Below are 126977 nucleotides of genomic sequence, written 5' to 3'. Positions count from 1 at the left end.
ATAGACTGTAGGTCTATATGTATGTGAGGTAGACTCCCACAGATATGGTTAATTGATTTTTAACAGATTATAAAAGCAGTTCAAGGGAGAAAGAATAATCTTTTCAACAAATAATTCTGGAACAATTGGACAGTCATATGCAACCCCCCCAAACAAACAACCCCCCCCAAAGAACCCTTAACCCTTACCTCAGATTTTATGTAGAAATTGACTCAAAATACATCATAGACTTAAATGTAAAACCTAAAACTATAAAACTTCTCAAAGGAAACACAGGAGAAAATTTTTGTGACCTTGAGTTAGAGAAAATTTTTGGATATGGCACTAAAAGCATGATCCTTAAAAGAAAAAAGAAAACTTATAAATGGGTTTTCAATAAAATTAAAAACTATTGCTCTGTAAAAGACATTGTTAAGAGAATGAAAAGCCACAAACTGGGAGAAAATATCTGCAAATCACATTATATGGAAAAGGGCTTGTATTCAATACATAGAACTCTCAAAACCCAACAACAATAAAAATAACCACATTTTTAAAATGAGCAAAAGATTTGAACAGGTATTTTCAGCAAAGATATATGGATGCAAATAAGCACATGCAAAGTTTTTCAACATCATTGATCATTAGGGAAATGCAAGTTAAAAGTCCAATGAGATACTACTACATACCTAATAGAATGGCTGAAAGAAAACAAAACAGGAATTCCCTGGTGGTCCAGTGGTTAGGACTCCACGCTTCCACTGCTGGGGGCCTGGGTTCAATCCCTGGTCAGGGAACCAAGATCCCTCAAGCCTCGTGGTGAGGCCAAAAACAAACAAACAAACAGAAACCAAATGATACCAAGAGCTGGCAACAATCAACAATGCAGAGCAATGGGGACTCTCATCCACTGCTGGTGGGAGTACAAAATGGTCCAGCCACTTTGGAAAACAGTTTGACAGTTTCTTGTGAAGTTAAATGTACATTTATCACATTACCCAGTAACCCCACTCTCAAGGGAAATAAAATGTTCCCTGGAAAACCTGTGTGTAAATGTTTATAGCAGCTTTGTTCCTAACCACAGAAAAATTGGAGGGAACCCAAATGTTCTTCAACTGGTGAATGGATAAGCAAATTTTGCTACAATCAGACAGTGGACTACGCCTTAGCAACAAAAAGAACAAATTACTGATACATGCCACAACATAGATGATTCTTGAACTAGTGCTATGTGAAAGAAGCCAGACTCAAAAGACTGTATACTTAATGGTTCTATTTATATGATATTCTGGAGAAGAGAAAACTGTAGTGATAGAAAACAAATCAGTGATAGCCAGGGATCAGTGGTAGGGTATCTACAAAGGAGCAGAACAAAAGAATTTTGGGGGTGATGGAATTGTCCTGTATCTTGATTGTGGTGATGGTTACACAACTCCATGCATTTCTCAGTAACTTTTAGAATTGTACTAAAAAGAATAATTTCATTATTTGTAAAATAAAAACACCAAAGGACTTTAAGGCAAAAAGCAATACTAGACATAGAAAGAGTTACAACAAAATGATAAAAGATCAAGTCATCAGAAAGATTTTTTGATCTCTAAACTTGTATTTACCTAATAACCATTCACAGAATATAATTAAAGATAATTTGACAGAATCATAGGAGAAATAACCAATCCACAATTATCCCGGAAGATTAAAAAAAACTTAACTCTCAGTAATTGATAGAAGCAGCAGCAAGAGACACTGATCCCAATAACTTCAGAATAACATTCTTTTTTTCTTTTTTTCTTTAACATCTTTATTGGAGTATAATTGCTTTACAATGTTGTGTTAGTTTCTGCTGTAAAACAAAGTGAATCAGCTATATGTATACATATATCCCCATATCCCCTCCCTCTTCTGTCTCCCTCCCACCCTCCTTATCCCACCCCTCTAGGTGGTCGCAAAGCACCAAGCTGATCTCCCTGTGCTATGCAGCTGTTTCCCACTAGCTATCTATTTTACATTTGGTATTGTATATATGCCAATGTTACTCTCTCACTTCGTCCCAGTTTACCCATCCCCCTCAAGCCCATTCTCTACGTCTGTGTCTTTGTTCCTGTCCTGCCCCTAGCTTTTTTTTTTTTTAGATTCCATATATATGTGTTAGCATACTGTATTTGTTTTTCTCTTTCTGACCTACTTCACTCTGTATGACAGACTCCAGGTCCATCCACCTCACTAAAAATAACTTAATTCGTTTCTTTTTATGGCTGAGTAATATTCCATTGTATATATGTGCCACATCTTCTTTATCCATTCACCTGTCAATGGACACTTAGGTTGCTTCCATGTCCTGGCCATGGTAAATAGAGCTGCAGTGAACACTGTGGTACATGACTCTTTTTGAATTATGGTTTTCTCAGGGTATATGCCCAGTAGTGGGATTGCTGGGTCATATGGTAGTTCTATTTTCAGTTTTTTAAGGAACCTCCACACTGTTCTCCATAGTGGCTGTATCCATTTACATTCCCAACAACAGTGCAAGAGGGTTCCCTTTTCTCCACATCCTCTCCAGCATTTATTGTTTGTAGATGTTTTGATGATGGCCATTCTGACCTGTGTGAGTTGATACCTTATTGTAGTTTTGATTTGCATTTCTCTAATGATTAGTGATGTTGAGCATCTTTTCATGTGTTTGTTGGCAATTTGTATATCTTCTTTGGAGAAATGTCTGTTTAGGTCTTCTGCCCATTTTTGGATTGGGTTGTTTGTTTGTTTGATATTGAGCTGCATGAGCTGCTTGTAAATTTTGGAGACTAATCCTTTGTCAGTTGCTTTGTTTGCAAATATTTTCTCCCATTCTGGGGGTTGTTTTTTCGTCTTGTTTATGTTTTCCTTTGCTGTGCAGAGGCTTTAAAGTTTCATTAAGTCCCATTTGTTTATTTTTGTTTTTATTTCCATTTCTCTAGGAGGTGGGTCAAAAAGGATCTTGCTGTGATTTATGTCATAGAGTGTTCTGCCTATGTTTTTCCCTAAGAGTTTTATAGTGTCTGGCCTTACATTTAGGTCTTTAATCCATTTTTAGTTTATTTTTGTGTACGGTGTTAGCAAGTGTTCTAATTTCATTCTTTTAAATGTAGCTGTCCAGTTCTCCCAGCACCACTTATTGAAGAGGCTGTCTTTCCTCCATTGTATATTCTCGCCTCCTTTATCAAAGATAAGGTGACCATATGTCCGTGAGTTTATCTCTGGGCTTTCTATCCTCTTCCAATCATCTATATTTCTGTTTTTATGCCAGTACCATACAGTCTTTTTTTTTTTTTTTTTTTTTTTTATATTAGGAATGTAAGGGTGATTTAATAATTGAAAATAATATAATACAGTACATTAACAAATAAATGAAGGAAAAAATAATATGATTATATGAATAAATGCAAAAAAAATTGATTACTGTAGCTTTGTAGTATAGTCTGAAGTCCAGGAGCCTGATTCCTCCAGCTCTGTTTTTCTTTCTCAAGATGCTTTGGCTATTCGGGCTCTTTTGTGTTTCCATACAAATTGTGCAATTTTTTGTTCTAGTTCTGTGAAAAATGCCATTGGTAGTTTGATAGGGATTGCCCTGGATCTGTAGATTGCTTTGGGTAGTATAGTCATTTTCACAGTGTTGATTCTTCCAATCCAAGAACATGGTATATCTCTCCATCTGTTTGTATCATCTTTAATATCTTTCATCAGTGTCTTATAGTTTTCTGCATACAGGTCTTTTGTCTCCTTAGGTAGGTTTATTTCTAGGTACTTTATTCTTTTTGTTGCAATGGTAAATGGGAGTGTTTCCTTAATTTCTCTTTCAGATTTTTCATCATTAGTGTATAAGAATGCAGGAGATTTCTGTGCATTAATTTTGTACCCTGCTACTCTACCAAATTCATTGATTAGCTCTAGCAGTTTTCTGGTAGCTTCTTTAGGATTCTCTATGTATAGTATCATGTCATCTGCAAACAGTGACAGCTTTACTTCTTCTTTTCTCATTTGGATTCCTTTTATTTCTTTTTCTTCTCTGATTCCTGTGGCTAAAACTTCCAAAACTATGTTGAATAATAGTGGTGAGAGTGGGCAACCCTGCCTTGTCCCTGATCTTAGAGGAAATGGTTTCAGTTTTTCGCCATTGAGAATGATGTTGGCTGTGGGTTTGTCATATATGGCCTTTATTATGTTGAGGTAAGTTCCCTCTATGCCTACTTTCTGGAAGGTTTTTATCATAAACAGGTGTTGAATTTTGTCAAAAGCTTTTTCTGCATGTATTGAGATTATCATATGGTTTTTATCCTTCATTTTGTTAATATGGTTTATCACACTGATTGATTTGCATATACTGAAGAATCCTTGCATTCCTGGGATAAACCCCACTAGATCATGGTGTATGATCCTTTTAATGTGCTGTTGGATTCTGTTTGCTATTATTTTGTTGAGGATTTTTGCATCTATGTTCATCAGAGATATTGACCTGTAGTTTTCTTTTTTTGTGACATCTTTGTCTGGTTTTGGTATCAGGGTGATGGTGGCCTCATAGAATGAGTTTGGGAGAGTTCCTCCCTTTGCTATATTTTGGAAGAGTTTGAGAAGGATAGGTGTTACCTCTTCTCTAAATGTTTGATAGAATTCGCCCATGAAGCCATCTGGTCCTGGGCTTTTGTTTGCTGGAAGATTTTAAATCACAGTTTCAATTTCAGTGCTTGGGATTGGTCTGTTTATATTTTCTATTTCTTCCTGGTTCAATCTTGGAAGGTTGTGCTTTTCTAAGAATTTGTCCATTTCTTCCAGGTTGTCCATTTTATTGGCATATATTTGCTTTTAGTAATCTCTCATGATCCTTTGTATTTCTGCAGTGTCAGTTGTTACTTCTCCTTTTCATTTCTAATTCTGTTGATTTGAATCTTCCCCCTTTATTTCTTGATGAGTCTGGCTAATGGTTTATCAATTTTGTTTATCTTCTCAAAGAACCAGCTTTTAGTTTTAATGATCTTTGCTATTGTTTCCTTCATTTCTTTTTAATTTATTTCTGATCTGATCTTTATGATTTCTTTCCTTCTGCTAACTTTGGGTTGTTTTTGTTCTTCTTTCTCTAATTGCTTTAGGTGTAAGGTTATATTGTTTATTTGAGATTTGTCTTGTTTCTTGAGGTAGGATTGTATTGCTATAAACTTCCCTCTTAGAACTGCTTTTGCTGCATCCCATAGGTTTTGGGTTGTTGTGTTTCCATTGTCATTTTTTCTAGGTATTTTTTGATTTCCTCTTTGATTTCTTCAGTGATCTCTGGGTTATTTAGTAGTGTATTGTTTAGCCTCTATGTGTTTGTATTTTTTACAGATTTTTCCTGTAATTGATATCTAGTCTCATAGCATTGTGGTCAGAAAAGATACTTGATACGATTTCAATTTTCTTAAATTTACCAAGGTTTTATTTGTGACCCCAAATATGGTCTATCCTGGAGAATGTTCCATGAGCACTTGAAAAGAAAGTGTATTCTGTTGTTTTTGGATGGAATGTCCTATAAATATCAATTAAGTCCATCTTGTTTAATGTGTCATTTAAAGCTTGTGTTTCCTTATTTATTTTCATTTTGGATGATCTGTCCATTGGTGAAAGTGGGGCATCAAAGTCCCCTACTATTATTGTGTTACTGTTGATTTCCCCTTTTATGGCTGTTAGCATTTTCCTTATGTATTGAGGTGCTCCTATGTTGGGTACATAACTATTTACAACTGTTATACCTTCTTCTTGGATTGATCCCTTGATCATTATGTAGTGTCCTTCTTTGTCTCTTGTAATAATCTTTGTTTTAAAGTGTATTTTGTCTGATATGAGAATTGCTACTCCAGCTTTCTTTTGATTTCCATTTGCATGGAATATCTTTTTCCATCCCCTCACTTTCAGTCTGTATGTGTCCCTAGGTCTGAAGTGGGTCTCTTGTAGACAGCATATGTACAAGTCTTGTTTTTGTATCCATTCAGCCAGTCTATGTCTTTTGGTTGGAGCAGTTAATCCATTTACATTTAACGTAATTATTGATATGTATGTTCCCATTACAATTTTCTTAATTGTTTTGGGTTTGTTTTTTTTTTTCACGATTATTATATTTTATTTAAAGGTTTTAAAAGATAAGGGGCAGAGCTCACAAAAGTTACCTGAATCATTAAAAACCATAAAGTTGGAGAACTTTTTTTTAAAAGAGTGGATACCAAAATAGCTTTTAGGAAGAAGATAACTTATAAGTCTTTTAAATTGTTGAGGAAAGCAAAAGAAGGCTTAAGATATGAAAGATAAAAGTTATATTTATAAACATGCTAAAGAATACATTAAAAGAAACAAAAAAGAATGAGGAAGAATAAACTGTCTTAATCCTGTTATACATGAACATCGTTTCTATGGGACTCTACAGTCCACTTCAACAATATTCAAACAACAAAATCCCCATCACTGAAACAGCTTCAAAACTCCTTTGGAGTTGGCTATTACAGAATTTATCCTGCATATAGGGTATGCATGAAAAACATCCTGGAGACTCAGAATATCTGCAAACATGAAACTGTTTCTCTAAATTGCACTTATTGGTCTTGAATCCCACAAAGGGGGGTCAACTACAACTTGAAGCTTGTCATCTTGCGGTGGGAAAGCAATTTGAAGCCAAAGGGAACTTTGCTACAGTTCATTCATGTGGCTCTAAGTATATTCTATAAGCTTCTCCTCAATGCCAAATATCTACTGAGAATTGAAGAGGAGATGAAACTTTCTAAGCAATTCCAAGAATTCATGTAATAAAGGGTAATCATTACAGAGTTTATATATACTCAGTTTTCTTAAAGCCATAGATTTTATTATAGAGAGGAGAAAGAAAATGGCATTAATAGATCAAGCACCTGAATTGCAGAATACTGAATTCCTTTTCCTCTTGCTTAACAACAAATTACATCTATGGACTGAAAAATTACAGCCATTGCAAAATTTTTAGTGTTTTGCATCTTGTCAAAGAAAGACCAATATTTTTGCCTGAGTGTCCCCTTAACCTTATGAGCTATTATTTTTTAACTTTCTATAAAATTTCTTTTCATATAATTTATTAATTATAACAACTGGGAAGAGCAGTGTGAGGACCTGAATACTTCAGCCAACCAGTGAAGGCAACAAACTTCCTTAAACCTGCTCTCCTGCCTGGATTTTATGTACTAAAATAACATTTCTCCCTCACTTCTCCAGGGGTACCCAGAAGACAGTGGCATTTCTTGGCCATCACAAGTCTCAGGTAGAATCTTCTCTATTCTTCAGTGTTCTGACAAAAGCCTCTGGACCTGTAGCTCATGCCTCTGGTAATTCAGTCTTGTTCTCAATACGAGAGATCTCCAGCACAGGTAAAAGTAGCTGAAAGGCATCCTGAATGTAGGAAGCACTGTTTGATGCCTCTAGAAATACTGCAGTGATTAATGGATTAAGGACATCTGCCTTTTCCTTGACCCCAGCAGTTGTTAGGCAGGTGGTGAACTCTTTAGACAGAGAGGACAACTCTTTACACAACACAACTGTCATCTGGGAAAGGGCTCTGCTCCTTTCTATGGCTGTTACTTCCTGCTTCCTGCCATGCAGAACCAGAGCCGCTGTTTTGTGAAACAGTTCAATTAAGCAGGCAGTCAATTCTGCTAGGCTCCGGATTGCAAATGCATGGATATCCTCTATTGAATTGTTATTGAGTTGCTGAATTTTTTCTGCTTCCAACTGTTTTTTTCCTTCTTCCTTCTCTTCTAATGGTTTGGCCAGAGATGTCCTGATCCATTCACAGGCTGTATTTCTTGCCCTACTAAGTTTCTCCGGTTTGGAGGAGACATGCAGCTGGGAAAATAGCTCTGTTATCTCTTTGGTAAAGTCTTCATCCCCTTTCTTCTCTTCCTCCTCTTCCTCACAGAACTCTGCTAGGGAAAATGCTTCTTTGAGTTGCTCCAATTCAAATTTTAGAGTCTCTAATTCTTCTCCACTTAGAGAATTAAGAATAGATTTCACCTTTATTTCACTTTCTCGGGAGAGCATCTCCAGAGCTTCTAGATGTGAAAGGCCCTGAAATTCATCAAAGAGTAGCCCATAATGAGTTTTCTTGCCCATTTCCATGGTAACCTCATTGGCAGTCCATAGCTCTTCTTTCTCCTTTGCCTCTCGTAAAACCTGAGACAGTGTGGAAGTCCTGTTCATCAGACCCTTGGTTCTTTTAAATCCAGGATCCCCTTCTGCTATTACATCCATTGTCTTTTTCCCAATGAATTCTAAGGCATCCAAACCCCCAGTGATAACACTCTTTCCTGTGCTCTGAACAGCAGTAGAGATAGTTGAGAATACCCCAAATGGCCCACTCATTGGAGAGGAGTTTTCATTCTCTTTGGCATTTGTCTCTCCTGTTGCATACTGGACTTCAGATGAAATTTCACTGGGACTAGGGATTCCAAGGGAAGTCTCTGCCTTCTCAATGACATTTGAAATACCTTGTCCTACTGTGGCTACTGTAGCTGAGGCTGAGGAGAGCAAGGACTTGCCCCAACTGCCCCAATAGCCCCATCCGGTCTGGGGTACATCTTTGGAAACAGTCTCTTTGCCTGCAGCCTGTGATGTCTGAACAGGGAGAACGTCTGAAGTCTCAAGGTCACTGGAAGGTTTGGACTCTGGTCTTTTCCGAGTAGAAGCTACAGGTTCTGATTTACTCTCTGACTTGGCACTTTGGTCAACTGACTCAAAATTCTTGGTTGGCTCACAGTTCTCATCTTCAAGGATGGAGGTTGTTTCAGTTATCACTTCAGTCTCAATATCATCTTTATCCGACATGATTACATCATTGCCACCTCCACAGCCGCAGAGAAGCTGCTCCCTACTCTTGGGTTTGTTTTTGTAGGTCTTTTCCTTCTCTTGTGTTTCCTGCCTAGAGAAAGTCCTTTAGCCTTTGTTGTAAAGCTGGTTTGGTGGTGCTGAATTCTCTTAAATTTGCTTATCTGTAAAGGTTTTAATTTCTCCATCAAATCTGAATGAGATCCCTGCTGGGTAGAGTAATCTTGGTTGTAGGTTTTTCCCTTTCATCAGTTTAAATATGTCCTGCCACTGCCTTCTGGCTTGCAGAGTTTCTGCTGAAAGGTCAGCTGTTAACCTTATGGGGATTCCCTTGTATGTTATTTGTTGCTTTTCCCTTGCTACTTTTAATATTTTTTCTTTGTATTTAATTATTGATAGTTTCATTAATATGTGTCTCGGCGTGTTTCTCTTTGGGTTTATCCTGCATGGGACTCTCTGTGCTTCCTGGACTTGATTGACTATTTCCTTTCCCATGTTAGGGAAGTTTTTGACTATTATCTCTTCAAGTATTTTCTCAGCCCCTTTCTTCTTCTCTTCTTCTTCTGGGACCCCTATAATTCAAATGTTGGTGCATTTAATGTTGTTCCAGAGGTCTCTGAGACTGTCCTCAATTCTTCTCATTCTTTTTTCTTTATTCTGCTCTCTGGCAGTTATTTCCACCATTTTATCTTCCAGCTCACTTATCTGTTCTTCTGCCTCAGTTATTCTGCTATTGTTTCCTTCAAGAGTATTTTTAATCTTAGTAATTGTGTTGTTCATCACAGTTTGTTTGTTCTTTAGTTCTTCTAGATTCTTCTTAAATATTTCTTGTATTTTCTCCATTCTGTTTCTGAGATTTTGGATCATCTTTACTATCATTATTCTGAATTCTTTTTCAGGTAGGTTGCTTATTTCATCTTCATTTATTTGGTCTTGTAGGTTTTTACCTTGCTCCTTTGTCTGTAACAGATTTTTTATCGTTTCTTTTTTTTTTTTTTTTGATGTGTGGTGCTGTATTCCTGTCTTACTGGTTGTTTGGCCTGAGACGTCCAGCACTGGAGTTGGTGCTGAGATCCAGCCAGGTCTTGGTGCTGAGGTGAGGATCTCTGGGAAGCCTCACTCTGATTAATATTCCCTGGGGTTTAAGTTTCTCTGTTAGTCCAGCGGTTTGGACTCTGAGCTCCCACCACAGGAGCTCAGGTCTGACCTCTGGCCTGGGAACCAAGATCTCTCAAGCTTCGTGGTGTGGTAAACAAAAAAGAAAAAGGAAAAAAAAAAGAAAAAAGAAAGTATCTAATTTAAAGAAAAATTAATACCAATTTTTTACAAACTCTTCCCGCCACAAAAAAAAACCCAGAAAAGGAAGGAACACTTCATTTTATGAGGCTAGTATTATCCTGATAGCAAAAACAGACAAAGATATCAGAAGAAAAGAAAACTACAGACCAATAAATGTTATGAACATAGACATAAAAATCCTCAACAAAAGACTAGGAACTAGAATTCAATAATATGTGAAAAGATTATACACTGTGACCAAATGGAATTTTTCCCAGGAGTGCAAGTTTGGTTTAACATTCAAAAATCAATTAATGTAATACATTGCATCAATAGAATAAAGGACAATAATATGATCATCTGACTACATGCAGAAAAAACATTTCACGGGACTTCCCTGGTGATCCAATGGATAAAACTCTCTGCTTCCACTGCAGGGCACACGAGTTTGATCCCTGGTTGGGAAACTAAGATCCCACAAGCCACGCAGCACAGCCAAAAAACAAAAACAAAAACAAAACAAAAACATTTCACAAAACCCAGCACCTTATCATGATAAAGGCACTCAACAAACCAGGAATAGAAGGGAAATTCCTCAATCTGATAAAGAGTAACCATGAAAAACCTACAGCTAACATCATACTTAATGTGAAAGCTTTCCCCCTAAGATGAGGAACAAGACAAGGATGTCCACTTTCACTACTCTGTTCAACATTGTGCTGGGGTTTCTGGACATGGCAATAAGGCAAGAAAATGAAAAGAAGGCATACAGACTGGTAAAGAAGAGATGAAACTATTTGCAGATGATATGATCTTGTATATAGAAAATCCTAGGGAGTCCACTAAAAAATCTTTTAGAACTAATAAATGAGTTCTACAAGGTTGCAGGTTACAAGGTCAATATACAATGATCATTTGTACTTCTATACAGTAGCAATTAGCAAACCAAAATTGAAATTAAGAAAACAATTCCATTTGCAATAGCACCAAAAAGAATAGATATCTAAGAATAAATTAACAAAGGCAGTGCAAGATGTGTATAATGAAAATTACAAAACATTGTTGAAAGAAATTAAAGAAGGCCTAAATAAATGAAAAGATATTCTATGTTCATTATTGAAAAGACAATATTTTTAAGATGGCAATACTCCCCAAATTGATATACATATTCAACACAATCACTATCAAAATCCCAGTTGAGTTTGCAGAAATCAGCAAGCTGATCCTAAAATTCATATGGAAATGCAAGGACCCATAATAGCCAAAACGATCTTGAAAAAGAAGGACAAAGGTAGACTCACACTTCCTGATTCAAAACTCACAACAAAACAAAACAAGACTTACTACCAAGTTACAGTAATCAAGACAGTGTGATACTGGTATAAGGATAGAGATATAGATCAATGGAATAGAATTTAGAGTCCAGAAATAAGCCTTCACAATTACAGTTAATTGATTTTTGACAAGAGTGCCAAAGCAGTTCAATGGGGGAAAGAATTGTCGTTTCGACTAGTGGTATTAGGACAACTGGATATCTACATGTAAATAGATATGCACATGGAATGAAACTGGACTCACATCTCACACAATACACAAAAATTAACTCAAAATAGATAAAAACTTAAATGTAAGAGCTGAAACTATTAAACTCTTAGAAGAAAGCATAGATATAAATCTGCATGGCCTTGGATTAGGCAATGGTTTCTTAAATATCACACCAAAAACATAAGCAATAAAAGAAAATATAGGTAAACTGGACATCAACACTTTAAATTTTTGTGCTTCAAAAAAAGGATACCATCAAGAAAGTGAAAACTCTATATTTAAAATGGATAACCAACAAGGACTTACTGTAGAGCATAGGGAACTGTGCTCAATATTATGAAACAACCTAAATGGGAAAAGAATTTGAAAAAGAATAGATACATGTCTATGTTATAACTGAATCACATTGCTGTACACCAGAAAGTAACACAACATTGTTAATCAATTATACTCCAATATAAAATAAAAAGTTAAAAAAATTAAAAAAAAAGAAAGTGAAAACCCAGAGTACAGAAGAAAAGTTTTGCAAATCATATATCTGGTGAGGTAGATATTTATGTATATCTTGCAACTCAGCAATAAAAGGACAAATAGCCCAATTAAAAAATGGGCAATGGATCTGAATAGACATTTCTTCCAAGAAGATATACAAATGACCAATAAGCACAAGAAAAGATGTTCAGCATCATCAGCTATCAGGGAAATGCAAATCAAAACATAAGGCGACATCAAGTCACACCCAGTGGAATCGTTATTATGAGAAAGACAGTTAGTAAGCGTTGGCGAGGATGTGGAGAAATTAGAACCATCACACACTGCTGGTGGGAATGTAAGCTAGTGCAGCGGCTTTGGAAAACAGTTTGGCAGGTCCTTAAAAGGCTAATTAGCCGTAGAGTTACCATATGATCAGGACCTCTACTCCTGGGTATATACACAAGAGATTGAAACATGTCCACACAAAAACTTGTCCGTGAACGTTCGTAACAGCAGCATGTTCGTAATAGCCCAAAAGAGGAAGAACCCTAATGTCCATCAACTGATTAGTGGATAACTAATAACAGCCATAAATGGGATATTATTTGGAATAAAAATGAAATATTAATATATGCTACAACATGGGTGAAGCTTGAGCAATAATGCTAAGAGAAGGATGCCGGTCACAAAGGTCCACGTGCTGTATGATTCAACTTACGTGAAATGAAATGAACAGGCAAATCTATAGAGACAGAAAGTAGGCAACCATTGTTGCCTAGGGCTGGGGTTGGGGGGATGAGCAATGGTGTCTAACGGGTTTGGGTTTCTGTGGTAATTAAAATGTCCTAAAATTTTCAAAATATTAATTCTTCTTTTTTCAGCTTTATTGAGGTGTATCTGACAAATAAAATTGTAAGGTATTTAAAGTGTACATTGTGATGACTTGATATATGTATATAAAAATGTTCAAAAGTTGATTGTGACGATGGAAGCACAACTCTGTGAATATACTAACAACCATCAAATTGTACACTTTGAAAGGGTGAATTGTGTGGTATGTGAATCACACCTCGGTAAAGCTGTTAAAAAACAAAACAAAATTAAAAAAACCTCTGACAACACCAAGTGTTAAGGAGTCTATAGCGCAACGGGAACTCTCAGGTGCTATTACTGGGAGTTGCAAATTCATGTAACCAGTTTTTATTTTTATTATTTTTTTCTTTTTTGGCTCTGCGGCTTGTTCCCCGACCAGGGATTGGACCCATGCCCTTGACAGTGAAAGTGCGGAGTCTTAGCCACTGGACCACCAGGGAATTCCCAGTGTAACCACTTTGGAAAGATGTTTGGCAGTACTATCTTGTAGTTGAAGATATGCATCCCTGAGATTCAGTAATTTCACTCCTGTGTATACCCCTAGGGAAAACTGTATACACATGGCCCAGGATACATTTATAAGAATAACAGCATTACTTGTAATAACTCCAAACTGGAAACAACCCAAATGTCCATCAGTAGAATGTGTAATTTTACTGTGGTATAGTCATATAATAGAAACTTATCAAGAAAGAGAATGAATGACTTAGAACTATTCTCAGCAAACATGGGTGAATCCTAAAAACTTAATGTTGAGGGGAAGCAACAAGACACAAAAAATACAGACAGCCCATTTACAAAAAGCCTGTTCACATAAAGTTCAAAACCAGCTCAAACCAAAGTTTAGCACTTAGGGGTATATCCATGGGTGATAGAACATTTTAAAATGCAAGAAAATGATTATCTCAAAAGTCAGGATAGTGTTTACCTTCTCTTTGTGGGGAAGAGACACATAAGTGGTTTGGGGACCCCCTTCCTCCACATGGTGTGATTACATAGTTGTAGGGTTAACGTTATTCATTAAACTGTACATTTATATTTTTTGTCTTTTTCTGTATGTGATAATATACAGTAAAAAGGTCAAGGAAAAGTTTGAAGACAGTTTTGGAACTAATAAAGGGAACATTTTGTTAATATTTCAAACCTACTTTTTATTTATTATTTATAGGTATTTGGAGTGAAGTGGGGAGAATTATATGTGCTTCCGTAACTATAATGCTGCCCTCCTGACCCAGAAGTTGATATATTGCATTATAAACAAAAGAACTCATTACCTGTAGTGCCTGGAGTAGAACTGTATACTGAGGTTCAGGAGGGGTTTAGATGAATTGGTGGAAGAAAGATCTCAAAGGGTTTATACATAGTATAAATTCCTAACCTTTTGAAGCCAGTGTCAAAAAGGGTAATTGGATTCTCTTCAACATGCTTCTTGTTGCTGCTGTCACATAGAAAGATACACTACATAGATGGAGAGGCTGACCCTGGAAGTCGAATCTCATCTCCTTCCGTAGCAACAGAAGGCATGATTCTTCCCCAGAGGATCTCAGTTCATGCCCTGTGCCCAGAATGAAGGTTGCAGCTGATCAACCAGAGTTTGCCGTGCAACGCAGGACTAGAGTAGATTCTAGGTCCCAGTTTTTGCGTAATTTACAAGCTGACTGGGGAGACAAAAGTGACACCCCTGAATAGGAATTTTAAATTTTGAATTACGTGGTTTTAATTATAAGCGGATTAGGAGGGAAAATATTTGCAGATGCCATGCCAGAAAAATGTACAGATCAATAAGAGAAATGTAACAACCTAACAGAAAAACGGGCAAAGGACCTGAAGAGGCAGTTCCCAGAAAAAGAAATTCAAACAGCAATAAGCATATGAGAAGCTGCTCGCCTTCGCTCATAATTAAAGAACTGTAGATCAAAGTGACACGGTATTCCTTACCACCTATCAGATTGGCAAACATTTACAGGTTTGAAAATAGCCAGTGTTGGTGAAGATGTAGGGAAAGAAATGTTGTTTGTTACTGGTAGGAATGTAAATTAGTATTTACTACGTCCTAATTAGTATTACTAACCACCTAATTAATATTTACTAATTACATCAGTACAATCTTTTTGAAGCACAGTTGGCAGTATCAACTATTTAAAAACAAAACCACATACACTTTGACTCAGCAATTTGAGGACTTGGAATTTAGCTCTTGGATATTCTCTTAAAAATATGGCAATATAGACACAGGTACGAAAGTAGTGACATTAATTGTCTCCACGGGGGGGACCTGGGTGGCTGGGGACTCTTCAGGAAGGATGGAACGAGGATTATAGGAAAAAAGGGAGGCTTTTTACTTTATACCCTCTTGTACATTTGGATTTTGAATCATGTGGATGTGATACTCGTGTTTTAAAAATGACTTTAAAAAGGGCCTTCCATTTAAGTTCATTGGGACAGTATTATAGCAGAGAACTAAAAATTACCCAAAAGTCCACCAATAGGGGCCTGGTTAAGTAGATATACATATGGTGAAATATTATGCAGCTGTTTAAAGGAGAGAGGCAAATTCCATAGAGAATATCTCCCAGATGCACACAACGAAATCAAGCTACACATATGCATACAGGGTAATTCTATTTTGTAAGTGAAAAAGTCTATATACAGATAATCATTGGGGAGAACTAAATTGGGGAGGAAGATTTATCTTTGTTTTGCAATTTCTATATTCGAATATTTTGCATTTTGTACATATGATTTTTTTTTTATCTTGAAACATTTTAAGAAAGATCTTCAGGAGATCATTAATTCAGCAAACACTGACATTAACTGTGTTCCAGATTTGGTGCTAGGAAGAAAGGATGAAGATATGAAAAGACATAGCATCTTTCCTGGAAGAACTCATTCTGATTGGAGACTGCAAAAGAATTTATAGTAAATATAATAGAATGGGATAAGCCCTACTCAGAGAGAGTGACTCATGCTGTCTGGAGACTCTGTAAGGGTTTCCTAGGCAGAGAAGGGAATGTTGCCCTAAGCCAGGCAAGGGATGATGAGGATCCAGCCTGGGGCAGAGGCAGTGGGGATGGAGAAGAGCTGATGAACTGACCCAAGTTAGGTGATTCATGGAGATGTAAGTGGGTGGAGCTAGGGGGTGAGGGTCGTAAGTCGGTGGGGCTAGGGGGTGTCCCTCACCCATGTGATTGGGTTAGGGACATCAACTGAATTTGGTATTATTTTCAGAAGTAGCAGAAGCTGTTATGCATATGCTAAGCACTGGGATGCAAGAAATGTACAACAAGGTCCCTACCCCCAGAGTGGGTTAGAATCTCATTGATAAGAAAAATATTATTGGCTTCCACTGACCACTGGTCTAAGCTGACACTTCAATTCCTTTTACTGACAACCACTCAACCCCTCCCATGCAACATACGGTAAAGAACACCATCAGTGCCCTCATCATGCAGCACTGCTGCTCTGGAGTCACACTGTCAGACTTTGCCATTAGGCTGTACGATCTTGAGCAAGTGACCCAAATGCTCTATGCCTCACTTTCCTTATCTGTAGAATGGGCATGATAATAACACCTGTGTCATCAGGCTTTTATGACAAATGATAAAGGATGTCATGCTTAATAAATGTGATCTCTTATTGTTATTGTTTTATAAAAATTATGGGGGCAGGAATTCAGATCCTCCTCAGCAAAACTCCTAAGTATTTTAAGTTGTGAATAGGCAACGTTATTGGAACTATGAAGATTAAATATATACATGCAGGGTTTGGAAATAAAATCCACAACAAAAGTGTCCCGACCCTCTTAGAGTGTGTTTGTTATTGTTCTATATGGTAATTAAACATAAACAGCAAGCCATTCATGTAAATAAAAATAATGTTATTTTTACATAGCCTGGCTGAGCACTTCTGGGGTCAGCTACAGGAGGGAGGAGCTTAGACTGATGGAAGGAGAGAAAGAAGAAAAGTTTGTGGTGCCAGCATCCTCAAGTAATGGGAAGACACTGCTTATTTCTTTGCTTTTGCCTGTTCCAGGTCTTCAGTAACTTAAGGGCAGCCTTAAGCTGAATTATACAAGGGTGCTGTTCCATGAGATTGGGCAAGCTGCCAGTTGGGGTCTCATTGGGTACCTGAGTCCCAGACCCCATTTCCAGAGGCAACCCCCATGAGCAGTTTCCTGAGTAAGCCTTCCAGAAGTTGCCTATGCAGGTGCAATATGCATAGACACAGAGCCTGAAACATAAGGATAGTGTGCTTCTGTAATAGGGTTATCATGAGGCTTAAACTCAGTCTTGTAGCCAGAAAGCAAGGATGTGCTTGAAGACAAATGGAATAATGTCAAAAGCACAAAGGGACTGACTTGAAGGAGTACCCATTGGTCAAATTTGGAATAATTTAAGCATCAAAAACAATGACAATAATTGATCATAACACATTGGTTTTTAAATTGTAGTTAAAAATGTAACATAAAATTTACCATCTTAACCATTTTAATTATACAATGCAATAGTGTTAAGTATATTCACCTTGTTGTGAAACATCTCCAGAATTTTTTTCTTTTGATTCATAAAGCTCATTTAGTTTTTATTGGAGTATAGTTGCTTTACAATGTTGTGTTAATTTCTACTGTATAGCAAAGTGAATCAGGTATACATATATATATATATCCCCATACATATATCCCCTCTTTTTTGGATTTCCTTCCCATTTAGGTCACCACAGAGCACTGAGTTCCCTGTGCTATACAGTAGGTTCTCATTAGTTACCTATTTTATACATAGTATCAATAGTGTATATATGTCAGTCCCAATCTCCCACTTCATCCCACCTCTGCCCACCCCCCAGAATTTTTTCATCTTGCAAAACTGAAAATCTACACCCATTAAACCTCAATTTCTCTTTCCCCCCTCCCCTCAGGCCTTGGTAATCACCACTCTACTTTCTGTCTCTATGAATTTGACTATTTTAGATACCTGACTTAAGTGGAATCATATAGTATTTGTCCTTTGGTAACTGGCTTACTTCACTCAGCATAATGTCCTCAAGGTTTATCCATGTTGTACCATGTGACAGAATTGCCCTCCTTTTATAGACTAAGTAATATTCATGTATACCACATTTTGTTTACCCATTCATCTGTCATAGACATTTTTGTTGCTTCCACCTCTTGGCTATTGTGAATAGTGCTGCTATGAACATGGGTGTGAAAATACCTCTTTGAGACCCTGCTTTCCATTCTTTTAGATATACACCAGGAAGTGAAATTGCTGGATCATATGGTAATTCTAGTTTTAATTTTTTGAGTATTCACCATACTGTTTTCCATGGTATTTGCACTATTTTATAATCCCACCAATTTCTCTACTTCCTTGCCAACACTTACTATTTTTCATCGTAGTCGTCCCAATGGGCATTAAGTTGGTATCTCATTGTGGTTTTGGTTTACATTTATCTGATATTAGTGACTCTGAGCAGCTTTTCATGTGCCTGTTGGCTATTTGTATACTCATCTTTAGAGAAATGTCTATTCAAGTCTTTTGCCTTATTTATTATTTTTTTAAATTTATTTCATTTTTTGGGCTGTGTTGGGTCTTTGTTGCTGCGTGCGGGCTTTCTAGTTGCGGCCAGCAGGGGCTACTCTTCGTTGCGGTGTGCGTGCTTCTCCTTGCGGTGGCTTCTCTTGTTGCGCAGCACGGGCTCTTGGTGCGTGGGCTTCAACAGTTGTGGCACGCAGGCTCAGTAATTGTTTTTGCCTTATTTTTAATTGGGTTATTTGAACTTTTTGTTGTTGAGTTGTAGGAATTCTTTATATATGCTGGATATTGGTCTAGGTACTTTTGTCATAAGCGTCTTTGCTTTAGACATCTTTGCCACAAGCATTTTTGCTGCATAACTGATTGGCTGTAAAGCAATTTTGCCATAAAAGATAAAATAGTGAAAAATAAAAGAGAGACATTATAAAGGACATAATGAAACATGAGAAATGAATAACAAAATTAAAGACTTTACTGCAAAATACAAAATATTTGAATACATTGAAATGTGTGTAGATTCATGGCAATACCGCACAAATAACGGATTTTATTTTGTGGGCTGTATCTAAGCACTTGTCTTCCAAGTCTTGCATCCATTGGGTTTTATACTTTTTTTTTGCTTGTTGATTCATTTCCTTGTTCAGCATGGCACTTTTTTTTTTTTTTGCTCACATTTCTTCCTTCTTTAAGAGAGGTATCAGTTTCTAAACACTAGGATAAATATCTGTAACTGAACTTTCTACTGCCTTGTGAAAGCCTCTACACTGTTGTGTGTTCTTGGCATGCTGTCACATGTCCGCTAACAGACATTCCAAAGTTCTGCGGGAAATGTGGGTTCAACTCTGTGCCTTTGAAGCCCTCGGCCTCTTCCTCCTCCAATGCAGTATGTTTCAAACTAAGAAACCAATTCTTGGGGCAAATCATTGTCATCTGTCAGCTCGGTAAAGCCAGCGATAATGTTGCTAACTGCGAGAAATGCTAATGCATTTCAACTATTTGAAACCAAACTGTCAAACCCAAAATTGTCAACCAGTTATTTTGTCTTTCGCAGCAAAACTGCCTTACGGCCAATGACTTATGCAGCCAAAATGTCTGCAGCGAAAATGCTTGTGGCAAAGATGCTTATAGTGAAAATATTGAACAGCATGTCCAGTATTTTCAGATATATTATTTGCAAATATTTTCTCCCATTCCGTAGGTTGCCTTTTCACTCTGCTGATATCACCCTTTGATTCACAAGAGTTTTGAAGTTTGATACAATCTCATTTGTCTATTTTTGTTTTTGTTGCTTGTGCTTTTGATGTCATATCCAAGATGTCAGTGCCATATCCAATGTCATAAAGCTTTTCCCCTATGTTTCTTCTAGGAGTTTTATAGTTTTGGGTCTTATGTTTAGACAATACATTGATTTTTAAAATTTCCATGAGTCCCTGTGAATAAGTAGAATAAAGATTAAAAAAAATCAGGGTAGAAAGAAGGTTGGAAAGCCATCATTTCTAACCTCCAATGTAATAGTCAATTCAGGTAAGGATTGTTGATGGATAAATAAGTTTGTTGAGGGATAAGATAGTCTCATGGTCTCAAATTTTCACTTCTCAGAATCTTACCAATTACCAAGGGCAATTAATTAACGCTGTGTCTTTAGAGTGGAGAGAGCTGGGAGTCATCACCTGGACTCAGGGATTAAATTTAGCAACACTAATGATGGGACACCTTGACATTCTGTGCCCCCTAAAGGGACAAGAGGAATGCAATATCACCAAGGATGTGCTCTTGTCAAAAATGTTTAACCTGAAACTAAGCAGGAGGAAGCATTCAGACAAATCCAAAATATGAGCTTTTCTGGACAAAATATAAGACAACTGGACAAGTGGTCTGGTCTTGTCAAAAGATATCATAATATACTGTAATACTAATATATAATAATATAATTCTTATATTTAATATTTAATTAGTTAATAATTATATTAAAAGGGAAAGAGACTATTCTAACTTAAAAGAGAGCAGAAAGACATCATAATAAATGCAATGCATGATGTTTGATTGGATCTTGGATAAAAATCAAAACAACAGCAACTATACAAAATATTCTTGGACAACTGCAGTTCCTATAGTGGTTCCTAGTACATAGTGGGAATCTGGGAAATGTTTGTTGAGTGAATGATTGATGGTCGAAGTTAGTGGTGGTGGGTTGGGTGGATGGGGGATTTGGTCATAGCTAAATACCAAGAAATGTGGGTTCATGTCACTACTCTTATAATAAAAAATAAAATGCAATAAGAAGAAAATGCATTGCTAATAAACACGGAGAATAACAAGGGAAATTTTTGGTAGAGAAGACTTAGCTGGGGTGAGGACCTAAGGAAGAAGCCCAGAGGCTCCAGGCCAATGATAAGGGGCTAAAGCCAAAAGAACATTAAGTGTGCGATGAAAGGAGAGGGATTTCTGGAGAAGGAAGTACTGAAGCTAAAAAAAATCCAAAAGAAAGAAAATCCAAAAGAAGAAATGGAGGGCATTGAAAAAAATGAGTGAGGCTCTGGTGGGGGATGTTGATGGTGGGGAGGCTGTGTGCATGTGTGGGGGGCAGGGGGTACGTGGGAACTCCCTATACCTTCCACTCAATTTTGCAGTGAACCTAAAACTGCTCTAAAAAATAGTCTATCAAATAAAAAGTAAGGGAGAAGGGAAGGATAGGGGCAGGCAGTGACCTTCTCCTCCCCCTAAAATGTCTCTTCAAAGAGAAAAGCATCTATTGATGAGCTGTAACTCATTCCTCTACCTGACATTTGGAGATGGTCTGAGAAATCCTGCCACGAGGTATCTGGGGGCTGCACGCTAAAGCCTGCTTAACCCCAGAGGGCTGCAAGGGGTGGGTTTCTTTCCTCCTGACTTCTGTGCTGAAGATGCCTTTTAGAGGAAGATCCCTTGGCCTCATAAGAACACACGCTGAGGGCTTCCCTGGTGGCGCAGTGGTTGAGAATCCGCCTGCCAATGCAGGGGCCATGGGTTCGAGCCCTGGTCCGGGAAGATCCCACATGCCGCGGAGCAACTAAGCCCGTGTGCCACAACTACTGAGCCTGCGCTCTAGAGCCCGTGAGCCACAGCTACTGAGCCCTTGTGCCACAACTACTGAAGCCTGTGCACCACAACTACTGAAGCCCGCGTGCCTAGAGCCCATGCTCCGCAACAAGAGAAGCCACAACAATGAGAAGCCTGTGCACCACAACAAAAAGGAGCCCCCACTCACCACAACTGGAGAAAGCCCACGTGCAGCAACGAAGACCCAATGTGGTAAAATAATAATAATAATAATAAATAAATTTATAAAAAGACACATGCTAAAAAGTGAGCTTCCCCAGACGCACAAAAGCAATGCTGGGAGGAGTGGTGGGTGTGGGGTCCTGATGCAGGGTGACCTTTTGTGGTGACCTACGCCTCCATCGCTGTGAACATCTTCAGAGCCCTGTTGACACGTGTCCATACAAATACCTTTTCATCTCTGCAGATGTCCATTCGGCAAGAGCTAGTCCATGTGCCAATGTGTGTGCTGACCCACAAAAACTGTCCATCAAAAATAGCAAGCTGGCCATAAAAAGGAATGAAATTGTGCTATTTGCAGAGACAGGGATAGACCTAGAGACTGTCATACAGAGTGAAGTAAGTCAGAAAGAGAAAAACAAATATCGTATAATATCTCTTATATGTGGAATCTAGAAAAATGATACAGATGAACTTATTTGCAAAGTAGAGATAGAGACACAGAAGTAGAGAACAAACGTATGGATACCAAGCGGGGGAAGGGGGTGGTGGGATGAACTGGGAGATTGGGATTGACATATACACACTACTATGTATAAAATAGGTAACTAATGAGAACGTCCTGTATAGCACAGGGAACTCTACTCAGTGCTCTGTGGTGACCTACATGGGAAGGAAATCCAAAAAAGAGGGGATATATGTATACACATATCTGATTCACTCTGCTGTACAGCAGAAACTAACACAACATTGTAAAGCAACTATACTACAATAAGAATTAATTAAAAAAAAATAGCAAGCAGACCCTTGTGTGAAACCACCCTCTGAGAAGCAATATGCCTTTCTTTCTCTTGTTTCTCCTGGGGAAACCCACTGACCTACAGGTAGTCTGTGTTTCATGCAGAGGGGCTGCAGGAGGAGAAGGAGTTGGAGGGTTAGTTTAGAGTTTATCAAGAGTGAGAGTGATAATGCTTTGTTTGAAAATCTTTCTATATTATTGGCCCCTCTTAGCAATATTTGCAGTCCGTTCATCTATTAGGATTTATAGTCATACTGCCTGATGCCTGTGAGCTTTTATTTTATTTTTTAAAATTATTTATTTATTTATTTATGGCTGTGTTGGGTCTTCGTTGCTGTGCGCGGGCTCTCTTTAGTTGCAGTGAGCGGGGGCTGCATGGTGGTGCGTGGGTTTCTCTTTGCGGTGGCTTCTCTTGTTGCGGAGCATGGGCTCTAGGCACGCGGGCTTCAGTAGTTGTGGCACGCGGGCTCAGTAGTTGTGGCTCGCAGGCTCTAGAACACAGGCTCAGTAGTTGTTGCGCACGGGCTTAGTTGCTCCACGGCATGCGGGATCTTCCCTGACCAGGGCTCGAACCTGTGTGCCCAGCATTGGCAGATGGATTCTTAACCACTGAGCCACCAGGGAAGTACCGCCTATGAGCGTTTAAAGAGCCTAAAAAATGTTTGAGACCTTGAAAAAAAAGTCTATCTTCAAAATTAAGAAAAAAAGAAAAAGAAAAAATTAAATGAACAGATGTTGAAACTAAATATTCACAAAATGCAACTTTATATCAATTGAATGAATTATTAAATTTATTGTTCATAAAATTTCATTATATTAAAAAACTATCGCCAAGGGGGAGGGAGGGAAGAGGAGGGAAGTAATGGGAGTTTGGGATTAGCAGACGCAAACTATTATATATAGGATGGACAAACAACAAGGTCCTACTGTATAGCACAGGGAACTATATTCAATATCCTATAAAAAACCATAATGGAAAAGAATATGAAAAGTAATATATATATGTATAACTGAATCACTTTGCTGTACATAAGAAATTAACACAACATTGTAAATCAACTATAGTTCAATAAAAGTTTTAAAAATAAATAAATAAAAAAGAAAGAAACAAACAAAAACCCGTCTGTAGATTTGATTTTCTCACTTCACAAGAATTCTGGTATAAGCTGAATGATTGCTGAGAATTCATGGGTAAATTAAATGTGTTCCTTGGAGCTAAACAATTTCAAGAGCAACTTAGAAAAATCCTCTTAATTTTTTTATAGCAAAACCATATTAATGTGAGCTTGAGGTATATTTTATAATGTTTGATGGTGATGTGGGGTGAGGCTGTAAAGATGGATAGAGTCTATGAGATCTTAAAGCAGATCATCACAGTGTGATTTACCTACAAGGGTGTTCATCACAGTGTGCTTTATAATAGTAAATAACTCAAAACAACGTAAATTCTCCCCAAGTGCGGACTAGTTTAACAAATGATAGTACCACAAAATGGATACTAGATGATCACTGAAAATGAAGCTGTAGGAGAATCTTTAATGATCTAGAAAGATATTTATACTATATTAAAATATAATACAGTTTGTACAATATGGTTGTTCTTTTTTGTAATAGAAAAAAATATTCTTAGGAAAAAGACTGGCAGGAGACATTCCAACACGGTAATGATTAGTGGTTATCTCTGGATGATAGAATTACAAGTGAGTTAGGTTTTCTTTTTAAAAATTCTCAGACTTCCTTGGTGGCGCAGTGGTTAAGAATCCACCTGCCAATGCAGGGGACATGGGTTCGATCCCTGGTCTGTGAAGATCCCACATGCCGCAGAGCAACTAAGCCCATGTGCAGCAACTACAGAGCCTACGCTCTAGAGCCTGCGAGCCACAACTACTGAGCCTGTGCTCTAGAGCCTGTGAGCCACAACTACTGAGCCTGCATACCACAACTACTGAAGCCCACGCACCTAGAGCCTGTGCCCCGCGATGAGAGAAGCCACCGTAATGAGAAGCCCGCGCACCACAATGAAGAGTAGCCCCCGCTCGCCACAGCTAGAGAAAGCCCATGCGCAGCAACAAAGACCCAATGCAGCCAAAATAAATAAAAATAAATAAATTTAAAAAAAATTCTCTTTAGTTTCTACTATGAACATTTATTGGTTCTGGAAAGCAGACAGGTAAGATTTATAAAGATGGGAAAGCCTTTATAGATGACAGCTTTCTCTGGTAATTAGTAAATTCTAACCAAAGAAGCCTATGTATGGGCATGGATTGAGTGGAAATCGCTGACATTTCCCGCTCTTATATGTCTAAGGTTGAACACCACAGGAACATTACTTAGACATAGATTTTTGACTGAATCATGACAACAAACACTCATGTCACAACCAGTAGTCAGAATAAGCCATTTTAAAAATAAATTGAATTTTGCAGTACTTCAATATCTCCTCCTTATACTTAGGATAAGATCTTATTAAACCTTTATCCCAGCCGTCCCCATCTCCCCAACTCTGTCCACATCCCCAGGGTCATCTCTAGCTCCTCACAGGCTCCAGTGTGAAAATCTGTCATCATAGGAAGATGTCCCCTATCACACTGGTGAGGAAAAAGCAGATTAAGACGCATGCATGGCTTATCCCCATTTATGAAAAATGAACACATGTATTTTAGTCTATATATATATGCACGGCACTTTCTGAAAGGAGATACTCAAAATGTTAAGTGATTACCCCCAGGTGATGTCATTTTGAGTAATTTAAAAAAAATACATGGCTTGAAACTCTTACAGAGATAGTGCCATTTTTACGAAAAGGATCTGTGACTCTGAACATTGTCTCACTCACTCTTGTTTTACTTTAACAGCTGATAGGAAAGAACAAATTAAATAAGATCCCAAAGTTAATTTTTAAAGAAGGAAATGGACGGAAATAGTTCCAGGGTAGTAGGATGAAGTGGGACTGCTGAAATATCTGGTTTCATTCTGTGGGCATGTGTGTTTGGTCTTGAGGCTAAAGTGACCACTGAGCATGTTATGAGGGGGACAGAGGTATTTGTTGATTTTTTTTTCCCCCAGGCTAAGGGATCAGGACGTCAACACTGCTGAGGCCACTGGTCTTCCCTAGATGGGTACAGGGTCATCCTCCTTTAGGCAACAATCATAAATGTGCCCAAGGGGCCCCCCGGCTTGGGGAGGGTGCCAATTTGCAGGCAAAGCACATGAAAGAAGAAAACCACCTTCGAGAGCTGAGCATTCAATATCCGATTTAAAGGGTTGTGAGAGGCGCTGTAGAAAGATGGTTAACTGCAAGGATCTAGGGTCAGAGAGCCTCTGTCCCAAGCCTGCCCTACCACTCGTGACTTGTGGGACCTTCTCAACATTCCAGACATGGTGATGGGCAACTCAGTTCCTGTGTCAGTGAAGGGCTCGCTGGCCCAGCTTCTGGAAGTGTGATTAGCAGACTGTCTCCAGCCATCAGCCCCGTTGAGGTCTGCCTCAGCTGCAGAGCCATATCACCCAAAGTCCACCCTTCTGGGGGGTCCAATGTCCCATGACTGACTGAAAGGGAGTATAGAGACCTGGTCCTCCCACGTCAATCTGAGACAACTCTGAAAGGTCGGTCATTCTATCTCCAGAGCTTCTGATGGGTTGCCTGAGGCCAGCGATGGTTTGCATCAGAGCTCAACTTCTCCTTCTGTTCACTCCGGTCCCCATCCCCTCCTTCCATGGGTGTTGATCTAAAGGGCACTCTCTCTAAGCCATGCTAAACCACCCCTGCTCAAGGGCACTCCCTAACAAACATGCTGCCCAATAATCCAGTCTGCTTCCTGGGGAGCTCAACCTGGGCCATTTAAGTTATTGAATTACTCTGAGCCTCCATTTCTTCATCTATAAAAGTCAGGATGATAGTAATAATGCCCACTGCATAAGGTTGAGAATTACATGAGATCATGTACATAAAATGCCTGGCACATGGTAACTATTATGACTGTAATTAAAAAAGAAGTAGCCTATCCTTGACCACTCACCATCATCAAGTGTATCAGATAGTTTAGCCTCAAAGAGAAGTGTCTTGAAGACGTGGACATAGGGTAAATCTAAGTTGGTGGAATACAAGAAGGTTTGGAGCGAGAGATGTGACGAATGAGGGCAGCGTAAAGGGGGTGTCTCCTCCTAGTAAAAGAGTCAGCCAGTAGACATCTGGTTTACCAGCGAGTCTCTTACAAGTTTGCTCAGCACAGCCCCGTAGGGTCTGGTCACTTCTCAGCAAACGGACCAAATGGAGGTCCTGGCCAGTGATGCTGAGAGGAGGAGCTGCAGCGTCTTCTGCAAGATGGAAGTACTCTAGACAGTTTATCCCTTCTACATGTCATATCTGACACGGGGGGTGGCGGCCCACACTCCAGGGCTGTGCACACAGTAGGACCGTGGATATGTGTGAGGCCGGGTCCTCACACTCTAACAAGGAAGGGAGAGAAAGTGGACCGTGCTGCTTGAAGAGCATATGCCCTCCCTACTGTTGCCACTGTCTTCTGCTGACCTCCGCTCACCCCGCGCATTTCCTGGGCTTTGGCATCTGGCTCCTGGTCTTCCCCACCCCCATGCCTGCCGTCACACTGCGCATGTGCCGCTCAATGCTGAGCTGCAGAGCGATCGATGACATTAGAGTGACTGGGACTTTTTGTTCCCTGGGTTGTTTTTGTATTTGCCTTGGCTGCATTTTCCTCTAGAAATCTGTGTCCTGGGTATAGATTTGGCTTTGGGAGAGCTGCCCATCTGGATTTGATTGTAAAGTGCTGTCTTGTATTTAAAGCTATGGTTGTCCATGATGAAGCACAGACCCGTGGATGTGGTTTTCTGGTCCAGAGATGGCACAAAGCCTCTAGGGCTTAGACGAATACAGGAGGCGTGGGGTCTGTAAAGTCATCTGGTGTTCTGAGATACCTGATTTGTCCCCAGGCTCTGGCAAGGGAAGCTTGGAGCAGCCTTGGGCTGCCAATCTCTTTACACAGAGCCTATAAATTTTAGAAATCTTACTTTGAAGGTATCATTTAGCTAGCACATAATTTTTTTGATGGTTTATTGACACGCAAAAATAATGTTTGCAATACTCCAAGTTTGGACTAGTGTGTTGATGGTCTACCATCTGGCACTATTGGGAAATAAGGTAATTTTCTCTCTCTCTCTGAAAAAATAAAAATCCCATAAATAGAAAAATCACTTTCAAGGTAAATCTTTCTACTCTATAATACATATTACTCCACCTTTTTTCAAAAAAATTCCTCTCATTATTGAATACTAATTATCTACCAGCCCTTTACAAACATTATTGCATTCAGCCCTTAACAACCCTGCAAAGTAGATATTATTATCACCATTTAGCCAGTAAGAAAAACGGAAATTCAGAGAACTTATGTAACTTGGTTAAAATCACATGTTGGGTGAGTGCCAGAATGGAGATTTGAATCCAATTTTTTCCAACTCCAAAGCCTACATTTTTGCTATCACACTGTGATAACTCTCCTACTTTTTACAAATTAGAGATTATAAGCATCTTTTTCACCTTTACTTGATGTATTAGAGGCAAAATTATAAACACCAGTGATAGTACAGTGCTGAAATAGTGACTTAGGTGAGACGCCTGGTTGAGGTAACAGAAATCCAGTGGTGCTTGCTCAAGCAAAGAAAGAAAGATTTATTGGAAGACAGAGTGCATTGTAAGATGTGAGGGCAGTGTGCAATCAGGTCTCAAGAATGAGCTGGGACTTGAGACTCAAACTTATCAGACTTTCTCCATCCCTCATCTCTGCTCTACTCTGTGCCTCTGTTTCTGTCTTCTTTTTTCTCTTCCTACCAGTCTGAAGGTAGGCAGTCCAGGGTTGGTGCTGTGGTTCTTCAATATCATCAGAACCTAGCTACCTCATAGCTAGCTGCCTGCCCTGCCTTTCTTTTGCTCTTGTTCTCATTATCAGAAGGTGGTTGCCGTATCTGCAGACATCAGATTCTTATTCTAGGCTGGAATACAGGAAAGGTTAGGGGCAATAGGGAATTTTCCTTTTCATTCAGGGGATCCCCCAGTAAACAGTCATACATCTCTCCCTACCTTCAGAAAGCTTATAATCCCTCAGGGAAGATAAACAAAGAACAGTTAATCACATAATCGAAGACTTCTGTTAAGAAGATGCAAGAGTACCCAAGAGAAATGAGCGCCTGTGTCTGAAAGGCAGCTGTAAGAATATCCATATAGCTTTATAATAGCACCAAACTGCAAATAACCAAAACATCCATCAACCAAAGAATGGATAAGTAAATTGTGGTATATTCATAAATGGGAGATTACTTAGCAAAGTCCCCTCTGTACCCCTCTCCCCAATAAAAAGCCCCCAAACCACTGCCACATGCAACAACATGGATCAATCTCACAGGCGTAAGGTTGAATGAAAGAAGCCAGACACATTCCATTTAAATGAAGTTCAAGAAGAAACACTAGAAGTCAGAACAGTGGTTGCGTCTGGAGGGGGGTTATTGATTGAGGGGAGTCATGAAGAGCCTTCTTGAATGCTGGAAATGGTTTGCCTCTCACTCTGAATGCAGGTGTACAATATGTAAATTCATCGAGATGTACTCTTATTGTGCTCTCTTTTCTCTATTTATATTAGACCTCGATTTTTTAAAAAATTTATTTTATACTGGAGTATAGTTGATTCACAATGTTGTGTTAGTTTCAAGTGTACAGCAAAGTGATTCAGTTATACATATATCGGTTCTTTTTCAGATTCTTTTCCCACGTGGGTTATTACAGAGTATTGAGTAGAGTTCCCTCTACTATACAGTACAGTACTATATATAGTACAGTAAAAATGCTCACACTCAATTTTTTAACAGGTAGGTATGCATGGGACTTAAAAGGGAATTTTCAATCTTTCCCAAAACAAACAAACAAATAATAAATAGTCCAGGAAACTTGTAATTGGACTTGTAGTTTTCACTGTCAGCTCATGATCGTGTAGCACAGTGATTCTCAATCCTGGCTGTACATTAGCACCACCTTCCTTCTATTTTAATTTTGTTGATTTTAATTTGGTTTTTGACATAAGCAATCGATTTAGCTGGTTTAATATTCAACAGATTTTAAAAGGTACACAGTGAAAAGTTGCCCTCACCATAACCCACCAGCCACCCAGAGGCAACCACTGTCCCTAGAGTCTTATAAATGCTTCCAGAGATATTTTATGCCTAGATAAGCAAAGACATGTGTACCTTATCATCTCCTGCACAAATGGTAGCATACGGATTTATACCAACTTCATTCGTATAACACTCTGTCTTGGAGATTGTAGACAACTTCCTCAGTCTTTAAAAAAAATGCTTACATAGTATTCCAGTGTATGGGTGCACTATAACTTATTTGAGTCCTGAGGACTTCAAATAAATGCTCATGTTCTAGGTTTTCCCTGGATTTAATGCATTGGAGGTGACACCTGGGTATGATGTGCGGACAAAAGTGGGAACCGCTGGTGTAGCTTATGGGTCTCTTTCTTCTTCAACCTGAGACAGGAATGATGCTGGTTTCCTAGAGCTCAGAAAGCTGGTTCAGGGTTTTGGAAAGTCAGATAAATTCCTTCCTTCTGTTGAACAGAAAGCAATCATAGATAAGACTCTCATGAGCAAGAGACACAGTGACAGGAAACTGAGAAAAGCTGGCCGCAAGCCCTGGACCTGTACACAAGAGTAGGGAGGGGGATTGTGTGGAGTAGTCTCCAAGTTTGCAGACCTCATAGGACTTATCAGGCAGAGAGGACACAAACTGAGACTCATAAGATGGGGGAAGCTCTTTTCAGATTCTCTGGGCTGCAGAAAAGCAGCAGATTAGTTTCAGGATGGGTTAGTGAAAGATGGAATATTGAGAAAAATAATAATCCAAACTATACTTATAGTTCCTTGGGCTAAAATATGTCTACACACAGTACGAGACTGTTCTCTGAGCTTATTAGCTTCCAGTAGCCAAAGAAGTTGACCAGGGGTAGGGCCCAATCAGGAAAGGTATTATAAACTCAAGGGGAAGCATTGTCTTACTATCATAAAAAAGTATTGCGTTTTTCAGTCTGAATTCTATGTGGAATTTTGATCAACAAATCTCAGAAAAATATGCTAGGACTCGAGTAGGGCTTTAAAACCGTTAAAGGAATGGGAAAGGATGGGAATGAGAAAGGAAAGTATTTGGGCTTTTGAAGATGGTAAAACTGATGGCTGATACACTTATTTAAAAAAAATAAAATAAAATAACTTCTAAATTGGAAACAGCCCAAATGTCCTTCAGTGGGTGAATGGTTAAACTGTGTTACATCCATACTGTGAAATACTATTCAGCAATAAAAAGAAACAGACCATTGATATGTACAGCCACTTGGACGTATCTCAGATCTCTAAAGGTTACATACTGTATGGTTCCATTTATATAACATTCTATAAACAAAATTATAGAGATGGAGAACAGATTAGTGGTTGCCAGGAGTTACAGACGGGGAGGGAAGTCGCTGGACCTATAGAAGGGCAACATGAGGGATCTTTGTGGCAGTGAAACTGTTCTGAGGCTTGACTGTGGTAGTGAATATATGGATCTACACATGTGATAAAATTGCATAGAACTAAATGCACACATACACACACGAGTGATATTTCCTAGTTGTGATATTGTACTGTAGTTACACAAAATGATACCATTAGTAGGAGATTGGGTGAAGGGTACATGGAATCACTCTGTATTACTTTTCACCACTGCATGTGACTCTGCCATTATCTCAAAATCTAATTAAAAAAATTAAATAAGCCTAGAATGTTAGTGCTAGAGAAAAGTAGAAATGGACAAAGCTATATTGACACTGATTTTTATCCGGTTCAATAGGGGAAGCTCTTGACCTTTAATACAAGTAGATTTAAAATCAATAGAACTATGTACCTTTTCATACATTGAGTAATGAACTTATGAAATACGTTCACCTAAGAGATGTAAGAGGATAAAGATCTAAATATACTTTTAAAAAGCAAGAATGGGTCTCTAAGACACCTTAAGACATTTTGGAAACTCTCCTAACCTTGGAGCTTGACATCACAAAGAACCACGTACTTTCACAACAGGGTCACAGTGTGAGATGTAGGGATTTAAAAATTAATCCAACAAACATTTGCTGAGCTCTTCCTATGTGTCAGGCACTGTCCCAGGTGCTGTGTGTTAGAAAAGCAGAAGACACGGAACAGCCCTCTCCTCCAGAAGCTCATTACCCAGAGTTCTTCTGTAACTTTGTACATGTTCCACTGTTCAGGAATTCAATGCTGGTGACATTATTTATGGAACAGAAGTGAATGTCATCCTGACAGATATTATTTTTAATGATATCCTGATTAATAGTCACACTTGAGGCTATTTTAAAAATGGAAGCAGTCACCATGAAGTGTGATAGGAATTACCCCAAAATAGACCATTTTATCCTCTGTGAATAATTTAGACCCCGACACTCTGAATGCAGTGAAGAGCATGCGGATTGTGAAAAAGCTGATTGGGAGCTTTTAGAAAGTAGGGCCCGTATCTTATTGTCTCTGTATCCCAGGACTTAACAGTGTGTGCTTGGTATCCACCAGGAGCTCAATAAATGCTGAGTTGACAACCTAGAGGCTCTTTTTCTTGTTTTATATGAATTTAGGCCAGAAGGAGCTGATGGGGCTCTGCCATTCATGACTGGGAATCGATTTTGACTAGTGTCAGGAGGATCTGGGGTGGGATATAAAAGAAAAGAAAATTAAAAAACTGAATGGAGACGTAAAAGGCCATTGGCACAGGGGTGACTTGTAACTGTACCTGTGAAACGCCTTTGGCAATCAGAGCACTCAGGCCTGCAATAGCTCTGCTACCGTGGACTTGAGTTTTTACTTCTGGGTAAAGGAACAGAATCCTACCTGCTCACTCCTTTCCTTTCAAAAGTAGTGTGGAGGGACTTCCCTGGTGGTCCAGAGGTTAAGATGCCACGCCCCCAATGCAGGGGGCCTGGGTTCGATCCCTGGTCAGGGAACTAGATCCCGCATGCCGCAACTAAAAAGATCCCACATGCCACGATGAAGATCCCGCACGCTGCAACTAAGACCCAGCGCAGCCAAATAAATAAATATTTAAAAAAACAAAACAAAACAAAACTAGTGTGGGGATGCACCTTGATTGACCATTTAACTTTCACGTAGATATTAACCCAGCATCATGAACATTATAAAAACGATACCATGGCAATGGGAGGTCATTCTGAATACTTCTTGGTGGTGAGCTCCCCAGAAGACAATTATTGGAGAGATATGGGAGAAAATGAAGATGATCTTTAACATCCTTGGCCATCAGGGGCAGTGTTTACTTTGACTTGTAAAAAAAAAACTAACAAATACCTACCAGTATGGTGGAGACTATGTAACGATAAAGAAGTTTATCTCTGTGGTTTTTTGGCAGAAGTGGATACTTAGATCAGTACTCAAGGATTAAAAAACACCATGTGCTTATTCTTTTGTTGACTGTAACACTTTTTTTCTTTCTGCCCCACTGGAGTCAGAGAAGACCTGGAGCATTGTAGAGTGGTGATTGCACCTCACGGACCTCTAACTAGAGGGATCATAATTGACCAAGGACCCCCGGTACTTCGCTCTGGAATCCACTGCAGTATTTGTGCCGAGTCCATGCTTCCCACTGGGAGCCGCCAGCCAATGACTAAGTGTGCAAGGATACTAGGACTTCTCTGACAGTTGGCTTTGGCTCCAGCACTCCCTGATGACCTTGTAGAAACTTCCTTAGACTTCATGGCACTCTAGGATGCTTCTATTCAATTCCCTCCTTCCCTTCCTCTTTCACGTGGGGTCAGACTTGCTTCGAGGTCTGACATGGCTCTCCAGCCTTTTGGGCTCTCTCCCCATTTGCTTTCCCATAGGCATAAAATCTTTGCATGCTTAATCCCTCCTTGGTGTTTGCTTCTCAGAGGACCTGGACTAACACAAGTGGTACTGAGAGTAGTCTGAGAGAACACGGGACAAGTTGGGGATGTGGGCCTGGCTTACCCACCACCCAACACATGAAGAGGAAGGTTAGGAGGTGGAACATGGATAGTCTCTGGCACAGAGTGATGGCCCAATTGCTAAAAATTTAACTGGTGGTGACCTGGGAAATGTCATGGTGGAGGGGAATGCTGTGGCAGGTGTGGTGATGCAGGAATTTGAAAAATATGGGGAGAACAATGCCTACAAAGACAATGGAATTTACTGTTTACTGCAAAGTTGTGCTGATGCCCTGCAAAAGGATAATGAGAGACCGAAGGCTATTAACAAGCAGATAAAGGCTAAGTGCAAGAGCCAGAATGCCCTGGTGGTAGTTCACAAAGAGGCCTTGCTACCCAGAGTGGAAAGGCAGAGATACTTGAGCAGCAGGCTGAAGACCTCACTGTGAGTCACAGCTCCAGAGATGTTCGAATGCTCAGCTAAGGCAGGTCTGTTATGCAAAGGACAGGGCCATGGGAAAATCTGTGCTACGGACAGAGTGAACTGTGTTCCGCCCAAATTCATATGTTGAAGCATTAATCCCCAATGTGACTATATTTGGAGATAAGGCTTTTAGGAGGTAATTAAGGTTAAATGTGATTATAGGGGTGGGGCCCTAGTCTGATGGGAATGTGGCCTTAAAGAAGAGGAAGAGCTTTCTGTTTCTCTCTGCCATTCCCCTCCCCCATGCCATGAGGACACAGCAAAAAGGCAGCCATTTGCAAGCCAAGAAGAGAGCTTTCACCAGAAACCAAATTGCCTGGCACCTTGATCTTGGACTTTTGAGCCTCCAGAACTGTGAGAAAACAAATGTCTATTGTTTAAACCATGCAGTCTGTGGTATTTTCTTATGGCAGGCCTAGCAGACTAAGACAATCTGGGACCCTGAAACATGGGACACACCTTATAGCTAAGGAAGTTCAGAAGTGGGTAATTGTACCATATACCACACCACCTTGAGATAGTTGGCCTCATAGAATCCTGGAGTGTCCTTCTAAAGGAGCAACTGAAGTGCCAGCTTGCAGGGAATACCCTGAAAGGATGGGATACCATCTTTTAGTGCCCAAAGACCTATATATGGCCTTGTGTTCCTAAAAGGAAAAACACATAAGTCTGGAAACTGTGGAATTAAAGAAACTTCAGCTAAAATTGGAGTTGAGACAAGCTTGTAGGGGGAGACCTCATGCCCTGCCATGCATTGTTAATTATTCCAAACAGGAAGAGATGTAGACCTACATCTCTGACAAGAAGATGTTGCCTACTTTACTGTTCATCGGGAAGAAGAAAACTTTTCTCTACCCCAGGACAGCCCAGCCAATCAAAGACTGTAGCAGTACAACCAATGAAAAACCTCCATACTTTGGACTCCCAGATCCCTCCAATGGACTCTTTGGTTATTATAGTCCCTCCCAGCTCTTCCCTTTTCCCTTTAAAATCAAGTTCCCCTTCCTTGTTCTCTGGATTTGCCTATGATCCATCATAGTCACATATCCCAAATGACATTCCTTTGGCCATTCTCAAATAAACTTGCTTTTGCTGGTAAAATAACTGGCCATTATATTTTTAAAGTTGACATTTTTGGTGTCAGAAGTGGGATCCAAAGGAGGCAAACTCCAGAAATGATGGCCCCCTGGAATTGAGTGAGGTACTCACACCAATCTCCTGTGCTCATTGCTTCCATGAAGGCCTCTGCTTTCAGTTTGGTGAGTTTTCTCTGATTTCAAGCTTTGCTCTTTTTGCATTTTGAGCTCTCCAACTTTATTCTGGATCTGGAAAGGCTTTGTCCTGTCAGGGGAAAGATTTCATCCTTTCCAGTTTAAGGCTTTGTCCTTGCTGAGTAGTCAGTTGTTTTCTGAAATGCAAGGTAGTGAAGCTCTCTTTGGGAGATCAGACTAACTGGAATCCAAGTTGGTTTTTTTGTCTTTAGATTCCTTTTGGGATTTGGGCTAGGACTCTAGCAACTTTCTTGTGTTTTCAGAAGAGCTTAGGAAAATGGGATCCCAGCCATCTAAATGTTCTAAAGGCAGCCCTCCTTTGGAGACTCAGGCTCATTTTATGTTTAAAACTGTGACTTCACACGTGCTCATTTTTAAACTAAGTGGTCTGACCAAACTAAAAGTGATCTAGAATTACAATGGTCATTATGAAGAACTTTTGATTTCACCAAGTTCACTTTTTTTAAGATTAAATTGGAGTACTGCAGTTCTATATTTATGGTATATTTATTTTCATTGGTACCCAGAAGCTTCCAATTGTGCACAAAACTATAAAATTGCCTCTTTGCAAATGTCATTTCTACATTGGCTGAAAAAACTAAAAAACTAGAAAAGAATTAAATGACTTCTGGGGACTTCCCTGGTGGGCACAGTGGTAAGACTCCACGCTCCCAATGCAGGGGGCCCAGGTTCGATCCCTGGTTGGGGAACTAGATCCTGCATACATGCCACAACTAAGAAGCCTGCATGCCACAACTAAAGATCCCACATGCTGCAACGAAGATCCCGCATGCTGCAACTAAGACCCGGAGCAGCCAAAATAAATAAATATTTAAATAAATAAATACGTGGCTTCTGAAGCCTCATGTTTCTTGTGTTCCCCTCCCCTTTGTTGTCTCGGGTGCCATCTTGTGTGTCTTCCCTGGCAGCCATTTTGTGCTCAGACTCTGCCCCCTGTGCCATCTTCCTCTCTCCTCCTCTGTGAAAACCTGTCCCTTTACTTATTTTTTTTAAACTTAAATATATATGTATTTATTTATTTAATTTATTTTTTTGGCTGCGTTGGGTCTTAGTTGCAGCACTTGGGATCTTCGTTGAGGCATGCGGGATCTTTCATTGTAGCATGCGGGCTCTTCATTGTGGCACACGGGCTTCTCTCTAGTTGTGACGTGAGGGTTTTCTCTCTCTAGCTGTAGTGCGTGGGCTCCAGGGCACATGGGCTCTGTAGTTTGTGGCACATAGGTTCTCTCATTGAGGCGCGCAAGCTCAATAGTTGTGGCGCACAGGCTTAGTTGCCCCACGGAATGTGGGATCTTAGTTCCCCAACCAGGGATCGAACCTGTGTCCCCTGCATTGGAAGGCGGATTCTTTTCCACTGGACCACCAGGGAAGCCCCAAAACCTGCCCCTTTAAAATTGGACCCTCTGAGGATCCAAATGCTAACCCCTTAATTACTGTTTCTAATTTAAGTGGAACAAATAAACAACTAGTAAGAAAGATTAAAGTAGCAATCTCCCTAGACTTTTTTCTTTTGGCTGCATTGGGTCTTTGTTGCTGCATGAGGCCCTTCTCTAGTTGCAGCATGTGGGGGCTACTCTTCGTTGTGGTGCTCTGGCTTCTCATTGTGGTGGCTTCTCTTGTTGCAGAGCATGGGCTCTAGGTGCTCAGGCTTCAGTAGTTGTGGCTCTCGGGCTCTAGAGTGCAGGTTCAGTAGCTGTGGCGCACGGACTTAGTTGCTTCGTGGCATGTGGGATCTTCCCGGACCAGGGCTCAAACCTGTGTCCACATTGGCAAGCAGATCCTTAACCACTGCACCACAGGGTAAGTCCTAGACTTTTGACAATAGACAGATATACTCCAAAACTCCTAGGAGAAAACTTGCTTTCTGTTTCTGTCTGTTTGTTGAAGCCTTTTGGTAAGTCATCCATCTTGTTCAAAAGGGGGAAATTTTGTTTTAAATAAGTCCACCTAAGGTGCACCCTTAAAAGAGAGGATCCCAAACCTCTCGGGAGACAATGAAATGCATTCTTTGATTGGTATGCAGGAGTTTCTAAAAGACAAAGAGATGCCAAAAACAGCTCGAAAAGTATCCTTATAGCATGCAAAACAAAACAAGCAAAATCTTTGGCCATTTGAGCAAGTAACCTTAACTTAGTTCATCTTCCAGAAAAATAATTTAGATTCAACTATTCTTTTGAGTTTGTATATGAGATATGGCTAAAATCTAAAACAAAACTATAAGATCCCTGTTTGCATCTGTCTGTATGCTCTTCTGTATCTATATATGTGTGTTGTAGATGCACGGTATTCTTTACCTCTGGATGGTACTGCTAAGATTAATTGGTAAAGAGCTCTATTTAATTGGCTTAAAAACAAACACGTACTTATAAAAGTTAAAGAAATATGACAAAAACTGACCCCAAATGCCCTACGGGTTCACATTATCTATGATTAAATGTTAGTAAATGAAAGCTAGGCTAAGGTTGTTGTTTTCATTAAAACAAGCATGTCTTTGAATTTATCAATGCTGAAAGTAATACAGGCATATAATTTTCATTCTGTCTGTCTTTACTGGTCAGATAAGTTCATGTTATTTTTGTTACACAATTTGTCAGCAAGAAAAATAACTTAAGACGATGGTTAACTGTTTTACTATCACACAAAGCTTTGTGAGTAATCTCAACACAATAGTTGGGAACAAATGATTTAGATGGATGAAAACGGGATAAGAGTTTTTGGATGAAATAATTATGTTTTAAGGTATATGTGCTTGAAAAATAACTTCCTGAAACCTTTTGGTAACTTGAAACTTTAGAGGTTTGCTAAGTTATATTAAATGATGGGTGATCATTAAATAGCTAGCTCACTTCCAAATAAGATGAAATACTGAAACACTACAAATATTGGTTCATCCACTTTTGCTTTCCTTTACATAGGAACTGAAGATATTTGGGTCTCCTGGTAAACATGTTTTGTGCCATATTGGAAAATTACTATGAGGAAAATATACTTTTACTATTGGCCTGCTCTTGATGGGAGAAAGTTTTTGTTTCTGTTTTTTTTGGGGGTTTTTTGGTTTAACCTATTAAGTAAACTGCTTAGAACACAAAGATTTGTGTTTTATCAAAATAATTTCCTGTACTTCACGTGGTCTTAATCAGGTCTTTGATTACTAAAGAAGACTGAACCTTCTCAATATTGAAAGAGCTGAGTTTTACCTACAACTATGTAACCTTTTGGTATTTGCCGTTGGAATCTTTGTTACTTTGGTCAAATAGATAATTAAGTATAATTTCATAATGATTTGTGGTCTTGTTTGGTCAAATACCTAAAACATTTTCATATTTTTGACAAACTTACCCAAAAAATTGGGTTCTAACTGAAGTCTTCTTGACTTTGAACTAAATTTGAGTTCTTCCAGAGGGTTCCTGGAAAATTTCAAAGGATTTATCTCTCATTTGGTAAAATGTTAAACTAATCAGGTTTATTTGATATGCTAAATTAAATGAGAAGCCTGTCAGATAAGAAGGAAAACTAAACCTTTTTATTTGCATAGGGACATGTTAATATAAGTGTTCCAAATTGTGTGAAATTCCTGAAATTCTAAGATGTCCTGATATAACGTTTTCCATCATAATTTTAAAATGTATGTCACAGAAATAAGCAGATCCCCTTGTCAATCCAATTATAATGAACTCTCATTAAATCTTTAATAATGGGCATTTTCAAGTCTTTTTGTCATTTATAGACAGTTATTACTTTACTCAGATACTTTTGCAAATGTGCTTCATCTTCAGAGAAACTCATGGAAAGGACTCTGACAGGTACTCTGGAATACAGGTCTTTGATAACTTTAAGATCATAGCATTGAACTGGGTAAGAATTTATAAAACTCTAATGGAAAACCGAGTGCTTTGGGGTTTTGTTTTCCAGATGTAAATGGCCACCCTTTTTCTACGCTTCTTTAAGCTGTCTATAACTTAAAGCAATTTGCTGAAGTGTATATTTGCAACAAAGGTTGCAGCATTTATATTTTTCTCCCTACCTGATCCCTCAAGAGTTCTGGAACTCTTATTTAAAATTCTTATTTTTCATAAAAATGTATGTGTTTGCATAGGTTCAATAGGAGTCTGCTCTCCTTGTAACAGGACACTGAATGCACTTGCCTCCTGCTTTTTTTGCTCCACAGCTGATAAAGGGATACATACTTCTCTATTGTAAAGACCTAATTGTTTCTATTAAAAAATAACCATGTCCTGGTAGAGTGCTCTTTTTGCAACACACTCCTGTGGGACAAAGATCCCACACATTACACCATACAACCTGGAAATTTTGTGTACTGGAAAAGACCCCTTCTAAAGGACTCTCTCCAGCCTTGCTGGATGAGGCCCTATCAGGTACTGTTAACTAACCATTGTGCCACCAAACTCCGGGGAGTAGACCCCTGGATCCACATGTCACACCTAAAGAAGACACTAAACTCCAGATGAACCTGCTCACCGTCCAGCAACCTGAAGATATAACTCACTAGGATCTGAAGCAAATGATACCTGAGGCTGACAGCTTTTCCAAGATACCTGGACCAGGCCTGTATACCTTTTTTTCAATATTGTCTCTTACCTTGTTTTCCTCCTCCCTTCAATTGAAGAACAAAGCCCCCATCCATATTTCCCAATCCTTTGCAAAAGAGGGAAACCTCTCTGATTGCTGGATTTACCATCAGAAACCTCAGTCCGTCCAAGATAGGAATGGTCCTTAGGTTCACTCTATAAGTAATTTTACTAGGGTTCCAAATGCTGTTGTCTGTCCAAATTGTTCCATGGGCCCATTTTATAGAGTCAGAGGGCTAAGCTCACTTAAAATTATTTCTTGCTTCAATTTGACCCAATCTTGTTATGGGAAAATAAGATCTTTTAAATGTTTGTATGAAAGGTCCTGTGGAGTTGGCAATGCAAGTTGGATCATTTGTAAATTTGCTGACATATCTGTTTGTCTAGGTAACCTCTTGGTGTGTAACAACATAATGTCTGAGCCTTGGTTAAATAATGCTAACACCTTTATGGCAGTGAATTAATCCATAGATACTATGACTTACGTGGGGGCCTTATGTACACACCATGGTTACACCTTCACATGTGGAAGTTTTGGCAGTGGCCTTTATGCTTGAGCAACTCATCAGTTTGATACCTGGAGAATACAAGGACAGCATGCCCTTGCTGTATTCACTGTCCTGTTCTCCCTACGTAACCGAACAGAAGCCTTTCATTGGCTCATCCCATTAAGCCTCTATGGCTTCCGTAAGTGAGAACCTACAGGAAGTGTATGTGATTGTGGCTTTGCCTCTGTAGGCAGAGCTTTCTTTCCATGGATCAGAGTGAGCGCCAATGAACGTATGAACAGGAATCCCTCTCTGATATTAGGACAGTTAGCTGACTCTGTGGCTAACACATTTTCAGCTCAGCAATGGTCACTTAACTCATTGGCCACGGTGGTTTTGGATAACCACGTAGCCCATGATTACTTACTCACTGAGCAAGGAGGTGTCTGTACAATAGCAAACACCTCTTGTTGCAGGTGGATAAATGCCTCTGGGGAAGTAGAGATCCAATTATATAAAATTAAAGAGCAAGCACACTGGTTACAGCAAATTTCACTTGACAACCCACTATCTTTTGATTTATTCAGCTGGCTACCTTCAAGTATGGGGTCCTGGTTTAGAATCATCTTGCAAACTGAGTTTATTATGTTGTTTTAAGTTCTGCACTGTATACTGTGGTTAAGTTCTGTACCTATTGCTTGTCTTAACATTTATAAAAATGACATGCCTAATAAGATAATGCTAACTCAGTGCTTGGAGATAATTTCTAGCACTTAGTACACTGACTAAATACGGACTTTTAAAAGAAATGCCTGAGAGTTCTCCCTACTACCTTTCCTTGTTAATCAAATGCAGCCTAATGAGGTTTCTGATTTGTATACTTTCCCTCAAATGTGAGACATAACAAACAGGGAAGGGTCTTCCTGGCACTAAGGGACAAAACACTATATGCAGACATCCTGACTTTTGATCAGCAATGCTTTTGAGGAAAGATCTTGATCAAAAGGGGGAAATGTGGAATTAATTAAAGAAATATCAGCTAAAATTGCAGTCAGGATAGGCTTTTATGGGGAGCTCTCACACCTTGCCATGCATTATCAACTATCCAAACAGGATAGGTTTTGCCTACTTTACTATCCACCTGGAAGAAGAAGAAAAACTTATCTCCCTCTGATGACAGCCCAGCCAATCAGAGACTGTAGCAGCCCAATCAATGAGAAGCCTCCATATTGGATTTTCAGCTTCCTCCAATGGGCATTGGTTATTACAGCCCCTCCCAACTCTACCCTTCTCCCTTTAAAAGCAAGTCCCCCTTCCTTGTTCTCTGAATTTGCCTATGGTCTACCGCAGTTCACATACCATGAATTGTAATTCCTCTGGTTATTCCTGAATAAACTCACTTTTGCTGTTAAAATAACTGGCTGTTCTATTATTAAAGTTAACAAAACCCAAAGGTAGAATAAGTAGTGACCCCACTTACATCAATCTCAATGACCCACTGGGCAGATTTTATGTCTCATGTTCCTGCAACTCTGTGTTCTGCAGGGTTTGAAGTCCTGGTCCCAAAAGAGAATATACCTTTGCCAGGAGACACAGCAAGAGACCCATTGAACTACAAGTTAGGGCTGCCACCAGGACACTTTGGAGTCAGTGGGTGAAAAGGGGGGGTCATCATATTGAGAGGAGTCATTGACCTTCATCATCAGGAGGAGGTGGGAGTATGGAAACCAGGCAACCCACTGGGGTGCCTCCTGGCTCTTCCGTGTCTCACTGTAACTGTGACTAGACATGTGCAGCGACTCCAAACTGAGAAAGGTACAATGATCAAGAATTTAGACCCTTCAGGAATGAAGTTCAATACCATCAGGTATGACACTAACACCTGCCAAGTTGAGAACAAGGGTGAGGAGGGTCTAGAATGAAGAGTGGAGGAGGGATGAGGATGCTCAGTTGTAGCCCCAGGATCAACTGCAGTGGTGGAGGCTGTTGGCTTACCCTTCAGGGAAAAATGTCCAATGGAACCTTGAAGGAGCTGCTTCCTGCAACTTCCAGTACAGCCCAAGGGGTGGACTGTGGTGGTAATGAGAATGTGCCCCGTGGACAACCAACAACAAAGGCCTGATTAGCCAGGGCCCTGGCTGCGGGGCTCAGAAAATCATTGCCATATTTGCTCTGAGGCCACACTTCCCATGGGGTGCTCCTTATAAATGACGGAGTACTACAGGGATACTTAGTTTGGTTCCTGGGAGACCTCCAATGATGGCCGACTTTGGCTCGAGGACTCTCCAACAGCCTTGCAGAACTGTCCTTCGAATGCATATATAGTTTAGGGTGCTTCCACCAGCTATTCTTCCCTCCCTCCTCCCTCACTTGGGGTCAGATTTGTTTGCTGCGTGACTTGGCTTTCCCAGCCTTTCTTGTCTCCCTTCCCATTTTTTTTTTCTCATACAGATGCTTTCCCGAATAGAATCCTTACATGTTCAATCCCCTCTTGGCATCTGCTCAGTAGTGCACTGGTAAACCAATCTCCAAAAACAAAAGAACACATTTGTAGCACTGACTGACTTCCATGGTATAAATACTTCTGCCATGGTAGACTTCTACCAATGGTTCTTACAAAATTCCTAAATAGCTCTCATGAGCTGGTATGAGCCACTCCAATGTTTCACTTCATCTGACTCTGGGGACTGACGGGATCTGGACCAACACCCAAAGGATGGACCTAGAGGGGAAGATGTTGTGCTTCAAGGTAGGATGAGTCAAAATTTGGGGTGGGGGTATCTGCCGATTGCCAGCATCTGACTTCAGTAAGGTGGTATATTCTCCATGCTTGAAAAGTCTCTGGTGTTTCTGACACTTTTTCAAACTGGGATTATAGAAATCTGACATGTGCCCCATCCTTAATGACATATCATCCACAGTTCTAGTCATTTGTCCCAGCTCCCATTAATCCATTCATCCACCTGCTGTCTGATGAGCCTTCCTAAAGCAAAACTCTATGTCAATGCCTCTGCTCAAAAATCTCCAACAGCTCTCTTGTCCTAAAGAGGTGTTTCTCAATGTGTGGAACACCCTCTTGGAGGATGTTAATAGGTGTTGTGAGAATCCAAGGGTAGCATGATCAAATGAGTTTGGGCAACACTAAGTTAAACAAAATGAGTCAGGTTTCTTTACGTCAGGACTTATACGGCATTGTAAATTGCCTATAGGGCTATGCAACATCTCCCAGACTTATTCAACTATGGTTCCCTTCCCCTGCTTTTTTTCCCCACAGCATCTCAGGTAACTAGCCTTCTGTGGAACACACTATGGAAATGCTGGATATGCTGGCTTAGAGGACTGAAGCCTAATTCCTTGGTGTAGCCATTGAGGCTGTGTTGTCTTGGCTTCAACAGCTATTTAATCTTATTTTCCTTCCTGAACACTTTGTTCCAGGAAACTTAAACCTAACTCATTGTGCCTACCTATCAAAGCTTCACTGCCCTTGGACATTTCATGCTCTTCTTTCTGCCTCTAGTGTCCTTCTTCCTCTTCTTTACCTATTGAAATTCATCTGCCCTTTCAAGCCCAGGTCAGTGCCACCTTTTCTAGGAAGTCTCATCTGAAACAACATGATATTTTTAAAAATTGTGTGTGTGAGAGGGGCAAAACAGAGGTGGGGGAGTGGGAGGTAGAAACTATTGGGTGTAAGATAGGCTCAAGGATGTATTGTGCAACACGGGGAATAGAGCCAATATTTTTTAATAACTGTAAATGGAAAGTAAGCTTCAAAATTTGTATGAAATGTTTTAAAAATTTTTTTAAATTGTGGTAAAAAATATATAAAATTTACCATCATAGCCATTTTTAAGTGCACAGTTCAGTGATATTAAGTATTATACATACATATTATTGTGCAACCATCACCACCATCCATCCACAGAACTCTTCATCTTGCAAAACTGAAACTCTGTACCCATTAAACAATAACCCATATTAATCTCCCAACCCCCAGGCAACCACCATTCTACTTTCAGCCTCTATGAATTTGACTACTCTGGGGTCTCATATAAGTGGAGACATACAGTATTTGTCCTTCCGTGACTCTCCTATTTCACTTAGCATAATGTCTTCAAAGTTCATCCATGTTGTAGCATGTGTCAGAATTTTGTCCCTTTAAGGCTAAGTCGTATTCCATTGTAGGTATATACTGTGTTTTCTTTATCCATTCATTTGTTGATGGACTCCTGGGTTGCCTTCACCTTTTTTGGCTGTTGTGAATAATGTTGCTATGAACATGTGTGTACAAATATGTGTTTGAGTTCTTGCTTTCAATTCTTTTGGATTTATACCCAGCAGTGGGATTGCTGGATCTTATGGTAGTTCTACTTTTTAATTTTTTGGGGAACTGCCATACTGTGTTCCACAGTGGCTGTGCTATTTTACATCCTTGAAACTACATGACCTTTTTACAGCACTCTATGTGCTTTCCATTATGTTTTTAGCCACTTACACATAAGTCTTCTCTTTCCTGTATTATAAATTCCTAAAAGGTAAGATCCATGTCCCATTTTTCCATTTCCTCCCAGATGTCTACATTAGTGCCTTAATGTTGTGCCCACTGATGTTCTGCCCCTCAGCGCTGTGCCCCACTGGTTGTTGAAGGGCTGAATTTCTATCCACACTGACATCCTACTAACGATGCACAGGTAGTCACACAAACGGTCACATCATAATCTTTCTACTCTTCATCATGGTAAACGAAACCTCTATTAAAGCAGCGCTCCCCAACCTTTTTGGCACCAGGGACCAGTTTCGTGGAAGACAATTTTTCCACAGATGGGGAAGTGGGGGGATGGTTCAGGCGGTAATGCGAGCGATGGGGAGCCATGGGGAGCGGCAGATGAAGCTTCGCTTGCTAGCCTGCCGCTCACCTCCTGCTGTGCGGCCCGGTTCCTAACAGGCTGCAGAGCCGGTACCAGTCTGTGACCCAGGGGTTGGGGACCCCTATATTAAAGGATCTCAAGGGAAATCAAGATATTTATTTGCACCGAGAATATTGTCCTGATACACCCAAGTGCCTGGAAACACTGAGTGGAGATGGTGCTTTTCCACAGTGTCAGCTACTTATTGCATCAGAACAAATCCACCCCATGGACAGGTTCACAAAGATGTGCTATGAACTGGATGTGTGTAACCCTCCCCAAAATCCATATGTTGAAACCCTAACCTCCAATGTGTTGATATTTGGAGGCGGGCCCTTTAGGATGTAATTGGGTTTGGATGAAGTCCTTGGGGTGGGGCCCCCATGACGGGATTGGCACCCTTATAAGGGGATGAAGAGACCAGAGCTCTCTCTCTGCCACGTGAAGACACCTGGAGAAGGCAGCTGTCTATAAGCCAAGAAGAGGGACCTCACCAGGAACCGAATTGACTAGCACATTAATCTTAGACTTCAAGCCTCTAGAACTGTGAGAAATAAACATCTGTTGTTTAAGCCACCCAGTCTATGGTATTTGTTATAGCAACCCAAATTGACTAAGACAGGATACAAAACTGGAAGGCCTCCAGGTAGCTCCTGATCTAGCCCCTCCAAGGTCAGGTTTGGTAGATGCTTCCCTGTTTCCATTCCCTTCCTGGCATACAGCTTCTCTGAGAAATGAAGATGTTGAAAATCTCCATCTCTCCTACGTGGGAAGGAAACAAGATCAAATGGGAAATTTTTCCTCAGCATCCTAAATCCCAATATCCACCCAGGAGGCTCGTCTTTCTGTTTTCTTTGGGAAGAAAGACATCCACCCAGCAGGCTGGTCTTTCTGTTTCCTTCTTCATATTTCTCTCCCATGGCTACTGTCCCTCTATCCTCAGGTTAACATTTAACTTGGAAAAAAAAATCAGCTACTTAGAATTTTGAGCAAATGTTAATCACCACCAGCAGTTTTAGTAATCTGCTTTTACCATTTCTCCTGAGGTGGGCAGGCTAATTTAGCTTGTCAGTGGAGGCTCTGTCTGCTATTAACCTCTTCACCTCTTTGTCTTTCTCGAGTCTAGTTGCTTTTGCAGAGTTTAATTGGATTAGGGTTAGGGTCTCGGGGACTTTCAGATCTGGAACCTTTATTAGATGAGACAATGGAAAACAGGAGGTATGGCGGGGAGGGCAGTAATTCAATGCCTGGCTCATAGGAGAGAATTAAATCCAGAATTAGTAAGACTTGGGGGCAGGGCCTCTCCATAGGGATTTCCTTCAGGTCCCAAATTGCTCTACGTCAAGGAACCTCTGGGAGAGGTGAGCATGGGCATTTCTGGTGCTTTTCTCCCTTTTTTCTTTTTTAGGGAGGAGACAAGACATATTGGTGCCTTGCTAGGGAGAGAGCACAGTAAGACAGAAGCAGTGTGGTGTTGTGAAAAGCACCAAATGTTATACAGTTGGTAAAAAAAAAAAAAAAAAGGTAACAATTTATGGTCTCCATACCAGCTTCTGTCGTACACTAAACTTGGATGCTGAAGTGTGCTGGGTCCTTGTCTTGAGGGTTAAGAGAAATGGTCAGCATTTCAAACCATAGGACTCCAGAGAATGTGATGGACCCTGTGCTGAGGTTTTCTGAGGAGGGAGGATGTGGGAAGAAGATGCCAATCTGGTGGATTGGAGTCCAGAAATAAGATATTCTACCAGAACCTCCAGCACACGGGATATGCACTGCACAACTCCAGATGCACCATTCACAGGACACTGGCAGTAATACATGTGATATCACATGACCAGTACTTATTTCTAGGCAGCTGCCCCTCCCTCCCTTCCACGGTTACCATGGGAGCTCCATGCACACATCTAACTCCCATTTGACAAATCAGGGTTTTCCATCCCTTTGGTCAAGTTGATCGGTCCAGGTGTAGGCACTTGACTTAATCTGGGCTGTAAAATGTAAGGTCTGGGAAATCCCAGCGGACATGTTTCTTGCTGTGTGGGCCTGGGACGCAGAGGCCAGTTCAAAGAAACAGAGAAGAATTAAATATGTGCAGAGGGGAGCAGACGCTAGAGAAGTAGAGAAGGATCTTTGAGTCCACGTTTCCAGCTGTCCTTGAGTAACAACTGGATTCCATGAGATGATAAATTCCCCTTCATGTTTAAGCTGGTTCAAATTGGGCTTCTGTCACTTGAAATCATCAGAGTTCTGAATAACATGCTAGAGGTCAAGGTCAGGGATGTGAGAGTACTGCTGTTTTAAGTCCTTTATCAGGTTTGGAGTAGGAGCCCTCCAGAGAGCAAGCCTAGCTCTCAGGAATTAGAGGCAGGCAAGGTGTAGGAAGGGTTTCAGAGACTCAACCAAGGAGGATGGTTTGAGGATTGAAGCACAAACTGTCAGGAGACACATGATGATCAGCATGCATGCAGCTGACCAGGGCAACTACCTGATACTAGTCTTAGGACAGCAAGACCCTACTCAGGGGGTAAAGGATCGATACTTCCACTCCATCTGTCAGACCATCCTCGGATTTGCCAACATAATTGTCACAGTGACAGCAAAAAACAAATAACCTGATTTAAAAAATGAGCAAAGGACTTGAATAGACATTTTGCTAAAGAAGACATACAAATGGCCCATAAGCATTTGAAAAGATTCTCAACATCACTAAGCTTTAGGGAAACGCAAGTCAAAACCACAATGAGATATCACTTCACATCCGTCAGGATGGCTACTAAAAACAAAACACAAAACAACCTCCCCGCTCCGAAACCAGAAAATACAGTAAGTGCTGGCAAGGATGTAGAGAAATCAAAACTCTTGTGCGTTGTTGGTAGGAATGCAAAATGGTGCAGCCACTATGGAAAACAGTATGGCAGGTCCTCAAAAAATTAAAAATAGAACTCCTATGTGCTATGGACTGAATTGTGTCTCCCCCCAACCCCAGCTTTATACGTTGAAGCCCTAACTCCCAAAGTGATGGTATTTGAGATGGCAAATGGTACCTGGAAGCTGATTAGGCTTAGATGAGGGTGGGGTCATCATCTTGGCCCTTATAAGACCAGACTAGAGCCCCCTCTCTGTCTCCCTCTTTGCCATGTGAGGACACAGCAAGAAGGCAACCATCTGCAAGCCAGGAAGAGAGCTTTCACCAGAACTCGACCATGCTGGCACCCTGATCTTGGACTTCTGGCCTCCAGAACTGGGAGGAAATAAATTTCTGTTGTTTAAGCCAGCCAGTCTGTGGTATTTTGTTAGGGCAGCCTGGGCTGACTAAGACACTATATGATCCAGCAATCCCCTCATGCAATCTGGCCCCAACCTTTCTTTCTGCTATAGTGTCATTATACCTATGCTTTGTCCTGCAAACCCTCCTCATGTCAGGGATGGCGCTCTTGCTAATCCTACCATATAGGCTGCCCCCCCCACCCCCAAATTCCACCTGCCTCCTGAAGTTTCCCTAACCCTCTCACTGGAGAAGGCAGCTCTTTCATCTGAACTCTTCTAGCATTTTGACTGTTTCTCTTGTATGACATTGACCACATTTGGCTTTGTCATAAATGTGTATTTGTCTTATTTTTTTCTACTGGACTCTAAGGTTATTGAGGGCAGGGAGGGAGGGAGTCCTGTGTATCCACAAATTCCTCCTGGCCGACAGCAGTGTTTGACGAACAGCAAGATTTCAATAAAAGTTGCTTGCAAATGAATCTGGGGAAGCTGAGAATATTGTAATCAACAGCACAGGAATTAGCACAGGGATAAATTTAGGGTGTCCCACTCACATCTACCTTCTCCCATATCCAGTTTGATCTGTAAATAGGAACGAATGTCAGTCACAGGTGTGGCCACGTTAATTCTGCCTTTCCTGCTGTACAGATGTACCAAGTTCATGTTTCCAAGAATAAACCTCCACGAAAGTCTCACTATCCTTGCTCATTACACATATGCATGTAGCAAAATAATCCTGGAGATTCTGAAAGCCTTCCTAGAGTTACAGTGGGGAAAGTCAGGGAGATGTTTCTGGCAAATGGCCTCATCAGTGACTGTGAAATTGTACCTGAAGAGGCCCTGGAGCTGCTGGATGTGGGCTCATCTCACAGGCTGTGCATGGAGCAAACAATGGGCCTGGCCACCAATTTGGAGTCTGAGGGAAGAGAAGGAGCTGTTCCCTATTCCCATCTGGGGAGAGGTGGGGCCCTAAGTAAATGGCTAGTAAGTGTTTATTGAGCACTTACTATATGCCAGGCATTATGTTAAAACCTGCATTGCCTGATGGGGTAGCCACTAACCACATGTGGCTACTGAGCCTTTGAAATGTGGCTACTGCAATCGAAGAATGGGATCTTTGATTTAATTTAAGCTTTAAAACAAGTACTGTATTAGGTTATTAGAAAATATTTAAGAATGGTTGAAACTAACTTGGGTGTGTGAATTTCTTCAACTATAAATTTTATGAAATCTAATAGGAAGCAAGTCTTTCTGTTGAAAATTCAGTGTCTGAACTGGGTTGCATGGTAAGTGTAAGATTTTGAAGATTTAGTCTGAATAAAAGAATGTTAGACATCTCATTGATACTTTTTATGTTGATTAATGTTAAAATTATAATATTTGGGGTTATATATATTGGGTTAAATAAAACATGATTAAAATCAATGTTACATGTTTCTTTTCACTTTTTAAAATGTGGCTACTACAGAGTTTTAAATTTTGTACACGCTTGCTTTATATTTCTATTGAAGAGTGCTTTGCACGCTGCTAAACATTTTAACGTGCATTATTTAATTTAATCCACAAACAACTCTATGAAGCAGATAGCATTATTATTATTTATTTATTTATTTATTTTTAGATAGCATTATTATCATCACCTTTTTACAAAGGATGCTCAGAGAGATTTAGCAACTTACCCAAAGTCATACACACTGTGCTATGCTCTCTCCGGGGACTAGGGTCTAGGCCTGAGCATAGGAGGCTGTGTGTGATTCTGCCCTTCTGCCTGGGTGCCAGAATCACAAAGGGCCTCATATGCAGACTTTTTGGTAATATATTTGAAAGATGCTATACATACAGCATAGGTATAGTAACAGAAATGAAAGCAGATAGTAATCATTTAATTTCAAATTCTTAACTATAAGCATATAAAATACATCACCATTTTGGTAACCCTGCTTTGGCATTTCTTAATTTTGTAATATCCTGGAAGCCTCAAGAAATGGAAGAGACCAAATCCCTCCAGACTTCTGAAAGGCCCTGGTATCACACTAAATAATTTTCCTAGCCGCCCCAAATGCTGCCAAGGATAGTTTTTAGTCAGTAGTATGAGGAGGGATTCAGGAATTGGGTAAGACAGGTTTATCGAAACAGGGGTGGGTACGGGCTGGCGGCGAGATCACGCTCCTAACCTCTCAAGCTATGCTGTTGTTGTTGATTAATCACCCAGGCGAAGGCGGCAAGACGCTGAGGCGGAAGGGAAAGAGGGGAAACCAGGGAGAGACTTGCGACATTTTCCAAGACCAAGTTTTCTAAGAGGCTGGTGGGAACCCGGGAAGGCACCGTCATGACAGGAACGTGCTGGCCTCAAGCTCACTATATAAAGTCACAACCCACTCTGCTCCTCGCCCTGCGAGAACCTGCTCTGAGTCCTGGCTTTGTATCGTTTCCAGTGTAGATGCGCCATGGGAATGGATGCCGTCAGGGTGTCAAGGAGATGACGGAACTCCACGTAGGCAAGGGAACACTGACTAGGGTGAGGAGAGTAAACAAAACCAGCGCAGGGATGAACCAAAGTCAAATGCTTCACCCTGCAGGCCTACAAGGCCTGTACTTGCCCAGCTTCAAGACCGAAGAAAAAGCCCAGAGTCAGCGACAGAGAGATCAGTAGTTAATGGATGGGGAAACTTACATGTCTGAAGCAAGGTCCTGGAGCGACACCGCACCGTGTGGGGCAGGACATGGCGGCAGTCTTCCCTGGGGGTGGGGTAGGGAGGTTACCAGTTATAGCAGGAACTGATGTCAGGTCGGCTTATCCGTTACCAGGGAAACCAGCAGAGGCGCATGCCCCTCCTCTCCGTGAGCTATCAAGGTGGAGATGTTCTGATCTAAAGATTAGAACGATCACCACCTGGGGCCGAGGCAAACATGTAGGAAGGTCAGTCATGTGATCAGGGTGTAGGTTAAGCAGGTACTGGTTGAGCAGGGGAGATACAGAGAGCAAGAGAACAGCCATCTTGGGTGGCCTGACCATACACTATTCAATTCCTAGGTTCACAAGGCGTGCCTTTGAGTCTACTTTGAGTTACTGTAGTGAACTGGGCTCACTGGGTCACATCGTCCAGTATTTAATCAAATAATTAAGTGTGATTCTTCATGGAACAGTGAAATCAGAATTCACAATTATGCAAAGTGACATGAACGGTCTGGCTTTAAAGATGGTGGCTTTAACCTAGACTGAAAGCATTTAATATGCAAAAATCACAGGTGTCTCTGTTAAAGGCTCAGGGTGCTCCTACCAGCCTTCAATTGGGAGAGGAAACCAAAGAGGATTCACCTGAGCTTCTTGAAATGTGTTTTCTTATTAACTGGGTCATATTGGTATGTTCGGAGCATCAGTAAATCTGGAAGGAAGGGGTGAGGATGCTATCCTCACACAAAGAGCGGGGAAGTTGATGTTATTCGCTCCCCTTTTGGATGCTTTTACGAGAAACTCCAACCTTTAGATTCCACTTGTTATCGAAGTGCCTCTTCTAAGATGTAAATATCTCTGGGAAAGTTGAGACTAAGCAATTCACATGTTTATGTGAGCTGGTTTAACCTCACTGCTTTTCTCCTAACACCTCTTGACCATTGAGAATATAGACATTTTCAAGGGGCTGGGAGAGGATTGTAGAAGGAAAGAGAAATTGATATTTATTTATGGCATACCCCGGTTGGGAAGACCTTGGCTGTGATGTGAATTGGGGGTGGTGAAGGGAAAGATTTGAGTGTAGGGGTTACTAGAAAGGAAAACAAGTGCTCTACAAGGAAGATAGAAGGGCTCAAAGGAGAGTTTTTTACTCTTTGAATTTATGTCTGGGACTGGGCTTGTATGTCATCTCTCTACCATGCGTGAACTATTTGAAAATCAAAGTCCGCACATCTGGATGAGTTAAGCAAGGCTGGGGCTAAGGGATGAACCAGAAACATTTTTAAGCCCCTTCCTTGCCGATGAGCCACTCTATCTATTCTGTGTCCAAGAGGCCTTAATGCATAATTGTAGCTTTTTTTTTTTTTTTTTTTTTTTTTTGCAGCAAAAGGAGAAGGGCAGCTGCTGCTAATTTAATTACAGCCAATTTGGGTGCTATTTATTGAGCCTTATGTGTAAGGCACCTTCTTAACAATGTCCCAGCCTGACACAACACTCACCCCTACATCCCCCCTAAGAAAAACCTGACCATAGGATTCCCAGGCCAGAATGAAAGCCTCCGGCCTCCTCAGCAGAAGGGGCCGGGCCTCCGGGGGGCAATGGTATGCCTCAGCCAAAGCCAGCTGCTCTGACATTTTGTTTTCTCTCCATTCAGTTCTGATGCTGACACGATGCAGGTTTGCTATAGAACTCTTCAAGGTAGTAAGAGCACGTTAGAGCACTTAAAGCATTATTTCAAAATGGGGGAAGAAAGGAAAACAGACAAAGAAGGATGTCCCCGCTGTAGCTATGATTTTTACTTTTATTTTTCTGTTTCCAGAGCACCCGTAATGGGAAGTACTTGCTTCCATATATCAATGAACACACAAATAAAACGAGGCAAAAGAACACTTTTTCTTTCTTTCTTTCTTTTTTTTTTAAGGCTATTGCCCTCACTTGCGACAGCTCCACACGCTAAGGAAGTAAAGCGGGAGCCGCTTCCAGGGCACCCATGGGAGAAGAGACAAAAACTTCCCTCTTCATGTCCGAAAAGGGTGCCTTTCCCAAATCGCTTTTTCAAGTTTCCCTCCTCAAAATGTGAAATGACGTGGTCCGAGCACTCCGTGTGAATCGATGGTGTTATACATGTGTGCTAGCTCTCAGATCGGCCCTGGCTGGGCTTCTGGGGAGGGGGAGGGGGGAACTCAAGGCTGAGGCCCTGTGCTTTCTTCTGATTGAAAAGTGCCGCTCCAAAAATGGCTCCAGAGAAAGCAAGCCCAGAGGTGGTGAGGAGGGAGGAAAAAAATTCTCTTTTTTAAAAAGTGGGAATTATTTACTTCAACTGCAAAGGAAAAATCTCCCTCAAAAGGGGGGGAAAAAAAGCCTGAAAGTAACCACTCCACTCCCCCCGCCCCAACTGGGCTAAGTGCTGGGACAAACAAAATGACTGATGTGCCCAGTAAATCATCTTGGATGGGGGAAGGGTTTGAATAGAGGCAAGGAAAAAAAGCAGAAGCCAGGCCTAGTGTTTGCTGATTCCAGCAGAGACAGTAAGCAGCAAGGGGCCCGGGCTATGGGATACATAATTGGCTAACGAATAATAAAGCCAGAATTGGATATTAACAGCAATTAGTTTCTGTAGAGGCACTGGGGAAAAGAGCTGTAGAAAACCCCTTTGAGCCTTAAGCCGAAGCCATGTGAAATTAAACCAGTGTCTCAATTAAATGGGAATAAATATTGCCACATCAATCTGGGTATGTGTGAGGGGCTGCAGGAAAGCCCCCCTGTGACATCCCGGTGCACCTTCCTGCGTGTCACAAGCTTTCCGAGGCACGACCTTTGTCAGGCACCGTTCTGCTCCTGACCTGTGTGTGGCCTCTGGAGGCTAACCGGCCCCTTTCCTTGGGCACGTGACCTTGAGACCAGGGCTCTAAAGGTTATTTCAGGGCACTGGCCTGTTAATCCAGGGGAGGCTTGCATCAATAACACTGCACCCTGGTGGGCCCAGCAGCCGAGAGAAAGGAAGAGTTTAGTTCTTTTTAAAACAGAAACCAGGTCCAGTGGACGGAAGGGCCCTATCTCCTTCGGCCTGGGACGGGGGTCGGGGGGCGGGGCTGGGATTTGGAGGTTCACGGAGCCAGAAAGAGCAAGTCAGGCCGGCTTCTCAGCGGCTCGGTCCCCTCTGGCGTAGGATCTGGAACCAGCGCTAAGTCTGAAGGAGAAATGTGTCGTTCTCCTTCTGGGTTGAGGATTCCGCTGTTGTTTTGGCTTCTTTAGAGTGTGTGTGGGAGTGGGGAAGGAGGGCGTTTGGGGATGGGAAGGAAGGTATCTGGGGAGGGTGAGGACACGTCGCTGGGGGTGGTGAATCGCTGGGTCCTGGGGCGAGAAGCCCAGCGCCGTGGGTAGAGGATGGAGGAGGCTGGTAGGAGTAAAGGGGAGTCAGGGAGGATGCAGTGAGGTGGAAAATGCCCCCCCCTCCAAAAAAAAAATCTCTCGAGAAGGGCTTCCACCCTTGCGCTCTGCTGGTGGGAAGTAAAGGGGGTGCCTAAGAAGTGACTTTCCGGCCGGGTCCTCTCCCACCCTCCTCCCATGTACCCCCTTATGGGCCGCGCCCGTCCGCCCCTCTTTCCCGCTCAGCCCGAGCCTTTCCAGAGTGTCGGCTGAGGTCGTCGGGGCTGCAGGGCCGGGAGTGGACGGGAAGGAGGCCCGGATGGGGATGAGGGGAGAGGGACCGAGGCCGGGGCACCTGGCGGTCCCGGCGCAAAGGCCAGGCCGGGAAGCGCAAAGGCCAGGCCGGAAGCGCTGGGAGCTGGGAGGAGAGGATGCTTCACCTACCAAGGTCTTCGGTTTGCCACGTCCCATTCTTCGAAGCTGAATACGTACCCCCGCCCTGACCCGCGCCCCATTCCTACCCCGGACTCCGTATTCATCTCTGCTGACCGTCGTGTGCCCATCTGTGAAACTGGGGGAGCGGAGGTGCGCGGAAAAGGTAGCCTCTCTGGGGACTGTCCCTCCCGTTGGTGGCCCCGTGCCGAGGGTGCCCTGTCCTCTCCGCGTCTACCCGCACCTTGGCTCAGTCCGAAGCTTCGGGAAATGAGGGTTGACCTAGGTCTTTGAGGCCCCAAGTTTCTTGAGCAAGAAGAGAAAAAAAAAAAAAAAATCACAGCCGGGAAAACAGGAGCAAAAAAAGAAAAGCAAAAGGAAAGCAGCCCTGTTCATCTTCGCTTTGCTCGATTTAGGTGTCTTGGGGGCATGAGGAGAAAAAGAGAAAAAGAGCAAGCCTCGTGCACGTTGGAAAGCGGGTCACTGGGAGCCCCGGGGCGCGGGGCCGCGGGCCGGATGGGCGGCGAGGCCTAGCCCGGTGCCCCGGCAGCAGAGCCGGCCGCCTGGTAGCACCTGCTCGCCCGCCGCTCCCTGCGAAGAACCGCCTGAGAACGTTGCACCAAGCAGCAAATGGAACTTCCAGCGAAAATACCGCCTCCTAGGTCCTAGGTCTCTATATTTGTGTATGTTTAAGAAATAAATAGATTGGCTTTTAATTGAAAATAAACCTCCCTCCCCGCTTTAATTTGGAGAAAGTCCCCAGTGATCCTGGAGGTTTATTTGCGGGGTGTGTGTGTGTGTGTGTGTGTGTGTGTGTGTGTGTGTGTATGCAAACCATGACCCAGGTCCTCACTTCTTGGGTAACATTTCCATTTTAAGACAAAAGGAAGAAGGATTAGAAAATGAAAAGGTGACTCTGAGAGTTGCTGACACTTCATTTCTGACCTGGAACATTCCTTGCTCTCAATAATACCTGCTTTTTTTTTCGAGGCCATCTGAATTTGACGCAGCTCTCTCCAGGCCCCCAGGAGTCCCCATACGGTGGCCCAGAGCAAGCACACATGGACCGGAATGCATCCCATATGAAGTCTTTTTCTTGTCCTATGTCTACACTGGAGATGCAATTAAGTATTAAATGTTTTTTTTGCTGTTGTTGTTTTTTAAACTGAAGTCAAATTGAGTAAGACTTGGCAAAAACACCCAAATAAAAGAACTCTAGATGGGACTTGGAAGAAAAAACATCTTTATTAGGTATTATAATTCTCATAATTGTTATTGACAATAATCAGCCAGGCAAGCCTCAAACACAAACCATCAGCACACCTCTCAGCCTGTGTTGACTCACTAAACCCACCCACAGAGTAGATGAGGAAGGGTGGTTCCATCTGTCCTGGGGAGAATGCTTTGCAGCTGCCCCCAAAGGACTCCATTCTAAGATTGGAACAAGGGGTGGGGGAATTATGTAAGTTCAGTAGAGGGAAAGAGAAAATTATTTCCCTGCGGAGATAGTATAGGTGGATGGATGTTTTGTATGTGCGGTTAAATGCCTTCCTATAAATATTAGCAATGGATATGATTGTGCAAGAAAATCTATGTATATATGTGTATATGGGCATATGCTTGCTGAGAAATTACCCCTCCCCCCAAATCTTTATTTCTTGGGTTAAGGCTCCTCATGCGCCCACAAAAACTGTCCCCCCTCCCCACCCCGCTAGGGAAAGGAATGTAGAGGCCGTACAGGAATTTACCTTTGCCTTTGTTAAAGGATCAGTTTCTTTTCCGCTTAAACAGAGATCTGGGCCTGGGCCGTCTCTGGCAGGGGAAAGAAGAATATTACCAAGTTTTCCTTTGATACATTTCTAAATCCATCTTAAAGTAGCTGGTGCTGTCACCTTGAGAAACCTATGAGCTCCCATCACCATGAGGACCATAATGATGGTGGTGTGGTGTGAACTGACGGGGGTCTTCATAGCATATTCGGTCAGCATACTGCCCCCAAACATGTCCTACATTTAAAAATTCATATAGTTTTTCCTTCATTTAAGCCACAGCTTGTAATTAGAGGGGCTCAGAGAGGTAGGGGTGAAGATGACGTTGAGGGTTAAAGAAATGCCTTGAAAGAGCAGAAATCATCAGGTTTCTTACATAAATACCGCTGGGCAGAAATAGGCCCCTAATAGAGCAGAAGGTAAGAAGCTAGGACTGTTCTTCACCTTATACCTCTATTTGGTGAACACAAAAGGGGCCTTGAAATTACCCAGGGGGCAGAGTGGTGCATTCATCGGTGCCATTTTCGGCCATTAAAGCCCCCCCTAAAACCACATTTCATAATGAGACCTGGTGAACACTGGAAAAGCCCCGGCAAACCCAGAACACTCCCACACACATTAGAGCTTTCTGGAACAAGAGTTTATATAAGTAATAAAATAAGAAAATACGCCCCTCCCATCCTAATTATCGGCAGCAGGAACCTGGCAGGCCTCGTCCATGGTGCCTGCGGTTTAAACTCTCAGGGAGAAGCGTGTTAGGTTTCCACCTCAAAGGGGCGTTACTTGGGGAGGCATCTGGAGATTGTACTGGCGGCAGGCACATCAGCGAAGGGCACAGTCACGTCTGATGGAATTACGGGGAAGCAATTACGGAGATGAGGCTCATTAATGTGGACAACTGTGGGGTCGAGGGTTGGTCATCAGAGGCTTAAGTCAGGCCCCAAAGCACTGAAAGAGCAGCGCTCAGAGGAGGGGGGGGGAGGGCCAAGGAGGGACCATTTAGAGGGAGGACTGTTTTGAAGGCAGTGGCTGCTGGTCCCTCTTAGGACAACCCTGGCTAAGGCTCCGGGGTGAGAGAAACTGCTTTCTCTTCTGTCCTCCAGCCAGGCTTGCCTTCTGGGATGTGAAGAAGAGCCCTGCGCCTGCAGTTTGCACGACGTGAAGTGCAGCCTTCTCTCTGCAGGGGTGAGTAGGTTCTGGCACATTTCTGCCAGACTCAGAGAAGGTTCTGGGAGTGTCTGGAATGGGGCACAGCACACTTAACCTCACCTGACTCCAGACACTCCCTTAGGAAGGCAAAGGAAAAACCCAAGATATAATAATTACACAATGATCGGCACATAGTAGGTACTCAGTAAATACTTGGGAGGACATGAGGCTAGGGATCCATGAATACTAATTTATTTCGTGGGCTATACTGAGGCTTTGGAGAAGAAAGAGCTCCTCAGTAAGCTTCAGCTGAGACTCTTTTAGGCCTTGATTACTCTGTCAGGAATCAAACTAAAACTGTAAGCATCCCTTATGGCCTTGGTCTTGCAAAGACGGGCCTCTGCCAGGGGCGGGGAAAGGGAGGCAGCAGCCTTCCAGGGTGGGAAGATCCAGGTCTTGGCCTCCTTTCTCTGCAGGGACCTGCCCCTCCTCCATTTTCTCCACCTGGAAATTAATGAGTTTAGGTCTCTCCACTGCAGCTCAGGGTCGGGGGTGGGGCTGTGACTGTAGAGCGCAGGGGGATCTCTAGGACCAGCTGCTGCACTAGGTCTGCCGATGGGGAGGAAGGCTGATTTGGGTAGCAGGCTCTTCAGGATGAGGGAGGGTTAACCCTTACCATTCCCTGAATGGCCTCTTTCAAAAACAGTCTTTCCTCAGACCCCCACCTGTACACATTCTGTTTTTCCTTCTGTTCAGATTTTAAAAAGGAACGCACCGCCTCCACCCCCTTGGGTCCATGTAGGTTACTGCACCTCTCCCCTCCTCGGCATCTCCTGGATCTCTGCCTGAAACTGCAACTGCAGCCGCCAGGAGGAAGTGAGTTGCTGCTGAGAGCCCTGGCCATACTTTCAGCTCTGATGGAGCTTGTGGTGAACGGTCCAGGAGTTTGGTGCTTCTTCCCCCTGTATCTCAATGACTTCCTTTGGCTTGTCAGGTGCCCACAGCGCTACAGCAAAGAGGGACAAACACCTCCCTCCTCCCTTCCTACTGGCTGCCCTCCCCCCAACCCCCAACCGCCAGCAGAACCCAATATATCTGCAGTCCCAGCCCTGACACAGTCTGCCGGTCTTCTGGATGCCAGCTTATTTGTTTAAAGGGTAAACCAAAAGCTAAGACCAGAGCAAAAACACAGCCACGAAGAAAGGTGTCGCCCCGCATACAATGCACCCCGAGCCCAGAGAAAAATCTGCACACGGAAGCACTCCGCAATGCGCTCACAGCCACTGCCTCCCCGCCCCCCGCCCCCCCCCCAAATCTGGGCTTGCACAGATCTGTGTTTCTGTTACAGAACCAGCTTCTGTTTCTCTCTGAGTCTGTTTGCATCTCTAAGCCCCTGTCTGTCACAAGCCACACACCTCCCCAGCCCAAAGGCTCCGGTTGGGGCAGCCCAGCCGGCGAGAGCCCGCGACCCCTCCCGCCTGAAGCCGCAGCGCTGAGCTCTGCGGAGGGCGCCTCGGCTCTGTGGCTCCTTCCTCGGAGGGCCCTCGCGGACCGACGGTGCACAGCCAGCCCCATTCTTGGCATTCACCGCGTGCCTTAATTGTATGGACATTTAAATCAAGGTCCGCTGTGAACACGGAGAGAGAGGCCTTTCTCCTGAGGAAGGAAAGGAGGAAGGAAGGAAAGGTGGAAGAAAGGAAGGGGGATGGGGAGAAGATGGAATGAGAAAACAAGGAAAAACAAGGAAAAAGCGGCGCGTGTGCGTGCGCACTGACAGCAGGGACAGGCTCGGGGTGGGGGAGCGCAGGGAGAAAGGGACCACAGCATCCTCCCTACCGCAGCTCCCCCGATCACACAGACAATGAGATAACAGCGACGTCTTCCAAAGGCTCTTTGTTCTCCCCCATCCTTTCGGATCCAGGCTTTTTCCTGCAAAGCGGAGGGGGTGGTGGGTTGCGGGATGTGGGTGGAAGTGGGAAACGGAGGGGTGCCTCCCCCGTGTTAATTACCCCGACTCCCCCGGCCCCTTCCGCCAGCCTTGCCACCCCTGCAACCCCAGACAATGAAAAAAACAAAACAAAACAAAACAAAAAACACCACCAACCCCACCTCGCCCCAGCGCAGCAGACCCTACCCACCCACCTCGCCCTCAGCTTTGCCCAGGAAACTGAGGGGGGCCAGGAGGGGGAAGACGAGGGCAAGGAACGAGCAGGGCAGCAGGAGCTCTGCAGCGGCTGCCAGGGCAGGGCAGGGCGCGCGGCCGCAGCCTTTACCTCGCTCGCCGAGTCCAGGCGCAGCCGGGCCGGGCGTGCCGCAGGGGCTGGCTGCCGGGGTCCGGGGCCAGGATCTGGGGAATCAGCCTTCCGGAACTCGGCTGCTGCAGTCCTCTCGCTCAGGTCCCAAGTGGTGGAGGGGAAAAAGAAAAAGGGGGGGGGGAAGGAAAAAAACACCCATAAGACCGAGGCCCATCTGGCCCCTCATCAGCTTTGTCAAGTCTTGCATACGCTAAAATGCTAATGACCTAGATAGCTCATGCAAAATGCAGCAGGGAGGGAGGGAGCGAGGGAGGTAGGAGGGAGGAAGAGAGTGAAGGGGGGGCATAGAGAGGGAGGAGGAGACGGAGGGGAGGGGAGGGGGAGAGAGAGAGGGAGGGAGGGGGAGAGAGAGAGGGAGGGAGGGGGAGAGAGAGAGAGAAGGGGGGAGAGAGAGAGAGAGAGAATATCTGTGTCTTCGAAACACCCCTACCACTCTCCCCACCCCACCCCAAACTGTCAACGGGCTTTACCAGGTGAAGGGTGGGCACAAATTTAAAAGTCACTCTTGCCTAATGTGCTGGATCCCTGGGTTTCCCCCCCACCCCCGGAAAAATAGGGGGAGAGGGCCAGAGAATGAGAATCCCCAAAACCAAAGGGATAATAAGACATTATTTTCAGCCCCTTCCCTCCATGCCCTCCTCTACCTCTCCACTCTGTTTACACACAAATCCAGACGCCTCCTTAAGTGTGTACATGGACATATCAATTTTTCATCAATTTCTCAGAGCTCCTATCAACAGACATCAGTATTCTCATCCCCAGCAAAACCCATCCTGTGAACCCAAAGGGGGGTTAAAACAGACCCCTTCTTTTCACCCTCCTCCTCCAGCTGGCCCATCCCCGCTCGCGTCCCCCTCCCGCCACTATTCCCTTAGCCCTCCAGCCATCATCTCCGGCTTCTACTCTTTTCTAAGCCTTCTGCCCCCCAGTCTCCTCTCCAACACCCGGATCTCCAGAGGGTGAGGCAGGGAGCAGGAAAGCCAAGTTGAGTCTACCTGATCTCCCACAATTCTGCTCCCATTCCCAGAAAACAAACAGACAAACAAGCAAACGCAACTCCTCCCCAACAACGACACTGTCCAAGCACACCAAAAGGATAAATAAAATTCAGTTCGAATACCCTCAGAGGTCCGCACGCCGGGCGGGCCCCCTACCGCACGGGAGATCACTCGTATTCCGGAGCCAGCGCTCCGGCGAATCCCTTCTGGCGAAACCCAAAGTGCTTTGTCCGGGGTGGGGGGGGGTCTATTCAGGGTCTTCTTCTCTCTGTTCTTCTTTTTAAGAGACTGGTCGCAGTCCGCAGCGTTCCAACGAAAGGCAGTAGATCTACTGGAATAAAAGGGATCAAGATAATGTACAGGCAGAAGAATGAGGGAGGGATACGGAGAGGCAAAGGAAGTCCGCATCTAGGGAGCGGCCGCCGGGGCCCAGCCCGAGTGGCTGCCTTCGCCGGGGAAGGGGCGGGCGGAGGGAAGGCGCTGGTGGTCGCTCCCCTTGGCAGGAGGAAATGATAACCATGATAAGAAGCGTCATGGTGATGATCATGAGCATGATAAAAAAATTCAGAATCTCCCTTTGGTGAGCCAGAGCATGCGTGCAGGGCGGACTGCACTGCTGGCGGCGGCGGCGCCGGGGGGAAGGAGCGCAGAGCAGAGCAGGAGGCAAAGGTTGCAGCGGCAGCACCCTCAGATGAATAATAATAACGCGCAGCGCAAGTTGCGGTTTAGCCTGGAAATCCAGCCCTCCGCGTGAACTCACGTCGAGGGCGGATTGCAGGGGATGGGGAAGAAGGGGGAGGGGGAGGGGACGGAGGAGGAGGGAGGGGCAGCAGGGGAGAGAGGAAGGCAGAGAGGGACAGAGAGAATTTGGAGCCTTTTAATTTATCTTACCAAGCCCCAATCTCGCTCGCCATCCTCTTCGGGTGAGGTCCTTTTGAAAAATTATTTTTCCTTTAACGGATTATTCAGCTAAAAGAAGCCACATCTGCTGACTGTACCGAAAACAAGAGGATTAGAAGCCGGTCCACAGAGCCGGGCCCGCAGCCCCCCGCCCCCTCTCTGCACCAGCACACGTCATTCTCACTGCCCCCGGGTACCTCCCTCTCCTGCTTGCTTGGGGAGAGCTGCGCCAAGGAAAATGCGGATTTGGGGAAAGTGACAAGTGGGAGCGCTCGGAAGGGCGGGAAAACCAAGGCGGGAGGTGGCGATTCGCACCCGCACATTCACACGCGCTTCCGTTTATCCGTTTCTATCCTGGGAGAAGGGGGCGCTTTCGCCGTGCCCACACGCGCGGCACCTGCAGTGGTCAGTGCCCTCCCTCCCTGACGTAACCCGCACCGGTCCCGGGACGACTCCGCTCAGCGGCCCGGGCCAGCAAACCCACACCTGGTCCTCCGCCCCGCTACCCTTCCTCCGCTTCCTACCCGGCGGGTGGTCCACCCCCTGTCTCTCCTGCTTTGGCAAATGGAGTGGGGGGTGCTCAGGGCACCGCACGCCCTCTGCTTCTAACCCCAGGCCGGAGGCGCGGGACGAGGGTTTCCGCGGGACGCGGCTCGGGCGAGGCCCGGGGCGGGGTGGCTGGGGGGCTGCGGCGGAGGCGGTTGACATCACTGCGGAGAGCGCGCGGCTCTCCCGCCGCTGCGGCGACCGGAGGGCTTTTGCGCCTCCCCCCACCTTCCCTTTCCCCCAGCCGGAGCCTCTGAGTCGGGGCAGGACGGCGGCGGGGGTGGGGAGAGGGGTTGTCGTGAGCCGGGGGGTGCGGGGAGGTAGTCCCATCCCCCGCCCCCTCGCAGTCAAGGTGAACGTGAAGGAGAGCGGGCGCGCGTGCCCACGCCTCTGGGTACGTGCGCGCGCCCCTCCTGGCTCCCGGCCGCGCTGCCCGCGGCGCCCTCCCGCCGGCCCGCCCGCCCGCGCCGCGCCGCCGGGGCCAGATGGACGCCCGGGATTAGAGCGCACACAAGTGCGTCTCCACGTCCGGCCGCCACCCGTCCCGCGAACGTTTAGACTCACTTCGGGAGGCGCCTTTTGTTGTGCTGGTGTGTGCCCCGTGTGGAGTGTTTTTCCGGGAGCGCGGGGTTAGCTTGGCCTTAAGGAAGGACTCAAAATGAATAATCTGTCCATTAGAACAAAACCCCCAAACACCCCCGCCCCGACCCCCCCAACACAAACCCAGCGCCAGCAAGGAGAAATCTTCGGTCTTTCCCGGGAGCCGGTTCAGCAGCCGCGGGAGTCAACCCTCACCCCGGCGATGTCCGCACACGCAGGGCCCATCTGCTTCCCCTACTCAGGCTTTTCTTCTTTGATGACTTAAAAAAAGAAAGAAAGAAAGAAAAGAAAAGAAAAGAGAAAGAAAAATCTAAGCGTTCCTTGGGCAGCGCTGGATTCAGAGCAACGAGCGATGGGTAGAAAGAACAAGCCCCTGACAGCGACAAGCAGCTCCTCAAATCAGATGGCCCGCGCGCGGCGGCCGGGAGCCGTCCTGCGGGGTCGCCGCAGATGCGCGCCCACCGTGCGGGAACCGTCCCAATGAACGGTGACCCTGGGCTCGGCCCTGCTCGCTCCCAGGCCATTTCGGTTCTTGTTAATTATTGGGTGTTTGCCTCATTAAAAGAAGAATAGCAATCACACAACCTCTTAGCACTGGGTTTTTGCTTCCAACAATGTACCACGAGAAGCTTAAAAATAAACAGTTTTTGTAAATTCCAAGAAGCGGAAAGCTTTGCTTTATATTGAGAGAGAGACAGACAGGGAGAGATAGAGATAGAGAGAGGAGAGGAAAAGAATATAAAACATCCCTGCAGCAGATTTTTAATTTCTGACGACTGTAGTTTGTCTTTCCAAGATCCCCGGAAAGGGGATCTCTTTACGGGGAAAACTTACCATTCTGATAACGTTGCCCGCAAACTAAAATACTTTTCTGGTGGAAAAACTATATTGGCGGTCGCTTGGCTCAAGACTGCCACCATTTTGATAAGGGTTTTAGATTCAGGACTATGTGTTTCCTATTCACTAAGGATTCTTTAAGCAAGCAGTCCCTGAACACCTTCTACGTGGAGGCATGGGGCTGCGACTTGAGTTCTAGGTTGCTTGACTGAAGGGCAGCAGGACACACCGCTGCTGCCCTTTCCTTGGTTTTTCTTAAAGGCCTGGTTTTGTTTTACTTGAGGACGGTTTCAGTGCGGTCCTCCTGCGCCGTTGCTGCAATGCAGGATATCTGCTCTCTCATCTTGCGGCATGGGGGGAGGGGAGCAGAGAGATGGTTTTGTAACAGGCTCTGCAGGCCTGAGTAGGAACGCCTTAAATGATGAGCCCCGGGTTTAAACAGAAAAGAAAAGAAAAGAAAGAAAAGAAAAAAAAGCCGCTGATGTTGAATTAATCGTTAGAGCATACCCCTGGGGCTTTCTCCAACGAGGGGGTCACGAGTCCTTTCCCCTCCCCCCAGTCACAGATTTCATATCTGTTTTTAAACAGTCTGATCAGATGCTGGGACATTTGTGATGGCTTCTTAAAACCTAAACCCTTGGGCTTAAGAGCTGTCTATACTCCTGATCAAACTCACCCCAAATACTAACACGTTAAGAAATTACATTGTAAAACCTTCCCAAATCCGATTGACCGGGCTGCTTGGGGCCCATATGGCTAGACAGCTGTGCCGCTCCACGTGAAAAGACACCACTGCCCCTCGGATGGTATAAAGCAGGGGTTCCCCAGAGAGCTCAGACATGACCTAAGTATTAGCTTAGCCTGGGGTGAAGACTGAGTTAAATCTCTCTCTTCTTGGAGGTTAAAATAAAGACAACAACAAAAATCACAAGAGGTGCACTTTTGAATTCACTGTAAATTGCATGCCTCCCGCTGGTCCCACCAAAGGAAGGGGAGAAGACCAGAGAAACAAACTCTCTCCATCTTACCACAAGCATGACGTTAGGCAAACTGAAGACACGGGAGACTGGAAAGAAATATATTATTTGCCAAGCGTACCATGTGTTGGTGACATTTGTGGTTCCCTGTTCAGAGAAGCAGGGTTCTGACCTCAGCCGATACCTCAGTGTTAACCGTAAAGAACAGCCATCAGAGCGCAATTTCCATGGTGAGAAGATGAAACCGTGCTTTAAAAAGGAAAGCCCATTATGAAATGCAGCCGGATTTAATTTTTAATATGATGGCGGATCCTCTAACGCATTCTTTGCTGGTGTTTGCATTCAGGAGGAATGATTCATCCTGTGGCAGAAATCAAAATAACACTCTGCAGTACTTTGAAATGGGCTCCTCGCTTTTAAAGGTGTCCTGAAATAGAATATTCTATAACCTTCAAGTTGTGGCTGGAGAAACTGAATACAAAACTCGGTCCCTACTGAAGTGTTCAGGCTAGATAAGAAACAGGCCTGTTCTTACTTATCTGTGTGTGCATTCACATGCTGCGTCCTCCAGACTCCTACTTCTCTTCAGGCCTTAAATATTTTAAAATAAGGAAGAGGGGAAAAAAAAAAAAAACCCCAAAACCCTCACAAATCAACCTGGAGAGTGAAATGGGGGAAAAAACATACTGGCTAGAGGATTAGATTCATAAGCTCTGAGTCCAAAGTCAGTCAACATTGTTTTGGAGAAATTATTTCAATAGTGAAACTACATCCTTTGAAAGCTTTACATGGATTTAGCAGATACTGAAGTGTTCCTTTACTGTCACTTCACATCTTTGGAAATAGTGACAGATAGTTCTGCAGTGACTGTGGCTTTAAAAAATAAAGCAATTTTGGAGACATTATTTGAATGGCATAACCAATGAGGGAACCCTGGAGATCATTTGGTTTCCTTCTTACTCGAATAGAAGAGGAAAACAAGGCCTAGAGAGAAGGAAAAATTGCTTCTACATATCATGTGGATGGTTTGTAGCAAATTCAGTGGTAAAGTTAAGAACAAAACCCATTCATTTTTTTGCCTGTATGTTTTTCTCATATCATATTTGAACTTTAGGTTTTCTTATGATTTTGAAAGTAAAAGCCCACCTACCCTAGCAAGTCCATTTAGTGTGTAGCTTGGATTTAATTTTGAAATGCAAGTTTTTCTATTTCGATTTCTCTAGTTTTAGGGATATTTCAGAACAAATTTAGGAAAATACACACTGCCAACCTCTTGTGGCTCCGGAAGGATAGAGCAAGAGCCACACAAAAGTATCTGAGCCTTTGGTCGAGTGAATTAAGTGCCACAACATGCCTAGAAGATAATCACATGAAAGCCAGAGCTGGAGGTTTTGAGGAAGGACCCCCAGGACAGAGGTCTGGCAAACAGCATCCTTTCATAATCGTTTTGGGGGAAGGATGAGGCATGTGGCAGGAGTCTCTGACACAGATCTAGTTTATCAGGTGGCAGTTACAAAGTCAATTTGTTTTGTTTCTGCATTATTTAATAAATTATTCATATTGTACAAAAAAGGAATTTTGGGGAAAAAAGAAACCCCAAAAGTAAAGTAAACTGTGGCATGATGAAGATGACTTCTATGACCTTGGGCAAGTTAGTCACTCTATCATAGAGGACATGAAACCTCTTCTTCAACAGGAGAAGCTTGGAGTAGTTGGTTTCTAAAGTCCCTTTCAACACAAAGAGTGTATGATTCTGTTGTTTAAAAAAAGAAAATCCACATGTTCCTGAGTCTGGAAAATACTGTTTTCCTTCTAAGATCCACCTGGCAAGTACTGTTCAGGGCCTGAAAAGTTGAACACAGAAAGCTTCAAGAAGTGTTGTGTGTGTGTTTCAATGACATTCATCTGAAAGTACAACCCTCTTTATTCTTGATGACTCTCTGGGTCAGGAGAAGGTCCCTGTATCAGGCGAAAGCATTTTTCTATCGCACTTAGAATCCCTCAGCACAGTGTAAATGTCTGCCTCTTGTGCCTTCACAGAAGCAGATCCAAGCTGAGCCCTGTAGCAGATTTAAAAGCCCTCCCCTTTAGCTCCATCCTGACCTAGATTGTAGGAAGAAGACTAATGATTCATTTGCAATGCTTATGATGGGCATCTACTGGCAGGGTCCTCCCTCCCCCTTGTTCAGAAAGAAACCCCTGTTACCCTTATCATCTGATATTACCACAGGTAAATATTTTTGTTTAAATTGCTACATAGGGCATGAGGCTATTTCCTAATGAATTATCTGCCCCAGGGAGATCTATAACTTGCCAGTGCTTCAGGCAATTTTTAGCATGTGTCAGATTGTGTTTGCACTGGAGAATTTGGACTGTTTTTTTTTTTTTTTTTTGGTGCGGGCAAACTATCTGGTGTTTCTTTTCGTCTTTATGCAGAGATATACAATTCAACATACCTTTACAAAGAGAAAAGCCTTGTTTGTGTTTAAGAGTCTGACGGGAGCACGTAAGCAGTGTTCTTACACGTAAAGGATCAGATCGTGGAGAGGAAATAATGTTGGTACTCGTATGTTGGATACTGTTTTAATGCAAACTGGACAAGGCTTTCTTTGAGTTTCATTTAGAGGCAGCTACCCTGTACTATAAGTTATGAAACCAGCGCATTACCCTTGGAAAAATGGTCCTGACTAATAAATAATGAGATGCCCATTGGTGTGTTCATTACATATACAGATTTGAAGCAGAATTAGTAGAAATTACTGAAATGGAAATCTTGTCAATCACAAATGAGACAGCTGACAAGTCAGAGCAAAAAAAAAAAAAAAAAAAACCCAAATGTGATTCATATCTTGTAGGATTGTGTCTGAGGATGATTTAAATAAATTTGGACATTAGGTGGTGATAAGACGAAAATGAAAAATAGCATCCAGTTGGGCAAAAAGACTGTGGTAGGCCTGGGGGAGTGTGAAAAAAAAAGGAAAGGGGAAAGGGGAGAACGAGGGGGTCGCTTGTTTGTAATGACTGAATGAAGAGATGAAATTTAGAATATTTATTTCCCAGTAGCCGACACTCAGGAGACATTCAACTATGTTTTATAAAATAAAATCAGTGTCCCTTCTGTGTTGAGCAGCATCAAACAGATTATCTGCATATATAACTCTGCTGGGAGGCCACAGAATCGTCAGCTAGAAGCACAGTGCAAAGTCGGTTTACTTCCCATCTTTAATTTCCAAATGTGGTAAACAGGCATTTAAAAACACTGTATGTAAAACAAAGAGCCACTGCATGCCAGGCAGCTACGAGCCAGGCACAGTGCTGTTTAGGTGTTTTCCTTATATGATCTAACTCTCACAGCCTTACTAACTCCATTTTAAAAGGAGAGGTGACTGCTTCCCCGAGTGGTTAAACGACTTTCTGAAGTGCATAAGCTGGAACTGGAATCCAGTTATGACCAGCCTCAAAGACTCCGTGCCGCAGGCTTCCCAAAAGAAACAAGAACAGAGTTATATAATGTAAAGTTGCTATAAAAAAAAAAAAACGGTAAGCGTTTGTCCTGCCTCCTGTACCAAGTTGAAGCGAGCAGTGTGAGACTGACAGAGCAGATGAGAAACACCACTCAAGATAATTTTTCCTGCTAAACTCTGTAGTACACTATGCAAATATGATTGCAAAAGTGGAACGCTATCAACACTTTAATGCTAGATATCTTTCAAAGATGATACTTAGAGTAATCAACATAAACTTAGTATACCGTATCCTAAATAATAAAAATGTTGGCTTGCATCATTATGACATCTTAGTACAACCTAGAAAGCCTATCTGGATGATATGTAGTGATAATAACATTCTACATTCAAACAGCATCTCAACAGTCACAGCGTTTTGTCACCTGGGGTGGGGTGGGGGAGGGGAGGCAGAAGATAGAGAAGGACTTAGGGGCTCTTTTGGGGGCAGAGTGCCCGGGGAAATTCTTGGGATGGAGGATGGTAAATCAACGAGAACATACTTCCATTTGGTTCTGGGAGGTCTCCTGCTTCCTGTCTCCCCCAAGGCAGGACTGATAAGCAAGACCCCTGCTCGGCAGAGATGTTTCCTGTTTTTGGTGCATGACTGGATACCCTGAGCTGGTCCTAAGCAACAACAACAACAAAAACAAAAACAAAAAAAAGGAAGAAAGAAATAAAGAAAGAAGGAAAGAAAGAAAGAAAGGAAGGAAGGAAGAAAAGAAAAGCCAAACAGTGGACTGAAGCAAGTGATGGAAAAGGTAGGAGGGAAGAGAAAAAAATGATGGGAATTGAGTTTTTATTTCTTTCTTTGTTTCTCTGTTTAATATATATTTTTAAATTATTGAGCTGACCCAGGACAGGAAACGACGGCATTTTATTCCAAATTCTTCAGCTTGTCATATGTCAACAACCACAATATCACCAAGACTTCCCTGTCTGGTAGAGAAGCTAGCATGCTCACAGAATGCTGCCTGCATGGGGTGGGCTACTGGCCTGGGAGCCAGGAGGCCTGGCTTCTAGTTCTCGGTTTGCTGCAGTAACCTTGGACAAGGGTGCAGGGGTTGGACCCAGAGCTCCAACTTTCCTTTGTTCTGTTCCCTGCTCCCCGCTCATAAGGCTCTCTCCTGATGCTTGCAGGACAAGATCCCAACTCTGAAACTGTCACCGCACTACGTTTATTCTCCTCAGGGAATTTTAAAAGGCTGTAACATCAATTAACAGCATTTTGGGAACCCCTAAGCCAGTGAGAGATGGTTGGGGGAGACAGAGGAGGCTTTCCTGGCACTTCTGAAATTGTGCTGGTTTTGCGTGGGTCCTTGTCCTCTTCTACTACAGAGGGTGGACATTGTAGGAGAACAAGCGGGGGTCTTGGGCCCAAGACAGACGCCAGACCACATTCCAGCTTCCGGCTCCACCAGCTACCTGCTCAGTGACTTTGGCTAGTTTTTCACGTGCAATATGAGGAGGATGGTAATGCCGACCTCGCAGGGCTAGTGTTTACTGAGAGAACACCCAATAAATGCCAGTTTTGTACTTCTCTTTCTGCCTTCTCTCTAAAAGGGGGGCCAGGGATGATCCCTGCTCTGTCATCCCCTCCACCTCCCCAGTAAAAGAGGATGCAGGGATGTGGGCAGGGAAAATGCAATGCCACGTGCTGTGAGATCCATGGCTGGCACCAGTCTGAGCAGAGGGGGACGTGGGGAAGGATTATTTTATGATGCATCCTGCAGTTGACCCACAAGATTCTGACTGAACAAACAATGTGAAACAGCACATTGTGAAATAGGGAGAAATACAGCTACGAACTCCTCCTGAATCCTGGGGGAACGTTTTGGAATCTTGAGGGTCTCAGAAGCTCCCACAGAAATGGAGCTTGAGCAGGTGGGGGACGTTGCCTACTTGACCTGACCGGCAGTCTTGGCCCTGTTGTGTGTGGCGTGGTCAGAGGTGGAAGAGAAGCTTAGAGCTAGAAGATGAGGACACTGAGACCCAGAGGAGTGAAGCACGTTTCCGTGGCTCCCCAGTTACTAGGTGGTTGGAATCAAAGAGAAAAGGGGGGCAGAGGAGGGTCCAGGTGAGAAGAGGTAGAATTCTATGCTGGGGGAATTTGGAGAGTCTGCTGACTTGCTTTCTCACTAGGCCTGAGCACAGCTCTGACAGAACCCCAAGCTTCTGAGGTTCTCTTTTAGATGGATAATAGCTATACCTACCTCAGAGTGTGGTCACCAGGATAAAATGGCACAGTGCACAAGAGGCACAATACAATGCCTTGTCATAGTAAGTGCTCAACGATATTAGCTGAAGGCATTTTTTTACCTCAAAAAAAAAAAAAAAAAAAAAAAAAGAAACGCAGCCATGATGCTATTGGCAAAGAAAGACTGTTAGTGTAATTGGCTTTCTTCTTAGTGAAAAAACCAGAGAAGTTCCCCGAGGTCTGTGGTAATGACATCACCATTAATGGCAGAGGAGGCCAATTGTAACCACGTTTTCCAAGGGTCAAAGTGACTCTCTTTCTTTTGGAGAACTGACCCTTAAAGTTAGGGTCTGTTTTCAAGGAAGTGACAGCCTGCAGTAACTACTTTATCATCATTTCACTTCTGGTACAATCTATCAGCAGGAACACAAGGAGACATTGAAGACTTTAGCTGTGGATGTGAAGTTCTTTGGGGATGTCTGGGAGAGACAAGATGAAATTTAGGACTTGTTTTATGTGATGGAACAGCACAGACTGAGTGAGAGAAAGAGTCAATTTTTAACATTCTAAGGGAGACATTGTAAAAAGCATTCATAGACATCTTCTTAAATAGCAGGGTCTTAGACCGTTAATTTCTGGCAGTAAGAAACCTGAAAACCTCCTGGAAATTAACACCTAAAAATTTTAGATAAGATATATGAATATTCTTTTAATTGCATAGTAGAGCTTGAAGGAAATAAACATAACTGGACAAGAAATAAAATCTAGCTATATGCTCTTCCTAAGAGTTGCATCCAAAACATGGAGCAAAAAGGCTGAAAGGAAAAAAATGAGAAAAGAAATAGTAGGTAAATACTAACCAAAAGAAAACTGAGGTAGTTTATTAAAGTCATATGAAATAGACTTGAAGACAAAGACATTATTAGTGATAAAGATGGTCTCCACATGATGAACAATTTAAAAAGGACAATTAAGTAGAAGAATAATTCTAAACTTGTATGCCCCTAGAAACATAGCTTCAAAATATAAAAAGCAAAAAGTGAAGCAATTTTAGGAAGAAAATGACAAATTGGAAATGATAGTAAGAGATTTTAATGCATCTCTCTTGGCAATTGATAAAAACAGTTGGAAAGGATCTAGAAGATTTGAACAACACACTCTCAAGCTTGCTTTAATGGACAGGCTTGGAAACCCCTTATCAATAATTAGAAAAATCATGTTCTTTTTGTGCATACATGGGACATTTACAAAACTTGATCATGTGCTAGCTCACAAATGAAGTCCTAACAAATACTATGATATGATGTCATACAGTTTGTTATTTGACCACAATATAATTGAGTAAGAAATGATTAGCAAAAAAACAAACAAAACAAAAAAACCCCCACCTGCTTCTCTCCATGCATTTGGGGGAAAAAGACATTTCTAGATAACTCACTGGTTCAAGAAGAAAGCATATTATAGTTAATTAATTAATTAACTAAAATACTACATATCAAGATTGTGTGTCTTACAGTTATAGAAATACCTAAAGGAGAACTGATAGGCTTAAAATACTTATATTAGTAAAGAAGAAAGACCAAAGGTTAATGATCTAAGTGTCCAATGGAAGAAGTTAAGAAAAAAGAAAAACAGAGTAAGCCCAAAGAAAGGAGAAGAAAAAAATAATGACAGGGAAAAAAGGTGGTGAGATTCAGACTCTAATACCATCCAGAATAGGTCCATGGCTAGTTTATGGATGAGAAACACGCCTCCACTGCAAATACCTATCCCTCCCAGCGGAATATATTCTCTCTCCTCTGAAGGCCCTTCTCACCAAATCTGCACCATCTTTGCAGTGGACTAAAGCTGTGTCTTGTTCTTCTCTGTAGGTTGTACATCTAGCGTAGGTGCTCAGCAAGTCCATTCAATGACTTTTCCCTTGGAGTAATTTGCTTATTTACCCCCTTTGCTAGATTGTAAACTCTTCGAGGCAGAAACTAGATCTTTCTCCTCTCTGCTCCTCCACAACATGTGAGCCAGGACTTGTGCAAAGGAGCCACCTGATACTGAAATGTGTTTGAAGTTGCATTGAGTTTGTAGACAGAGCATTAGCTAATAGGCTGGAAGAGAAATGGAAGAAGGAAGGTGGGAGTGATTTCTGATTCTTTCAGACTTGGGAATCTGATTGTATTTAGAACAAGCTATTGCTGACCTTCAGCACAGAAAGAAATTTCCTGATGCCTGGGTGTGATTTTGAGACTTCTTAAGAAACTTAAAAAAAAAAAAAAATTCCTAAACTCTCCATTGGAGAGGGAACACATTCCTTTCTGATTCCTGTTTGTGATGGGGATGAATGAGTGATTAGGGGTAGAAGGTTTTAGAGCTGGATGCTACCTAGGTTTCAGATCCCCTCTACTTTTTTTTATTGTGATGGTAAGATATCCATAACATAAAACTTACCATTTTAGCCATTTTAAACTGTACAATTCAGTGACATTAAGTACATTCATAATGCTGTGCAACTACCACCATTATCCATTTCCAGAAGTTTTTCATTAATTATCCCAAACAGAAACTTTGTGCCCACTACTTTTTAACTGTGCAATTTTGCCAGTTTCTTCATCCGCAAATCAGGGCTCATCATATTTTCTCCTGAATAGGATTATTATCTGGATTAAATGATGTAATGCATGAAAACTGCTTAGCATAGTGCCTGGCACTGTGTTTTATTGGGTAAGTACTCAACAAATGTTAAAGAAAAGAGCAAGGAGAGAGGAAATTCAGATCCTTTAGAGCTGAGAGGGAGGTTCGAGATAAAGCGTACGTAGTTCATGGAAAGCATGCTGGACAGCGTATTGATGGGGCTAGTCTAGAACCATACCTGTTGACAGATAACCTCTCCAGGCTCAAAGCTGTGGGACTGGAGGAGACTATCTCTAAAATTCCTTCCATAATTCAAAAAGAGTCATGTACCAAAATGTTCATTGCAGCTCTATTTACAATAGCCAGGACATGGAAGCAACCTAAGTGTCCATCAACAGATGAATGGATAAAGAAGATGTGGCACATATATACAATGGAATATTACTCAGCCATAAAAAGGAACAAAAATGAGTTATTTGTAGTGAGGTGGATGGACCTAGGGACTGTCATTCAGAGTGAAGTAAGTCAGAAAGAGAAAAACAAATACCGTATGCTAACACATATATATGGAATCTAAAAAAAAAAAAAAGGTCATGAAGAACCTAGGGGCAAGACAGAAATAAAGATGCAGACCTACTAGGGAATGGACTTGAGGACACGGGGAGGGGGACGGGTAAGCTGGGACAAAGTGAGAGAGTGGCATGGACATATATACACTACCAAACGTAAAATAGATAGCTAGTGGGAAGCAGCCGCATAGCACAGAGAGATCAGCTCGGTGCTTTGTGACCACCTAGAGAGGTGGGATAGGGAGGGTGGGAGGGAGGGAGATGCAAGAGGGAAGAGATATGGGGACATATGTATATGTATAACTGATTCACTTTGTTATAAAAGCAGAAACTAACACACCATTGTAAAGCAATTATACTCCAATAAAGATGTTAAATAAATAAATAAATAAATAAATAAATAAATAAATAAAAATAAAATTCCTTCCACCACCAGCACTATACCGGGCATGTCATGGGAACTGAAGAAATGCTTGAATAAATGAATGAATGAACAGGTACGTAAACATTTCAGCGCTCACAGGGAGGATAGAGCTCACTTAGTCTTAGTTGTCAGTTTATCAATGAGAAGACTGAGACTCAGAAAAGTAAAGTAACTGATTCCAGATCACACAATTAGGGGTAGAACTGCATTAAAAAGCTAAGGTTCCTAAGCATATGGTATAATCTTAACTTGAACCAGAACCCAGAAAAATAGGAGAAAAACCTGAGAACACCCGAAAGGCCCATGCAGTGCCTAATTTAGAGTCAAAGTCTCCAAATGTTCTATGACATTTTCCTGCTCTGACTACACATTTGATCCAGAATGTTGCAGATAATTGCTTTTCGTTAAGGAGAGAACATTTCCTTCCATTTCAAGGGCAACGGTCATTCTGGTAAGGAGGATCATAGAAAATAACTATTTTTAAAACCATAATTCTTGGAAGAACTAGGAATTTTTAAAAGGCCAAATATAGCTCGCACCAGGTTTTAACCTCACCCAGCCTAGTTTTACTTGTCAGGTATAAATAATAATACCTCACGAAGCAGCGGTGGGAATTAAATGAGATAAAGAATGTGACGGTCGCTTGCCCAGTGCCTGGCGTAGGCACGATGTTCAGCAAATATTTGTTCCAAGCAAAGGGAGGTATTACTGATGAAGCATGCTCTCCAGCCCTACCAAGAGCCCACTTGACCCTGCTGGGAAGATTTGCTGGTGCTGCGCACACTTTGCTTGCAGTGTGACCCAAAGAATAACCTTGGGGGAGAAGGTAGCCATTAGGACTGGAGCAATTTGTAGCAAACAAGTGCTCCTTTTTGCTGCGGTGCCTCAGGCAGCAGTTAGTCAGAAATGAAGTCCCATGTTTACAGGAAACTTCGAGAAGGGTCTCGGCGACGCTGATGCCATGGCTGCAGTTTTCGGTCTATTCCCAGGGATACGTGTCACTTGGCATAGAGGTGGTCATCTTATACCCAGATAGAGCAGTGGGAAGAATCCTGCACTGGGAGCCAGGACACTGGCTTCTAGACCTGGCCACTCATTAGCTCTGTAATCTCAGGCAAAGGGCTTCACTTCTCTGAACCTCGGGATCCTCTTCTGTGAAACAAGGGTCTGGGAATGCATGATTTCTCTACCTTTCTCCATCTTGACAACACTACGTTCTATTTATTTATTCCACACACAGCTTCCCAAGTATTGCTGCTCACTGAAAATAAGAATGTCCATACACGTGTACAGTCACACACACACACACACACACACACACGCATCCTCTTACACACCAGAATCTTCACCTAGGGAAATAGCACAAAAACCTAACACCCCAGTGAATGGCCATTTTACTCACCACCTTTAGAGTGACATAGCCCAGCTGCTTCTGGACTAGGGCATCATCTTCCTTGTGACCCGACGTTTCTGCTGCCAGATGATGTAGAAATGGTGCAATCTGGCTTCCACCCCCTAGAGCAGCTGCAGCTGTGGCTGCCGCAGCCGCCCGCCTTTTCCACCATGGATGCTGCATCAGCACAGAAGTGCTGAGCACAGCACATTTCTGAGCGTTGGGAGGCAGACTGCATTGCTGCAGAGGGAGGTGGGTTTCCATTCTTCCAAGGGCTATTTCTACCCAGCGAGTTTTAGTGGTGGGAAGAAATTCAACATTGCAACCCCCAGAGGGATGGATTTGAGGAAACTTGGCTTTTGCCAAGATCAAACCCCCCTTGTGAAGTCAGACTCAAGCGTCCGGGATTGTGATCTTGCTTCCTGCTCCAGATATACGCTAAGGCAACACTGGTATTTGTGGATGGAGATAGTGACAGGGTCTTTAAGCATCCTTAAATGCCAGGGGAGATGCCTGGCTTTTTTCTTAAAGAGTGATGTTTCTGTGGGCTTCCAGGGTTCCAGGTGACATCATTCAGCCTGATAGGACGAGATGTGTTTTGTGGTGCCGGCTTTCTTGGCATAATCTTTGGGGAATAGAACAAGGCAGAGCCTGGGACTCATTTGCTGTGGGGGTGGAGTTTGCTTTGTAATCTCCACAGATGTCTCCCTGAACTGCTCACTCAGCTTTTGGGGTGCCAGTTTTATTGGTGGCTAGTCTTTGCTTCCACATAAATTCTGTAGCTGATGGGCTCTGGGAGTTTTTGTCATCCTGACTTTCAGTTTTCTTTTGTTTTTTTCTGGGTTGCATTGGGTCTTCGTTGCTGTGCGCGGGCTTTCTCTAGTTGCGGCGAGCGGGTGCTACTCTTCGTTGCGGTGCGCGGGCTGCTCACTGCGGTGGTTTCTCTTGTGCGGAGCACGGGCTCTAGGTGCGCGGGCTTCAGTAGCTGCAGCACGCGGGCTCTAGAGCGCAGGCTCAGTAGCTGTGGCGCACGGGCTTAGTTGCTCCGCAGTGTGTGGGATCTTCCCAGACCAGGCATCGAACCCATGTTCCCTGCATTGGCAGGCGGATTCTTAACCACTGCGCCACCAGGGAAGTCCTCAGTTTTCTCCTCTGCAGAATAACACCACCCACAGGGTGATCATGAAGAATTTACATGATTTATGGCAACGGTCTGTAAATCTTTTTGAAAATGCTCTCCATCAGTAAAAATTTGTTTGCATGTGTACCCCCAGTGTGTGTATATTTATGTATTTGTAAATTATATAACACACATGTCCTTAGCTAACACCTCAAGTCAAAAAATACGCTAAAGATGAAGTTCATTACTAATGGTAGTGGATGTTAAATGATATTTCAAACACTTGTGACAATTTCAAAAAACCTTGGCCAACTTCTTCTTGGATCTGAATGAGTCATCATTGTTTTGATCTTATAATATGGTTGTGAATGTGGTTGTAATATGGTTGAGCTCTTACTAGGAGTGGAAGTGTCAGCTTCACCTTTTCTTGTTGCTTGTGTTATTAGTATCCACTTTCATTTGGGATTTCTTCACGGGAATCTTTCGAAGCCAAGCATCCACTCTGTGAGTGTGTGGGGTTAGTTTAATTAAAACTAAGATAGTTTGCTCTGCAACTCCACTAAACTCTTCCATGCAGGGAACTCTCACTCTTTCCTCAGGATAACATGTTTCCTGTAAGCGACACCTGGGCTTCTAAAAGTCATCAATGTCAATTCGTATATCAGATATTAATAAAAATTTATTTCTTTCTGATATTTAAGACAAAATAGAGGTTCTGATATTTTCTTTCCTGCACTTCCGTGGAGGGTTCTGCATATCCCCTGGCGTACTTATTTGTACCCTTTTTGGAAACCCCTGACTTGATGGATGTAAATATGCTGTGTAAGCTGCAAGAAGTGACTACATGAAAACCACGGTAAGGATGCATATTCAGAGAAGAATGTCTTCATAGGCAGACCTATTGTTACGTAAAGCTCTAAGGATCTCTGAACACTTTTCCAAGAAGGATCAACCCATTAATGCTCACAATGAGAACAGAATTAGTCATTCCTCCTTTAGAATTGGAGTCCCAGGCAAGTTGGGCTGGTTTCACCTGGATCTTTTTGACTCCAGCTATGCTTTCTGCATGACTATTAGGAACACCTGAGCATAGATCCCAATTCTATATTCTCTGGATTAGAGACCTAAGAGAATGCCCTGGAAGAAGAAAGTTTAGCGTGGGTTTAGTGTGGCTGTAGGATTATAAATGGGAAGAAAGGAAAATGCTTTTGCATCGCAACTTCAGAAGGCTTTGTTGGGTTTCAGAGAACCAGAACTATGGGCCCAGTTCTAGGATTTTGGACAGAATACTTAGAAATTGTTTCCTGGACCCTGAAAAATTCATTTCTTTCTTCAAAAGCAGTTAGGTTGCAGGCTTCTGATATGGAATAAGTGAGGTCCGGTCATATCGGGCATTGAGCCAGAAAAGGTGCTGCTTATCAGCAACCAGACTTTGGGAGACAGAGATGGAATATTCGCAAATTGTGACTTCAGTGAAACTTTCACCTGAAAAGTCTCTGTAGCTCGCCCTGTGATTACATACATGGGAGCTGGGGGTGGGGGAGACTCTTAAGTCATTGTGCCTTTCAGATTTTGTTGGGCATGGAGAAACTCTAGAACCTAGGCTTTCTCTAAAACAGAGTGATAGTCTCTGAAAGTCTCATTGGTCGTTTTCTGGCCTTTTCAAGGGCAGGTGAGAAAGACTGCATCCAGAGAGCAGTCTGGCTTCACCACTGTCTCGGAGGGAGCAGTTCTCTCTGGAGTAAATTTGACTTCAGAAAGAATAATAGGATAGAAGAGACTCAAGGAACCTATGTTATCCAGCTCCAAAGGGAAGGATAAAACAGGAGAGAGAATTAAAAATATATATTCAGTGAAAAATAAATGGCAGCTCAGGGCCTTCTTTCCTAATATGTTCTCTCATAGTAGCAGAATTGTAGCTTGTTACGTATTTCATGGCAAGTCTACTGTTCCCATCTTCCCTTGCTATTAGGTATGGCCATGGGACTTAGTTTTTGTCAATGGAATGTAAGCCACCTCCAGTTTTGTTACTTAAGGTATTGATGTGTCCCCACCATGCTCTCTTTCTCCTTCCCATGACATGAACCCAGACGTTATGGTGACCCAGCTTTGGACGTGTGAATGATGCTGATTCTCTAAGGGATGGCCAAGCAGTGATTGGCTCTCTAAGTAACCTTGTGGAGTAAGGGGGCTGCCCCCTCCCCAAACCTGGGCTACTGCAGTGGATGCCATGGAGTGCTACCTAGATCTCCTCCTTCAGGCCATAAGCACTCTTTCCTCCAGATTTTGGGAACATTGGCTGCTGAAGTCTCACATTTGAATTCTTTTTCAGCAATTACTCTTGGCCAAAGAGAGCTGTCCCACCTGAAGTTCCATTCCCTTCTCCAGGGACAGCCCACATGCAATGACTGGTCAATGCCTGGTCAGTGAAAGGCCTGACCCCTATGCTTCAATTTTGGACAACTCTAAAGGGCATCCCAGCTACAGAGCTCCCTGTGGTATCCGCTGATGCTTCTTTATAATTCCAACAACCTTCTGCCCAGCTGCTCTTCCAGAAAGCACTCCTCAGTAAACCTCTGCCGTGCAAGTCTCCTTAACAGTCTATTTCCTAGGGAATCCAACCCAATATACCACTCACACTGTGACTGTTACATGAGTGAAGGAAAACCCTCTATTCTTTAAGTCTCTGCAGTGTTGGGTTTATTTGTTGCAGCACCTCAAACTTCACCTGAATTCAATTATCGAGTAGTGAGAAATAAAAACTGACTTGAGAATTAGAAGACCTGAATCCTAGTTCTGTTTTTTCCAGGAACTCTTTTTTTTTGACTTTGAACTTCACCTTTCTTGGCCCTAATCTTATCAGCAAAATGAAGGCGTTGGATTAGATCATTTTAAAGGTCTCTTCCAACTTGAATAATCTGTGGTTCTCTTCTTTCTAAAAAGTATCCCCTCGTGAAGCTACAGAGATATCCAGTGGCAGTTGTATTAGCTGAAAATTTCCACCCAAGCAAAAGATTTGGAATGCGACCCTCCATCATGACCTCTCTCTTGCTTCTCCTCATCCCACCTCCTTCCCCTTCTGCCGGCGCCACCTGTCCTCTATTCCTTTCTGATTCATCTCATCCACCAGCCAGAGAGTAGGTCCAGAAAACCTCAGTCATTTCTTTGAGCTCAGCTGCTGCTGTATACTTCCAGCTGAAATTCCATCTGGAGCCAATGTTTGAGGCCAACTCCTCCTGTGAGAGCCATCTTTTTTTCATTGCACCTTTCTGCCCTGCACCCCAGGGGTGGCTTGGGCAGAACTGGCAACTGAGGACAAACACTGCATTTTTTCTTCCCCAAGTCAGAGCTCTTTTGGAATCAGAATGCTCTTGATAACCCTCTCTGGGAACATGATTCTGGGCTAGGCACTGTATCCACGAGGAGGACCCAGCCTTGCCTTCATGGCACTTACACACAAGCTTAAGTATTATCACTCAGTGAGAAAATGGTTAGCTTTTTATTCAATAGTGCTTTGCAGTTTAGGAAGTGTGTTTTCATATTATCTCAAGTCATCTCTAAAATAACTCAGTAAGTCTGATATTATTATTCTTCTCATTTGACAGATGATTCTTTTAAGAACACGCCATAATTGGCAGAATTAGGACCAGAACCTACATCTTCTAACCACAAAACCTGCACTTTTTACCTTTTCCCTTTTATTAGCCTAATAAACATCTTCTCTAGGTCCATGCCTAGACCCTCCAGGCAGGTCTCTGGGCACCCAAGAAACTTGGCTATGTGTTGGTATATAAATGATTAGTTTGCAGTATGCCACCCATCCCCCCAACTAGATTGGGAATGCCTTGAGAATAGAGCCTGTGTCTGGGTCATCCTCATGACTAAAATATTTCTGGTTTATAAGAAGTTAAATGTGTGTTTTTTTTCCTGTAACACCAAAACCTTTCACATTGTATAATGACAATAGTAACAAGGACTGGTTATATGTAGAGACAACAGGAAGTTGCCTATGCGTGTGATGTTATAAGCCTGGAGGAATCGCCCCCTTCCTTATTGCCTCCCAAATATCTTTCTTAAATGGCAGTGTAACCTTTCATTTCATGGCATGTAAGGTTTCAGATGAAATCCCACACTGACTTAAATTCACTCTAGCTTGTGATAGATTTCTCCCAGACTCTCTTCCAAGACTGGGCTTGGGAAGCAGGTTGTGGCAGAGCTGCACTTGAAACGGGGTTGGGGGGGGCGGGGAGGAAGAACCACAGAAAGAGGAAATGGGACGTGAAAAGTGGATTCTTGGGAGTCACATGATCTGACCTGGCAGTTTGCCTGGTATTGGTCTCAAGGCTTCAAAAATCCCTTTCCTGGGCCTTCAAGAAGCTGGCTTGAGTGATGAGAGTAAAAGTAAAGGTGGTTATTTAAGGCATTTTTGTCCTAGTTCTGAAACAAGCAATTCCGTGTGACTCCAAAGTGCAATCAGAAGCGGAGCCGCGGCATCGCCCTTGCTGCCTCTGCGTGTTCCTGGCTCCAGGCTGTGCTACTTCAGCACCGAAGACAGCGCCTCGTGAGCCCCCTCGGAAACTGAGTCGGGACTCCGTGGCTATTTACACTGGGGAGTTCTGCATGTTTGATTCGGTGTCCTTGGCAAGCTGTGCTGGAGATTGGAACCTGGGGTCTTAAGGAAGACTCAGAATCTAAGGGACTAACCCAGATTCCTTTAAAGCGTGTTCTTTGGGCTCCCTTTTCTTTTTCTAGCTGCTTGAGGCATTTATTTAATCCTTTCTGCCCCATTCTATCAGAAAGAAGATGGAATCCTGTGTTATCTCTTTCCCCATCCCCATAACTAATCTCATTGTTTTTAGTCTAAGTGTGCTCTTTCTTTCCTTGGACCCCTGGGTCACCGTTTTCCATGCAAGAGTTGTCTAAACTGCCCTGGATTTCAGGGGAAGCATGGATGGGTACTAAAGTATAATTGACAGAGAGCGGGATGCCCATTTCTTTTCCACTTTCCCAGGCAGTACTTGGACCTTTTGCAGTCATGGTGCCTTAGATCAATGGGCATGTTCCCACTAGTAGGAATTTCAGGCTCAATTTCAGGCCAAGGTAGAAGATAGTCTCTAAGAATCTCCAGGGCCTCAGAGATGCCACAAATTATGCCATAAAAGGCACATTGATATTCTACCTCTGTGAGAGGCTGCCCTGGTTATAGTTCTAATTCTTCACCAAATGTGAAGATTAGAACAGTTCACTCAATTTCCTTGAGTCTCAGTTTCCTCAACTGTAAAAGGAGATAACAACAAATACACATCTTAAGTAAAAATTAATGGGATCATTTATGAGAAATTGTTTTGTTAACTGTAGAGTGCTACCCAATACTTAATAATAACAGTTCCTACGAAACAATTGATGGGAAGATATTGGCGTTTCTGGTTTCCTAACTACTGTGGGCCGTGAGAGTGTCAAACCATGCCCGTCAGAGAGGTGCAGATAGTGATGCCAGGACAATTCAAAGGGATACTTGTCATCCTGCCTTGAGTTGGTTAAAGTCTGTGAACTTGGCTTTAGTCCCTTCTGTATCTGAAAAAAAATTTTTTTTCTTCCATTAACTTAATAAGCCAGGGACACTCACACTGACACCCTTGATTTATCGGACAGTCACAGTGCTGCTGGAAACAGCTAGTGACACGTGCCCTCCTCCACCCTCATTTCCCACTGGCAGTTAGACATTGCAGAACCTTGCAGAAGCCAGTGGGTTTTTGTTAGTCATTGCCCACATGTTCCCATCCATCCCTCAGCTACCTTCATGTCACTTCCACTCATTGCTGCCCTATCTTTTGCATGATTTGACCCTCCTATAGAGTTCCTAAGAAAGACTGCTTTGTATTGTCTCTAAGAGAGGGTGAGCCCTCAGGCTGTGGATAATGCAGCTCCTGCCTTTGTGCTCATATAGGCGTTCAGCCCTTGCCAGTCATTCCATTGTGTCCTAGGGTGGCTTGTGCAATGATCATGCTTGGTTGTCTACACAGCCTCCACTTCCCTAACAGAACTCCAGTTGCTTTCATGTATCTTCCATTCCCCACGTAGCCACATGCCTGTGGAAAGCTGACCTTGCCCCCAGCTCCAGAGTAGGCCTGATTGACCTCTCCCCTGTGCCAGTGGTTAGTGCTGCGAGGTCTCTGGAAAAGGCTTCCTTGCCCCTAAGGGATGGTGAAGTGTCCGGATGAGATGCTGAGAACTTTTGCTGCCAAACTGCTACCAGCCTAATATTAAAGCCAACACCATGGATGACAGAGAGATGAAAAGAACCTAGGTTCTTGGTGACATTGCCAAGCTACTGAATCAATCAGTTCTGAAACCTGCATTTCTTCTGGTCTTCCTGTTATGTGAGACAATCAAGTTCTTTATGGATTGAGCAGGGGTTTCTGTTACTTGCAGCTAAAAGCATTCTAATACACTCAGTTGCTGGTCGGGAGATGAGTCTAGGTCATTGGTCAAAGAAACGGTGCATACTTCACCTGCTATTGAGCTCCACAAACAGTACTGCAAATTAATCTACTGAGCTTCTTAAACCTACTCCTACCATTCTTCGCCATGTGTTTCTGATGATGTAAGCTGGCAGTAGTTAGGAGACATATTCTGCAAGTTTGTGGATTCTATTTTGTTAGATATTCAGATTCATTCTTAATCATAGCTGGTTCTATTTCTTCTAGGTGCCAAGCCTCATTTTCTAACTTAATTGCTTGACTTATGTAGTTTTGTTGGTTTTGGTAAGAAGAATGTCCTTTGGTTACATAGAACAAGGAGCCTACCAGGGAAGGAGATATTTGTCAAGTAACAAGACACTTTTCCTCCTAAGAAGCCAGTTTGGAGGCCCAAGATTCTGTATGTAATGGGTTTCTGGAGGCCATGTTTGTTAATCTTCCTCAAAGGAACATATTGAGAGGGTATCACACCCACCCTTCTATGCAAAACTCTCTAACTGATGATCTGTCAGCTGGAATGATGATTTCTTCCTCTCAGCTCTGGTGCATTGTCTGACTCACAGGGGTGGGAGAAAGTGGAGGAAGCCATTTTTAAAGACTGATTCTTTACACTCATAGATAGATGACTGATGGGCCACTAGATGGAAATTAGGAAAGAAAGGACAGATGGGGGAACAGAGGGACAAAAGAAGCTGTAAGGAGATTAATTTCATACTCCCAACAGATGCAATAAGAAAACCCGGTCAAGAAATCATATTGAGGGCCTCCCAAGTGCAATTTTTTTGGGGAGGGGCACTGAGATACTTTCTCTGCCCTTGGGGATTCATAGTCTAGTTGAAAGATGATATAAACAAGCAAAAAGTTACTTTTAACTGTAAAAGTAGCTGAATAGAAGATCTGAATAATTGTTCCAGACAACAATAGGAGAGCTACCACAAAAGATAGATCATTAACTTTTTCAGTTTTTCAAATGAACTGTATAGACAATAATCTAGAGAAGAAAGGAAATTTGGGGCTACAATGGACTAAGAAACTATGAAGGATATGAGAATAATTTCACTACCATCACTGTCATAATCACTGTTACTACTGTTGCTCTGACAATAAGAAATTCTATTAATTGAGTATCTACTGTAAACCAGTGCTTGGTACTTAACTATAGTCACTTAGCATTTTAAGGTATTTTCTTCATTTTGTAATAATGAAATTGAGAATTAGGTGCCTAGGAATTTTAAAAACAGTTGTTTTGAGGTTTAGTTCACATACCATACAATTCACCCATTTGAAGTATACAGTTTGATGTTTTTTTAAATATTCACAATGGTGCAACCATCACCACAATCAATTTTTGAACATTTTCATCACCCTAAAAAGAAACCCCAAATCCATTAGCCCCATTTCTCCCCAGGACTTTTGCTTAAGGATTTTAAACTCAGGCCTGTTGGGCACTGAAGGATGTTTACAACTCTGGAATTATCGGAATATTACTTAGCCCCTCAAGCCCTACTAACTTTGAGACTAATTCTGACAAGACAGGTAAGTAGACAGTTTAGTTTAAATATAAGGATGAATTCCTGGATGAATGCGTTCTAAGCAGTGCCTAGAGTGTTTGATTTTCCAATATACTGACTGGGATAGGAAGTTATAGAATTGCACTTTTAGGCCACTTCTCTCCTCTATGTTTATGTGCTGCCCAAGGCTGAGACTATTGGAAATTTCAAATAAAATTTCCTTGGCAGTTTGGGCTGAGAGCACTGATTCATAGATGACTAAACAAACAGTGCTTAACGCCCTTGGCCTCACCTTCAAACTGGGAAATTGTTACTGAACAGCATGCTCTACAAAAGCAAGGGCTCTGTCTCTTCTCCTCTCATCAATGAGTGGTTTAGCCAGGTTGGAAATTAGTATGTGTTTCTGTTGTAGAACTCCCAACAGATCCCTCTGTATGAGAACTGGTCAACAAGACTTAAACCATACTGTCTAAATATAAAAACTTGGAGAATTTGAGATGTGGAATCCAAAACTGAAAGTTAAAAACATTTGAAGTGCAAGCACTAGAATGTTGAAACACAAAGCAAGGACCTGGAATCTTTTGATACCTTATTTAAGTAAACTAGGACAGGGAATCAGAGTGCTGGACTTCGAATGGGCCTATCCAGACTGTTCTCAGCCCTGAGATTGAGAGAATATTAAGCAACTTATCTAAAATCACACAGCTTTTCCATGGAGGAAGAGCTGAGCTTTAAACAAGTCTGCCTGATTCCAAAAGGCATTTTGTTTCCACTATACCAATGTGCTAAGAGCAAGTAGTCCTGGAGGAAAACCAGACCCAAAAGAGTGAGTGATAAACAAACATACCCCGAGCGTCCTCAAGGGGGTGGAAATTGCTTCTCCCTGGCCGCAGGAAAGGTGGTCCCAATCCCTAGAGGCTATTTTGAAGGTGGGTAGCTGAAGCTAGTTCCTTTCAGTTCACTTAATCTCTCTGGGCTTCTGTTTGCTCCTCTGGAAGGTGCCAGGTGGGTGCTTGGTATGTGTGTGGGGGAAATGGGACTTGGAACAGTAATGGTCTCATCTCCGATAGTCTCCAAACCGTGCAGCTTATTTATTTATTTATTTTATTTATGGCTGCGTTGGGTCTTTGTTGCAGTGCGCGGGCTTCTCATTGCGGTGGCTTCTCTTGTTGCGGGGCACGGGCTCTAGGTGCGTGGGCTTCAGTAGTTGTGGCACGTGGGCTCAGTAGTTGTGGTGCATGGGCTTAGTTGCTCCGCGGCATGTGGGATCTTCCCGGACCAGGGCTCGAACCCGTGTCCCCTGCACTGGCAGGCGGATTCTTAACCACTGAGCCACCAGGAAAGTCCCTATTTCTTGATCTTTTAAACTTGATGGGACAAACCATGGGCCTCACATAAATTCCCACTTTCATGTAACATTGCCAGTAGTGTGACATTTTTATCTTTCATGCTGGCAGGAAAAAAATGAAGAGGACCAAGTTCAGACACATGGGCGGGGGCGGTGAGCCTTCTTCTAGTCTCACCCCGCAGAGAATTGTCTCCGGTCTGTTCTCTGGTCTCTTTCTAAGGTCCTGCGGAGAAGAATGAGATCATGTCTGAAAAGGGAACTGAGCTCCTTGGAGCAAGAAGCTAAATAACTCCAATGCCTACAAGTGCCATTATCTGTCTTCCATTTCGAAGCCTGATTCAAGGACCAGATTGAGTTTATCTTTTAAAAGAACTGGTCAGCTCTCAAGTCAAAGAGCTGAGTCCTCTTCTTTTCCTCTTCTGGGTTTTTGAATGGTGTCGAGAGCCCCTCCTGCCATGGCAATGGGAGCTGTGGAAGACTGAACCCGGAAACTTGGGATGGAAAGGACCCTGTGGAGATGGCAGCCTCTGAGGGACAAGAGAGTCGTCATCCTGAAGTAGATGGAAGCTGGTCCTTTGCACCATCCTGACGTTGCCCACTGCGGCTAGGATTTTAGGGAGGTGGCGTGACAGGGAGCACAAACGTTGGCTCTGGTGTCGTGCAGCCCTCAGTCTGAATGCCAGTTCTGATACTAACTGGCTGTGTGACGCTTGGCAGGCTGATTAACCTCTCTGAGCCTATGTTGTAGGACGGTTGTGTGGATTATATCAGAGGATAAATCATTGGAAGTGCTTGGCACCTATTAGATGCTCAACAAATAGAAGTCATTGTGGCCTGTTTTAAGTGTTAGTTTCTTAGCTCTTGTTCCATGTGCTCCATTGGCTGCTTCTAAAGATGTGGTTTGTCCATTTGGAAGCGTATGGGTGAAAACAAGCTCCTATATGTCAGGCTTACTCAGATCTGGGAGCATGAGGAAAAACCTGCCTGGAATTTTCCTTGTACATGTGGCTCTTCTCTGCTCAAGATGTGATGATAATGGAGGGGAGAGAAATTTGCAGGTAGAGAACTAGGAACTGGAAAACCTGGATTCCCACAGCCCCGGCACGCAGAGAAACTCTGGGCCAGTCATTTCCTCTCACTGGCTTTGGACATCTGCTCTGTCACATGGGTTCCTGAGGACTGAAACCTTACTGCTGGAGCCTCCTCCCCTGGGGTGATACAAATAGGGTGTTGTCTGCCAAGCCAAGTGCCATCTCTGGATGAATCACCCAGCTCACCATGCCTCTGGGAAGGTTGGGAAAGGACCGCCGTGTGCAAGGGTGAGGAGGGACAAGAACATAGAAAGACAAAGCTGCAAGACGCCGGTGCATCCTCTACCTTGGGCATTTTGCCGAGAGCTGGGCCATTGGCCACCTTTCAACAAATCCCCATGAATCAAGAGAGAGGCTAGAGGGACCTGGGAGCTCACGCCTACCTTTGGACAGGTCACTCCATCTCACTGGGTCCCAAAGTCTGTATCTGTAAAACGAGAGGGTTCAATCCTCTCAACTCTGCTGCTCTGATTATGTGCTCGAATGGGAGGATGCTGCCCTCGGTTCCAAGGGCCCGGGGGCAGCAGCCAGGAGCTCTGAGGTGGGGCCTCTCTGCTGCTAGAAGCCTGCTCAGAGGGAAAGGCAAAACTCATGGCGAACTGAGGTTTTCTTTGCCTCTCTTGTGGTTTTCTTCGCTTCTCTTACAAGCCGTGGACGAGAGAAAGAGCTGACAGGGAGAGGAATTCTGCAGGAAGTGGGTGTGGTGCATTGAAGGGAACCCCTCTCCCTTTCTTGTTTAGCATTATTTTATTTTCTCAATAAATATTTATTGAGCACCTACAGTGAATTCGGTACTTGTTCACATCAGTGTACAAAACACATAAATCCATGTCATTGTAAAACGTCTGCTCTAGTGCAGGGAGACAGACAGTAAAAATAAAAGTGGAAAATCACATCTTAACAGTGTTTCTTGCTGATAAGGTCTAGAAGAGACACGGAATCAGGGATGTGACTGTGGGGTTTTGATGGGGGGCAGTGGTTATAGTTAAAATAGTTGCCTTTTGAAGGAAGATTGGAAGGATACTGGCTGGCCACGGGGAGAACATTATTTAGAATATAACTACATATTAATATTCACAAAATGCTCTTTAATAATGATATTCATTAGTGCTACTTGTTTGTTAATAATGAATAAATGAGCCATTCTCTGTTCATTCTTGTTTTGTTCTTTTTTTTTCTTTCATAAATGCTTCTGCAGCTTTGTGTGTCCTCGGGTGTCCAACTTTTTTCTCTTTGTCTCACTCTTCTTATGGGTGTCCTTGCTTCTTCCCCGGTCACCTGGGATTTTTCCATCCCGGGTCTTCCTCCTGCCTCGCCCCTCCCCCTCGCCCCTCCCCCCTCCCCCCTCCCCCTCGCCCCCGCTCTGCTCCAGCTCCCTCGCCAGCCTGTCAGTTTCAGTCCGCTGCGGGCAAACCGAGTGGAACAGCCAGGCCGACGCGGGCGAAGAGGAAGGGAAAGCCTTGAGCAGTCAGATCGCATTGCAGGTGCACCCGCCCTGAGTCTGGGCGGAAGTTCCGTTCAGCTCTCGTTTCCAAAGTGTTTGGGGCGCTGGGGACAGCTCTGCCTGGGGGAGGCTCTTCTCCCCTTTCTGATGAAGCGGGCCACCTGGAGGAGAGGCGCTCCACCGCAAGCCCCTGCTTCTTCAAATTGAGAATAAGGGTAATGATACTATTAATCATCATACTAGCTCAGGGTTCCTGTAAAAGTTGAATTTTAAGAGTGGGTGACAGTGTTTTGGCAGGTCCTGTGCTAAAACTCAAGATATTATTCCCCATTCGGGGCTGGAGGCCCTGTGCTGGGTTCCTAGGGGGAGAGCAATGACCAGACCGCCCTGTGGCCTGCAGGAGTTTGTGTTTCCCCATGGGGGAGAGAGATAGGTGTGCCACTCGCTGTAGCAGAATGTAGGCTGTGATAAAGCCACCTGGGAGCTCTGTCCTGGCCTGAGGACTAGTGACCACCCCTTCTTGGTATTGCACCGGAGTAAATGTAACTGTGACCAGTATATGCTCATGTTCTGGTAACGACTGGATTGAAAAGGTGCAATTTAAGGACATGTGTCCATATGGGATGGGACTTCAGTTTCACATAAGGAATCTGGTGACCTGTCATGCCAGGTATCACTCAGAATGCTGAGCCTGGCGGGATGAAGGCAAAAGGGCTGAGGATGTGTTAAGATGCTGGGGTGAAGCCCACTCCCTGCCCAAAGGTCCTCTCCTCACTGATGATCATTACAGATCCCCATATAGCTGGCCCTTCAGACCCCTTGGTGAATAGGGTATATTTTTACCTTCTGTTCCAGCAAAACACTTATAGGGAAGCATGTTTGTCATTTGTATTTGTTTCTGAATTACCTACTTGTGCTCTGTACCCATTTTCCATTGCTTTATTTGTATTTTTTTCTTTGTTGGGGCACTTAATATATTATAACTAATACTCCTTTATTGGCTTGCTGCCAGTAGTTTTTCAAGTTTGTCGTATTTTTTCTCATACCTTTTGGGGGTATAGTGCGTGTACAATAAACTGCACATATTTAAAATGTTCAACTTTATGAGTTTTGAAATATGTATAAATCAATGAAACCATCATCACAATCAGATTAACATGCATTTTTATCATCCTCCAAAGAGTTCTTGAGGCCCTTGGTAACCCCTCCTTTCTCTGTCTTCATCCCCAGGCAACCTCTTGATCTCCTTTCTGCTACTATAAATTAGTTTACAATTTCTGGAATCTTATATAAATGGAATTATACAGTATGTGCTCTTTTTCATCTGGCTTCTTTCACTCAGCGTAATGATTTTAAGATTCATCCATGTTGTTTCATGTGTCAAATGTGTTCTTTGTTGCTGTGTAGAAGTCCATTGTATGGATATACCACAATTTGTGTATCCATTCACCTGTTGATGGACATGTGGGTTGTTTCCAGTGTGTGACTATTAAAAATTGAGCTGCTATGATGATTTATGTACAAGTCTTTGCATGTCGAGTAGGATTTTGACAGCTAGAGATGAAAACATATTTCAGACAGAAGGAGTACATGACCACAGAGAGACGAAGACAGGATGTGGACAGGGAATGGGGTGGTAGCAGTCTGGGGTAGCTGGCATGCAGGATATGCACTCAGAGGGCGAGGGGAGAAGAGAGCAGGTTGGGGTCGGATCTCAAAGGGCTTTGGAGTGTATGCCTTGGGCTTTATTTCATTCTATACACAATGAGGAGCCATGGAAGTTTTTCTTTTTCTTTTTTTATTGAAATATGGTTGTTTTACAGTATTGTGTTAATTTCTGCTGTACAGCAAAGTGATTCAGTTATACATATATATACATTCTTTTTTTAATATTCTTTTCCATTATGGTTTATTATTATTATTTTTAACATCTTTATTGGAGTATAACTGCTTTACAATGTTGTGTTAGTTTCTGCTGTATATATTATTATTATTTTTTTAAGACAGGACAGACACAATTGGAATTCCAACCCTGTTCAGATTAACGTCCCCTCAATTCATATTTTGCTGAATAGTTAAGCTAAATGGTCAGTTTGCTTTTTTATTTTTTTGGCCGTGCCGCATGGCATGTGGGATCTTAGTTCCCCAACCAGGGATTGAACCCCTGCCCCCTGCAGTGGAAGCACGGAGTCTTAACCACTGGACCGCCGGGGAAGTCCCGGTCAGTTTGCTTTTAATGTTAGCTTTGGGAAACATTTACTTAAGCTGAAGTTCGGAGCTAGCCAGTAGCAGAGTCTCAACATCATGGAGGGAAAGGAAAGCCCTCGTCTCCTATGTTCCCCACTTGTATAATAAAATAATTGTAATGAACTCTTCCTTGTCCAAGTATCCCTTAAGTAGTGGAATGTATATACTCTAAACGTTGGTAAAATGTAAAAATGGATTTCTGGTAAATAAATTCTAATTTCTTATTAACTTCTATTAAAAAATTGGAGCTGTATTATGTAGAAAAATGCCGCCTTATAAAAATCATCCTTATAAAGTGAATGAGTCAGGGTCCCAACAGGAAAAAGGCAGCACCCTCGAAATGGGATAAGTCAAAGGGACTTAAAGAAAAAGAGCTCCTTACAAAGGTGTGGGGCTGTAGAGCGGCCACAAGAGACAGTGACATAATCAGAAATGACAAGTGGAGAGAGTGTTACCGGAGCCTGAAGGGAGAGCTGTGTAGAGTAGGCCTTCCTTTGTGGAGGGACACATTCAGCTCGAGATGACCAGAAAAATAAACATCTTGACCACATTCTCATCTTTGCCAATGGCTAACCCCAGCTAGCAACCAGAGATCATGGTAAGCCTGCGACACGGTCCATGCAAGTAGAAAGTAGGATGGAGAAGGGTGAGAACTTTTGGGAGGTGTGTGAAGTCAACTTCTGTTACATTTGCCTCCCCCCTCCCCCACCCCCATCCTGACCCACTCTCCATCCTTCGCTCTGCTTTGTGCCTCAGGGTCACCCATGCCCTCTGGTTTCTGGTTAAATTTGGCCAACAGGGTGCACCACCTGGAAGAGTGGCAGGCTGTTTATTTCCCTGGCTTCTTCCTTGCTGCATTGCTACGGCTGGCTGTGTCCCTGTACCAAAGGCCACAGTTCCTATTAGGGAGCATCTCTTTATATAGCTACTTTCCTGCAGGCAACCCATACTTCCTCTTCTCCTTTTGGCTCCAGGAATGGCAATGGGTTCCCACTGTTGGTAGCCCTGGGGTACCATGCCATCCCTGGTTAGTTTCTTCTAATCCTAATGACTCCTTTATAAAATAGTTGCTTCTTTCTTTCTCTTCTTTTACCTGGCTTGAGTTGCCATTCATTTCCTGCCAGGACTCTGACTGATAAAAAGTCAAAAACACGTAAAATTCCACCTGGCCGTCTTGGTATGTGAGGTGATTCTGTGCACCTGGGTGAACTAACAAGGCGCCTGGAACAGCTGGCCCATTCCACTATCTCTCCTGGCCACTGGGGGCCTCAACTCTCCCTACAGATTGTACTAGAGCCCCAGGGACTCTCCCACGTCTGCCTCCTGCACCTGACTGCTCCATCTCACTTGATCACTGTTGGGAACCCTTCACTTCAGGCCTGATTCTTCCACACCCAGTCCTGTGCTTCCTTGCATAGGACTAGAGACCCTCAGGTCCCCTTTGCTTCATGCTTGTCGTCTCCTCCAGCCCACTCCAACTCGTGTTGTGTGGAGCCGAGAGCTTTCCTTGCAAGACAGGGGAAGGCAGGCCATATTTTAAAATAAGACTTGTTATTACAGTTTCCCGGATCAGTGTACCAGCTGATAGGCACGTAAATTGCATTGGCCATGTTGACTAAAGATCATAGAAGAGGAATAGTGGGGGGAATTCCCTGGTGGTCCAGTGGTTAGGAGCCGGCGCTGTCACTGCCAGGGCCGCGGGTTCGATCCCTGGTCGGGGAACTAAAATCCCATAAGTCGTGCAGTGAGGCCAAAAAAAAAAAAGGAGAGGAATACTGGGTCAGTGGTTGCATACCTGTTCTAATTTATCTTTTGACAGGTGGCTCTATCTCTAATTCCCAGTCTACTTTTCTTAATTGTGCTGACATGTTCTTTGCTGCAGAGTTTTTGTTCCCTTTGGAATCCATCAGCTTGCTTCTCACCCCATCTCTCCTCACCCAGGGCCCCCCGATATTCCTTGTCTGGGTTAGGCTTCTGGTAGAGTTGCACAACGAACAGTTTCTTTTGTGATCCCTGGTTTTCATCAATTGATGGAGGGGTTAGGAAAGGCCAGATGTTGATTTTTTTTTTTTTTTGGCTGTGCCACGGGGCTTGTGGGACCTTAGTTCCCCGACCAGGGATCTAACCCAGGCCCCGGCAGTGAAAGCGCCAAGTCCTAACCCCTGGACCGCCAGGGAATTCTCGAGATGTTGCTTTAATATTAGTGAGTTCATAGTCCTTGTGAGGCCGGGTACCTGGTTACACAAAAAATACAAACAACAATAATAAAAATGTTGAAGCTATTTGAACCTGAAAATGAGTGTAAAACAGGAGTATGTTTATTTATTCAACAGATATTTATTGAATACCTACTATGTGCCAGGCGTTCTGGGTACCAGGGAGTGAATAGTGCCCATGAAGCCTTTATTGCCAGCCTAACGGTGCTAGTAATAGGCTGGTATCCATAGGCATAATGAGATATTAATGGCTTATTAATGCATTAGTAAGTCCACTAACCAATTAAGTCATTAATTAAATTAGGGACCGTTTAGCACATACAGTGGAGGTTTATTACGTTCGGTAAGATTAACTCTGAGGAATGTCGGTCTATTGCTGCAGTTTATTTAGAACCCCAGCACCTGTTGGATCTGCAATCTAGCATGTTACCATGAAACCCGTATTGTTAGGAAGACAGGCTTTGTAGTAAGAGAAGCTGGTCCTCAGAGCTTGACTCTGCACTCATTACCTGTGTGATTATGGGCAAGTGAAGTCGCCACTCTCTGCCTTAGTCCCATTGCTGGTCCAAGGGGAATGACTGGAGTATCCACATCCTAGGTAGATTCTTCCCATATGGTATTTGATTATGTGCACAGTCTTATGACCCTATGGTCTCTCCTTGAGTTATAGTTATTTTTGTACACTTTGCATCTCCTCTATCAGATTGCATGTACCTTGTCTTAATCCCTTTGAGCTGCTACAACAGAATACTATCAACTGGGTGGCTTATAAAAAAGAGAAATTTATTTCTCACTGTTCTGGAGGCTGAGAAGTCCAAAATCAAGTTTTCAGCAGACTCAGCATCTGGTGAGAGCCCACTTTCTGGTTCACAGACGGCAGTCTTCTTGCTGTGTCTTCACACGGCACAAGGGGAGAGGGAGTTCTCTGGGGTCTCTTATAAGGACACTAATCCCATTCTTGAGGGCTCCACCTTCATGACCTAATCACCTCTCAAAGACACCACCCCCTAATACCATCACATTGAGAGGTAGGTTTCAACATATGAATCTTGGAGAGACACAAACATTCAGTCCAGAACATACCTCTAGGGCAACTGTATTTTTCATGGTGCTTAACATAGGTGCTTGACTGGTGATTATTGAAAAATGTGAAATAGTTGCTAACACTTACCAAGTGCTTACCACCTGTTAGGTGGCACTGTCCTGACCCTTGACGTATGGAAAGCCCTATGAAGTAAGAGCTACTATTTATTACAGTTTTACAGTTGAGAGAATGGAGGTACAGAGAGTGTTAAGGAACTTGACTAAGATTATAGAGATAGTAAAAAGCAGCGTCAGAATTTGAACCCAGGAATTTGGTTCTAAAGCCCACGTGCTAACTACTGCACTAAACTGTCTCCCAGAGAGGTCTTTTTTTTTTTTTTTTAATTTTATTTATTTATTTATTTATTTATTTATTTATTTATTTATGGCTGTGTTGGGTCTTCGTTTCTGTGTGAGGGCTTTCTCTAGTTGCGGCAAGTGGGGACCACTCTTCATCGCGGTGCGCGGGCCTCTCACTATCGTGGCCTCTCCCGTTGCGGAGCACAGGCTCCAGACGCGCAGGCTCAGCAATTGTGGCTCACGGGCTTAGTCGCTCCGTGGCATATGGGATCTTCCCAGACCAGGGCTCGAACCCGTGTCCCCTGCATTGGCAGGCAGATTCTCAACCACTGCGCCACCAGGGAAGCCCCCCAGAGAGGTCTTTAATGGAGTCCTGTACTAGGGCAACAGGGTACAGACCTAGGGATCGATAAAGATGGCTACACAGGACCTCACATTCTCCACATGGGGGAGGGGCCCAACTTCCTTGTGTCACTAAGGCATTTCATTCATTTGGCTCCAGGGCAGGTTCAGTGGCTGACATCTGCATTTGAAGAAGTTGCTACTGATTCCTTAGAGGAGATTCTTTTGTTCTTCTTCCAGTCTGCAGATCTACCCAGTCTCTCTTACAGTCTCCCTCATGCTTTAGAAAAAATTCAGAGCTTAAATTACACAATGGAACAGAGTGAGTCAAACTAACTGAATATGTGCCCATGATCTTCTAAGTTCTTGTCAACTTCTGCTCCAATCCCGGGAGGCTCGCCAGCTCGAGAGGCAGTGGTCTAAGACTATGAGCTGGAGCCCAGATACTTGGCCTTCTCTGTGGCTCTTTTTTCACTAGCCAAGGGCTGTGCACAAGGACTTCAACCTCTCTGAGCTTCATTATCTATTTGTATAATGGAAAGACCTTTCCCAGCTTGACACTTCTGATTTCATGTCATTTCTGTCCTACTTGCCTGACTGTATTCCCCAAACATTTATTTGGAGACTATGTCCTAAGCACAGCTTAGTATAAGTGAGATATAATTTTTCACCTTAAAGAACTCCTGGTCTGGTGGATCTAGAGAATTGATATGCTGAGAAGGGGATAATCAGGCACCAGAATAAGCTGAGGTGCCAGTTAAGAATGCAGATTCCTGGGCCCCACCTCCAACGTATTGAATTAGAATCTCTGGTTCTTATTGCACAATCAGGTGGAGAACGCTTGCTGTGCTGCTGCATTTGGATGATGGTGGTGATGGACCACAGATGGAATGCCCAGCAAGAGGTAAACGCCCCACAGAGGATGGCATTCATCCCTGTACCACCTTCATGTTCTTTGCCATAACTGTGTGAGCCTGCTCTATTATTTACTTAATAATTTTCTTTAAATTTATTCATTTAAAGATCTGAAATATATTTACTGAAAATGAAAACTTTATGCCAGAAATGTAGATGGTAAGCAAATACTGCTTCATAATAGAAGGCAACTGTAGAGGGAGCACAATGGAAAAAAAAAAAAAAAGGTTATGCCATGCCAGCTAGATACTGCTAAGGGCTATAGCCCACAGTTTCCCAGTTAAAGTGGGAAATTAGCAAGAGTCGGAGAGATGGGCACTTATGCTCAGAAACAGAAGCCTAGTCACTGAAACGGAGGTCAGTTTTATGTCGTTAATGCTAAACACTTCAATGTTGAATAAGAAGAGAGGTTTTCAAATTGATTTTCTTGAACTTCCTTCAGAAAACATCTTACATAAAGAACAGTGTGTAAAACAGATAAAAAGCAACAACAACAAAACAAAAAACAAAGCAGCTGCTCCGAAAAAAGCCAGGGTAGGGGCCCATTCCCTACTATGTCAGACCCCAAAGCAGTCAGTCTGCACTTTGAGAAACACTGGCTTTTGGGAACCAGGGGCTCCTGGAGGCCTTGCTGAGTAAGCACAGTTTGAGGACTTGGGCACAGTGACAGGATTCTGCAGTCTTTGTGGCAGCAGGAGGGGCATGAGGTAGGTGAGGGAGAATCTGTAAAGAGGTTGGCCATACCTGTAGTGGGGAGAGGGTTATGAGATTTCTGACCTAGGAGTGAGGCTATTTCATTTTCCTGTGCTAGTTTCTTTAAGTCTAAGGAGACGACAGGACAGTGGTCTCTTGGACTAGAGCAAATAGCTGGGTTTGCCTTTTGGGTCAGGTGGGACAAAGAAATCCAGGCATGGGGGTTAAGAAAGCTGAATCTGTATTTCAGGGTATTTGTAAAGGAAAAAGTTCCTGGAATTTGGGATTATCTCTGGCCTGGCTCCTGTTCCTTCACTCTGGTAAATCAGGAAATCATCCAAGCCCAGAAAGAAACATCACATGATCATTCTCAACACATCTGGGGAATCTTTTATGACAACTAATGGGAAGCCTTTTTGACTCTGGGAAAACATCTAGGGTGAATCAGTGTGGTCAGTTTTGAAGGAAAACCAGAGTTAGACTAAGTTGTAATTCTCACCATGAGAAGTTTAGCCAACTCTCATGGATACGGTGGCATCCCACCCAGATCCCCTTTTTGGGGCTGATGCTCCAACCCTGGTCACTAGGAACACTGGCTTCGAAGGGCTCAGAATTGTGTCTTTCGCTGAGATTTGCTCTGGCAGCAAGGAACTGCATCATCCAAGGTTCCATCCTCCTCAGGGAGCGGCCTGCCCCATGACTGGCTAATACCGGGATACAAAGGCCGGGTCCCTTGCCTTCAAGTTGGGACAACCCTGAAGGTCCTTCTTAGCTCCAGAGCCCTCTGTAGGATTGATTCAGGTTTTAGTTGCCATCTCATCTTGCGTTAGCTCCCATCTTCCTGTATTCTTGGTGACATCATGATATGAAACCAGACAATGGAATTAAATAATATTAAGTTTCCAGGAAAGTGGAATCTCCTGAGGAATAAGGATATCTCCATGAAACAAGACTGCTCAGAGATGCAGAACCTCTCCCCTAAGCCTCCCGTATAGGGCGGCTCTTCCTTGGGGACAAATAATAAAGTCTGAGTCAATACAGGTAACACCTGAGTGTGTAATGCACACACACACACACACACACACAGAGTTCAAGTATAAAAGTAGCATCCCCATGACTAGGTGTTCATCTGTGTGTACATCTGTTCCAGACCCGGTTTATATTCCGCCCCGATTTGCTCAGCCTCACCTACCCTCTAGTTCTTGGCTGTCTGATCAATGAAGAACCCCAGCTGCTTCCTCTGTCACCTCATCTCCTAATACCGCCATCTGTCTCAGCCTCCCCTGAGCGAGGGCCAGACTTTGGCAAGGCCTCCATAGCGTCTGCTGTAGCGGTAGCCACAGCGGCTCCAGTGCCCAGGGATGACCTGACGCACCTACAGAAGCTTTGGTTTTAGGGGAAGTCCCAGATCCCCACATGAGATTCCGTTTTCCCGGAGGAGCTGGATAACATAACCTGCAAGTTTGGGGGGTTGTGATGTCCCATTGGCTGAGACAGGAGACAGGAAGGAACAACGAATAGATGACTCCTTTCTTCTCCCCCTCCTGGACTGTTCCAGGTACCCTGACTCCATATGGTCTTTCTGGAGACTTCCGGTGTGTCTGAGCAGCTGGCTGTCTTGTTTTGTGACGCTGCAGCCAGCTTGGTAATTACCACTCCGCATTTGTCTCCATCCTTCCCTGCCTCTCTTCCCTCTCCCCCCTCACCCTGGTGGCCCTGGGATTGCATCACTGGTAATGTGTTTGCACCTAAGATTTGATGCAGACCGCTTTCTCGGGGACCCGAGGTAAGGCAGTGTCTGAAAGCTTTCCTGTGCATTTAAATGAATATGTTATATTTCAGTACTGTGTTTAGCATCCAGCTATGAAAGGAAGTACCAACACGCGCTTAACAACTGAGCTGAACGTGTGTGTCACAATTGAATGTGTGTGTTAACATCTGAACAATTGTGGGAAAAGGCTAAATTGGTATCCAGAGCTGTAGGGTCAATCCATGTTAAAGTTGGTGTATTAGTTATCTATTGCTGCATTACACGTCACTCCAAAATACAGCGGCTGAAAACAGCGAATATTTATTATCTGACAGTTCTAAGTGGGTCAGGAATCTGGGAGCAGCTTAGCCAGCAGTTCTGGCTCAAGGTCCCCCACGAGGCTGCAGTCAAGTTGTCAGCTGGGGCTCCAGGTTCAACTGGAGGAGACTGCTTTCACACTCACTCACGTGGCTGTCGGCAGGCCTCAGGGCCTGGCCACGTGCGCCTCTCCATGGGGCTGCCTCAAGCGCAGCCCCCAAAGGAAGCCATAGTCTTTTTATAACTGAATCTTGGAACTGGCATACCATCATTTCTGCCATACTCTATTCATTAGAAGTGAGTCAATATATACAGCCCACACTCAAGGGGAGGGGATTACACAAAAGTGTGAATACCGAGGGTGGGAATGATGGGGGGTTATTTTAGAGGCTACCACATGGGTATACTATTCCAATGGTAACTTATACCAACTGTCTCTGCTAAGTCTCGGAGAAATCCCCTCCTGTCTTATCCCAAGAGCTTCTTGGATTTATTCTAGAAATCATTCTGATTGAGCTGAATAATTTCGGCTGTTTGTGTTTCCAGTTGTGTGGGAGCTGAAAATCTGTGTTGGTGATGGTATTTCGGTCAAGGCTGGGAGAAGCGTGGCATTCATGTGGGAGCAAAGATGAACAGAGCCCTGGAATGCCACAAGGACAAGTCATCCTCAAGTGTCCTGAGAGTGAAACCACGGGCCTGAGCAATGAGTACTGGACTCTGCAAGCTGCATGACCAATCTCGCCTTTGTGTTTGGGAAGCAGAAAATTTAATGCAGCACCTCTCACCAAGACCTACTGTCTCAGTATTGCCATGGGTACCATCAGGGATGCACAGATGAGTTAAGACAAGCTCTGTCCTCACAGAATTTATTTATATGAGCTTAGAGCTCAGAGGGGGAGGTCAAGGCTACTCGCATAAATTTGGAAAGCATCAAGCGATAGGAACACTATAGAGGAGTGAGTGTAGATAGAGCCCAAAGAGGTTGAAGATAGCACTCGGGGCACTCCAATACTTAGTGACTGGTGAGAGGTGGAGCCACCAGCATAGAAGAATGGGAGGTCTCATCTTATTTGTCCCTAAGCAACATTTGACCCAGCCAGATCAGTGGTTAGTTTGGTTAGTTCCTGGTTATAAGAGTGCCTTTGGGGGCTTCCCTGGTGGCACAGTGGTTGGGAGTCCTCCTGCCTGTGCGGGGGACACGGGTTCGAGCCCTGGTCCGGGAGGATCCCGCATGCTGCGGAGCAACTAGGCCTGCGCGCCTAGAGCCCGTGCTCCTCAGTGAGAGAGGCCACCGCAATAAGCCCGCGCACCCCAGCGAAGAGTAGCCCCCCGCTCGCTGCAACTAGAGAGAGCCCGTGCACAGCAACGAAGACCCAACGCAGCCCAAAATAAATAAATAAAAATAAATAAATTTATTTTAAAAAAAGACCACCTCTGGGTCCTCCTGCAGCCAACTCCAGGCTCCCAGACCCCCTGTTCAGAATAAGCACGGAATCAGGGAGCTCTCAGCAGCAGTTTTTGTTTTGTTTTTTTTAAATAGGCTTTCTTTTTCAGAGCAGTTTTAGGTTCAAGGCAAAACTGAGCAGAAAGTACAGAGAGTTCCCACAGACTGCCCCTCCTGCCGCCCCCTGCATGCCTCCCCCATTACCAACACCCCCATCAGAGTGGCACATCTGTTATAATTGATGAAAGTACATTGACACGTCATTATCACTCAAGGTCCAGTGAGTTACATTAGGGTTCATTAGGTGTTGTACGTTCTGTGGGCTTGGAAAAATGTCTGATGACATGTATCCACCGTTATAGTATCATACAGAGTACTTTCACTGCCCTAAAAATCCTCTGTTCAGCAGTGGTTTTTAAAACCTCTTTTTAAGAGCAAAGTGGAAGGGCTTGGGGAAGTAGAGGAGCACCACCCTGCTTGTGGCTTCTAGAATTATCCCAGATGTGGTCCTCAGTCTCACAAAGAACACTTTGAGTGACCACTGTCTACTGGAGCGGAGTTCCCAGCTGCCACTGCTGCCCCTGGACCCTGGATCCAGCAGCTGTGGCTTCAATCTTGCTCACACTCACCCTTGTTTTTTTGTTCCATCGATAGCACGTGGGGATGTTTATTGGCTTTTGAGTCAAGCTATCCATATTTAAATGTTTTCTAAAAAGCATGTTATCTATCAATGCTATGAGTTGGAGCAGAAAGATCCACCGAATTTTGAACTTATTGCATCATCTTGACTGCAAGTTTCTGTAAGGTCTTTTTTTTGGAGCTAGATTTGCTTTCTTTTGGGTATGAATAATCCCCAAATCTCAGATCCCAAGAGTTGAGCCTGATAACAGGCACAGGAAGTCTGGATTTTATTTAGGTTATACCAGAGGCAGGTGATCCTTATGGGTGAGAGAATATTGATTCTTGATTGTGAAATAAGAAAAATAATATTTTGTTTTGCATTGAGTTTCAATGAAATCATAATGTGATAGTGCTTTATAAATAATGTGATAGTCAAATGCCCTGTGAATTATAGTTGTTACTAAAGAAGGGTCATCAACAGGGAGGGGGCTCTTTGCATAGATCTGGTTCACAGAAACCTAGCATACTCATTCTAGTTTCTTCAAGCAAAGTGCAGTAAGCAGAACCGTGGGTTTAAAAAATGCACGTTCATTTCTCATTCATCCTTCCCCTTAGGGTCTAGTGCTGTAACCAGATATGGACCCAAGGCCATGCCAAAATGAAGGGAAAACATCTGGCCAATTTATTCAATTCAATAAATGCATCCTTTCAAATTGGTCCAGAAATTTGGAGCCCAGACCTCTAGGTAAATGTCTGGCTAAATTTTTTGATTCAACTGATGTTTTGGGATTGTGTAGACACTACTTAAGAGATCAAGGGTCAAGCAGCAAATGGAGAGTCTAATTGGGATTAAAACTTGGAGTCCTTGCGTTGAGGGAGGCTCAGCTCACTACCTGATTCCTAGGTGGTGCCACTGTTGGGTGGAAGCTGGGGAGAGAGAGATGAGACCTGCAAGGGGCACATCCAGTTCCTTCTTCTGGACATTAGTCAGGGAGCTCCTTTCTTTTGGTCCCTGCCCTCTGACTCTTCCCAGCTCCATTTTACATGTCACGAGTGATGGATCACTTCCTAGGGAGGCCCTTTCCTTAATGCACCATTCTCTGGGGAACTGTTCTTTCCTGCTCTTCTCCATGGAAGTCTCCATTTTGGTCAAGGCCACCCTGGGGGAGCTCAGCCTATCGAGACCAATCTCTTCTCTTTTCCAGAATCACTTTCTGACTGAGACCAAAGACAGGCTCACAGGCCTGACACAGCAGGAAGGAAGCTCAGAACATAGAAGCCAGGATGATTAGGGGAAAACTAAGAAAGGGAGGGGGAAAATGAAGAGACTTCCCCATAGCATATTATCTCTATTATGATTATTATTATCATCTGAATCTCTCGTGGCAATTTATTCCTTTTGACCTCTGAAATCTAATGAGATAGTGGATGCAAACCTCCTAGCATTGGACTTGACACAAGTTGGTGCTCTTCTTCCAGGTGTGTCTTCTTCCAGGATTCTCTGCATTGCTCACAGTGCCTCGAAGGAAGCCGATGCTGGATTCAATCTCTTGACTGAATAAAGAAGCTTCATTCTATTTGACATACCAGCAAACAAGCTGTTCAAAAACAGTTCTCAGTTAAGAGCACTCTTTGCTGAGGAAGGGAAACCATGGCCACTCACGTCACTGCATGGAAGGGTAACATGGGGCTGGATGTCTGCAAAGACAAGCATAGCCCTTTTCTCCTCGCCTGGAAATCCAGGTGGATGTAGTCTTCCTGGATTTTTCCGTGAGTGGTGATAGCTGCTCCCTGCATGACATCTCCATCCACCTACTTCTACCCCTAATCAGTTGCCCTAAAAAATTTCATTCAGAGACCTCATAATACCTAGTGGCTAAGCAAGATCCTGACCCCTTTTTCAGAAAGCTGCCTCTCCAGACTGGCTTCCTGCCACTCCAGGGCCTGAGATATAAAAGACCCTGAAGCTCATGCAGTTGAAAAGACTAACCCAAGTCAACCAATCAACAGAGAAGCACAGGGACTTCCCTGGAGGCACAGGGGTTAAGAATCCGCCTGCCAATGCAGGGGACATGGGTTCAAGCCCTGGTCCGGGAAGATTCCACATGCCACGGAGCAACTAAGCCCGTGCGCAACAACTATTGAACCTGCGCTCTAGAGTCCGCAAGCCACAACTACTGAGCCCGTGTGCCGCAACTACTGAAGCCTGCGTGCCTAGAACCCGTGCTCCGCAACACAAGAAGCCACAGAAATGAGAAGCCCGCGCACCACAGCAAAGAGTAGCCCCTGCTCGCTGAAACTAGAGAAAGCCCACACGCAGCAATGAAGACCCAACACAGCCATAAATAAATAAATAGATAAATAAATAAATTTATTAAAAAAAAAAACAGAGAAGCACAGCTGCAATCAGAATCCAGGGCTTCAGACTCTCCATCCAGTGCTCTTCCCATTTTACCTAACCTAGTGCCCCTCTTCTTTTCAAAATATGTAACCCACAAGAGGTTCCATTTCCTTTTGTTCTTAGATGACTGTCTATTAAAAAGGGAATGAATTAAATTAACTTCTAACAAACTCAGCATAAATGACATCTCCCAGAGATATGGCCACTTTTCAAGGTCCCCTCAACATGGTAGGTATCTCAGGTGCTACACCAGGTTGGACGGGGGAGTGTCTTTTGAGGAGGAGAATTCTTCCTGAGGGGCGAGAAGAAGCTGTGGGACAGCTGGGAAGCTGGCCAGGGATCTGCGGTAGGTGGATGGGTTCCAGAATTGAGAGCCCGGCTCATTTATCAGCAGGCCGCCAGGCAAGGGTGTGTCAGAGTTTTTGCTTCATCATAGTTTAGGCTGAATAGCCCTCTCCCCTCAGCTAATCTGCAGTAGTTTGATCTATTTATTGAAAGTGCAGGTCCCAGAACTGACCTGCTTGAACATTATTTTTGATCATTCCTTGGGTCCCATCTCTGGAGGTAGAAAGGCCTCGTACAGACCACATTAAGGTGGGACAGGAAGAGCTTTGGAAACAGACAGCCCTTGGTTCCCATTCTGGTTCTCCTGACCTGCCAGCTAGATTAGCTTAATAGGGATAATGATACCTGTCTTGCCAGGTTGTTGTGGGATTACATGTTCTGTATGTACATACTAGGTGTTTCATAAATGGTAGCTATTATTGTCATGAATATTGTTAACTATGTAACCTTGGGCAAGTTACTTAACCTCTCTGAGCTTCTCCTCTGCAAATTAGGGATAATTTTAATTTTAACGTAGTCAAATTTATCAGCCTTTTGAGGTCATGAAGATTCAAGCTTCCTATTACTTTTTTTTTTAATAAGTTGGTTTATTTATTTATTTATTTTTGGCTGTGTTGGGTCTTTGTTGCTTCACGCGGGCTTTCTCTAGTTGCGGCGAGCGGGGGCTACTCTTTGTTGTGATGCCCGGGCCTCTCATTGCAATGGCTTCTCTTGTTGTGGAGCACAGGCTCTAGGCACGCGAGCTTCAGTAGTTGTGGCACGTGGGCTCAGTAGTTGTGGCGCGTGGGCTCTAGAGCGCAGGCTCAGTAGTTGTGGTGCATGGGCTGAGCTGCTCCGTGACATGTGGGATCTTCCCGGCCCAGGGCTCAAACCTGTGTCCCCTGCATTAGCAGGCAGATTCTTAACCACTGTGCCACCAGGGAAGTCCCCCTATTACTTTTATATTGATGTGTACCTTTCTTGTCTCAAAAGTTTTTTATAGACATTAGCATCACATTGTAGTCCAGAGTTTTACTTGCATGCTTCCTGTGATGACTATGAAATATCCAGTGTTTGTTCTGGAACCGGATGTGCCTGTGTGTCCTGTATTCTATGGGAACCATGCCCAATAGGTTCACATCATGTCTATGAAATAGGTGTGCTAGAATTATTGCATTTTATACATTAGGAAGTTGCCTCACAGTGGTTATGTTTTTTGCTTATGGCAGACATGTTAACTTCTGCCTTGCATCCTTTGGCTACAAAAGGGCGAGAAAGCTAAATACTCATTCTCCCAGCCTCCTTTGCAGCTAGAAGTGGTCATCTGACAGTACTGGCCAATGAGACCTAAATGAGAATCTCTGGATGCTTCAGGGAAAACCCTTGTTTTCTTAATAAAATGGACTACAGTGACATCCCCTCTCCGTTCTATCTTTCTTGAATGCAGATGTGATACCTGGAGTAGGCGCAGCTATCCTGAGACCATTAGACGACAGAAAGCCAACAAACTAAGGATGGCAGAATGGAAAGATAGACCTGGAATTCCTGGTGGCATCACTGAGGTCTAAACCCGTAGAAATAACCATCTACCTCTAGGTGCCTAACACTCTAAAGTGAAAAGCTATATGGACATCTTGCGGGGGGAGTTGTGAGAACCCTCCTTAAGCCAAGAGAGGGTCGCAGAACTTCTTGGCTCTGTCTCAGGGCAGACAGAAAGGGGCAGCTGAGCATATGAGCAAGTTTGCTTTCTTTGCCTTACTGAGAGTTTTGAATGCATTTCTAGGACAAGCTCCACAGAGGGCCCTGCTATGAGCTGTCCGCCAGGGTGGTGCTGATATTGGATATTATGTAGCCTAGCTAGTGCGAAACCTGGGCGCTGTGCCTGCAGCTGCCACAGCATGGCAGCAGCCAGGAGAGGACAAGGGATATGTGTGTGTGTGTATGTGTGTGTGTGTGTGTGTGTGTGTGTTTCTCTCTACCATTCCAGTGATTCGTCCCTGACAACTGGGAGAATTCACTGCCCATGGCATTTCCAAATATTCTTCACTACAAAGAGAGAACAGGAATCTGGTGGGGACGGAGGGCTAAGGGCTCTCGTGGGGCCCCAGGTCAACTGTGAGAGAGCCCGACTTATTTTCCAGCCCGTTTGGTTCAATGTGGGATACCACAGGGGGTCTAGGAAGACTGATCACGTGGTTTCATTCTGATTTTCAGGTAGGCGATGAATAAAATTCTGAAGTATCTCAAGGAACTGTCCCACCAAGGGCTTTCTGGGGCACACTCTCCTGAAAGTACATCTGGATGCCAGGGATGGCCTTCAGGCTTTGATTTTTCTTTTCAGGACCCCAAGGATTGGACCTTTTGCTCATCTTTTTCCTGTCCCGTCTTGTCACAACCTTACCAAACAGGACATAGTACATATTTTTCCCCCTTACTTCTCATCCCTCAGTAAATGCACAATCCTAAGGATTTTTTTTTTTCTGAAAATAACTACAGAGAAACTGACTTGGATAAAAACAAAACAAAAACAAACAGGTCAGTTGCTAAGTTACGTGAAGTCTTAGAAGCTTTTGAGAAATAGCTGGTACTGATCTTGGTTGAAATCTAAATGGGACTTCTTTTGACTCTACTTAACCCCTTTCTGACCCTTTCACTGACCCATCTCTTGGATTTCTTTTTCATCCCTTGAATTCTCTTTTGATTCATTGGACTGGTGCTTCTGTATCTCCCAACCTCCTTCTCATTCAGCCTTGCCCTGTAGGAAGGGGGCATTCTACTTTATAGAAAGCGTGAGGTTCTGAAGATGATCTTAGATGGCTTTTGGGAAGAGGAATATGCTTGGTCCTTATCTCCTCACCCTGGGCTCTTTCTTGGAGTCCTATACCATGCTTATAAATGGATGTATCTTTTTCTTTGGGAGTCCATGACTTATGCTTGGTAACTTAAAGAGAGAGAGTCTTAAATAGCTATACATCTGGATTTAATTGTTTCCCTTTTTTCCCTCCCTTTCCAAATCACCAAACTTTGCCCATCTTTCAATTTCCCATCCAAGTTCCATCTTTTCTGTGAAGGCATTCCAAGAAGTCCAGCACAGAAGAACAGCTCCTTTTGGCACTTAGAGTCAGGATATGCAAGATCACTTGATTAACACTAAATCGCTTGTCTATTACATTGCTCCCAGCCAGAATGTCTCTCTACCTAGTTAAGAATTCACAGATGCCCCTCAGGTAATTGAATTAACAGAATTTTGAAACATTCTGTATACCAGCACTACAAATCTTGAGATGAATAAAGAAGGATTTCATTGTGATTTAGGTACACTCTCCAGACTTCCGGTGCTCACTCACCCTTTTTTCCGTCTGTCTCCAAGGTGCTGTCTACTAATCCATTTGCTCTCTCCTTATCAGTCTTCCACTTGCTTCACTTGACCCTTGGGTCTTAGATTCTCTTGTAGCCACCAAGTTATGTGTTATTATATCTTTCTACAGATCCACTTTCCTCAAAGGCAGGACTCTATTTCCTTTCAAGGGTGGGCTCCCTAACCACTGGGCTTTCTTTACAGAGCTCATTTCTCTGGCACACAGACAAATTGTACTCCACCAGATATCTGTGGGGTGATCTTCCAGTCACAGACTGTTTGGGAACTTCACCTTTGTAGAACTCCAGATTGAACAAAAGCTTCATTAGTGGGTGATTATCCACCTTACAAAGGATTCCTTTAGATAGCAAATTCCCAGAATGGGCTTAAAATAGGTTTAATTTAACCCCAGTCCAATTGTACACCTCGTTCAATAACACGCTGATTGTTAAAGATGAGGTACAGTTCTGCTTATTTATAGACTAATTGCTTGTTTGTCCTTTTAAACCCCCTACTTCTTACCTAGTAGATCACACTTCTTTTTTCAAAGTCTTCAAGATTCACTTCTGTGGGAAGGCTATTTTCTGATAAAAAGGAGTGCCTTGGGGGAGGCCCAGCTAAGTCCCATTGTCACTGTTGCCCATGATCAAACAGAGGAAATTACCTCCACCAAAGACCCCCCCCAAGACACACAGCCTCTCCCATCTCTCTTTTCAGATTCTCTATCTCTGTCTGTCTATCTCTGTCTCTGTTTATGTATCTCTCAGCATAGCCAATCAGCAATTTTAAAGTTCACAATTGATTTTAGTCTGGGTCTCTGATTCCCCACTACCAAGGTAGTGTTCACCCCACATATGGCGTTTGAGATAGAGAAAGACTATGGTCTCATTGCCTATATCCACTAGCAAAACTAGATGAAGGAACTTTTCCTCCCTTCTGCTGAAACTTTACCTGAAATTCCACAATAGATACCACTGCATATTCCAGTGCACATGACCTATGGTTCTCATGCTGTGGTTGTGTCTATAGCATTCTGGCTAATCTGGTGGGAAATGAAGGTAATTTGAAGAAAAAACTCAGCTTGTCTATACAAGTGTTGCTTGAGTGTTTCACTTATCAGCTGGATGTATCGGATGAGGGTCTATCCATAGGGGTTTGTTAAGAGCTGTTTCAAAGGATGGTTTAACAAATCGTTGCCATAGCCTCCTAACTGGTCTTCATAAAGTTTTATCTCTCTTTTTCATGAAAATTTCTCCTTTTTAACTGTGCACCTCAAACTTTAATGTGCATATGAATCATCTGGGGAGGCTGTTAAAATGCAGATTCTGGGACTTCCCTGGCAGTCCAGTGGTTAAGACGCTGCACTTCTACTGTTAAGGGACACGGGTTAGATCCCTGGTTGGGGAACTAAGATCCAGCATGCCGGTGGCTTGGCCAAAAAAAAAACAAACAAACAGATTTTGATTTAGTACATTTGGGATGGGAATTGAGATTTGTGGGGGTTTTTGTTTTGTTTTGTTTTTTTATTTCTAACAAGCTCCCATGTGATCTTGATGATGCCAGTTTGTGGACCACACTTTGAGTGGTAAGGCTCTATAAACTGCTAGAGTGAACATTCTGAATGTGAACCTGATCATGTCACTTTCCTACTTGAAATCCATCAATAACCCCCATCACTTCCAAGGTTAAATCCAAAATCCTTAGATGGCATACAAGGGTCTTTAACTTCAGCTCCTTGCCTATCTCTCCAGCTTTATCTGTCACTTGTGTTGTTTCCAGAACTAGTCAAGCTCCTCCTCACTTTGGCACAGGTTATAGACCCCACTGACCTAGCAGACTTCCACCCACCCTTCTAGATTCATCTCAGTTACTGGCTCCACGAATCCTCATCTGTCATCTCGAGGTCTCTGTGCTCCCTCAGTGCTCCCCAAGTACCTGCTGTGTACTTCAACTACATATTGCATGCCTGGAAAGTTTTGTCTCTGTTTCTTTCTCCCCATTAGATAGTCAGTTACTGTGGGAGCATCAGTTATATTCCCTTAATCTCAGGCTCTCCATACCCTAGCACAGTGCTTGGCACACTTAATAAATATTTAAATGGATGTATAGAAATGAGCTCATAGTTTTGTCTTCTTGTTCCCTACATGGTACTTGCTCAGTCAGGGTCAACCTGTCTCTGATTCTTGTCTGCCAAGCACTCATTCTCGGAAATCCTTGTTCAACCTTCTATCTGGGGGAGATGAATCTGATGCCTAGGAGTCATGTCTAATTCCATGGTCTGAACATTAGCAGCAGTTAATTCATTGCTGTTGTTTGGAAAATGCTAATTAATCAACATGATTTGTCTGGTGCTCAAGGGAAAAAGTCAAACTGCTTTAAAAGCAGCATTTACCTCAGGTAACTGAGCTCTGTTAACTAAGGCAGTAGGTCTCAACCCAGGCTGCCCATTGGAACCACTTGGGAATCTTTCAGAAAATACTGATGCCTTGGCCCAGCCCCCAGGCATTCTGATTTAATTGGTCTGAACTGGCCTGGAGGTAGGGTCTGGCATCAATATTTTAAAGAACTACCACTGAAATCACTGTACCAAGTTAAGCATCATAACTCTTTTCTTGATAAGGAGTTAACACTTATCTGATGGATTATCCAATCATTGTTCCTCCTGAGAAACTTTTTTTTTTTTTTTAAAGCACTGTGAACACTTGCATGACCAAGATCAGGTTTAATTATTTTATTATTTTTTAAAATTATTTACTTATTTATTTATTTTTGGCTGTGTTGGATCTCCCTTTCTGTGCGAGGGCTTCCTCTAGTTGCGGCAAGCGGGGGCCACTCTTCATCGGGGTGCGCGGGCCTCTCACTATCGCGGCCTCTCTTGTTGCGGAGAACAGGCTCCAGACGCGCAGGCTCAGTAGTTGTGGCGCACGGGCCTAGTTGCTCCGAAGCATGTGGGATCTTCCCAGACCAGGGCTCGAACCCGTGTTCCCCCGCACCGGCAGGCAAACTCTCAACCACTGCGCCACCAGGGAAGCCCCCTGAGAAACTCTTGATTTAAATTTCTTCTTGACATAATTAGCAAAAGTGATAAAGTTCTTATTTCAACTTATTCAGTAGCTCTCACTTAGTTATGCTCTATGCAGTCTATAATTTTACTAAGAGGCCTTTTGAATTAAAACCCTTTCTTATCAACTCTAACTGGGTTTGAATCAGAAAGAAGGGAAATCAGCTTCAGGTTGTTTTACATCAGCTCTGGAGGTGTTCACTGGTTATCTCTCAAATGGACACAGGAAAGGGAGGAGTTCAGGTGAGGGCAGGGGTACAACTTTTAAGCTTTACCTGGCTCAGTTTAGATGGGGTGATTTCTCTGAAGCATTTTGCAGTCTTAGAGACCCCAGATATGATTTTGGAATTGGCTATAATTTTGAAAAATAGCTGCTAATGATATTCCTCCCTTGGCACAGAGAATTGACAATAGTGCTTATAAAACATTACCATGGAACCTTGCAGAATCAGAGGTGCTTTCATAGGGGGTCTGGTTTCTCTTCAGAGGGGATGGATTTTAATGGGGTCAGGTCTGGGAAGGTCCCCTTTACCCCCTGCTTTCCTCAGTTGGCATATATAGGTCAACAGGGTCCTGGGAGCTACCATCCCATAAAGGGGCATTTGAAGGAGATCCATAAACAGCAGCCGAGAGCACTCTTGCATGTTTCCTAAGGCTGTAATGCTTTCCAGCATCAAACCCATTGGTACAAAGGCTCAGTGTGAGGGACAGGACATAGGCTGGTAAACTCTTGGTCAACAATTGCCAGTTTAAAGTCACTCCTAGTGCCTAGTCTGGTTCCAAGGAGGGTTAGCTTTTAGGCTCATACATATTCCCAGAAGATTTCCCACCTCTGACTTATAAAGGTGACTCCTGAATAAGATCAAGAGTTTTAAAGTGGTTTTGACTCAGGCTGGTAACACCTTGATAATCCCAGAAAGAAAGTTGAGAATTTTTTTTTCCTGGAAAATTTATAGGAAAACTTTAAATGTAACCTCACTAGATATAATTTCCTTGAAGGTAGGGGGCTATTTTTTTCTTTTTTTGTACTCTTCTCTCTACCCCTTCCCCACATTGCCTTGTATATTATGGATACGCATAAATGATAGTAAATAAATACAGCTAAAATTTTTGAGCATTTATTATATGCCAAGTGCTTTGTATACACCCTCTGATTAAATCTTCCCAGTCACTCTGAGAGGTAAGTAATATTATCATCCATTTTACAGATGAGACTATTGAGGCTCAGTGAAGTTAAATAACCCCAAGGCCATACAACTAGTGAGTGACAGAAAGAAGATTCAGCCTGGATTTTATGTTTATAAAACATTTGCTCTTAATTCACCTGGTGTATCTTAAATGGTCCTGGGAATATCTCAGTTAGAGTCATGGGGTGGGGGAGGTGATTTGTGGAAATGCAGATTTCTGGGCTCTACTCCCACGAAATGCTGATTCGGTTGGTTTGGTGTGAGGCCCGGGAATCGTCAGTCCCGTGCTTGTTGAATTGCTTGGCACACCAACCCGGCTCTCTTGATGAGCAGGCATCCATGTCTTTGTCTCATGTGACTGTTGGCAGGACACCCCAAATGGTTCAAACCTTGCAAGCCCAGACTTTCCTTAGCAACATTAAGCCCTCCACACAGCAAGAAGAGTTCTCGTGTAATGCAAACACATTTCACCTCAGTCTCTTATAAGACAAGTAGCTTCACCTGTTTGCTGAAGTGGGCCCCTTCTCACTCACATCGGTATTAATGTATAAATCACATACAATGAGTGAAAGCTCTTGGAATATATCAAGAAGTTCCTCAGTACCTCTATCACTGTAAATTGTGCTCTTGTACGTTTTTTTCAAGTGTGGCATTTCCGTCAGCCTTAAATGTTAATTCTGCATCGCTTTAGAAAGGTGTTGGTTCAGATTCTCAGGTAATGTGAGCTTCTTCCTTCCTGTGAGTTCTAGAATGTGAGTTAAGGAAGAATCTTAGACTCAGAGCAATGGAAGGAAACTCTGGATCCTTTCCTGACCTCCTACCTGCCCTGTGCCTGCTGGAGGGGAATGGCTGTACTTGTCTGCTCCATTAGGGGGCGCTCACCCTCTCCAGAGCCTGTGGGTACCATTGGTTGACAACTCTAGTTAGGCTTTAAAAATAATACATACATACACACACACATATATACATATATATATGTATATATATAAATTCAAACCGTGAAATGTATCATACACATAAAAGTATATAAAATGTGTTGTGTACTGTTGAAGAATAATAGTAGAATGAACACTTGCGTATATCCCTTACCAGGTTAAGGCATAAAACATGATCAGACCCCGAAAGCTTGGCCTGTGCACCTCTCCAATTAATTCCCTGCCTTCCTTCCTCCTAGAGGGGTCTTCTTTCCGGAGTTTTGGTGTTAACCATTTCTTGATTTTCTTTATATGTTACCACTTACATGTGAGTCAAGCTCTTTTTATTATAGAGTCTCAAGACAGAGGTCACTAGCACGGACTCAGGAGCCAAACTTCCTGAATTCTCATCTCACTTGTGCAACACTGGGAAAGTGAGTTATCTTCTCTCTGCCTTGGTTTCCTTATCTATGAGATCAGAGGAGTAATAGTTTCTGCCTTAAAGGGTCGTGAGAAGTAAATACATTTATGTTGCAAGCCTTTATAACAGGACCTGTTAGATAATAAATATTATGAGAATGTCATTGTTTGTTTACTTTAAGCTGATGTCTACCTTCCTGTACATCAGTGCTTCTCAGTCATCTGTGGTAAAGGACGTAAAAAAATTCCAGGACTTCCCTGGTGGCGCAGTGGTTAAGAATCCGTCTGCCAGTGCAGGGGATATGGGTTCGAGCCCTGGTCCGGGAAGATTCCCACATGCGGCCAAGCAACTAAGCCCGTGTGCCACAACTACTGAAGCCCACACGCCTAGAGCCCATGCTCTGCAACAAGAGAAGCCACTGCAATAACTCCCACGCACCACAACAAAGAGTAGCCCCTGCTCGCCACAACTAGAGAAAGCCCGCTCGCAGCAACGAAGACTCAACACAGCCAAAAATAAAATAAATAAAATAAATAAATTTATATAAAAAAAATTCCAATCCATTGTGGACTGATAATTTTGTAAAATATAATAACATTGAATAACTGGAAAAATGGAATAAAAAACCCAAACATGCAAAATTCAAACTCCAATTTTTTATTATTAGAGTCAACAGAAATAAAATTACTATGTCAAATTGCTATAAGTGTTTTTAAATGATTACTTGCAATTTCTGTACTTACTTGTCATGAACCGGTAGCACACAACTTGTGGACGGCCACCAGCTCAGACACAATCCAAGGTGCTCTGTTCCAGATCTCTGCCCACTGATTTCTGCCTAGTCCTGCAAGAGGCCCATTCCTTGTGCAGGAAGCAAGTTTTGGCAGCCTTTCATCGTATGGTCCACAGAACATTGTTTTTTTTCTTTCCTTTTTTATTTTTCATTTGTATTTTTAAAAATCGAAGTAGAGTTGATTTACAGTGTTTCAGGTGTACAACAAAGTGATTCACTTATACATATAAATATATCTATTCATTTTCAGAGTTTTTCCATTACAAGTTATTATGAAAAATTGAATATAGTTCCCTGTGCTATACCGTAGGTCCTTGTTATCTATTATCTTGCTTATCTATTTTACATATAGTGGCATGTATCTGTTAATCCCCAATTCCTAATTTATCCCTTCCAACATTGTTTTTCTTATAGCTGGCTTTCACCTGCAAGAAACAAAAATGATTTTAAAGTAAACAAACATACTTAATAAGTGCAGATTATCACCAGAGACCACAGTTTTCTTCTTTTTTTTAAGTCAAGGTATAACTTCCGGTGTTAAGGAAACTTCCCCATAAAGACAAGCAGCTATAGGAGAAGTATAGAGCTACATTCTGGGTTTTCTGACTCAGGAATAAGACAAGAGCAAAGTTTTAATTTTCTGCATCTTGAATTTGATTGTAAACTCTTTGAAGCCGCCTGTGTCCTTTCCCTCCCCTTTCCCCTGTTGTGCCTTAAGTCCTTGTGGACACAGTGGGCGTTCACAAGACAGCTCTTAAGAGACTCATGAATGCTATGACATTGAACCCTGGGAGCTTGCCAGCATTCTACCATTTTTGATTATAAGAAGGCAATTTCGTATGGTCCAAAGGCAATTTCATCTGGGGCCTCTCCCTGCAGATCTATTGAGTAATCCTTTCCGGGGAATGGAATCTTCCCATTTCTAGGAGCTCAGAGAAGTCTTGAGTCCTGGGTAGGGAAGCACGGCCTCATCTGGCCTCTGCAGCCGAGCTTTTCACAGCTGCTGCCCAAACCCAAGTCCAAGGACCAGCCCTCCCCCATCCCAGGTATCTGTCAAGTAAGAGTCTGTTTCAGCTTTCACAATGGATAAATCCTGTCTGACGTGTGAACAGTTAAAGGAAAATTACTCATGACACTTGTTAGAGATGGTAAGGAAGGCTTTGTTCAGAGGGGCTACCAGAGTGGGGTTTTACAGTAGGATAGAGAGATGGGGCCCAACTCTGAAAACAAGAAGGAAGAGTGGAGATTTCTAGCCAAGGAGCAGGGTAGGGGTCTGTGGATGGGAAATTACTAAGAGGAAACATTGGGAAGAACTGCATTCTTGCTAAACTGACCCAACAGGATTCTTTCTGAAGGCAGGCCCAGGTGAGCTGATACCACTCAGGGGGGTGTTGGTGGGGATGAGGAAATTTGATCAGATATTGAGGGTGAAGATTCACTCTAAACTCACTTAGCAGCATTCTTGCTAAAACTGGAATCTACAAGGACAGAGGTAGAAGCCCAAGGTTGAGCCTAGCTGAGCAGAGAGCTCAGAGAAGCCTGGTTAAAGCTGGTCAGAGAGAGACTCTTTGTCTGAACGTAACCGTGTAACCGTGTTGATTGAAGTCAGGGGTCCAGGGTTCTTTCCCAAGCTCCAAGCTCCATTGTGAATTTCAGCTCGAGCTGTCCTGTCTCCTAAATACAATATTTCTATAGCCACCCCAATACATCTACACTTGACTAAAATCAAGATTTAAATTGGACAGCAGTTCAGAGCTTCTTCTGAGCTAGAAAAATCTGATATATATGTATGTGTGTATATATATGTGTGTATGTGTGTATATATATATATATATATATATATATATATATATATATATATATATATTTTTATTTATTTGAGCAGAGAGAGGTTTATTGCAGGGCCAAGCAAGGAGAACCGGTGGTTCATGCCCAAAATCTGATATTTATTTTTAAACTATTAATGTTCACATAAGACTAGGGGTCAGAGGCTCTGTCCATCTGTTGAGAAAATAACTGTTCTTATTTCTAGCAATTGATCAGTTCGGGAGTGGGGGGCAGTGGGTAAAAATCACAAAGGCTGTTTGAATTTCAGTCAAAAATCGTCAATCTATTGACCGTGGATTAACATGGGTGTTTTCCGGAAGGCCCCAAGAGATGAATTTTCATCGTCATCCCATCTGAAAGAAGGGACATGTCAGTTTCTGCCTGCCAAAATCTGCCTTACAAAATTCATGCCTGCCACTGGCCCTCAAACTGCAGGACAAGCCACCAGAAGCTGTCCCAGGTTACTGATCCTGTGGTCAGAGATGGGGGCCTGAGAGCCCGAGCAGGGCCACTCGATGGGAACCTCAGCCTCTCTCCTTTGTGGGCCTTCTGCACACACATGAGACTTGCACACATGTAGACACAAACACAGAGATCACCCACAAACATGTACAGACCCACACTCACACCAAGTGCACTGCCACCTACCCCACTGCTAGCAGGAAGGGAGTATGAACAGAAAGACGGTTAAATCCAATCTCAGCTTAATTGGCAGACAATTCTCAAATGGAGTAAACGTCTGGGCAGTGGAAGATCTGAATCTACGGGAGCTGTGTGACTTTGGGGCAGTTACTTCACCTCTCTGGGTCTTAGCTTTTCCATCTGTAAAAGGTGAGTGTTGAAATAGCACAATAGTTCTCAGACTTTCACTTGGGGCAGAATCACCTGGAAGGCTTATTAAAACAGAATGCTGGGCCTCACCCCAGAGTTTTCGACTTAGTCTGTGTGGGATGGGGCTCCATAATTTGCATTTCTAACAAGTTTCTAGGTGATACTGGTCGGGGGACCACACTTTGAGAAGCATAGGAGTAGAGGAACTCTCTTGTTTTTATTAGGTCTGAAATTCTTCAACTCCCGGGCAGACGTCGGGACTAAATATAACTCTTAAGTTGTTGCGGTTCTCAACCAAGGCTGATTTCGCCCTACAGGGGCCATTTGGCAAGGTCTAGAGACATTTTTGATTGTCTCGGATTAGGGCGTGTTGTCCCCGGCATCTAGTAAGTAGATACTAGATCCCAGAGATGCTGTTAAACATCCTACAGTGCACAGGACAGTCCCCACCACAAAGAATCACCTGGTTTAGAATATCACTAAGGCTGAGGCTCAGAAACCCCACTCTAAGTGATCTCATTCAGCTGGGTTTGAATTTGTATAAGAACGGTAGACATTGGAATACACTGCGTGGTAAGATTGATGTTGACTTCTCATTTCTGGGAAGGAAACGGTCCACAAAAACTACCCGACATTCTCTGAGCTAGAGTTTGCTCCTTGCTTCTGGACCTCACTCAAGGCTGAGCAGGACAGTTTTGACTCTCAGGAAGCTTGCAGATCTCAGATCCCAGGGAAGCCGCCCAACAAAGCACAAGGGCTGGCTCCCAGCAGGGCATATTCCCAAAGCAACATCCATCCAGGATCCGGCAAGCCTTGCCCTGGATTAGGACAGCACTAGGTGTTGATTGCATTGTGTTCCCTTTCTCTGCTTCCAATTCACAGGCTAGCGAATGAGGGCAGCCCTTGTGGGTTCTGATTTAGGGACATATCAAGTCCCTAAATTTGCAGAATATCATAAGCCAGAAAGACTGTGTGTGTGTGTGTGTGTGTGTGGTGAGAACCACATATTCAAACCATTCCCTATTTCTGCACCTCATCCTGCCAATTACAATCTGCTTGGTGGTGTGAAACTGACAGCCGGCAGCAGTGATGGAGACAGGAGAACGATGAACAAGGGCTTTGTGCATTCTCAGCTTTAGAGAGAATGTTCAGTGGGGCGGACAGGCACGTAACTGGCAGGCTTAGGAATCAGTAAAAACCAAGAACTGGAAGTCCTAATTTATCGTCTCTTTCAATACAAGGCTAGACACAGGCTATTTAATATAATGCATTGTTTACAAGTGGAGGAGAGTGGAAGTTATTGATGCATTACAAATGCAGGCAAATGCATCTCATAAGCCAATGGGTAGGTAATAACAATTGCAGAAGACTAAATTTGACTTTAATCCCCTGAAGAATGGCATGCATACAGCTTAAAATGATAAAAGCTGGAGGGGGTCTGGGGAGAGGGAAAGAGGGAGGGAGGAGACCAAGGGAGACTGAGGGAGACAGAAGGAGACAGAGGGGGGGAGAGACAGAGAGAGACAGAAAAAGATAGAGGAATGAGAGCTGATTTTCTCCTGGGATTATGCATTTCTCAATTAGGAAATAGAATGGAAACTGAAAGAAAAGATTTTTTTAAACCTTGTTTTGATAAACAAGCATCACGCTTGGCAGGGTGTTTTCGGTAGCAGTTCTGGTGTCGTGGTCAAGCAGCTCGGTCACTTGCCAATCCCTTGGATAATCCCAAAAGCAGAAATAGAAAACAAGTCTTCTTTTGATTAGTGCATGTAGGCTGTTCCGTGTCCCCTTCCCAGGGTCGTTCGCACCATGGCCACATTGGCTGGGTGTAAACAAGCTTGCCCAGCCTTTGTGGTTAAAATTCCCCACTGTTGACACCTAGTGCCCGATGCTTTGGACATAACAGGTGTCGCGTGAACATTGGCTGAGTGGACATGGGGTGATGCAGACGCCCACAAAGAAACGATGTAGCTGGACTTCAGATTTCAGAGTCTCAGCAGGGAAAGTGGCTTTGGAGTAAGCAAAATAGTGTCTATTTCCCACCCAAGCTGAAATCTCCTCTGCAATATTATTGACAAAGGGGTCCAAATTCTGAGTGAAAAAGCACATGATAGTGGGCTGAGGTAGCCCACTCCTTCATTGAATGGGATTAAGAGCAGTCAATGTTTATTGGGTGCTTACCACGTGGCAGTCACTGTGCTAAAACCTCCATGTGGTGTATCTCTACGCTCATCTCCAACTTAGGAGGTAGTAAGCAACATTTCTTTTTAAAGCTGTGGAAATTGAGGCATGGAGAGTTTTCACAGCTGGTGCTGGTGGAGAAAGCTGACTCTGTAGGGCATCCTCGTAACGAGTGAGGATGTCCTTCCCATGTTGACCTGAAGCTTGCTTCCCATTCCCATCCAGGGTCCCCGTGGGCTGGTGTGCCCAGTGCTGGATTTCCATTATCAACATGGTTCACATTTGCTTGGTTTATGGATGTGTTTGCAGTGTACCATCTGCCTTTTCTGGTGATCCAGTGGCAAACAGAGGGAGAAAGAAGATTGGCACTGGAAGATCTTTCTATGACAGCTTTCTGAGTGTGACAGCCAAGTGCATCCAGCCTGGGTCATGGAGCACAGAGAGTCCCTGGTCATCACCGCAAGAAGCCACTATTTGTGGATCACTCGGAGAGAAACAAATGAACTTATTCTGGAGAACAAACAGTGGTCTCTGACCCCATATGTGTGCGTAAGCTGGTTGAATCCTAAGGGGAGCCAGTAATGTCACCTCTCTAGGCGAACCCCAATCTGGTAGGCCCTGAGTAAACATTTGCTGACTATCTGATCTGACAGTATTCCAGCTGATGGTCATGCTGCCAGCCTGTGTCCTCAGAAGGGCTAAGCCTGGAGAAAGAAAACATTTTTTATTTGGGAGAATGATCTTGACCATTTGTCTATGACTTTGGGTAATTAGACCTCACAGTCTGGGGTCCTATTCCCTTGCAGCTGGCTTGTATTTTTGTGCTTGGTGTTTGCCCTTGAGGTGCCCTTGGGTGTTTGCCCTTGAGGCACGATGGGGGTCTTTGCTTGCCCCTGGTTTCCTATGGGAACCTGTGGACAAGTCACTTCCTCTCTCTGGGATATGTAAGCCTTCCCTGGATGTTCCAAAAAGAGAAGCTAAACTATTCCATGATTGGCATGCCCCAACCATTTTGATTATTTCCTTTTCTTTCTGAGAGCCAGTTCTTCTTTTTTTAAAAAAATTTTTATTGGAGTATAGTTCATTTACAATGCTGTGTTAGTTTCTGCTGTACAGCAAAGTGAATCAGTTATACATCTACATCTACATCTACAGTTATACATCTATCCACTCTTTTTTAGATTCTTTTCCCATATAGGTCATTACAGAGTATTGAGTAGAGTCCCCTGTGCTATTGACATATACACACTACTATACATAAAATAGATAACTAATACGGACCTACTGTAGAGCCAGTTCTTCTAACGGCACCTTTTTGCAGTCAAACAGGTTTGAAAAGTTGGAGGAATCTTTGTCCTTGCTCCTGACTCTCACACATCCAACCAACCGCCCATCCTAGTGACTTTATCTCGGAAGTGTCTCCTAGGCCAGGTCAGGTCTTCATGATTGCTCATTTGAGCAATGGCAGGAACCTCCGAAATGGTTTTCTTGCCCCCAGCTCTCAATCTGCTTAGCTCCTGCACAGGCAGAGAGAACTTGCAAACGCAGCGTTTACTGGTGATGATTAGCAGAACACCTTTTACCGAGGAATGGTGAGGGAGGTGCGATGGAGCTATGTGACAGTATTGTTGTGTGCTATGGGATGCAGACATCATGGTCACTGCCATCATTTAATGAGCACCTACTACATGCCAGACACTGCTTCACATGCTAGTCATACATAATTTCTAATCTTTTTTAGCAGCCTTGTGGTATTGATGCCTGTATTATCATCTCTCTTTTGCAGATAGACAGCTGGGGTTCCGGAGAGAGCCGGAGCTACAAAGTTGGTACGTGGCAAGGCCAGGAATCGAATCAATCTTTCCGGCTTTAAAGCCCATCCCTCTTCCCCCTCCCCTTTTGCCACATCACTGTCATTCCAGAAACAGAGTCAGAGGTGGAAAAAGGAAACAAATGTGGAATCATCTGCAAAGTTATTGACAAAAAAGGGTAAGGACTTTATTTTAAGAACTTATTTTCATTAGGATTTCATGTGGGATTTATTTTCACTTCAGCTGCCATGTGGTCATGAATATATACCTTATTTAAAGTTGATATCGTCAACAGTTATAAAATTGGTAATGTGGGGACTTCAGAGATCTCTCTTTAAAAGTGAAAATATGTATACGTGTATCTTTTATCCCTTTTGGGTAATTGGCTTCTCCTAATTCCTCATTCCTACTCAGTTCGGTGAGCAGAGTATTTTCAGAATGGAGAGCGGTGGGCAGGGTGTGGGGAGCCCCAGCTGGACGGAGGTCCGAGAGGCAGAATGGTACCCAGCGCTGCTTCTGGGGTCACTGGCTCCAAACCAGAGAATAATGCTGCTGTGTGATTTGTCATGGGCGACTGTGTGCCATGCATTTGTCTATAGCCATGAGAGTCTGCTCCCCTTGAGGGTAAAACAATAAGACATAACGTTTTTAATTTTGCAGAGCTGAAAAGCCTTTTAGGAGGGTTGTCCAGAGAGCCAAGAAAAAGCATCAGTGTTTTTTTTTTTTTTTTTTTTTTTTTGCTCTGAATGTTCAAATCCTGGTAGCTGAATATCACGACTTTCCTATATTCCCAATGCCTAGATATTCTTTATAGGTTGTTAAGATCACGTGCAGCTAATTTAAGTCATTTGGAAATCATTTCAGGTACAGGGCCAGATATTTGGGGGAATATTAAAAATTCTCACTTGGAAATGAATTTTTATGTCATATTTTAAAATAATTGTGGTAAACTACATCACATAAATCCCACCATTTCAACCACTTTATTTAATGCAGTGGCATTAAGTACATTCACCTTGTTGTGCAAACATCACCACCATCCATCTGCAGAACTCTTTTCTTCTTCTCAAACTGAAACTCTGTACCGATTAAACACTAACTCCCCATTCCTCCTTTCCCAGCCGCCAGCAGCCCTATTCGACATTCTTTCTCTATGAATTTGACTACTTAGGTACCCCATATAATTGGAATCCTACAGTGTTTGTCCTTTTGTGACTGGCTTATTTCACTGAGCATAATGTCCTCAAGGTTCATCCATGTTGCATCATGTGTCAGAATTTCATTTCTTTTTAAGGCTGAATAATATTCCATTGTATGGATAGACCACATTTTTTATCCATTTATCTATTGATGGGCACTGGTTGCTTCCACCTGGAAATGGCTTTTACAACAATGTTTTAATTGAGAACTCATAGAGACAAACTCTTTTAAGCTTGCTTTATGAGACCATCAGATACATTTTGATAAAAATACTGTTTTATAGACTCAGCATCCAAACATTTCCTTTAGGTTTGTAGTCAGGTTGCTCGGATTTATATCTAAACCAAATCAGGGGCAAAATATTCTGTCATTTGGATACATTTCATTGCCAGGTATAGATTCTGCCTACGGTAACCCACCCTCAACCAAACCTTAGAAAGTAAAAGTGTATAAAGGCAAAAAAATATGATTATTTTTTAAAGCTCATGTATCCTTGAAACTTTTATGGTCTTAATTGAGTCCTTGATACAATTACAGTGTTTTACTAGAGTCAGAATGCAAGGAGAACCCACTTTAGTTGGAGGCAAATTTGGCAGGTTTGTTCTAACACAACAGAGGATGTGAAATGGTTAAAGAATCAAATCTAGGGTTGCAGGCAGGGAGAGTGTGCCAGAAGTAGCAAGCCAGCAATGTTTTTGCAGAGGTAGGGAAGAGAAACATTTCTATTTGGATTTGTAAATTATTATTCCTGTCAAAAGGAGCAAGCTTATAAATGCCCTATCTTCCTCTAGGATTTTCGGGCAACCCAGAGGTTTCAGAGATATTCAGGGAGAGGTAGAAGCCACGGTCATGTAGGAGAAAAAAGCCAGTCCCAAGGTGACAAATGACTGGCAAATAGACATTCAACAGAGAGCGCTGGGAGAAAAGCAAGCACTCTTCTGTAACTACCAATAGATGAAGACTCTTTTGAAATCTGAAGCTAAGAGACAGACATTTTCTGAAATTAGTGATAATGACACTGATATCAGGGAGTAAACCATTCTGGCACAGAATGGCATGGAACAAGAACAGCCTGGGACACAGAGGATCGGTGGAACCTGGATTACATGGGAATAAAATAAATCCCCACAGGACCAGACAAAGACAATTCCCCGCCACCTCTGACTACATCTTTCCACCAGTTCCCCAAAGAGGGGAGATTAGAAGTTAACATCAGAACCTGCTGTACATTTCTTATTGTTGTCAGTTGTATAATTATGTTTAAGTTAACTGTACATTAAACTGTATGTAGCTCTCATTCCACAGGGCAGATTCCAATCAATCTCTTTGTCATCTTCATAACGCCCTGAGTTAGAGAGCCTCTTCAGGTGTTCTTGTAGATTGATTTGTGGACCAGTTGGAACCTTCTGACTTCTGCAGGTGAGATTCTGGTCCAACTATTGTCCTTATGGAAGATGGATTTAGCCTGGAGTATTCCTATCTGCGTGCACTGACCTTGCCAGGCCACTGTTTATGGAAATGACAATTAGCTGCAGTTTCCTGCCTCAATAGATTTCTGTGGTCTACCATTTTTTTTCCAGCCTCTTTCTTTCTTTTTTTTTTTTTTAAATATTTATTTATTTATTTGGCTGCGCCGGGTCTTAGTTGCAGCATGAGGGATCTTTGTTGCTGCATGAGGGATCTTTAGCTGTGGCATGCAAACTCTTAGTTGTGGCATGCATGTGGGATCTAGTTCCTTGACCAGTGATTGAACCCAGGCCCCCTGCATTGGGAGCACAGAGCCTTAGCCACTGGACCACCAGGGAAGTCCCTCCATCTCTTTCTTGATGCTCCTAAAGATCTCCAGAGATGCAACGCAGGAGTGGGGAGGCATATACTGGATCAAGAACTGAGTTCCTCAAATGGCTTTGCTCTTGAATAGGAAATAAGAAGGGGAAAGGCCAGGTGGGCTAGTAATTGCCACACTGACTCTGGGAAGTGGATAGAGGCCATTTGAAATGATAATGCAGCAGCCTGAACTCGGGGCAGAGGACATCTACTGCTGGCTGCCGGTGAGCCACTCCCTCTTGAGGTACAACCCTTAAAGCTTATTAAAGCAATTAGTCTTTTGAGTTGTCTAAATCTTCCTCCCCAACACCTGTTTACACACCCTGGTGCAGAGCAGTTGCTCAGCTAAGGTAACTGGTCCCTTCAGCAGGGCTGTCCTGTGCCAGCCCGTGTTCTCCTGGGTCACTGCCTCAGAAGCCAGCATTCCTTGGTGGTTTCCATATACTGAATCACTTAAAATTATGTTTCTCCCCAAATTATTATTATTATTTTCTGGGGAGGATCAAGGGTGGGAAAAGGGAAGATGGATGAGGGTAGGCTCATTTTCCCTAAAGTAAGAACTAGCTGCCTTTTATTTTTAGTTGATTGCTCCAGGCCTGGCTTCTGGGACAAAATATGGTTTTCGTCCATCAAGTTCTGAGTCACCATTGGTTGATCACCTCAGATGGGACCTCTTCCTTAGCCTCTGTTTTGACATCTGTGGATTGGAAAATTCCAGGTCCTTTTTCTGTATACTTCATAGGGGTATAGAACAACCAATAAGGCTGTGTTCTATACAATCAGTATTTGGGGGGAAAGAGTCTAAACTCAATGTTCTGTGACGTTTTTCATAGATGCGAAAGGCAACTTGAGAACATTTACACCTCGGAACCCTCTATTACACGTGACAGAACTACAGTACAGGACTTGACAAAGGTCCTAGGGGGCTTCGTGGCAGGCTGGCTCTAGGACTCAAAGCCTCCAATTCTGAAATCATGCCCCCTCCCATTATACTTTGCTCTTTCCCCATTGCCTTTGTTTAACGTACCTTGTCAATTCTGAAATCCTAGACCTTTAGGCTCCTGCGTGCATCGCTCAAAAACGATTCTATGTAGATTTGAATGTAATTAAACTTGCTTTTCCTTAACAATGTGGTAAGATTGACATTTTTAGCAGCTTAAGTCCTTTTTTTTCTCCCCTGACAGATTATTTTCTTTATTCAGAGAAAGCTTGCATTCTATTTTGAATGCTGGGAGAAAGCAGGTTTTTTTTTTTTTTTTCATTTGGAGTTTGAGGCAATTAGAGCTACAGATTAATTTCTCACATTAAGAAGAATGTTTTGTCTTTGGATCCGCACCTGCTCAACCCCCATTTCTAGAGATTTGTAGGTGGTAGTACTAAAGAGGGAGAGGAAATACTTAGCAGGGTCAGAGGGAATCACTAATGGCTAATCAATAATGGTGGAGTACTTCAAAACTCTACAGAGACGTTGCATAGTGTTGTGGAAAATGATGGAGCGGCTTAGTTGTGGTTTCACTTGTGTGGGGTTACCGGAAAGAGCCAGAATTGACCATCAAGCAGCAAACATCTCCACCTATATGTCTTTTAGTCCCTTCAAACTCAACAACAAATTCATGTGTGCCCCTTACCTCTCTGTGCTATCCCCCAAACTTGCTTCTCCTCTTGTATTTCCAGTCTTTGTTTTCTTTTAAAAAAAAATTTATTTATTTATGGTTTATTTGGCTGCGTCGGGTCTTAGTTGCAGCACACAGGATCTTCGTTGTGGCACGCAGGCTTCTCTCTAGTTGTGGCATGGGCTCCAGAGCGCGCAGGCTTAGTTGCCCCGCGGCATGTGGGATCTTAGTTCCCCAGCCAGGGATCGAACCCACGTCCCCCTCATTGGAAGGCGGATTCTTAACCACTGGACCACCAGGGAAGTCCCCAGAATGTTCTTTTCCGTATCGACCTCTGTCACACTCCAGCTTACACCTAGCACCCCCAAGCATTCTCCTCTTCATTCTGTCCCCAAACCTTCTCTCCCCCTTAACCCCTGGTTAAACTCCACACTCCCTTTTGCCACCACGATAACTTCTACTTTGGGACACAAGCGTTGCCTCGCTGCTATCCCTGGTTTACCTGCCTTTCGGTTCTACCAGAAATGAACTCTTTGAGGGCCAGGGCTAGGTGGCTTTCGTCTTTAAAGCCGGAGCTTTGCCTGGCACACAGGGAGCTCAGTCACTAAGTGTGAGTACACGCATGAACTCATCGGAGGGGATAAAGGCTGAGAGGCACTTTGTAAACCTTAAAGTGCAGCAAAGATGGAAGCATATTACCACTATTTAATAAAACTGAAAAATCTAGAAAGTCTTCAAATTTTACTTCCCTATGAACACCTATCTTGATGTTCCCCAAGACAGAATCAATGATGACTCCTTTCTTGGGACTCTCTCGGTAGGCTGTGTTTGGCACTTTTTCCAGGTTGCTTTATGCAGATTACCATTTCATGCACCTGTCTCCCTCACTAGCTGGAAAAGTCCTTTAGGAGAGGGATGTGACACCTTCAACCCCAGGGATCCTGGCTTGGACCCACCTCAGCATTTTGACCATTAATATTTGTGGATTTCCTGCCCTCCTTTCTCCCCGGGGCAATACCTTTATCTGCAACTATCTTCTTTCCTTCCTTGGTCTCAGAGGAAGAAGGCAAACCTATTCTATTCTCCTGTGCCCTTGGGAGTTGAAGATGTAGGTAGATCTAGAGCTTTCTTTAATCACGGACAGCTTGTGTGTCCACAAGTCAGATAAAAACAGAGGCCACTTTGCCTCTCTGGAGAGGCCTTTATGCACATGACTTTCTTAGCAAAAAGAATGAAGAGAAACCAGGGACCAGGGCTGGGGAGGAGCAGGACAGAAAAGAGATCCTGGGCTGTGTTGAGGAACGGACTTGGCTGGCACAGACCTCCTGAGTAGCCGCGGGAACTGGGCCAGGACCTGCTGGTGTCTGTGCAGAGCCAGAAGCACCCCTGATGGAGAAGGGGCTGGGCCTGGGATTGCCTGGACTTAATCAGATTGTGCAAAGCCTTGTAGGAGCAGCCTCCAAGCTGACCTCTGTGTCTAGCCTGAGATTCGGTGCTTGCCTGAGATGAACACGAATAGTGTTACCCTGTTTATTGGTCCCGCCTGCCCGTGATGGGGAGGCTGCTGTTTTCCTCAAGATGGAGGCCTGTGTGAGGACTGTGAACGGATGACCGGCCCAGGGAGGAGGCTGGGGGAAGCAGAAGGGCCAGGGCTGCAGCCACAAACAAAGCCCGAAGCCTTGGGGATGGCAGATGGAGCTGGCCAGCGTGGTACGGATTCACAGGATTCTGGGGGAGAAGAGAATCATAGGGATCACACAGTGTATCCTTTAAGGTACAACCACCCTTAAGACGAGGCCCGGAGAGGTTAAGTGACTTGCCCAAAGTCATTCTGATAAGCAGAGCTTTAACGAGATTGCAGGTCTCACAGCTGACAGGCTAGTGCTCTGTCCACGCTACCACAGATTGGGCATCTGGGTACCACAGATTGGGCATGGAGGTCAAACCAAGGACAGTCTTTCATCCTCAAGACCTGGGAGCCCATGGATGGGTCAGGAGAGCAGCTGGTTTGGACCAAGGAGATATGAAGATGGGGCAGAGAGTGGGGCGTGACATCTCTCAACGGCCCTTCTCTCCAGTGATAGATCTTATCTGTTTTATCCAGCAGCTTATTAGCTCAGTTCTACTATGACTTGCTAATTGTCTACTCAGGATGAATAAGGCTGATTTACTCCTTTCCTCTCCCCTTCCCTTCTCCTTCTTTCCCTCCCTCCCCCTCCCTCCCTCCCTCCCCCCTCCCTTCCATCCTTCCATCCATCCTTCCTTCCTTTCTTCCTTCCTGTGTTCTCCCTTCCTCCCTGTCTCTCTCCTTCTTTCCCTCCTTCTTTCTTTCCTGAGCACCACGCTCGCATCAGACGTTGTGTACTGTTGATCACAGGTGGAAAAGATCAGTTTCTGTCCTACGTGAAC

General features: G+C 43.4%; 1 protein-coding gene and 2 long non-coding RNA genes across 3 annotated transcripts; 1 reads left to right on the top strand and 2 right to left on the bottom strand.

Moving 5' to 3' along the window:
• Positions 1-7257: 7257 nt before the first annotated feature.
• On the bottom strand, positions 7258-8848 carry LOC118897031 (protein FAM114A2-like). The gene has a single exon (XM_036855766.1). The coding sequence runs from the start codon at positions 8821-8823 to the stop codon at positions 7318-7320; it is 1506 nt and encodes a 501-aa protein (XP_036711661.1). The 5' UTR covers positions 8824-8848; the 3' UTR covers positions 7258-7317.
• A 54488-nt stretch (positions 8849-63336) lies between these two features.
• Positions 63337-75985, bottom strand: LOC118896449. Its single transcript, XR_005020178.1, has 3 exons — positions 75907-75985; positions 63568-63632; positions 63337-63412 (listed from the first exon to the last, which is right to left on the bottom strand). It is a non-coding gene; the product is annotated as an uncharacterized LOC118896449 (long non-coding RNA).
• A 12889-nt stretch (positions 75986-88874) lies between these two features.
• LOC118897132 lies at positions 88875-124029 on the top strand. Its single transcript, XR_005020345.1, has 4 exons — positions 88875-89105; positions 95909-95982; positions 119904-120106; positions 123789-124029. It is a non-coding gene; the product is annotated as an uncharacterized LOC118897132 (long non-coding RNA).
• Positions 124030-126977: the final 2948 nt, after the last annotated feature.

This window comes from Balaenoptera musculus, chromosome 6 (assembly GCF_009873245.2).
Source record: "Balaenoptera musculus isolate JJ_BM4_2016_0621 chromosome 6, mBalMus1.pri.v3, whole genome shotgun sequence".
Classification (NCBI taxonomy): Eukaryota; Metazoa; Chordata; class Mammalia; order Artiodactyla; family Balaenopteridae; genus Balaenoptera; species Balaenoptera musculus.
This window is presented reverse-complemented; position numbering and strand designations above follow the sequence as displayed.

Excerpts from the sequence above, each read along its gene's own strand:
- LOC118897031 (XM_036855766.1), bottom strand. The coding sequence starts at position 8,823 with ATGTCGGATAAAGATGATATTGAGACTGAAGTGATAACTGAAACAACC.